This window comes from Colossoma macropomum, unplaced genomic scaffold, assembly GCF_904425465.1.
Source record: "Colossoma macropomum unplaced genomic scaffold, Colossoma_macropomum, whole genome shotgun sequence".
Lineage (NCBI taxonomy): Eukaryota > Metazoa > Chordata > Actinopteri > Characiformes > Serrasalmidae > Colossoma > Colossoma macropomum.
Genome location: NW_023495967.1, coordinates 117,501 through 261,302, shown reverse-complemented (window position 1 = coordinate 261,302; position 143,802 = coordinate 117,501). Strand labels below are relative to the sequence as shown.

The window sequence follows — 143,802 nt, the reverse complement described above, 5'->3', positions numbered from 1 at the left end:
AATTTAGGCTAAAGCCCAATTTGCTTAAAAGTCTGAAATGAGTTTTGAACTTGACTTTGAACCATCAGTCTAAATCAGTCAGTTTGTACCAAATCAGTCTAAAAAGGACCATAAAAATAAATATGTAATTATTTTATTCTAAAGTATAAAGAGAGGCTGAAGAATGGCAGTGTTTTGGGTACATAGACACACACAAACATCCTAGGTTCAATAGTCTTCCTCAAAACTACCCCCCCCCCGTCCCCCCCTCTTTCGGAGTCACATGGTTCCGCCCCTGCGTCTCGTGACTGTTCTAAACAGGAGTTTGAGGCGGTGACAGCGCAAACCACACAAACCGAAGGGGATGCTGCTAAACGACTGACATCGCACATTAGCTCCAAAAGTCGTTTGTTAGAGGATTGTAAGGTAGGTCATGATACCTCATCACTGATTGTTGTCTCTCTGTGTCTGCACCTTCGTGGTGCCTCCTTCTTGCCCTTTATTTTGGGAACTGAAATGGAGCATAGGTGTTTTGAAGTGCCACGCTGCCCTCGAAGATGCCCTGGCAAACCTCACTGATATTCTGCCAGCTACTACGGTATTAGCAGTTATTTGTTTGGCTCGCTCGTGTTTTGAGCTTATTTCGTGCTAGCCGAAGCTGCCAGCCCGGCCCAGGCTCACCTACTACCCAGAGTTTGTTGACTGTTGCAGCTTGTTTCTGAGTCAGTTCCTGCTTTCATCTCCAGAGCTTCAGTGTGTTTGTGTGCGCGCCCTCATCACCTCTCCTCGGAGAAGGGTCCACACAGTGGTGCTCTAACTATATTAGCTTCGGACCTTTCAGGTGTCCACGACCAAAACCTGGTTAATTTGGCTTTGGCATTAGCTACAGATGTTGAGCAGCGCCTTTAAGGACTTATCCAGCGCTGTGTTTACCATGTTCACGAAGCTGAAACAGCGTTTTGTTCGAATTTTCCGTTCCACCTTAAATGTACAGGCGCCTGAATGTAACTGCTGTATCATTTAAGGTGGAACGGAACGTTCTGCTAAGGAGCCGGCGTATAGGGAGGCACATGTGACTGTCATTGACGTGAGTGTTACATTCTTGACATTTTTCCCATCAAAACTAATGGAATATTACCAGTGCACTCTTAGATGGTATTTCAAGGGTTCTACATACAACCACGAACACTCAGAGAACCATTTGCATGCTTAAAGGGTTCTTTGCATCATGAAATAGTTCTTTAGACTGATGGACAATGTGTTTGTATATGGTTTTACTATATAAAACCTCCTTTGAAAATGGTCCTATATAGCACCAAAAAAGGGTTCTGCTATTGTTACAATGTCAAGCTTGTAATAGTAGAAGAACCATTTTTAGTGCTTTACAGAACCCTTTTTTTTCCAAAAGGGCCTGTTAAAACCATGTGCAACACATTCTCCATTCAACCATTTCACGATGCAAAGAACCCGTTAAGCATGCAAGTGGTACTTTAAGTGTTCATGGTTCTATATAGAATCATTTGTCTTCACTAAAGAACCTTTGAAGAACCATGTTTTTTTTAAGTGTAGGTTTATGGAAGATGTTTCACATTAATTTAAAAAAAAATCTTAAGATTAGCTACATTGGAAACAGTTGCTGTCGAGTTCTAGGAACGACGTTCTGCTGAAATAGGACATTTTGCGTCCATCACATTAGAAGAGCAGTTTAACAGTTAAGTCTGTTTTTAAATCAGTAACTTTTTAATTGATGAAGACAAATTCTTTGACAATTTGGGGTGGAAAAACCCCAAATACAGTTTGTAAGATATGCATTGGTGATCAATGATCATTGGTTTGTCCCCAGGTCCATTTATGCAACGTCTGATGAAAATTTTCTTGATTAATTTTCAATGAGATTAAAACCTGTTATGGCTTGTGAATGCAATAACCGGTCTGGTTTGTCTACGGAAAGCCAAATTCAACAGTAGTGTTTGCGAATTTGATAAAATAACATTCTTTCCATCTCCAAGCCCTGTTACTGTAAGTCTTTTTATAATCCACATAGTCATAAAATTAGGATGACTTATGACTCTGTGACTCATGACTTAAAGATAAAGATGGTCAGCTATCTGACATTTTTGTTCTTTTTTTATTTTTCTCTTTATGTACAGGGTTGTCAACTTTGTTACTTTAATAAACCTGAATTCTGTAATTAATTTATTAAATGTCTGCACATATTGGTAAAAGATCAGGACTACATGGGCATTATGAGATCTGATGGCCTTCAACAAAAGTAGAACAATTGTTGACTTTACTGTGGCTGCAAACCTTAACTGCGTTACTGTCGACCCTGTTACCAACCTAAAGGTCAATGGCTTTATTTTGTCAAAAACATTTTTGAAAGGTTTGTTGATGTACAATGTACACTTTTCATAGAATAAAAGAGTAACTGGTGTGTTTATTTAAAAAAAATTAGACATGATGATGCTTTATTTTCATGCTTTAACTGTCAAAACCTTTTATGCCATTTGGCAGACACTCTTATCCAGAGCGACTTACAATTTGACCCTCCGTTCTTATTGGTATAGTGTAGGGTCCTTGCCCAGGGGAGGGATCGAACACCAGTCTACAGCTTAGAAGGCAGAAGTGTTGCCCACTAGACTGTACCAACCGTTTACACTATACCAAACGTGTGACCTGTACTTTGTCTATATTACACTATTAATGTTCATGTCTGAAATTGTACATTTTTGTTGATGTGTTTCTCTGAGAAAACTGAAGAAAATGTTCAGATGGCCAAAAGTGAAATTTTAGTTACTTAATATATCATTAAATTCAGTCTTTTGGTCACATGGGACTACTTTGTTTTTAGAAAACAATAAAAAATCTACAGTTTGTTGCAAAAATCAAACGGCTGTGGTTTGACGTCCATCTAAAGTATAACTATACAAAATTTCATCACTCTAGACCTGTCGGAACACATTACCTGGCATTTTATCAAACTAAATTGTAAATTATAGCTGTTGGGTTAAAAGCAGACTTTCTTTCACTGCCTCTACAGCCTCTTACGGCAACAGGAGGATTGTTAGAGCAGAAGTTCCTGTTTCCAGGCCATGGCAGGTGAGCGCAGCCCTCTTCTGGCCCATGGGGTCTTCAGCGTGGTAGCTGATAATGGAGACTCCAGGAGGGGCTCCTCAGCAGCTGGAGACAGCTCCTCCAAAGCCAACCCCCGCACTCTAAACACCTTCTTCGGGGTGATAGTGCCCACCATCCTCTCCATGTTCAGCATCATAATCTTCCTGCGCACTGGTGAGTATGTGCGTATGACTACATTGAGTACATTTTGTGGTGAGAGAAAATCGGTAAACTATTATTTTGCCGTCCAGTTCTACTAAACTATATGAGTTTGTGTTGCAGGTTTTGTCGTAGGTCATGCAGGTCTTCTCCAGGGTCTGCTCATGCTGGGCGTGGCCTATTTTATCATCTCCTTGACGATCCTGTCGATCTGTGCCATTTCCACCAATGGGGCAGTGCAGGGGGGTGGAGCCTATTGTATCCTTCACAACATCCTATTTATTGGGATGGAGCCAGTGCCGCTGTTGTGATGCACTTATCAGCTAGTATTTGGAAAATCATCACATCACCAGGGAACTCGTACATTTTATCATGTTGTCATATGAACTATGCTGACACATGTCAGCTTGGTCTACTACAGGGGTCTCAAATATGGTGAATTACATATTTTCAATTTATCTTTCATGCCAGCCCCCAAAAATTGTTTTATTCTTTTTGCAGCTGCATATTTATATCTGATGGGGTAAATGTGTTTCACTCACGAGACACTGTGGCATACATTTTTAAAAGCAAGAACAGCACCACATGTAAGAGGAACCATTTAAATAAGAACCTGACTGAGCAGGCATGATTTATAACTGACTTAGGTATTATTTTAATTCAGACTGATAGTTCATTAGATCTGCCTTTGTGGATTCATCTGGGGCGTAACAGAGAATTCAGTGTGTCAGAATTCATAAACGAATGGAATTATCAAAAGAATCCACTGAGAATGCAGATTTAATGTGTCTGTTTTGTCAAAACTTGTAGTGGGTAACACTGGCGCCCTCTACATGGTGGACTCGGGTTCCATTGTGTGGTTATTTCATGATAAATGTACCAATAACAGTGGTCAAAAATTACGTGGAATAAACAAATTTAACTAACGTTAAAAATTCACAGTGGTGTTCTTTATCCTGTAAAGTCACCATTTTGCAGATATAAGTTTTCGTTCTGACAGCAACAATATGTTGTGTATATTTGAAGTGATAAAAGTGATAGTTTTATGGATAAAAATTATGGGACACTTTTTTTTCTGCATTTTCTTTAACTGGCCCACCTTGGAGAAGACCACCTGGCTAGTGGCTCCACCACGTCATTTCAGTTTGAAGCTTTTTCTTCTGCTGTGTTCATATGGTATTAGAAAGTGTACTGGCTGGGGATACTTAAACTTAGAACTTGTCAGACATTACTTTTTCTATTTGTGACTGTCAAACGCTCATGTGTAGCTTTTTGTGGGAAATTCAGAAACTCAGAGTTTGAGTAAACTGTCTGAATGAAAGCTAGATGACTTGCGCGTGTCATGTTATGTCTGGTTGATTTATGTAAATTGATATTTTATTAACTTGAAATGTTGAACATATCCTTAATCCGTGAACGTCAGTCATGATCAGTCGTTCTCTGGGTCCGGAGTTTGGTGGCAGCATCGGCCTCATGTTCTTCCTGGCGAAGGTGTGTGCGTGCGGGGTCTACGTGCTCGGTTTGGTGGAGGCGATTCTGAACATTTTTGGTCAGGATGCAGGTGAGCACGGAGTCCGATCTTGTGACGGTCAGTACAGTCTTTTTATAGAGCAGCCTTTGTCTCATCACAGAGAGTATGAACTCTGTTCGGTTGTGGATGTTTCTGTGGTTTAGGGTTTTAGTCGATTTTGTAGCTCCCTCTCCTGAGGTCCAACCATGACATTTATTGACTTTATGTACCAAAAAGATTCAGTTCATTTCACATGTCCATTTCCAATCTCTTTGTAATTCTTTAGAATCAAACAGGTTGCTGATGTTATTATAAGACTGATGCATGTAAAAGAGCGCTGTTCTGATTGGCTGTCCTGTATTGTGCCTCATTCAAAAAGCAGTCCGGCCCCTTATAACTTCAGTGTGAAAAGGCGGGACTTATCTGCTGTGGTTATGGGCAGACTCATCCCCAAAATGTTTGCAGTATTTTGCAGTATGTCTGTGGAAATTTGTGCTCATTCAGTCAAAGGAGCCTTTGTTAGGTCAGGCACTTAATTCCACTTAATACTAAAGGTGTTCAGTGGGGTTGAAGTCAGGGCTCTAAGCAGGTCGCTGGACTTCCTCCACACCAAACTCATCAATCCATGTCTTAATGGACCTCGCCATGTGCACAGGGACACAGTCATGCTGAAACAGGAAAGGGCCCAAACCCTGAAAAACAACCCCACACCATTATCCCCATTTTTAATATTTGCGTAGATGACACATAGAAACAGATTAGCTTTGCATGTGGGAGACAAAACCACTGACTCTTGAGTGAGGGTTCTTTACAACATTTCCTGTTGTTTGAAGAAACTATTACAAAACGGTTATTTCTTCATCTGCAGTATGTTCTTGATTTGTTTATGTAACTAGTTGCACAGTGAATATTTTTTACATTTGTTTGCAGAGATAGATAATAGAAATGCTTGGAAATATTGTTGTTGTTGTAGTTGTGGTGGTAGTAGTAGTAGTAATAGTAGAAATAATAATAATAATAATAATAATAATAATAATAATAATAATAATGCATCTTTTATGCTGTGTCTTATGAAGCAGGATTTCTTACCTAGCAAGGCACCTTTTAAGCTTGGTTTGATCTAACCTTGGATTTTCTGTCTCATGACATTGGGTCACTTTTTTCCAGGCTTTACCACCATGGCAACATATGCTGCATGCATAACCCACTTTGGGGTGGGACAGTTTGGATTATAAACAGCTTTTGGACCAATCAGGGCTGAGCTTCTTACAAATTGGAAATCCTCTGACGGAGATGAGCCCCTCTTGGGTCACTTTTTTTTTCTTCTTCATCATGTTTGTGGTGTCAGTCACATGGGAAAATACCTATCTCTTTTCAGAGGATGAAACAAATCACATTACATAGGCATCAAGAAAATAATGCAGTTATTACTCTAACAGTGGCTGTAGTGACAGTGTTGATTTTTAGTTATAAATGCTTTGCTTTCTAGGTTTTTACATAGTATATTTTTTTTCCTTCTTTAAAAAAAGAAGCCGCTCAACCCTGATTGGTTTAGTGCAAATGTCACACTTTTATGTTGTTTATGCCAATAATCATAGCCTGAATATCTAAACCTGGGTTCACAGAGGAAGTTGTTAACAGCTGACTTAAATGAGGTAACCACAGCAGTTTGTTTTGTGAAGCTGAATTTGGTCAATCTTGTCTTAGGTGTGCTTTGTGAAACAGGCCTCTGATCTTGTTTGGTTTTCTGTTTGTTTGTTTGTTTGTTTGTTTTCCTTTTTTCCTTGCCTCTGTGTTTACTAAGGCTGGGCATAATTCAAAATGTTCTGATATCTACACCCACAACAATACTTTGACTTCTAATACTGATTCCCAAACAGTCCTTTTTTTATGATATGTTTAAAATTATGAAGCAAGAGTAGGTGTGTTATAAACCAGAAATTATGTTAATAACAGGCACACGAAATGTAATTTAGACAGGTTTGTCTAAAAACCGTCCATATTGCAAGTATTCTAATGAGAAAGTCAGTGACTCAGGTGATCTGTGTGTGTTTCTGTTTGTCTCTGTCTGTCTGTCTGTCTTTCTCTCTCTCTGTAGCAGTGGGCATGGCGCAGGGTATACGTGTGCTCCCTCAGGGTTACTGGTTCTCGGTTCTGTACTCGTCTGTGCTGCTGTTGCTATGTTTGGTGGTGTGTCTGGTCGGAGCTCACATCTACGCCAAAGCCTCTTTCATCACCCTGCTTGTGGTCACCGTGGCAGTTCTGTCCATTCTCATCAGTCCGCTGATAGTCGGCCCGCGCCACTTCAACTTAACACACATGCTGGACCACAACCACACGATTACACAAGGCGTCTACACGGGCTTCAACAGCAGCACACTCGCCAGCAACCTCGGACGTGAGTCACGCACTGTTTGTCACTCAAAAAACTAAGAAAATATACTTTATTTGAAAACAAGTAATTTAACTATTTTTACTGAAGTTAAAATGAAGTTAAATAAATTATTTGGTATAAAACAGTTCAGATGAAAAAAAGTAATGCTCTTAACGCTTAGAAATTTCATAATGGCTTTAGATCAGTGGTCTAAAAACCCTGGTCCTGGAGAACTACCTTCCTGCAGAGTCTAGTTCCAACCACAATTTGCCACACCTTCTCCAGCTATTCAATGTATTCCCAAGTCCCTGATTGTCTGGAATACATGCATTAGAGTTAAGTAAAGGGGCGGGGCAGTTTACTGAATACAGGTTAGAACTAGACTCTGCAGGAAGGTAGCTCTCCAGGACCAGGATTGAAGACCATTGCTTTAGAGCAACTGCTGTTACCATTTGTTTTTATAGTGAATACTATAAAAAAGGTACTCCCATATGGTATATTATTCAGTCTCTCTTTATTTGGGTATTATATTATTATATTTTTGCCGTCTATTGGTTATCAACAGTGTTCAAATTGTTAACAAACTATCTGGTAAAAGTCAGTTGATTCCCAGTAGTTTTTGGTTTAGGGCCAGTTTTATAGTAAGTAAAAATTAAGATGAATTTAGTAGATATTAAGTTAAAGGTAAATCAAATTTCTACAAAGCATCTAAAATGTGCTCTCCAAATAATGTTGTCTTTTATTCTGTTAATTACTGAAGGTATAGCTGATGTTAGGAAAGTTGATTAAAGTTTGACTTGACTGGCACAGCAGGAGTTCAATCTTATGTATTTTACTGACCATAGTAGTGGTAGTAATTAATTAATTAATTAAGACCTGGTACAAACTCATGCAAATGTATCAGCTCTAGTATAACTGTGGTGTAAATGTAAAGGACTTAACTGACATGAATTACATGTAATTAAAAACCAAAGCAATAAGAGAAATGCTTAATACTAGAGATTCACAGTGATATCAGAGTCATATTGGTATCAGCAGATATTTGCTAAAAAATGGCACTGGGCAGATGTTTAGATTTGAGAGGTAGTTCAAATTAATACGGTCATATGAAACAAACAACCCCAGTCAAATGAAACGTTTTCTTGAGTTTCTAGGTGAAAATAAGTTAACCCCATCCTCTGCATGGGAAATATATGGGATATAATTTTTGCACAGGCTACAATTTTTTATTATTATTATTATTCCCCCCCCCAAACATGTTAAGTTCAGCAAATAAGCAGAAAATAAACAGTAATTGTGTATTTTGCAGAAGTGTGTTATCTGTAAGGATGTGTTCACTTATTTTAGCTTAGAAAATAAAATAAAAAAACAACATGGAATTTGACCAGACTTTTGCCTACAACTATGCATGTGTGAGATATTTACACCCCGAGTTATCAGCGTGATGATAAAGCCTCATTTTGCATTTATTTTATTATTATTGTTGAGTGAGAGAGGAGAACAGAGGTCGTCTGTTACCAATATGAATAACAACTATGATGGAGTGAGCAACACAAATATCTCTCTCTCTCTCTTTCTCTTTCTAGCTGGCTACTCTCTGGACTACAGTACGAACAAGATGATGTCGTTTTCCACTGTCTTTGCTGTGATGTTTACCAGCTGCACTGGGATTATGGCAGGAGCCAATATGTCAGGTACACACACTCTTCTTGTTTTCTCCTTCCTCTTTTTTAACCTGTGTTAACAGAGTTATGATTATATTGCATTGTAGAGCATCGTAAACGTTTATTGATGTTTACTTTAGCTCTATAAACCATTCAGGCAGACCAGTAATTTCCAACCGTGGTTCTGGAGTACCCCCTGCACTGCACATTTCCCTTGCTCCCAACACACCTGATCCCTCTAGGACCAGGGCTGGGAACCTGTGGGGTAGATGGGTACAGTGGCACCAGATTTGATTTATTTGGAGACTTTAACCATTTAACTACTATTAAACTGTAATGAAGTTCTTTAGGTTACATCATAAAACATTTAACACACTGATATTTTAGAGATTTAATTTTATAGAAACTGCTCAAACAACAGTTGATTTTCAGCTTGGGGTGGGTGATGTGGCAGAAAGATAGCATCTTGATATGTCAAGACATTTTCATAGTACACAGTATGCATCGTTATTTTTAGATATTCTGAGGTTTGATTAAAAAATTACTATGAAACTATGAAAACAATGTTTTTTTTTATTCCACCTTTCACATATTGTCCTGCATTAAATGCTCAAACAGGACTAATTCTGCTCCCTTTTTAATAAAACATGCAGTTGTTCAGTCTTCTTTAAGTACTGACTATATTCACGGTAGACTAAGAATAGCGTATTGTGACATAACGTGACGTAATTTCTCATGATATCACTAAATATCGTCATATTGCCGACCCTTACTTTCAGCAGGATAACGATCTGAAACACACCTGCCACTTTTTGAAGAAATACTTTACCAAAAAGGAAATTACTGTCTGGGAAAGCTCAGTTTAAAATAAATGCCAAATGCCAAACAAATTTTTTTTTTCTTTACACAATGAACTTGCATTTCCAAGTATGGCACACCTGTCCAAATACTTTTTAGAGCTGCTGTATGTCACTGGCACTGGTGTTTACTGTCCTCCTTTACTGCTGTTTCTGTTGACTGTAAGCTAGTTCTGCTCTGCAGCCTGTTTTTTTTGTAGACTATGTTTTTGTGTTTCCACCCAGGTGAGCTAAAGAACCCCAGTGTAGCCATTCCTAAAGGTACCATCATAGCTGTGCTGTATACCTTCATCGTCTATGTCCTCCTCTTTCTCCTCCTCAGCTCCACCTGTGACAGGTGAGTCAGATAATTCTAACAGTTCTTACTTAGTCTTTGCTTAATAACATTTGTGATATTTTGGAAAACCAAGAATGAATGTGTTTCAAACCAGAAAATAAAAAAATAACTGCGTAATTTTCTCAAATTTCTGATGTGTGATTTTTACAAAAATATTTTTCATAATGTTATTTTTCCTTCCTCTGGAAATAGGCCTTCATACAAAAAAAGCAATTAAGTCAAGCATGTGCTTATATTGCGCTTGTCATGTTAACTGCGATGTTGCGTCTGTGTTCATTTGCATGGATGTTCTTAGTAGATAACCTGCTTTTTTCCATGTAAGGACTGTACATACTACATCAAACTACATTACACACAAGAACATTTGGGTTTTATGTGATTTGGGCCCTGGAAAATTCTGTTAGTATGTGTTAAGACTTTGGTTGTATGGATCTAAATTTGAGTTTTGTTCTCTTTGTTCTGTTCTTCTCTCTCACTCTTTCTCTCTCAGGTTGTTTCTGATTAATGACTATGCTGTGTTCCAGCGTATAAACATATGGCCTCCCTTTGTGATTGTTGGTGTTTACTGTGCATCTCTGTCTGCGGCGATGTGTTCCATGATCGGAGCATCCCGCATCCTCCACGCTCTTGCCGTCGACCAACTCTTTGGTGTGTGTGTGTATGTGTGTGTGTGTGTGTGTGTGTGTGTGTGTGTGTGTGTGTAAAAGGCAGGAAATCAATGCAAGTGTTTGTGCGATATTTTTATAATATATAAAAAGCGTTTGGGAGAAATGATGAGTAAATGTTGTTGTGCCTTTGTGTATTTTGTCTGTCTGTCTGTCTGTCTGTCTGTCTGTCTCAGGTTTGCCCCTGGCCCCTGCTGCCATCACCTCCAGCTCAGGAAACCCCTGGGTCTCTGTGCTGTACACCTGGGCTCTGGTACAGGTAAGGGTGTGTGTATTAGGTATATGCACGTGTGTGTGTGAGAGAGTGTGTGTGTGTGTGTGTGTGTGTGTGTGTGAGAGAGAGAGTGTGTGTGTGTGTGTGTGTGTGTGTGTGTATGTATGTATGTATGTATGTATGTGTATATAGAAATGACATTATCTATCTATCTATCTATCTATCTATATATATATATATATATATTGTGTGTGTAACTTTATATATTATAGCCTTAGTGTAAACAATAATTCTCTGATCTTTTCTTCCCCACTGTGTGTGCGTGTCAGTGCACATTGTTTGCAGGTCAGCTGAATGTGATTGCAGGGTTGGTCACTGTGTTCTATCTGCTTTCGTATGCTGCAGTAGACCTGGCCTGCCTGGCGCTGGAGTGGGCCTCTGCTCCCAATTTCAGGTACAGCTGAGCACTGCTGCATTCACAACAGAGCAGAACATTAACACAGTTAGTGGTGTGAATCTGATTGATTCAATCACAGTGATTCGATTATGATTCTTTGCGTTCTCATATTTCACCGTGTTTCATCTGGATTATTTTGATAGAATTCAGAATATTAAAAAAATGAGTGTGCAAATGTATGAGTGGAGAAGCTATTTACAGGGCAGTGATGCAGGAATACGAACAAAAAACAATGTGTTTTTACTTTTGAACAAATGAGCCCATTACTGAACTGAATTAGAAACAATTATAATAAATTATAGTGTTCTAAAATTGATCCAGTTGACTTGTCTCCTGCAGATCAGTGCATTTTTACATGTCCTACCATTAGGCGGTGCTGGGAGTAATTAAAAAAACAGTAGATGCTGCAAATTTGAAAGGATCAGGTTTTGGGTCTGGTCTGTTTACTCTTGCCACAATACTGCCATTTCACTGCTCTTACGTATACAGTACTGGCGCAAGTCACCTCAGCAAATTGTTTAAAGGGCCAGTATAACGGTAACTGGATTTTCTGAACTTTTCTTTAATTGCAGTTTGGTGTAGTACGTAAATGCTATGGATGTCACGATATGCATGTTAATATATATATATATATATATATATATATATATATATATATATATATATATATATATGTATGTATGTATATTTTTTTTATGTGGGCGTTACAAGATGATACACGCTGTGTATCGAATACAGTTAGATTTCATGTTAAATGTGTGATTTTGAGAATGATGTCTGTATTTCTGTCTAACACAACCAATGATATTCCTAAACATGAACGTAAAAAACATCGGCATATAATTTTCCATTCCACCTTCAATAGTGCAACAGTTACACTGTGGTGCCTGAGGAAAGTTGAAGTAAGCTAATTTCAGCTTTGTCTTCTTTGGATGGATAATTAGCCAGGCTGTTTGAAAGAGTGAGCAGAGAGAGCAAACCTGAGCTGGAAAAGTTGAAGTTTGCCTTGCATTCATCTTCTGTTTGTTCCTCACTTCAGTTTCCCAGTCGTGAGATTAATGAATGATGATGGACAGAGTGGTAGACTGAAAGTTGACAGTATGCCGACATTGCACGAGTATTAAATACCTGTGCTAATACATCAAATAGGCTGATTTACTAAAACTCACCTGAATGTCTCGGTTACAGAGGTTGCAGCAGCTAAATTCTCCCCACTGCGTTAAACCAGCTGCCAAGTGCTGAATCTGAACAGGTGAAACAAATAACTCCACAGGGATGCTTATAGCTTCTAATAGGTAGCCGGTTGTAGAGTCTTGGATTCCTCAGTTTGCTAGGAGTGATGGAGCCACATTAGATAATCCCCCCCGCACATCTAATATACACCTTGCACTTTTGCTTATATTACTCTTTTATTTATTGTATATCTTCTAAGCAAATGACTTGTCAGTTACCCCTTCAACAAGTTTTTTTTTTCTCTTTTTTTTCTTTTTTAAATTTCCAAAAAAAAAAGAAAGAAAATAGAAAGAAATACATAAATCGAAAACAAACATATCATGATGCAAAAATGGCTAAATTTGAGTATTCTTGCACCCTTAGTAAACACTGCTAATGTTTCAAAACTATATAACATTAAATGTAAAGACATTAATACTGTAAAAAGTATCAAGACTTTGAAAAAAGTATTTGTCATGTCAGTAGTTATCTTGTAGTTAACTTGAAGAACAGAGTTTGGTTCCAGATGGCTTCTAGCCATCACATGAATTTGTTCAAATCCATCACCATCACACTTGATTTAATAATGAAGCATTTAGTAGCCAAACCAGGTGATGATTACAAATAGTACTCGGTTTCCTCTATGAGAGGTTAGAAGTAATCAATCAATCAACGTTTATTTAAACTGAAGAGTACATTGAAGGAGACCTTCATTTACAATGTAGCCGAGCCAATACAGAAAGATAAATACCTTTTGTATTCACGTTACTTGTATTTTTTCCAATGTTAGTGTTTTTCTGATCAAATAAACATAATTAAGAATAATTTTCCCAGGTGCCTAAAACTTTTACACAGTACTGTATTATCCTGCAAAAGCGCTACTTTTCTCCTAATAGGATGAGCAGTTTGTCAACATTTTCTTTTTCTTTCTTTCTTTCTTTCTTTCTCTCTCTCTCTCTCTCTTTCTCTCTCTCACTCTCTCTCTCTCTCTCTCTCTCTCTCTCTCTCTCTCTCTCTCTCTCTCTCTCTCTCTCTCAGGCCTACATTCCAGCTCTTCTCGTGGCACACGTGTCTGCTGGGCATGCTGAGCTGTCTTGTGATGATGTTTGTGATAAATGCTGTTTACTCTTCAGCCAGTATTGTGATGCTGCTGCTGCTGCTGCTCTTCCTGCACTACAGGTCACCCACCAGCAGCTGGGGCTACATCAGCCAGGCTCTCATCTTTCACCAGGTACACTTGCTCACTTACACAGAGCAGTACTGAAATACATATATATGCACTCACAGCAGTACTCAGAGTGTATCATCGCAATCAAAACATATCTCCAAAAAAGTAACTCAGGAGAATGCAAGTTCAGTCATATGCAAAAGTTTGGTCAGTTTAGATGTTTTTTTGAATTTCTACAGGAAACACTGCACAATTTTAACAGATTGGGAGAAAACATAAAACATAAATGCACAAGCTACATTTCATGTTTTATTTTTTCCCCAATATATTGCTTTTAGCAAACGAAGTGTGTTCTCTGTAGAGGAGAGTAAGAAGAATGTTGCACTAATGGTTCTTTTTTTGTTTGAAGTTATTAAACCTCAGAAAAACTACATATCATAATGCATAATGTGTATCATGAAAATAATATATATATATAATGTTATATTTTTACCATGTCACCCGTTCCTTATTTAGTACCTAATTTCAGTACCAAAACCTGCTACCTATAATAAGCTGCTCCTTCCAAATTCTACACTGCTGATTGAGTGGTAGGTACGTAACTAACACAGTCCGTTGAACAAATACAAAGAGCAGCAGTGTTTCTGAACGCTCTCACTACAGTCTTCAGAATCTCACACTGATGGGTTCTTGGCTGTGACTGGAACTTTTAAATAATTCTTTTGTTACTGTTTTGTTCAGAAAGAATTAATACCAAAATAATTAATATTATGATTTTACATGTGTTATGTGATTATATCGCTACAATAAAAAAAAATAATGTTTCCTTTTTTGTTGTTGTTTTTGAAAGAAAGTAGAAAATAAAAAGTAATGTTCTGGAATTAGTTTTTGAAGTTATTGGTATTATCAAAACTTTTTGAATGATACCAAGCCCTGTGTGGATCCCATGTTGGGCATTGTCAAATTAGTTTAGTGGTAAAAAAAGTGTTTCTGTATGACCCCGTCCTGCAGGTACGTAAGTATCTTCTGATGCTGGACTCACGGAAGGATCATGTAAAGTTTTGGAGGCCGCAGGTGCTGCTGATGGTGTCCAACCCGCGCTCCTCCTGCCAGCTCATCAGCTTCGTCAACCAGCTGAAGAAGGGAGGCCTGTTCATCTTGGGGCACGTGCAGCTCGGAGACCTGGGTAAAATATCTCGATTCTACTGAGCTCTAATTCTGCAGTCATATAAAGTCAACAAAACGTTATTTGAAAACCAATGCATAAGTGAAAATAAGTATAGGACGGCATACTACAAAAATAACAACCAACACAATTTATGTTCTTATCTTTAACAAAAATGTATCTTTAGAAAAGGAGCCCAGTCATTTCAGATTAGACAGTTCCACGGCATAAGCCCCTCCACCTCTCCACCCATTTTACTCTGATCAGACACACTCAGATGCTTAGTTTTGATGTTGACATGTTTTGCAGGAAGTATGCTTAAATAACACTCACTGTTGGTCATGGTTTGATTCTTGTGGACACTAGAGGGCAGTATGTAATTATCTATTAGCATGTTTGTTCCACTGGTAGAGGCTGTGCTTAGCAGAGTGGAAACGATTGTTTATTAATGTATATTTCAGGATTCCTGCAGGTCCAAAAAATATATTCAAGTACTATATATCTTAGTTTTGCTATTAGAGGTGCTAAATTCTAAGATGATGCCTGAACACTGGGTTGAAAAGTGTCGTTGTGTTCAGAACGGTCCACCAACTAAAATATCCAGCTGACAGAGGTCTTGTGGTCAGAAACTGACCACTCATGAGGAGCTACAGGACATCAGAAATAACAGGTCAAACATGCTGAAGGGAAAAAGAGCAGTTAGTGGAAAATTGAGAAGAGGGCTAGTGCATGTGATGTCACACATATTCTGTATGTATCTTTTTTATCTACTTGAATTAAACAAGAAAAGTCAGTCAGAGTGGTTTGATGTAAAATGGTGCATTTTAGAGAAACCTACAAATTTGACTTGCTTTACAGTGGTGGTGATATGACAGGGCTGTGTTGTCTACAAAACAGTGAACCTTCATATGTCTTCTGAGATTATATGTGTAATGTTCATGATAGTAAAATAGTGAAAGAATAGTTTTGCTTGGGTTGCATTTTGCCTTAAAACACTGTACATGTAGCTCTCCACTATGTATGGGTTAAGAAAAATAAGCATTATGACACAATAAAACAATGTCTCATGTTTTATCAGTCAGGATATTCATAACCATTTCATGCAGTATGCAGGTTTTTTTTGTGAGGCAGATTTTAGAGACATTAAAATTCAGACGTCTGGTTCCTTTTACCACCACTCTGAACAATTCTGACTGTTAGTTTATCTGGAACAGTGCATTTCACATCAAACTCTTCTGATTGACTTTGTTTACATCTGTAATTATTAAATTATGCAGAATTTTTTCCCCAATTTAGTCGTCTCCAATTCCACCCGCTAGTTAGGACTCCCCACAATATTACCAGCACTAGGAGGGTGAAGGCTAGCACAGGCTTCCTCCAAGACCTGTGAAGTGCCACTGCATCTTTTCAAACTGCCGCTCACGCGAAGTCATAGGACAGCTGAACACGCTCGGAGGAAAGCGCCAACCGCCAGATCTGTTACTTCAGCTATACACATGGGATGAGTTGATGAGTGATTCAGAACTAATCATCCAACATCAGTATCTGAACTCTCTAATGCTTTTGTGGCTTGATGCAATCAAAACCTCACAGCAATGTTCCAGCATTTAGTGTAAATCCTTCCCAGACTGTTGCTGCAGCAAAGGGTGGACAATTTCCTTATTAATACTCTTGATTTCAGAAGATGATTAGTTATTGCATACTTTAGGAAATATGGTATATAACTCAGTGTATGTAATTGTTTAGTTTTTTAACCAATCTCTATGCATAAAATTTGCACGTCATAGTTTGGTTGGTCCTAAGTGTATTAAGAAGCATTGAATTCGAATTAAAAACTCTGGTTCTCTTTCTGTCTCTCCTGATAGACATGCTGCCGACCGACCCTGTTCAGCAGCAGTATAATTTCTGGTTGAGTCTGGTGGATAAGCTGGATGTAAAGGCGTTTGTGGATCTTACTCTTTCTCCCTCAGTCAGGCAGGGCACTCAGCATCTACTGCGCATCACTGGACTGGGTGAGACCACACATCCCACAAGCCTTTGCACACTGACATGTTTTCTCTGCATTAACACCAGTAAACTCAAGCTTGAATTTATCATGTCCGAATAACTGCTGTTTGTACAGAATTTAGGCTCAAAGATGTCAATGTGTTTATCTACACGATACAGTTTTTATAGATAACAGTATCATACAGTGTTAAAAACTACATAAACAGGTCTATTTGACATTACCAAACAACACAGTTTGAGGCAAATGTGTGATGATTTAGGCATACAGTTTGCTTGATGCTAATTTAAGTGGTATAAGCTTCCATTATTCTTTAGCTAAACTAGTCTACATTGCACTCATTTTTATAGCTCAAATTAAGTCATTCTTTGTCCTTAACCACACTGGCAAGTCTGCATGACTTTAATGAAGACCTGGATGCGGTTTGAGTAGATTGAGAGAAGCTTTGTAGATGTATTTTTACAGAAATGGTTTGGGTGACTGTTGAGTTCTAGTCCTTATTAGCAGTGTTAGCCTCGTAGCTGTAAACTTAAATTCTTTCTTTGGAGGAATGTGACAGCTTTTTAGAAAGCCTCAGCTATCTCCATGCCTAATCCTAGCTTCCTCTTTCTTCTCTCTCTCACCCAACAGGAGGTATGAAGCCGAACACCCTGGTGCTGGGTTTCTATGACAACTGTTACCCAGAGGACTACCTCCTACAGGACGCTGCTTTCTGTGAGGGTGCAGACAAAGGCTCTGGTTCATTAGCTGGTTCTGAAGGGGATCATTTTGGAGTGGACCTCCCATCCCTGCAGGCTCACTTCCCTCCTGTCCGTCACACAGAGAGCCCTCGCTTTCTGCAGCCGGATGAGTACGTGGGCATTATCTCGGACGCCGTCAAGATGGGCAAGAACGTGTGTCTGGCCCGCTACTTCTTCCAGCTACCACCTGAAGGAAAAGCAACGTCCGCAAAATCCGGAGACAGCTCGGATACCATCGACGTGTGGCCATCCAACCTTCTGAGCGCAGACGGCAGTGACAGCTTTGCTGACGTTTGCAGCCTTTTCCTTCTGCAGATGGCGTGCATTCTAAACATGGCCACCAGGTGGCGCCGGGCGAGGGTCCGCATCTTCCTATGTGTGGAGGCGGAGTCTGGAGACCAGGGCTGGCTGGCCAAAGAGGAGAGGTTTAGAGAGCTGCTGGGCAAGCTGAGGATCCGAGCCACCATCAAGATCGTAGCCTTGGACCGTGTAGTGCGATTGCTGCGAGGAACTGATTCCACAGCATCCCCTGTAGCTTCGGAAGAATTCTTATCTGCGGTCAACTCGCTCATAAAAGAGCACAGCATCTCTGCTGCTGTGCGCTTCCTCTATCTGCCCCGCCCACCCGCCGATTCCGGACAATCACAGCAGTACCTAGCACAGCTGGATGCAGTCACTCAAGGGCTCGGTCCTACCCTTCTGATTCATGGACTGACCCCTGTTACGTGTACTGAGCTTTGAGTGTCTGTATGTACCGGTGACCAAGATTAAAGTATTGTTTTGGCCAAAGATTAAATATAGACAGTTTTCCTCTTAGCCAAAATGTAGTCAGTCAGACAAACTCAGACGTTTGGGCTCTGAAGTTTGTTTCTTTGGTTTTGCACTGGCTAGTGTAGCTAACAAGAAATGGAGGCCTATAGCCACCGGCTTAGCATGGCTAAATTTGGGCTAAGGGGAAACTTACAAAGTTTTTTTTTTTCCTTTGCTGAACTGTCTCTTCAATTTTTAGTCTGATCTGCTACAAGTGGGATTATACAAGGGAAAGCACCGATTGTTTTTGGGAAAATTGTGTCTTACGTGTCCCAAAGTTGGGTTATGTTGTGTGGACCTCATCAGGCACTGCTTAATCACTGTAATGCTTTGGGTTGGTCTCAGTTTACTGTTTCTCGTTTCACAAAGTATTTATTTTCCTTTATTTAAGTTCTGCGTAAGGTATTTAAAGAAACATCCTGAACCAAAAGGAGATGATGGTTTATGTTTGTTGCGTGTTTATCAATCACTGTTACGCTGCAAGTGCAGGCCATGAAGCGTTAGCAATTACAGTAGAAGCACTTTCCAAAAGCAACTATTGCTGCTTTTTGCTGTTGCGATACCAATATTGAAACCTTGAGTGCTGGATTGATACTGAACCAATATTTTTTTCTTTAAAACTAGGTATTTTTATTTGAAAGGCTATCCTGCCTTCCGCTCAGTGACCGCTGGGATAGGCTCCAGCTCCCCCCATGACCCAGAAGGATAAACGGCGTAGAAAATGTGTGTGTGTGTGTGTGTGTGTGTGTGTGTGTGTGTATTTGAAGGGCTTCACCTAAGATGAGCATCTAAAATTAGGCTTTATGCTCAAAGTACTTAAACACTCAACTACCCCACACAACTAACGACACTACATCACACAATGTGAGAGTGTAGTATTTCAGGGCAGATTTGTTACGGGATTGGATTCTCTTTTTTTCCGCCCACTGATATCTGATCCAGCATTTTCTGCTGATATCAGCCCGATACCTGAGTGTTGGATCAGTGCCATCTCTGCTAAAAGACATTTTAAGCCATTGTGAGAATGTGAAGGAAATTACTGTGGTTTAATGAACTTGACTGAACCCAAACATTGTTCCAAGGAGTCTGCAAACAGCACAACTGAGGAAAACATGCCTGCTGAGACTGTTATGTAACTAAAATTGTGCTTTAGTTATATATCATGAATGTTGTGTGTTTGTATTTTTTTGTTTTGTTGTTGTTGTTGTTGTTATAAGTTTCATTGCTGTTCCCACACAGGCCAGTCTGTACTATAGAGGTTAGTGTTTTCTCTGTTCTAACACTTGCAGTTTCCAGTTAATACATAAAGCTGCACAATGTGAGATGTTTTATTAAAATTAAAAGAAGTAGCATTACTGAGTCAAGAAAAAATACTGCACTAAAATATGGTGTGCTTGTGCTCTGGCGAGTCAATTTGTAAAGACGTCAGTGTAATTATTATTATTATTTTTTTTAACTTATTAATGTCACACACAAACATCGATTTGACTCGAATGAACAGTCTAATGTTATCTTGATGAAACATTGTAGATAATTCACTCACATTCCTAGGAAGACAAGTCCTTCCAAGTTTTGACTTTTCTTTGTGAGTGCGCTGAAAGAGTATTCAGTCAGATTCATCTGCTCGAGGAAGGGGTCCGAAGCCCAACCCACGTTACAAAACATTGCGTGCAATTACAGATTTACACCAAAAACTTACATAGTGCAGCTTGTGTTGCGTCAAATGTGACAGAGAAAATCCTAAACTAGGTAGATTTGGACACCTGGGACGGCAAATGAAATTAGGCCTTTGCATTGATGTCCAAGTCTTTTTGAGCTATAGTTCACCAGCTGCTTCCTTGCTCCTGTTCCAGTGTGAATAGCTTAAGGAGCCTGTTCTTACTAAGCACTGTATATCTGTATATGAGGTTAGAGATTAGGAGCCTATTGATACGGGTACTAATAGTCAAATTATTATACAATGAGAGACCATTTCTTATGCATTCCTACACCAAATATGGAAACATAATATTACAGGATGTGCAGGCTGTGTAATATTGCATTAATAGGCTAAAGATAAAAGCAGCTTGTTTTTTGAGGTGTGTCAGGTGAAATGCCTCATGCTTATGATATTTATTGTGTGATAAGTAGATTGTATTATGTCATAGTTTTATTATTAGTGTAGTTAAGATTATTTAACAGTTGAACAGAAACATAGGTACACAGTATATTCATACCTCATTTCCTCAGCGTGTTATAAGGGCATTTCTAATCTTATACCACTATACTGAGGAATCTGATAAAGACTGGCTTTTCATGTTGCCGTTCCATTTTATCTGTGTTTGAGTTCATCTGTGAACTCATCTGTGATGGGCTTGAAAAAAATGCATTCTTGAAAAACATTCCTACGCTTGTGTAGCACCTTATTAGTATGGTTTCCTTTTTTGGCGAATGGTGTGCGTGGGTGTCTGCCTTGGGAAGTGCTTTTGGTCACTAGATGCTGCCTGTGTCCCTCACTGCATCTCCTCAGAAATATCTTCTGAAAATAATGAATAACTTGTATTCGATGACTGGAAAATGCATTTAAATTAGCCTGTGCTAACTGACTATACGCTACAGGTAGAGATAAAGATTAGGTTGAAAAATGTTGGCGTATTTCTTTAATGCCGGATCACAGGCTGTGTTCATAAAGGGAACACTTTGGAACAAGCCATGGAAAAGGGTTCTCATTGGAGTGCAAAGACAATTGTTAGGCACAGTGAATGGAGAAGCAGATGTTTGTACTTCTACTGAAAAACATAACAGGTGTGGCATTGTTTGGTTAGGAACAGGCTTCTCTCAACACAGCGCAGCTACTCTGTACAAAACCACACAAGAGAATGGTGTCATGTACTTTGTGTACTTTAATATAATAAATTTAGTATGAAAGTGATTTTCTGTTTATTATATAGCATATAATCAAACAAGTATGTAAAAATAATTCATATTCTGTCACATTTTGAGTTCATTATACATAAGAATACATACGCAATAAACAGACTATATAGTTTTTGCCCTTTTCCTTGTCCTATGTTTTACTTTCTCTTTCTCTTATTCTGTGTCTCATAAATGACACAGAGTGAGGAATCAAAGCCCAACACTGCCTGAACACTGCAGACTGACATTGCTTCATTGCTGCTTAACACCGAGCCTCATATTGTAAAGTAGCTTTAATCTAAAGCTGGGCTCATATATACTTTCTGGAAATCATAATGTGTGTACCGTACGTGATACGTGGTCAAGTGTTAAAGTGGCTTCTTCATTACAGGTATTTTACAGTGTACAAAAATAGAGGTCTGTAGGTTATTTTCTGTGTGTACTGAAGTCCCATTTCTTGTTTGTTCCTGCAAATCTCAGAGTGTATATGTGTATGTGTGAATCACTCCTCTTTGCTGTAGTTCTGTGCTACTCTCTTCTCGATGTGCGGCTTAATGTCCTGTGCAATTTTCTCCATACGGCGCAAGCAGAATGGAGAGAGACGCAGCCAGGCTGGGAAAATGAGGGACAGAGCGATGTGCTGTGGAGAGGGAAGAATAGAAAGATAGCGAGAGTGAGTGAGGGCTTGGTTATTTGCACATGTAACATACTTCATTTTTTTATAGATGATTACAGCTTCAGATCATTTCAGCTGAACAAAAAGCATCTAAAATGAATAAATATAAAAAAAACACAATTTTTATATGACAAGTGTTTCCAAATATTTGAATAATAGTCTACATTCACAGTGTTCGTAAGAGGGGTTATAACTCAGTGACTGAAATGGATTCCTACTCCCTCATTCGTCCTGTGATATATTCAGAGGTGAATTATAACTAAATAGCTGTAAAAATGCATGAACCAGTAAATCAATTTGCACATTTTCCCATCAGCCTAGATCAGCATTTATCAGTCACATAAACAAACCAACTCCTCATAAGCACAGCTGAAGTTAGCTTCTCATTTGTATAGCTGTAAAAGTTGAAAACGTGTCTAGGCTACACGTTTAACTCTTTATACATGATTTCTGTGGCCTAACAGTGTTAGGGTCTTTGTAGTACTTTCGGCCCAAATGAAAGTAGTAAGTGTGGGCCAGAATTGGGCCATCACTCATTTGCTATCTGGAAATCCTCTCAGTTATTGCATTGCACTGCAGCGCAGCTCATTGTCTATAACGACACTAACAGTGCACCTAACAACAGTCCTTAAATTAAGGGTAATCTAAACCCATTTTTTTGCATATAAATGAGGAGCATTATTAAAAAGCTGAGATTTCAGAATATTTTGAAACCAGACTCTGGGACAATCCTGGAAAATCCTGGACAGGAGCTGCAACACCAGCCATAGTGTTGAGAGCTGCGTGGGTACCTGTAGTGCGTGTGTGAGGCAGCCGCTGGTGAATGAGCTGTAGCCCACAGTGTTGAGAGCGTCTTTGGCAAACGAAGCTGCACTCAACACCATAGGACTCACTGCTATATTATAGGTCATATTAGTGCTTACAACAAAAGGAGTCACACACTGCAGAGGAGTGAGAGAGAGAGAGAGAGAGAGAGAGATTAGTAAAGATGCCTTTGAAAAATGAGTTTTGGTGTTGAAGATTTAATTTACATTAAAAGAACAGCTTTACAAATTCCAAAAATCAAATGTACACCATTTTCCACCTTTCCACTAAAACAGTGAGGTCAGAGAGGTAAAACATGTTTGGTGTTAGCAGTTTTCTCCTTGGTTTTGCACTGGAGCTACGAGGCTAATACAGCTAACAACTTATGGAAGCACATATCCACCGATTAGCATTGTGTGAACTGCAGCCTAAGTCATCACACCCTTGCCTCACACTGCAATCAGTTGTTCAGTAATCTCGAACAGACTTGCTAGTGTAGTTTCCGACACTGTATGACATATGTTATCTATAAAAATGGTCAAAAGTACATTACATAGCTATAAACTGTGGCAGTCAGCAAAGCCTGATTTTTTAAAGCAACCTACCTGAACAGTGATTCCTCGTGACCTGTATTCTGCATGCAGGCAGCGAGAGAAATATGTCACAAATATCTGGGATGGAGAAGACAAGAAAAGAAATATGTGATAATATATACATACATACATACAGTCACATGCAAATGTTTAAACACCACCGGTCAAATGACATGTTTTGTTGATGTTATAGGAGAAGATATGTTAACACATGTTAATCCTCAACGTGGAGAGAGAAAATATTCTCAACATACAGTACTTTCCCTTCTAATGTTATTCTCTGAACATGTTATTTTACCTTATATGTTACTTTCTTAAGGTCTCAGCCATGTATATTGTAGAGTTTTAGCAAATGGCCTTAACTGTCACACTCTCATCTTGTCAACTCACTCCTTTGTTTGTATTGAAATGACCCTTTGTCTCATGACGAGGTGATAGCAATCATCCCCCTCGTCCATCCTAATCTCTACCCCTACATCTCCTTTCATATCTTCATCCTTCCTCCTCTGCAGTTCTCAGTGTATATAAAGCTCTCCCAAAATATTTCTTGATAGACTGGTGACAGCCTGGTGCCCTAGCTGTGTAATTTTTATACACAGTTTCTATTTATTTGCATAACAAATATAAAATAGCATAACTTGTGGCACAGACCACATTTAGTTTTTTTGTTTTTTCCCCAGTATGTTAAATTTAGGCGGTACGGTGGCGCAGTGGGTAGCACTGTCGCCTCACAGCAAGAAGGGCCTGGGTTAGATTCCCGGCCGGGCGACCAGGGTCCTTTCTGTGTGGAGTTTGCATGTTCTCCCCATGTCTGCGTGGGTTTCCTCCCATAGTCCAAAGACATGCAGTCAGGCCAATTGGACACGCTAAATTGCCCCTAGGTGTGAATATATGTGTGTGATTGTATATGTATGTCTATCTGTCTGCCCTGCGATGGACTGGCGACCTGTCCAGGGTGTATCCTGCCTTCCGCCCAATGACAGCTGGGATAGGCTCCAGCACCCCACCGTGACCCAGAAGGATAAGTGGTTTAGATGATGTATGTATGTTAAATTTAGTAAATAAGCAGTAATTGTGTTTTCCAACGTGCAGAAGTGTGTTCTCCGTAGAGAGTAAAATATTTCAACAGGTCACTTGACCAAGGGTGCCAAATTCTTTGCATGACTTTACGTATACATACAGAGCTTTGTTTTAGACACCCGAGAACAAAAATGAAATTGTAAAAATACATTTTAAGCATTTGTCTTCTCAGTGAAGCACTTCACAATACATACAAATATCATTAATATGATAAATAGTCAATTTATGTATCTGTTCTTTAACGTAGGCGTTTAACTTAGTCGCATTTTTTTCAAAATAAGATTTTTTTTCTTACTTTTTACTGTATTTATATCTGTTTGTTTTTTTACAGGCTAAACACACTTATAGCCAAAAGAAATGGTTCTGTACATATTAAACCTAAATGTGTTTATGTGCATGCATGTGTCGGGTGTTACCTTTGTAGAAGAGTATACTGTGACCAACGGCTGTGGCTGAGAAGCAGCTTCTGATGATATGTTAATGATAAGTCCTTTACCTCTACACATAGATACAAATACCATGTAACACCAGCAGTCACGCTTTGATGCAAATCTGATACGTTCAGAGCAAAACTGAATGTGTACCTTTCAACCATGTGTGGCAAAATCAGTCTGCTCATCTACATAAAGACAAAACCAATCACATTATTGTCAGCATGATTACAGTAACAATCCTTCATCTCAGTACCGAACAAACTGTCGGAGTGATGCAGTAAACACACAGATCTGTACCTGCGCAACAGACAGGATGTTGCAGTTGATCACTTCAGTGATTCTCTGAAAAGGTGAGCACAGATATACACAGAACTCAGTGCCATTAGTTACACACACACACACACACACAACATACAGTAGCTGTCATGTCACTGTACCTGTTCTGGGTCAGGAACATCCAAAAAATGCACAAGCTTTCCAGCATAATTCATACCAACGTTGTTTACTGTGGAGATAGCGAGAGCATGTGGGTCAAGATGAAAAGGTGAAGACGTGATTTTGCACTTACTTTCCTTCTCTTTGCTCATCACCTATTTGTTAATGATTGTTAATGATGATAAACACATATTAAAACACATCTTAAAGTTGTTCACACAAGTAGCATGTTTGGTATTTGAAGTTTATACAAGCTGCCTTAAAACCTTGAAGATAAATTATTGTTTACAAATAAAAATACACTCGCCAGGTGTATTTCAGTAAGAAAGTATACCTCGCTTGTACTACCACTACCTGTACACTTTACTAGAAACACCTTACTTGTACTTCCACTACCTGTACACTTTACTAGAAACACCTTACTTGTACTTCCACTAACTGTACACTTTACTAGAAACACCTTACTTGTACTTCCACTCACTGTCTACTTTTTTAGAAACACCTCGCTTGTACTTCCACTAACTGGCCACATTATTAGAAACACCTCGCTTGTACTTCCACTAACTGGCCACTTTATTAGAAATAACTCACTTGTACATCCACTAACTGGCCACTTTATTAGAAACATCCCACTTGTACATCCACTAAATTGCAAGTTATCAGTAACACTTCACTTGTACTTCCACAAACTGTCCACTTTATTAGAAACACCTCAATTGTACTTCCACTAACTGTCCAGTTAATTAGAAACACCTCATATGTATGTAAATTAACTATCCACTTTAAAAACACCTCACTTGTACTTTGACCAACTGTCCACTTTATTAGAAACACCTGAATTGTATGTCCACTGACTGGCCACTTTATTAGAAACACCTTAACTTGTATGCCCACTATTTGGCCACTTTATTAGAAATAACTCACTTGTACTTCCACTAACTGTCCAGTTAATTAGAAACGCCTCATAGGTAAGTAAATCTACTTTAGAAACACCTCTTTTGTACATCCATATTAGAAACGCCTCACTTGTACTTCCACTAACTGGAATTACAAGTGAGTAACCATCCACTAACACCTCACTTGTACTTCCACTAACTGGAATTACAAGTGAGTAACCATCCACTAACACCTCAACTGTTCGTCCATAAACTGTCCACTTTATTAGAAACTCCTGAATTGTACGTCCATAAACTGTCCACTTTATTAAAACACAAAAATGTCCACTAACTATAAGAAGCCCTTACCTTATACATCCCCTAAGTAGGTGTACAGTTACAGACCATAGTTCATCTGTTGTTGCAGAATCTACCACCCCCCTCTACCCCGTTCATGATGCTGCTGACCAAATACTATTTTGCTGGCATAAATGCAGCAGTGTCACACACATCAGTGTCACTGCAAGGTTGAGAGTGGTCCACTGCCCAAACAAATCCAGCCATAAGCACCTCTATAGTCAGAAACTGACCACTGATAAAGGGCTAGAGGAGGCTGACACAAACTGTAGCCTCAACAGATAAGCTACAGTCTCTAATAAAGTGAATGATGAAGGGACTGTGTTGTGGCAAAGCTCTTGGAGGTCATTCGACATTACAATATGTATTTTCAGCAGCTTGGATGCTGACGTTAATGTTTTTAACAGTATAATCACAAGGTTCTAATCTATAATAATCGAAGAGTTTTAACTCATTGTATTACCCAGAATGCCAATCTCCAGGCCTTTGAGTTGCTGTGCGATGACTGGGTAGATGGAGTCGCCTTCAGTGAAATCAGCCTGAATGACACGCGTCTGTCGTCCAAATTGTGACTCTAGGACAAAAACACACAATGTTAATATCAACTAATGCTAGTCGATATACGGTCTTACACAAATGTTTTTGTCCCCAGGTAAAATTACATGTTTTTGATTTTCAACATGTTGTTTGACCCAAACTTCTGCATATGACTGTGCACTCATCATCTCATCATCTATCATCACAGACATCTAGTTTTCAAAATGCTTTTAACATAAGTGAACAAGTTCTCTTTGTCAGTTTAACATATTGGAAATTTATTTGCGATAATATTTGTGTCTGTAGTACCTTAATAATAACATTTCCCATGGATTTTATCCCCTCGCTGTGATATAAACCCCACTTTGAAACAAACCTTTTTAGGCTTTTCTCTATTTTGGAGGTTACTAGCTTGTGAGATTTGAGAGGAACATGGCTTTCTACAGAAAGAGTTTTTTGGGCCTTTCGACTATAATGGATGACAAAACTGTTACTATAATGTTTATAGACGATTTTGTAATACTTCATGACTCAGAAGGATGCAGTCCCCACCCATGTTTTCTTGACTGTCACTCACCTATTTTTTTGGCAACGCTGTGGAGCTTCTCCTCTGAACGGCTGATCAGAACAACATCCAAGCCTCGTCTTGCCAGCTAACACGCATATGTGCACATAAAACAGAAACAAAAGCACTGTTTATCTGTTCCATTCAGGCGCTCTGTGGAACAGTATTACTCAGGGGAGGAGTGTTTGTAAACTGAGATGTTCTGTTCAGAGCCGCAGGCTACAGAAGTGCAGGTGCAGGGACATGTTGATTTTAGAGCAGCTCTATTTCAGCTTACAACACAGTAGTACAACTAGTAATCTGAGACTGTTCCCAAAATAGACAGTGCCTGTCACAAGTTTGGGGACAGCTTTTTTACATGGTTTTAATACAAGTAAGGATGTTTTCTTTACTGTTTCAAAATGACATAGCTGGTTAGATTTTGTCAAGAAGAAGTAGGAAAAATGTCAGCTGTATAAACCACATTTTGGCCAAAAAAGTTTTAATATGCTGTTTCATGCTAACAACTTTTTTTCAGCGTTTTAATAGGAGTAAGAATGTTTTCTTTACTGTTTTGAAATTACATATTACATAGAGAAGCTGGAAAGATTCTGCCAAAAGAAAATGCCAAAGTCCACTCATTTCATCGTCTTGTGGTGATGTCAGCACTCATTAGCACTCAGATCTGTCAGCTGTATAAACCACATTTGGGCCAAAAGAGTTTTAATATGCTGTTTCATGCTAACACAACCTGTGTGACTATTTCTGCTTGTGTAATTGAAAAGTAAAACTGAAAATCAAACATTACATGAGACTTTTCTTAGGATTGTGTTCTCCCATAAGATTATATGTTTGCATGTTCTATTCTCACTCTATTTAGCACTATGTATCAGAGGAATATTCCAGGAGCTTAATGGAAATGTGTCTTTCTCAGTATCATGTCTCTGAGAACACTTTGTTCTAAAAATATTTTCTCACTACATAAATAAAAATAAGCTTCTGTTTCCATTTTTTCTGGCCTGGGGCGATTGGGAGCAAAACACATGAGATGCCAAAAGCCATTTTGTGCGGGGAGACAGGTCAGAGGCTTGTTCTGACCCTGCTTGTTCTGACAGAGCCCATAGATACACTCGGAATTCACTTGTGATATTAAGGCTACACTACGTAAGATTTGGGAATTTGGAGACCTCTCTGGTGGAAATGGGTAACTGCAAGTAACGTGTGGAAGAACATTTTGTAACGTGGGTTGCGCTTCGGACCGCCTGCCTGAGGGGACAAATCTGATGACTGCAAGTTGAAAGAGAATTCAAAGAAAACTTGAAAACTTGGTGAAGGATGTGAATTATCTACCATTGTCATCATATCTTTATCAGTATAATGTTTTTGAGCCTATGTGTTTGACCTTAATATGTAAAAACGTAGACCGAAAAACTTTTTTTTTTCTCTCTTGACTCAGTAATGCTACGGCTTTCAGTTATAATAATTGGTAAAAATCTTACATTGTGCAGCTTTAACAATCATTATTACTTTATATATCCAACAGATGTGTAGCATAGATTTAAATATTTTAAATGATACATCAAAAGGTATTGTTAGACAATCCTGTCTTCAAATTTGATCATTGACTTTTGAAATACGAGGCATTTTGGATAATACTTACATCATGGCTCCATTTGCTATGTTATACAGCTTTCTCAGTCATTTTACAATCATATACAGCTCTGTTCTATTAATGGTTTGAAACACACAAAAATAGTATATTCATATCATTTTACACTTTTTTTTTTTTTTTACATAATTTTCTCTTCAGTTTAGTCCTGTCCAATTCCACCTACTGGCTGGGTGTTCCCTAATCACATGATACTTCCAAGCTGGGTGATTGAAGCCTAATCCCTGAACGGCTCAGCACGCTTGGTGGAGAAGGCTAACTGCCAATTCAGCTAAAAGAACCCTGCATTGGTTAGCATTGCGCTGAGTGATGCAGGAGAGGGAGGGCCATTACACCCACCTAGAGGTAACAAGGCCAATTCTAAGAAAGCATGAAAATAAGGACACCACTGACCTCCATGGCATAGGCCTGACCGATCCCCGCCGTCGCTCCAGTGACCACTGTGGAAAGACAAGAAGTGTAAAAGGTTTATAAACCATTCAAATATAAACTCCATATGTGGGTCCACTCATCAGTTTCTTTCTCTTATAACTGAAGAACTCACTTTCACAGTAGTTAATAGAGATGGCACCAGTTCCCAGACTGGGTATCAGTATTAGAATGATATCAACAGAAAATGCCGGATCACATGTCAGAGTGAAAAAACAAACGAAATGAATGACTCCGATTGAGTCCTTTAAAAAATCTATCCTTAAAAAAATTTAAGCTCAGTGTTGTGATGTCGATAGCTGTTTATTCCTTCCTGTGGGTTAGCAGAATGTTTGAGTAGTTTAAGCATTGCTAGCTTGCTACTGAAAGCTAGCTAGACAGATTTGTCATATCTGCCTATATCTTTACATGTTGTACACAGTGTAGTAAAGCTGGGGTCCTCAGACAGCTAAGAGTGCATACAGAGCACATATGAGCTGCACACAGAGAAGCAATACAAATCGGGCCAGTGGGGCCAGTGCCGAGGGGCCTCATGGTGCCCCAAGCCACAAGTCCTAAGGTGACTCAAGACTGGCGCCAGGCCACTGCAGACGCTAAGATTAAATGAACAATTTCCCCTTGAATATGTGACAACTCAATAAATAATAAACATTTAGTGAACTCAATAAATAAATTAATAACTCAATAAATAAATAGGCCCCGCAGCCCGTATCCTGCCACCACAGTTAAGATAAAAGTTCAATTTAAGAAAAAAAAAAAACATATAAGTTATAAGCCTTAACACCAAAAATGATCAGAAACGTATATGTGCAGGAAATAAAAAGTTAATGCATTTTAATTGCATTTTATTATTTAATGTACTGCTTTATTTATTATGTAACAATAATTTAGAATTATTCACAGTGGTGCTTATAGGTATCAGATGTCTGAAGCGTACCAAATGCCAAGTTACACCACAGGAAGCTACTATATGAAACTGCTGCCATCAAGTTTCCTCATGCATGACACAATGTGTTGCGATAGTTTAGAAATGACGTTTTTTTGGCTTAACATGTGTTTTTTTTTTACAATTTTATGGTGGAGTCGTACATGCAGGATGTTGTAAGGCAACACAGTCCCCAAAGAAATATATTTTTCAGATTTACCTCCATTACTTACCACCATTATCAAAACTGAACATAACCACTCCGGTGTAGGCTCACTGGTGGTTTTGGATAGTAAAGAAAAAGGCCATATTTATGTTGCTGACATTGTGGCCCCTGGTTCCTGTCACAACAAGAACTTGGCAAGTTTCTTTACAATGAACCATTTCACATCAAACCACTCTGAGTGACTTTGATTACAACTCAAGAAATGTAAATAAATTAGAGAAATGTTGAAAAGACTGTGGAATTCCCCTTTGAAAAATACTGGTTAATCAATAATGTGATATGATTAATTACTGATCCGTTTGAATGCATTTAACATCTCATCATGATGGTGTTTTGTGTTTAGGTTTATCAGTTCAGCCTACAGCCAGGAAAGATATCAAGTGGTAAATATCAACCCTCATACAGTTTCTGAACACAATGGCAAAGATGCATGAAGCCACTTGAGGCCTCAGAAATGTAAGCCTCTGGTTCTATCTGATGAGGTTCATTACCGTATGAAACAATCTATTAAAATAATGAAGTTGTTTCAATTGATACCATTGTATTGTGTATTGATTCATAACTAATTCAAGATTAAGCAGAAATTTCTGGGCTGTTGGAGTGAACCTGCAGTGCTGAAGAGATGAGGATCACTGAAACTGAAAGAGAGTAACAGTTTCTCCAGTGTAAAGTTATTTAAGCTTGGACGACGGCGCCGGCCACGAGGGCAAGGAGCGAGTCCCGAGCTCCGCCGCCCGGGCCCCGACCCCTGCTCCGCAGCGAGGCTGCTCGACTACACCTCATGTTCGACCCGTGCGGCTGAGCTGCGGGCTGAGGGCGGTGACGAGCAGGCGGAGCAGCGAGCTCTCGTTCCCTCTCGGCTCGGGTGCTCAATGAGAGCCAGCTGATGCTGATCTGGCTGGCAGCTTGAACGCCTTTTAAAAAGAGCTGAGAGGGAACAGAGCGAGAGAGAGGGACGAGCAGCAGCAGCAGCAACAACAACAACAACAACAACGACAACAACAACAGACTGAGGACGGAGCTGAAAAGCTTACTTTGAAAAGCTTTGGACTGAGAAGTCTAGCTTAAGCCACTGAAAAGTGGCCAGTGTATCGTTGGTTTTGGTTTGTTTGAGTTTGTTTTTATTTGGTGTGAGAATAAAACATGGCTGCTGCAACACTGAATCCTGCCTCCACTTAATTGTCTCGAGGCAGAAAGTTTGCGTGACTTTTTTTTTTTTAATTAGTTGTCAACTAATTGAATTTACACTGTATAAATAATGTTATTAGTATCATCATCATTAGTAGTAGTAGTGGTACTAGTAGCAGTGATACACACTTAGACGGTTCTTCAGGGGTTCTTTAGTAAAGAGAATGGTTCTATATAGAGCTATGAACACTCAAAGAACCCTTTGCATGATTAAAGGGTTCTTTGCATCACGAAAGGGTTCTTCATACTGATGGAGAATGAACTGAGGATGGTGCTAAATAGAACATTTTTGAATAGGGTTCCTCAGATTGATGGAGAATGTCCTGTACATAGTTCTAAATAGAACTTCCTTGAAAATGGTTCTATATAGCACCAAAAAGGGTTCTGCTATTGTTACGATGTCAAGCTTGTAACAACAGAAGAACCCTTTTTGGTGCTGTATAGAACGACATACAACACATTCTCCATCAATCTGAAGAACCAGCGTCCTCCTTGAGCCCGGGGTAGCACATGCCGTGCTACATCCACATAATTAAATGGCCAAGATGTAAACAAAGTCTTTCAGAGTGGTTTGATGTGAAAGACTTCGCTCTAGACAAACTTACAGAGTCAGAATTGTTCTCAGAGGTGGTGATAGGAACCAGACGTCCACGTCTAAAAGCTCCCTCACAGAAATCTAATACATGAAACGGCTATGAAAACGCCTGATGTCTGAGACATGTTTTACAATAGTTTTGTGATGAAGTTTTGGTCTAAAATGACTTGTTAATCAATTTATTTTATTCTATGCGCAGTGAATGGATGCACGAAGGTTGTTCTAAGGCAAAATAGTCCCCAAAGGAAACTTATTTTTTTAAGATTTCTGACTTTACTGTCATCAACATTACATAAAAACCTCAGAAGACGTGGAGGTTCACTGGTGGATTTGGACAGTAAATAAAATGGCTATATTTGTGTTGTAGACATCAGGACCCCTGGTTTTCTATCAGCACCACTGTCAGAAAACCTGAACCTGTAACTTTCTTTACAACTAGCCATTTTACATCAGTCCACTCTGAGTGACTTTGTTTACATCGCAACGACGGAATTATGCCAAAAAAAAATCGGTGAAAAAGTCGGTGGAATTCCCCTTTATGTATTCCTCACTGGAACCACTTTAAATGCCTTTGTTTACATCTTAATGATTCAATTATGCTTTTTTCTAATTGCAATAAATTCTACGAATCCTCATGTGAGAATGTAAACAACCAGAGACTTCAGTTGCTATTACTGTGTGATTATCAGGTAGCTGAGCGTTTTACACCTGAGGCTCTGAGGGCTGAAGGAAAAAAGATGAAAAGCAGAAATGGTTATGATTTAATTCACCTCAGTTGCTACAAATACGCTACATCACCTGATAACTGCCTTACCTGCCCACTGGCCGAAATTTCTCACATCCGTGCGCCAAAATTTGGACAGCACGTAGGTCTTGAACCCTTTCCAGCAACCCCACGACCACCTCAGCAGGTAATACAGCGCCGTGCAGCCGCCCAGGAAGCACAGGAACCCGTAGCACCCATCAGCTTCAGCCATGGTCACTCACCCCTAATGTCGCTTTTAGCAGCCACCGCGGAAAACTTCTCACATTTCAGCTTTAAACCGGGTTCACTGAGACTCGCGCCCACCGCGTCCACAACCCGCTCTGCTATTCGCCAGCCGCGCCAGCCGCGCGTCGTAGTGGGTGGCGTTAGCGAATCACAACACTGCGGTTTGAATATTAACTCCGCCTCCGCCTATAAGTGAACTCATGTTTGCTAAGGCGAAAAATGTAACTCCTGTTTGCTAATGGGAAAAAAAGCCCTGAGGAGAAAATGAAGCAGCAAAAAAATCTACAGTTTTGTTCACTATTTTTTCACATTTTCTTCATAATTGAGTCGTTAAGATGTAAACAAAGCCGTTTAGAGTGGTTTTATGTGAAATGCTCCCTTCTAGAGTCAGAACTGTTCACAGTGGTGCTGATAGGAACCAGATGTCTGAAGAGTTTTAATGCCTCTAAAAAGCTGCCTCACTTTAAGTTATTATATGAAATGGCTGTCTGACGCTTGAGACGTTGTTTTATCATAAGATTTTGTGCTAAAACATAATTAAAAAAAATAAATTAAAAAAATCCGGCCTGGAGAGGAACATTCAGGGTGTTCTAAGGTAATGTAGTTCCCCAAAAAACATTTTTTTCACCATTTTCTTACCATTACAACATTACACATAAAACCTCTGTAAGGTTTCTGGTAGTTTTGGATAGGGAATAAAATGGCTATATTTGTGTTGCAGACATCGTGACCCCTGGTTCCTATCACCACCACTGTTGAGAATCTGTGACATCAATCAGACAAGTTTCTCTAGGAAAGCGGATTTCACATTAAACCATTCTGAATGACATTGTATACACCCCAACATCTCAATTATGCAGACATGTGAAAAATGCTTGGAATTTTCCTTCAAAGCATGTATAGGTAGATGTTTCTACACTGCCAGGAAAGTGTAGTCCCCCATGGCAAGAACAATGGAAATGTACCCTCACGGGTACAGCATGGCCCTCAGGGTCTAATTGTTTACCTTAAATGAGTGCCCTTGAAGAAAGCACCACTGTGACAGCGTTTTTACCCTGAAAAGCAAGGTAGATTAAAGATATAGCTTTGTTAGGCATTAAGGATTCAAGAAATTCCAGTATATGGGGAAGTGTGTTTAGTCATGTGGGACACACCCTGACCGAGAAAGCCATTTTTTAAATTCAGTATCCCTGGAAATGACTGTTTTTTATTTTGCAGCATTAATAAGCACCAGGTTACTGTACTTACAGCTTACTTTGTAACTGAATGCACATATTTACAGACTTTCTAGAAAAACTGAGTTCCTTGAAAAGTCTTGATGGAACATCCTTTAAAAAGAGGTTCATCAAGGCTTCTATAAATGCAGAGGTATGCAGATTCAATTACAAACGTTTGGGTGCCCCTGGTCAAATGACACTTTTTTGTTGATTTCCTAAGTGAAATTATGTTAGCACATGCTCCACACAGAACACACTTAAATACAGCATTTTTATGCAAATTTTAGTGCACAATTTGTGGTAACACTGTATTTGGAGTGGTCGTTGGTTGATAATAACCTCTTAACAGATTATTAATAACACATCAACAACATATCAGTGAAGTAGCAGTAGTGAAGCATCTGAATACACTGAAGTAAATGTCTTGTAGATGTTCTGTTGATACATTACTTACATTAAGTAGATGTATTGTTAATATGTTACTTCCATTACCCAAAACCCTGGCCCTAATCCTAGCCCTAACCTTGGCCCAAAACCTAATCATAACCCTCATATGTCTTTGTTACAGAGAGTCTGTTGAGTGTTTGTTTCATCTAAAAAGACCACTCAGAATAAAGTGTCACACAGTTTCTATTCGTTTGATGAGTTTAACATTGGAATATAAAATGTGCCATAGCTTTTGCACAGGCCATGTTTTATGTTTTATTTCTTTTATTTTAAAATATTTAATTCAGCAAATAAAACAATCAACATAACATGTCCACGGGCGCCAACACTTTTACTTCCGACTGAGCAGAAACATAGCAACTCAAAGAACGCTTAGAATGCTTTTAATGGATCTTTGCATGGTTCTACCTGCTGCATAGCTTTCTTTGTTGTATAACCTTTCTTTAAAATGGTTCTGTTTAGCACCAGAAAGGGTTCCACTATTGTTCCAATTTTCTTTTTCATATATAGTGAACAAAATCACCCATATAAATGAACACATTTCGAGAGTGTAGCTGAAAGCATTCAGGTGTTATGGGGCTGTACGTTGGGTAATGTGGGCAGTGAAAGATAAAACTATCCTTCTATTCAGTTTCCTGCTATCATTGATCTTGTGATGTAATGCCGGTGATACTCTTGTGAGCATCAGCTGAATCTGGAGTAAAGTGTTTCTTAAGTTGATAACCTGTGTGTCCTCATTCCTCTCCGTCTCTCTATTTCTGTGCTGCAGGCTTTTCTCTTTCTCTGCTGCTTTTGTGTTATCTGGCGGCTCTGCTGGTGAGTAAGTCTCAGGTGTTTCTGTTTGTGCGCTACATGTTTGAGTCTCATGCTGATAATTTTCTCCAAACACACACACTCACTCCCTCAACACGCGCTCAGGAGCCAGAGAATGTCACACGCGCGTAGCACGATGTTCAGAACAGCAGACAAAGAGCTCAATTCTGCTGGATTAGATACACAGCACTGTTAGTCAGTGCAGCTACAGTACAGAGTACAGACAGCTGATATTCATATGACACAGAGATGTACAGCTATAGTGTAATCAGCTTTACTATGACAGCTATAATACTGTCAATTTGGTAAATATGTAAATTCTTTAATTTAAATACAACATGAATAATCTGAAATAAAACAAGACTCATTTTAACTAAAACATGACAAACATTAAATAAAGTGTGACTAATTTTAAATAAATCATGTCTAACTTTAACTAAAACAGCCATATGTTTAAATATCAGGTCTAACCAACTAAAACAGGACTAACTGAATGAATCAGGTCTAGCTTCAACTAAAACAGCTCTAACTTTAAATAAATCAGGTCTAACTTTAGCTAAAACAGGACTGACTTTAAATAAATCAGGTCTAACTTCAATTAAAATAGGACTAACCTTACATAAATCAGGTCTAATTTCAACTAAAACAGGGCTAACTATAAATAAATCAGGTCTAACCTTACATAAATCAGGTCTAAGGTTAACTAAAACAGGACTAACCTTACATAAATCAGGTCTAACTTCAACTAAAACAGGGCTAACTTCAAATAAATCAGGTCTAGCATCAACTAAAATAGGACTAACTTTACATAAATCAGGTCTAGCTTCAACTAAAATAGGATTAACTTGAAATAATCAGGACAAACTTCAACTACAACAGGACTAACTTTACATAAATCAGGTCTGACCTCAACTACAACAGGACTAACTTTACATAAACCAGGTCTGACCTCAACTAAAACAGGACAAACTTAATAATAACTATAACTAAGACAGGATTAACCTTGAATAAATCAGGTGTAGCATCAACTAAAACAGGACTAACTTTAACTAAAACAAGACTAATTCACTAAAACAAGACTAACTACAACATGATAAACTCTAACCAAAACATGATTAGCTTGTACTAACTAAAGAAACAGCACTGAATTAATTAATCAAAACAGGAGAAATGTTAAACAAAACAAGGCTAACTTTTAACAAAACAAAACAAACTTTATCTAAAACATACTTTAACAAAGCTGGAATGGTCAAGCAAGACTAACTTCAAACAAAACATGATCAACTTTAACTAAACCAGGGTTAAATAACTAAAACATGATTGATTTGAACTGAAACAGGATTACTAACTAAAACAGGATCAACTTTAAACAAAACACGACTGCCTTTAACTAAAGTAGAAATAGCTTTAAACTAAAGAGGATTAACTTCAGTTCAGGAACTTGTTACATCTGAATCAATCATGGCATGACTAGGTTTTATAATCATTTGTGATTTAGTGTAATCCTTTATTGATCACATTAAGCTACAAACTATGATGATCAACTACACAGTAAAAATACATTATAATGGTCCAAGATTTGTGAAGAACAGAAAGTGTTCTATATGAACAAAAATGACTGAACAGCTGCAGTTCAGCATTGTAAACACAAGATGGCATCAGCCGTTTATTTCATAATCTAAAGAGCTGAAATCCTTAAGGAGTCACCACACCACGAAACCCTGAACATATTTCAAAACCCAGCCCGTCAGAAAAGTGCAGACCAGAGTGTGACAACAGTCTGGTGAAATAAGACCAGGAGATGAGGTCAAACGAATGGAAGTAATGGATTTCAGAAACCATAATCTTTGTACTCACTCTCACTGTCCACTTCATGAGCTCCACCTGTCTTATAGGTCCACTAGGTGAATCAGTAAGACTGTAGCCCTCCATTCATCATTAGTCAGTTTGTGGTCACAGAGTTTTATTTGGGTGATAGGCCATTATCAACACTATATTATTATGATGTTATCCAATATATTTAGCGGATCAGGTATTATATGGGTGGCGGACCATCATCAATATGATATTATTATTACATCTAATATATTTAGTGGATCAGGCATTATTTGGGGGGGATGGATCATTCATGGTGGATCATTCTCAGCACAGTGACACTGACATGGTAGTGTGCGATGCTGGTAAGTGTTGTGGTTTTTATACACATCAGTGGATGTCCACCCCCAAAAAGTCATTTTTTTTTAAACAACTCCTCTTTTAACACAATACTAACACACAATACTATAATAAATAAATAAATACATACATACATACATGCATACATAAATAAGCCAAAAATAAAACTCCAATGTTTTGCTTTGACAGCACCGACATGTAAGTACCTATATGAGATTATAATGCATCCTATATGTGCTGTTTGTAAATACACATGAATAAAATAATAACGATATGTTCAATATTTAGTATTTACATGTACTCTTCAAAGCTTAACCCCCAAACCTAACCTTAACCTCAACGTGCATAAAAAGAAAGTCAGTCTGTGTAAAGCACTTTACTGTGCCTGGAGCATTTTACCACTATTGATGAGGAGGTCAGGCCTGTTTTTCTTTGCTTTCCCTCCAATAACGGGACAGTTAACATGTCCAGCAAAGCCCAGCTGGAATTTAGAATAAAATTAGAATATCTTTCAGCAGAAACACATATTTAGGCCAAACTGACTCCACAATGTCCATAAGAAACCTGTGGAACCCAACACAAACAATTTAATAACAAATTCACACAAATGTGTTCAGTCAGTTCTGAAAGTGAAAGTGTGCTCAGCGGAATTCCCCTCACTGTAAGTCATTTCCCCAGCGATACAAAAACAAACTAGAAACCTTGTTTGAGCATTTCACACCTGACACAGACGAAGCTTTGTGTGTTGAAGTGGGTCTGCTCTGAGGATTTAAGAGGTGTACAGGTACCAGCTTTGAGTCCTTAATTGCTCTCTCTTTCTCTCTCTCTCTCTCTCTCTCTCTCTCTCTCTCTCTCTCTCTCTCTCGCTTCTGCTTCGTCTGAGAGATTCTTACTGCTTTTCAGCCGTTTGTGATTGTATGGCGCTCTGTAGCACAAATAAGGCCATTGTTATGGAATGGCTGTCACATTTCTTGTCATTTGATCTAATGTGAAGTACATTAAGGCTCTTTCAGAACTGCAGTGCTGTGATTATGTGCTAGGATTCATGTTCTTTGCAGTCTCACAGTAAATGATCCTGTAAGAGAAAGTGAAATTGGCGTGTTAGAGAAAGACTGTGAAAGAGAAAGACCATGTGCCTTTCTGCTAATCACGCTACATACGCAGTAAATATCATCTCAATCTCTCCTTCTATCCCTCTTTTCTCTACATATCTTTCTTTCTTCATAAATTTCCTATCATTATTTCTGTCTCTCTTCTTCTCTAACTCTCTCAGCCTTTCTCTCTCTTTCTGTCTGCCTCACCTATAAATCACCATATCATATCTCTTTGTATTCCTTTCTCTCTGTTTATTTCTTTTTTTCGCCCTCCCTATAGCTTTGTCTCTTCCCCTTTTTCATTTTTTTGCTTTTCTCTCTTTTTGACTTTCTTTTTTGCTCTCATTTTTATCTCTCTGTTGCTGTGTTTCTCAGTTCTCTTCCTTTGCCCTCTCCTTCTATTTGAATCACCTTGATATATATGTGTCTGTCTTTTTGTATTTCTCTTTTTCAGCCTAACCCCCCCCTCTCTCTCTGTCTCTCTCTGTCTCTCTCTCTCTCTCTAGGTGTAGATACAGTCCAGAAAGATCGGCATCATGAGTGGTTCTGCCTCTGTGCCAAAGGTAGGCCTAAGGCTAAGGCTAAAGCTAAAGCTACGTAACAGCGCTGTCCTCAGTGTGACGTCAGACATTTCGCACACGCTCTATTTCAGGCTCTAAGTCCAGTAGAGAACTGCAGGGGGATTTATGCTATTAGCAGCTATTTTAGCACACTGTGTCAGGGGCTGTGATTAGCTGTGACGCAATTTTCCACGGCCACACGGGCCCAGGTCCTGCTCCTTTTCCCCATTAGCCGAGATTATGTACACGCAGCCAACGGAAGCAAGTGAGAATATGCTGGAAGACGTTCCAAACCTGGTGACTGAGATCATTTGCCTTGACTGAAACTGTCAAAAACCAACCACATATACTGAATATGCAATAATTTAGATAATAACTTAGAGGTGAGCGATGTGGCAAAAATGTAATATTGCGTTACTTTAAGAAACTCTTTCACGATATGTCGTAATTTTCATTTTTTCAGACATCTGATCAGCTGGACCAAAGAAATAAGAAGTGCTACAATTTAAAAATTCTATTAAAACTGTGAACACAGTGATTTTTATTCAATATTTGGCATATTGTGTTGCACTAAATCCAGTTAAACAGGACTAATTTTGCTCTCTTTATAAAGAAACATACCATTTTTCAGTGTTCTAGAAGTACTGATTATGTCCACGATATGTTCAGAAAAGCATATTATATTGTATTGTGACAAAATTTATCATGATAACAATATATACTGTCATGTTGCCCAGCCCTAACACAACTCAGTTACTGTAACCATTATGCAAGTCTGAAGTACTTAGGCTTATATGAGTTATTCTTTCTTGACTTTCCAGTGGAAGTAGACATTTTTGTTACAGTACTTATCCAACTACTGCATTATTATGAATAACAGTGGATATATAACAGCAGACATTCCATTTGTCTAACTCTTATGCCTCCTCTTTAGTGTCCAGTCTGCCATAAGTCAGATGTGAAAAAGTTGGATGGGCAGTGTGTCTTGTGCCTGCACTGTTCCAGCTGGCTGCGCCGTGTGTATCGGTTCTGTGGGGCCTGTCTGAGAGAGTGGTCAAGTGACTGTCCGGTGGACTCTACCTGCAACCTGCCCAATTGCGCTCTCCGCGCTGCCCTGCTCTCTACCAACCGCATCAATAACCCTAAATACTCTGTAAATGGATGCCCTTATTTCAGGGCCTGTCCCACCTGTAGGGCTCTGCTCACCCATACTGGACAAGGCTGCCCCAACATTGTCTGCCCTCAGTGCCACACAAGTTTCTGCTTCCGCTGCCTTCATCAGATTTGCAATGGCATTGGCATTGTAGATTTAAACTTCAGACTGCAAGGCCACAGAATTGAGCGATGCACTATAGTGGAAAACAGCATGTCTCTTACTGCGCTTGGCTTGTAATTGAGTTTATAGCAGCTAAACACATGATTTTTTACATTGGTCTTTCTTCCTTTCTTTCTTGTGAACCCCAACTCTGCTCTTGAAACCCACCAATCAGGAGTCCCATTCCTAAACCTATATCATAATAATCTCATAAATATCATAAAAATGATTTCATAACATAATCAGGACATCTGAACATGGGCAGAGTTGGGCTAAGAGTTAAGACCACAATCTGGTCTTCTTGTTACTGTTCATTACTGATTGCTTCAGTTCTAACAGAATCAATAAACCTTTGATTTGTGAGTATGAAATAATGATTGTGTAATATTGTGGGTAACATGGATGTGAGTGAATGAAACTTTAGGACACAGATCTTCCTTCTTAGAAGCGAACTCAAATATTTTAATGGTTCTCTAAAATGATAACTTTACAGGGCAATGAAAAAACCTACTTTACTTTTAGTGTAAGTCAATGGAACCATTTGGGTCATTTCTTTTAGTCCATTTATCATAAAATTTATGCAAAATGTAAAGGGCAACAGGCATTTTCAAATTATGACAAAAACTGAAAAATTTGAAAGGTTTTCTTCTGAAAGCATCAATATGGAGTTGGTCCCCCCTTTGCAGCTATAACACTCTTCTGGGAAGCTTTCAACAAATGGCAATATTTTACTGGACTTGAAATGAAGAAAATTCATGTGCATGATAGCCAGTTAGCTGTCAGCTAACATTAGCTAACAGTTGCACTCTGCTCTTTTAAAACTCAGAAAATGAAAATGCTCTAGTCTGTTTGAAATTATGATTTTTGTTAGCTTACTATTAGAGGTTGAACTGAGTATAAAGGCAGCCAGATTTTTTACTATTTTAAATGAAAATCACAGGCTGAGCTCACTGGTTGAGTTCATGCCCCTTACTGGGTGCCACCGTAATGGCCGGCCCAGTCTCCATACCTGCACTGCTGTCTCTGAGAGGGGTCATGACCCCACATAAGCTGCTATGAAGAGCAAAGCTCACTGAAACCCTGGGTGTAAATATAGTAACCCAAAGCAGAGCCATGTCTGTTTCTCAGCTGAGCTGGGATTATTCGTACTTTCTCTTACTATCTCTCTCCTCACTCTTTCTCTCTCTTCTTAAACCCTCTGTTACCCTCTCTCTGTTGTCCACTGATTTTTACACTCTTGGTACCTCAGTCCACCTTTCTCTCTTAGTAATTTCTCTCTCTCTCTCTCTCTCTCTCTCTCTCTCTCTCTCTCTCTCTCTCTCTCTCTCTCTATCTCTCTCTCCGGAAATTGTGCTACTAGTCTACTAGTTATGCACTGAATGGCTCTGTACAATCAACCCTGTACTGCAGACCACAGTACGTCTCTAAATAAGTCATTTTTGAAGTAGGAGTGCAGTATGCGATCAGGCATAATATGACGGACTACAGATTTTTTGGAAAAAATATCTAGAATTAAAATAGCAGTAAGAGGCAAGCCTATAGTCTTTCATCAAATCAGGCCTTGCACCAGAACTAATTCATAAGCATATCCATGTGCCACATAAACAAATGAATAAATAAGGAGAGCCACATTTGCAGAAAATCACCAATCATCTACCCTTTTAGGAAATCTGCTATCTTCCTAACAACATACAGTGCAGCCAGTACAGAGTGGGGCATTCAAACTCATTCAAACCATGTTAATCACAGACTCTTATATTGGGTGTGCACGGCATGCAGAGGTAGCATGTATGACATTCAGCTTCACTTTGATTGTTTATAGAAGCATATTAAAGAAGCAGTGGAGTTTAATATGGCGTGATGATTGGCTAGTGGGGCACTGCCACACTAAATGACACCCTGATGCCAGGCCTGCATCAAATACAATTGAGATCTATGCTTAATTAAACCCAAAGCTAATACAGTCAGTCATTAACATAAACGTAATGAGAATAATATAATGTAATGTACTAATGTAAAAGTACAATATATATGTAATTCTCTTTTCCTCAAGTGGCCTCTGCTGCTTGCCAGGCCACCACTGTACATAAGAATTATTAAAAAAAAATAAGAATGACTTGTCTGGTTAAAGATTAAAAAAGCTTAAACAAGCTTACAACAAACAAAAGTCAAGTTGCCAACTTAAACCCAATTAGTCATTTTCAGTATCCCCTGCTAGTTAGGTCTCCCCCTATCATATGATGCTACCAAGCTGGGAGGGTGATGGTTAGCATATCGCTGTTGTTGGAAGAAAACCTTATATCTCCAAAACGGTAACTTTACAGGAGAAGGAAAAAAAATTACTTTACTTTTAATGTAAGTCAATGGAACCAGAATTTTTTCCAAGTCATTTTGGGCTGTTTCTTTCAGTTCATTCATCATGAAATTTACACACAGTGTAAAGGGCAACAGGTATTTTCAAATTATGTCAAAAACTGGAAAATGTAAAAAATGGGGATGCGAGGTTTTCTTCTGACAACAGCGAAGCGCCTCTGTACTTTTCATCTGCTCCTTATGCAACATCAATGGACAGCTTAACATGCTTGGAGAAGAAAACTAGTTATTCTATTACATCAGCTAACGAATGCCTGTGTTGGCCAGCATCAAACTGGATGTTGGGTGGAATTATGCTCACTTGGACTCTCTGCCACCAGTGGCTGTGGCATCGCTGGAGATCGTACTCACAACCTCCTGTGCTGTACTTCTACTCTACTGTATTCTGTTGAATTGGTTAAGTCTTCTGGATCATGTTAGAATCATGTGGATCTGAACTGACCTGCAATAAAACACTGCAAGAGAATTTCCAGGAGCAAACAATAGTGCTGCAGAAATTTAGTCAAACACGTTTTACTGTTTTCATCATTACAAAGTCAGTGTAGAATACAAACACCATCATTTATTCTACTGATTCTATTTTAAACAAGAGAGAGAGGAAAGTGTGACTCATGGTCTTCTACACACTAATAATAACCTGTTCAACTCTCCAGTACCAATACCAGGTAAGACTGAGGGGGTTGCTGTGTTCATCTGTTTATAAAAGAGGAGGCCTTGATGAAAAGTCATGTGGCAGTGAGGAATCTATACATAGTGATCTATACATAGCAACTACTGAACAGGCTTTTATATGGGGTCAATAGCAGGTTTTTTGGTATGATTGCATAACATTGAATGTGTTCTTTAAAGCTCTGCTGCAAAGAAATTTAGATTTATTTGTTAAATAAAAAACAAAAAACAAAACATTAAATGTGCCATAATTTTTGCACAGACAACATTTTGTTTTATTTTCCCTAAACATGTTAAATTCAGCAAATAAACAGAAACTGTGCACTAAAATGTGTGGTGTGTCCACTTATTTCTACTTAGAAAATCAGCAAAACATTTGACTAGGGCACCCAAGTTTTTGCACATGACTGAATGTGAAACACATGCAACCCTCTTTTTCTTTTTCTTTGATTATTTCTCACCCATGACTCTCTGAAACTCTGAATATTGTGTCAGAAGTACAGATTCTAAACTTTCAATCCTTACAATGTTTACATATGTAAGCTGAAAACAAGCTCTTTAATTACGTTAGAATTTGATGTGTCTACTGTGTCTTGCTTCTGCCATGTTTAAGTTTTTTGGCATTAGAACAAATGGAAATTAGAAGTGATGCAGAATGTAAATTGGATGGAAAAATGTTATTTATTGTACAGCTATGTAATGATAATGTAATTACATGTAAATAATTTATTTAACATAAACTGTAAGAAAATGCAAATTCTACAGAATGTATTTTACAGTAAAATATTGGTGGGTAATTTTACAGGATCATACTGTAAAAGATTTGGCATTTAAAGTGGTACATTGGCTAACAGAAACATTATAGAAAATGCAATTTCCAGTAATTTTCCAGCAGAGTGGCCAGTAAAGTACTGTAAATTTACAGCATACAACAGTAAATTTAATAACTCTGCTGCCAATAAGTTACTCTGAATTCTACTAATTTTTACAGAGATTGAATGTATAGCAAATAACTTTCTAGTCCAACATATTTGAGCTGGTTTATACAGACTACTAGTCAACTTGGAGCTCTGCCGGTCAGTGATGGATTGAGTAATCTCCGGTCAGTTAGATTACTAAGTAAAAGAGTAATCAAAAATACTAACTTCATAGGAGAAGCAAAACATTCCATAGTTATGACTACAAATTTTCTGCAAATGCACAACATGCAAGGTCCGTGTGTTTTACATTCTGAGGCGCTTTTCTGTTCACTGTAATTGTACAGAGTGGACCAGTCTGACCATTTTCCATTGACCTCTCTCATCATCAAAGCATTTCCTTCCACAGAACTGCCACTCACTGGCTGTTTTTCTTCATTGCACCATTCTGAGTAACTCTAGAGACTGTTGTGAGTGGAAATCCCAGGAGATCAGCAGTTATAGAAATACTCAAACCAGCCTGTCTACCACCGGGCCGATCATGCCACGGTCAAAATCACTGAGAACACATTTTCCCCAATTCTGATGGTTGATGTGAACATTACCTGAGGCTTCTGGCATGTATCTGCATGATTTTATGCAGTGCACTGCTGCCACACGATTGGCTGATTAGATAATTGCATGAATGAGTTGGTGTACAGGTGTTTTCTAATAAAGTTCTCGGTGAGTAAAAATAGTAAAAAAAAAGTGACTAGAAAAATTGAGGTAAATATATTTAAACTATATATCTAAATCTAAAATCATGTTTAGAAGAGAACTAATGAAGGCTAGCCTTCTTTTATTTGACTGCATAATTATTTGGGTATTTGGGTTTTACAGTAATGGATTGTTTTTTCCCCTCATATTTAACTTTGTAGCCTCCCTCTCTCTCTCTCTCTCTCTCTCTCTCTCTCTCTATCTCACTCTCTCTCACATACACACACACACACACACTGCTGGTGGCTGCTAAGAGGCTTGCAAGTTGAAGCTCAGTATAGCACTGCCCAAGCTCACTAATCTGATTAGGCCAACTGGACTCTATAAGTTGTGAGACAGTGACACACACACACACACACACACACACACACACACACACTCAATGATCTGTAATTTTTCAGTGGCTACAGTAGGAAGATGCAGTTATTAGTGGTTTTAAATTGTCTTTATGAGAGATATATAGAGACAGAGAGACAAAGACATAGAGATAGACAGATAGAGAGAGCGAGTGAGCGAGCGAGCGAGAGAGAGAGAGAGAGAGAGAGAGAGAGAGAGAGAGAGAGAGAGAGAGAGAGAGAGAAGCAGGATTGCCAGAGCTTGCTCATGACTTTTCAGCAGAAGTCATCCCTTCTTCTCTCCCTCCCTCTTCTCTCTCCCTCTCCACAGGCCATCCTTCAAGCTTACTGTCCCCACACTAAGTGTCACTGTCCCCACACTAGGTGTTGGGTAAACGGACATCACCCCTGACCCCTGACATCAAATTTAAGCCCATCTTATGCTCTTTAATGACACTCTGATTGTGGTTAAGCCAGTGTGGCCTCCCTCTACAACTACAACTAGTAAGGGGGGATACAACTAGTAAAGGGGGATAAAGGATTTAGCTGGATCAAGTGAAGGCAGGGGGTTTACAAAATCTAAAATTATCCATTGACAGTGATTCAGAAATCACCAAGCCAGTACTGATCTCAAAGCATGCACTACTATTCAAAAGTTTGGAATAAATGTTTTCAATCATATGAATCCAATTTGGTTGCAGATAAATTTACAATATTACTCACTATGTGTGTCTTTACAGGTTTAAAATAATTAGAAAAAGAAGAAAAAATGTTTGGATCCAAAATGATACTCAAATTAATATACACAATGTCAGTTTTGACATTTAAATCATTTCTACATTGTTGATCAAATCTAAAAGATTATAGATACATAGCTTACAGAAAATGACACTGCAGATGACAGATATATAAATAAAAATGACATTATATATTTTTTTTTCAATATGGGGGCTTGGAATAAGGCTCCATCTGACATGTTCATCAAAACTGAACTATGTAGAATGCCGTGCAAAAGTCTAAATATATATATTTGGGCTTGGAAACACCCCAATGGTGTATGTATGTGTGGGTGGTGAGAGAGAGGCATATAAGCTGAGGGAGACAATGAGAGAGACAAAAGCTTCACTTGTATATGACATGGCTGTGGCCCAGAACAGCTGAAACATAAAGCACCATGACTTGTGCGAAAGCAGTGTCTCTTTTAATAACGGTAAGGGCTACAATAAATACATAATTTTTGCCTGTGGCTGTTTTGTTTGATGGTAATACTCTAGCTGCGTGGGAGTACTGGTAGGTGTGCAACTTTTGCGCTTGGTTGCCAGTGCTACGCTCAGCAGCAACTAGTGACAAATGAAGATTAGACTTAGGGCAGCACTAATTGGTGAGGCTAAGAAGTGGGCTGAGACACTTTAAGGGAAGGAATTAGCAGAGACCTGGGAAGGTTTCTTGGTTCTGCTGTCTGCCTACTGAGCTGCTTCAGAACAGTCCTTCTGCCTCAGTTAAGTCAGAGCTTAGGTTTACTACCAGGGAGGCCAACTCTCTGGCCATGGTTGCTCCTGCTTCCCTCTCCTCATCATTCTGCCCATGTTCACCAAACTACCTGGCCCTGTTCCAATCTAACCAGTTCCCCTCCCTGAACAGGTACCTGTATTTGTATAGTCCACAGATGTCCACAGGTCTTATCTTACAACTCATTATCGTTTGCCCGCCACTGTTGCAGCTTGAGGTAAAAAAAGCCTTGCATGTGCATGAGTTAATGAGAAGTTAAGCTCATAGAGTAATGTTTTTTATGGCAGGCCACCATATAACAGGGAGCAAAGGGCCACAAGCTTAAAGTCTTCTCGAAACAAAGCTGATTTAGCCTCTGGGCCTACATAGACAGTGAAAAGTGAAACAAAGAAGTTCTAGCACCTTATTGTCTCCCAGGGAGGGAATGATAGGAGAAGAAGATAGAAGGAAGAGAGAAAGGAGAGATGAGAGAAGAAAGAGGAAAGGTCTTGAGATGTTTCATGAACTGCCACCTTTCATTTCATTGGTTCTTTAGCATAAACACATGGATTGGTAAATCCCAGCATGGTGGACTTGGTCAGACCACTTTTACTAGACTTTCAGAACTGGGACTGATGCCCCAAAGTGCTTTTTCCCCTCCCTAAAGTGCACACACTTCACTGTGTAAGTATCGTGTGGATTAAGGGCTAAAGAAGGTTGAGAAGTCAACACTTGGACGCTCCCCCCGCCCCTCCTTTCTCCTCCGCCTGTTCGCTCGCTCTTCATCTCTGTCTCACTAAATCTGCCTATTTCCAGTAAGACCCAGGGCTCAGAGAGGCTCTCGCTCCACCCGCTTTAGCCGAAAAAGGCACCTTGGTTTGGGGCAAGACCCAGTCCAGCACGGGGCCTCCAACCTCCAGGGAAACATCAGGTCATCACTTCTTCAAACCTCAAAAGGAATTTTTGTTTTAACTTCTACCAAAAACAACATTTGGGGCAAGGATAAGGTCAAGAAATGTTCTTTGGATGATCTTTCTGTTTCTTAATCTTGGTTGGAATAACATTTTTCAAAAACTCCATCATTCATTTTTTTTTCTTTGTGCAACCTTTTTTTCTGATTGGAAAAGTGCAGAAGTGTGACCTCTCCCAGACGTCTGCTTTCTTATGGAAGATTCACTCGAGAAGGCCTTCAATTAGACACATCAGTCCAGGTTAGAGTTACCTTCCTTTCCCTTGCTTGTGATTAGCATTATACTCACAGTCTCTCCCCTGTAGTTTCAGAATATAAAAGAGAAATTTGAAGCAGTATTTGAAGTGAGCTCTCAGTTCCACAAGCTCAGTTATCCCTTGGTTTTAAATATCAGTGGTTTAGCTTTGTATGCTAGCATAGTTGGCTAAAAATGCTTGGTTATTATTCCTACTGGGTGGCATATTTTAGCCACGTATTTATTAGCTAAACTAGCAGCCCTCTAAGATGTCTGACCTTGCACTAGCAAAGTCATCACATGCTAATATAGATCCAGGTTGTATGGGTGTAGTGAAGCCTTAGCAACACTATTTCCAGAGCACTGAAGTAAGAAAGTAGCATTTGTTCACTTATGTTAAATGTTCTCAGAGAGTAACATTCGAAGATGCTATGTTAGCACCTTGGGAAGCACCTTCGTGCATCAGTTCCCAGCCTTGCTTATCAAATAGAAGATCTGTTCTGTTTAGTATATAGCAAACCTTGTGATTGAGTTCACTTTGTGAGTTACATAAATGTACCATATCAATCACTCAATGGGGTTTTAGTTCACTTTGTAATTTCATTAATTTGATTGGATGCAGAGGCCCCATGATGCTGTCCAACATTTGTGTTAAGATTAAGACAGGGAACACCCAGTAATCGGGCAGGTAAGACGAGGCTAATGACAGAGCTGCCGCTAAAGCTTCAGGGATTCACCTACTTAAACTCAAATACTGGCTTTAAATACTTCACACTCTGGTTGTGATAACCACTGAAAACGTAATAAAAGAAAGACAGCTAGAACAAATATGACTACTATTAAATTGTATGTGGTAATATACCCAGAAATGTACATGGCTAGTGCTTCCAAGGTGCTAAGATGAGCATTCATATACAACGTTTGAGTCTACACATTGCTGAGGTATCTATGAAGTAGATCCCTATTATATTAGACGATATGACATGCATAATATGTTTGGGAATGAATTACTGATTGGCAGATTGTTTTACAAGTAATTTTGGACCATTTAAACGGGTCTACTCACTATATATATATATATATATATATATATATATATATATATATATATATATATATTAGGGCTGCAACTAATAATTATTTTCATTGTTGATTAATCTATTGATTTTTTTTCTTGATTAATCAATTCGTTGTTTGGTCTATAAAATGTCAGAAAATGGTGATAAATGTCGATCAGTGTTCAAAGCCCAAGATGATGTCCTGAAATGACTTTTTATGTTCACACCATAAAAGATATTCAGCTTGGTGTCACAGAGGAGTAAAGAAACCAGAAAATATTCAAATTTAAGCAGCAGAAATCAAAGAACTTTTATTTTTTTTTAATGATAAATCAATTACCGAAATAGTTGGTGATTAATAGTCGACAACTAATCGATTAATCGATTAATTGTTGCAGCTCTAATGTGTGTTTGTGTACACTGAATAAAAACATACATATACATACATACATCACCTAAACTGCTTATCCTTCTGGGTCACGGTGGGGTGCTGGAGCCTATCCCAGCTGTCATTAGGCGGAAGGCAGGATAAAATATAAACTGTGCACTAAAATTGGCAGACAAATGTCATATTTCAGCTTATTTTTATTTAGAAAATCAGCAAAACATGTCATTTGATCAGGTGCACCCAAACTTTGGCATACAACTGTATATTTATGTATGTCATGTTATCAAATATAACAATAATAAATGTGCTTGATTGACAAAAACCCCTACTAATGTGTACTAATTTAGGTTCATGCATGCAATTTTTTAATCATTTAAAACAAACGGGTTTGTGTGAGTAGTTTGTGTGGAGGACACTGGAGCAGGGTGGAATGCTTGGCTGGATGAGTGTAGTTCTAAGGTCTCCTGCAACCCATGAATTCATCCCAGAGTTATTTAAGTACAGGCTAAAGATCTGGAGTGAGAGTGAGTTCAGCCAGAACTGTCTGTCTCCAGATCTTGGGTTATCTTGGGATACCGGGGGTGAGTTTAGGGTGGGGCGAGGGGAGGGGGGGGTAGTGGGGGGGGGGTGGAGAATGAGTTGGGGGGGGTGAGAGACAGAGACATAGATAGAGAAAGAAAGCCTCGAGAAACAAAGCAAGAAGCTGATTGGCTAGAAAGAGAGGTTGAAAGTAAGAGGGAGAATGAAGAAGGACGCAATGTGAGAGAGAAATGGAATAGAATTGGAAAAAGTGTGTATGAGAGAGAAAGTGTACTCATAACCTAGAAAGGTAAGTGGGGGGACGAATGACGGAGAGAATAAGAGCTGTGGAAAGTCGGTGAGAGAGGGTGATGGCGATGTAAAGAGATAAGGGATAAAGGACATTAGGCCTCACGTTCTTTGGCCCGGGCAGCGGCCAGGGCTAATAATGCTTGAGCTTCATCCTGCTAATCAACTTGCCGCATGCACAGAGGCACACGGGGACGGGCACACAGCCTGGCACAGAGGTGCCGTGCCCTCACCCCAAATCCAATGTCCCAACTCCCACAGATGGCACTCGGGTCAGGTGATCAGGTGATGAGATTGGGGTCAGAAACTAGAAACCAAGCAGCCTAGTGCAGGAATTAGCATTTCTGTTGCAAAGTGCTATTAGTTTAAAGCAAACACTGCCATTAACTTCACACATCTCAATTAGATGATGGAACAACCTTCCATCTTCAATTCAATTCAGTTCAGTTCAATTCAATATCATTGCTATGGCAATATACAATTACAGTTGAGACTGTCACAAAGCAGCTTATGAAAACATAGAATGTGGAAACATATATCAGTGCTGAGCTGGAGACATTAGTTACTGAACAGTTGTGGAAGGTATGGAAAGGTATGTACATGTTGCTAAAGCAAACAAAGTTTCTGGAATCGGTTCCCGCTGAAATCCCACTGTACCGGATATACAGATAGGAATTAAATTTAACAACTTGAAAATGAATGAGAATCATAAAAAACAGAGATAAGAATGTAAATTATAGAGAACATAGTTAAAATCTCATGAGGAGAAAATTATGAAACATATAGGTTTTTAGTCTAGATGTAAAGACTGAGAGTGAGTCTGAATCCCAAACTGATGCAGGGAGGTCATTTTTCTAAGGTGCTGACAACAGGCCAGCACTTTGTGAAGGAAGTGTATGTGGCAGGTTATAAAACTCAACAAGTTTCCTAAGATACAAAATCAGACTATTCAGTACTGAAGCCCATACCTGCCAGGGAAGGATAAAAATCACCTATGAACTTCTGGAGCAGTATGTCAATGAAATAATGACTAATTTTCTCAAAATATTGACTTGTTAGTTCAAACAGTGACTTTGTGTCTCATAATAATGACTCACTATGTCTGAAATATAGTATATAAAGAATATAAAGTTAAAGTTTATGGAGTTATTTCCTCTAAATATTGACTCACTATGGCAAAATAAAGAACCATTGTCACACTGTTGAAATAATGACTTTATTCTGAAATAAGTATTTTTTTCTCTGTCACAGTTTCTGAAAGCAGAATTTCATTTTGTTATTACAAGATAATCAGTTTGTTTCTCAAAACATTGACTTACAATTATTAAATGACCTACTTTGACTAAATATTGACTTACTATGTGAAAATATGATGCATGATCCTAAAATATTTACTTTCTTGAAATGGAATGACTTGTTTTTTCAACAAAGTATCTCAACTTTTCAAGACAGTAAATCATTATTTTAAGATATTAAGTCAAATTCAAAAGAAAACTAGTCATATTCCAGGATATGAATCAACATTTTCAGAAAAAAAAAGTAATTATTTTGAGATATTACACCATTATTTTGAGAAAGTACATAATTGTTTCAAGATAATGAATCATTATTTCAAGATACTAAATCAATATTTTGTCTTACTGCTTGGTGGTAATGGATTTCCATAAGTCAAGAGGACTTTATAATCAATGAGGAATTTAACTGACAGCCAGTGCAGGGATGAAGGAGTATGATCAGATACATCACAGACTGAACACTCACCTCTTAAATAAGCCATTAATGAACAACGGTGGTTCGTCTCTGTTGTAAACTCTGTGTCTATTTAAGTATCAGCTCTAACTCTTGTTTCTGGAAGTGCCTTCGCTTGATGCAATCTCTGTACTCCAGCCTCCAAACACTAGCACAAGGATAAGCTGTCCAAGTGGACAACAAAGCACTTCTGGGTAAGAGCATCTGCCAAATGCCATTAAAGGACTGGATTGGCAAAAAATCAAATCTACACAATGTTCTTCTTACTCCAGATGTAGCAGATCAGCCAGGACATGTTTAGTGTCCAGACTCTGCTTCTGTAGTGCCTCTGTAACACTGTAACTAGAATGCTAACATTACTTATACTAGAAGTCAATAGTCACCCAAATCTTTTGCATAAATGCATCCCCAAAACTTCGCTGAACTCATTCAAGCCACATCCAGCTCTTTATTGAAGATCTGTTGATGTGTTTTTTTTTACAGTATGACTTACTATGAACTATAAAAATGAACAGAACTCCACTGTGTAGTTGAATACAGTGGACAGCAATTTTAGACAACAGTTGTGTGGAATTATCTTGCAACCTCCAACTCCCCCTCATGTTCATATATTCAGACATAAGAGCTCTAGATCATGTTCATGACTTCTGTTGTTTCTTTTGAAAAATATAAAATCTTCAATTTGAAAATTTAAGATTGATAGTTTTAACAAAAAGAAATCATTAACATAACCTGTGGCGTTTATATATCTGCATGACTTGTGTGACTTTAATAGTCCACAGGAAGTCATTCTGCCTCCCTAAATCACACTGACAAGTCTGCATGACCTTAATGAAGACCTGATCGTGGTTTGAGTGCGTTGACAAAAGTTTTAGGTGGCGTATTTAAAGAAAAGATTTGGGTGTCTATTGACTTCATGTTGTTAGTGACATTAGCCTCATAGCTCCAGCACTAAACTACAGAAACAAAATTGGACTTAAACATGTCCTGCCTATGTGACTATATGGGGTAAATGGAGAACTAATTTAAGGACTAATTCAGGACTTTTATTGTCACAGCATTGGTTTTTCTGCTGAACACCACTGAAGTTACAATTTGTGTGAAGTGCTGGCAAAGGAGAAATGTTTATTCTGCATTATCATTGGATTGATTAAATGAATTTCATAAAGGTCTTAATTCTGACATGCTGTATCTATCACCATGTCAATGAATGCCCAAAGGCAAATATCTGAATATTCTAAATTAGAATAATAGTTATACTTAGTTTTACCTAAATTCAAGTCATGCCTGCTCAGTATGCAGCGCTCATGCTGCTTCAGGTTTTTGTTTGAGTGGTTCAACTTGCATCTAGTGCTCTATTTTTACTTTTTACCATCAGCCTAAGATAATTTTAGATACCTTATATAAGATAACCAAGGCTAATCTACCACTCAGATGTAAATAATTAGCTGCGGAAAATGAAAAAAAAAAACTGTGGGCCAGATTTCAGGGTAGTTTAAGACCTCTGCTCTAGACTCTAGCTTACTAGCACAAGGCCAACCTGTCCAAGTGGACAACAAAGCTCTTCTGGGTAAGAATATCTGCCAAATGTCATTAATGTAAATGTAAATTTGAAGGAGGAATCAGGGAACTTCCAATGTCTTTGATATATGCTCATTTTAGTATAATGTTAATCTAAATTTCTGTCTCTCTCTTTTTGTCTCTTACCCTTCTCCCTTCCTTTGCTTCACACATGTCCTGTCCTAACACCTGAACTGAACACATGCACCTACACTTCAGTGATGGCTGGATATTGTGCAATGTCTGAGCCAGTATTAGGCTAGCACCCCACCGTGGGTAGAATCCTGAAGGACAACCAGAGTGGCTTTAAAAAACATCTCTTTCTCTTGCTGGCTAACTACACAGGCTAACCACACAGTTCCCACCACCCACACATACCAACACGCTCCATTTCCACCACCGTTCCTTGAGTCATAACAGGAGAAAACCAAAATGACCACCCACAGAGACTCTAGCTTCCTCTGGCAGTCGCACCATCCACGATGGCATCCAGAACCTTCTGCAAAACAGAGGAAACGAAGGAAAGCAAGTAGCCACCAGGACTTAGACAATGATGCCTCTGCACCCTCCAACCGGGTACTGCGGGGTCACGGTTTGTGGGGCAACTGGCTCCTCCTGCCTCTGTTCATGATCTCATACTTGCCCTGTGAAGCCTGGGGCGCCACTTTCAAGATTGCCATCATAGGACCCTGGACGTGTGACCCCTTGTACTCCAAAGCTCTGCCCGACCTGGCCGCTCGACTTGCCGTCAACCGCATCAACAAGGACCCTTACCTCAACAAAGGCTACTGGTACGACTACACGCTCATCAACGAGGACTGCCAGACGTCCCGTGCCCTGGCCCGATTCGCTGAGCTGGAGGGCTACGGCTCGGCCTTCCTGGGGCCAGCTAATCCGGGCTACTGCTCCTCTGCTGCCCTGTTGGCCAAGAACTGGAATGTAGGCCTCCTGTCCTGGGCATGCCTGAAGGCTAACATGGAGGATGGCACGTACCCCACGTTTGCACGTCCACTGCCGCTGTCGTCCCGTGTGTTGTTCGCTGTCCTTCGATACTTCCGGTGGGCCCATGTGGCTGTCATTTCCGAGGAGAGTGACATCTGGGAGGCGACCAGTCAGGAGGTGGCCTCCTCACTCCGCAGCCTGGGCCTGCCTGTCAGCACCGTGGTCACCATGGAGATGGACAAGGATGGGCCCCGGAAGGCATTGCAGAAAGTACGAGATGCGGACCGTGTACGAGGTGTGTTTAAGGGGTTTTGGGTTGGGTTGGCTTTGATGCAGTAGTTTCATGAATAAAAAAAAATTAATAAAATTTTCCTTTTACTGCCAATGTAGCCAATCAGATAAGATGTTTGGTGCCTTTTAGATTTGCACTGGAGATACAACTAATGCAGCTAGCAAGTAGTGGAAGATTCTCTTGCCAACTGCATTCCTAAACCAGAACAGACTCATTAACGTAAAGGACATTGTAGAGATCCAAAAATAAATAGATAGTTTGATACTTTACAGTTTAGTTTTCTCTTTACAACAAACTCAGTTGATCAGCCAAGACATGTTTGGTTTCTGAAGTTAGCATCTTAAGTTTTGCATTGGAGCTGCAAGGCTAATGTAGCTAACAAGTAATGACAGATTATAGCCACTAATTAGCATCATGCAATCTGCATTCCTCCATCACACACTTGCTTTGAAACGTGTCCAATTGTTCAGTAATCTCAAGATGTCGTTTTACAGACGATGTACTGTTATCTGTAAAAGTAAGCAAAACTCTGTCACAAAGTTAAAAACACAGCTTGAATTTTGCCAATTACTTTTTAGAGATCACAGTATGTCACAGTGTCAGAAACCAAGTAAGCAAGTCTATATGAGATTACTGACAACTCAGCATGGTTTGAGTCAAGTGTGTAATAATCTAGCCGTGCAGTTTCCATAATGCTAACCAGCAGACATAAGCTTCCATTGCTACATTAACCTCGTAGCTCCAGTGTAAAACCAAAGAAGCCAAACATGTCCTGGTTGATTGATTCCATTTGGGTTAAGGAGAAAACTGTTAAAATTGATTTTGCCAAACTATCCTCTTAAATCCACTTTGTATTTATTTTACATGAAACACTTCACTAAAACAAAGCAGAGCTGATTTTTATGTCTTGATTTCTTTTTTTTATTAAACAATGTGGGTTTATTTGACTTTATTTGATTACCTTTCTTCAGGAAACTATTTATATACTAAAAAACACAAACAGTGAATGAATGAACTATTCAATTTAGTACTACAGTTGAATTTGGTTTAGGTTATTGCGGTGGTGAAATTTTACCAATAAAAAAATTAAAGGGGAACTCCACTGACTCAGAATTGGTGGTGAAAGTAACCAGACATCTGAAGAGTTTAATGCAGTGGTCACCAATCCTGGTCCTTCTGCAGAGTACAGTTCCAACCACAATCTGCCACACCTGCTTCAGCTACGTAACTTCTTCAGAAGACCTTGATTGGCTGGATTAGGTGCATTAGTGCTAAGTGAAGGGGGAGGGCCAGGTTAGATTCAGGTTGGTACTAAACTCTGAAGGGGCATAGATCTCCAGGAGGAGGGCTGGTGACCACTGGTTTAATGACTCTGAAAGCTCCCTCATAGAAAGTTGTGTAAAATCATTATAAATATACTGCCTGAGACACTGTTTTACAATAGTTCTGAGACAAATGTTCAGTCTAAAACATATTCTTTAAAAATTCATGGCTGAAAGGTCCTTGCAGGATGTTGCAAGACCATCAGCGCATTTCAACTGCCCCCTTCAGATGGTCTTCAGTACATTTTACACCTCTAGTAAGAGAAGAAAATACACTGCAAACCCTCTAATTATCTATGTTTCTTTCTGTCTGTCTGTCTCTGCAGTGGTCATCATGTGCATGCACTCTGCCCTCATGGGTGGAGAAGCTCAGTATAAGCTGTTGACCACAGCGACGCACATGCGCATGATTGACCGCGGCTACGTCTTCATCCCCTACGACACGCTACTCTACCCGCTGCCATATAAAAATGTGAGCTATCCCTTGCTGGCCAATGACACCAAGCTGAGGCGGGCGTACGATGGGGTGCTCACCATTACGGTGGACCAAGGAGAGCAGAACTTCTATGAGGCCTTCAAAGAAGCTCAGGACAGTTACGAGATCCGCAGTAGTGCCTCACCTGAACAGGTAAGGCAGCAGGGTGGGGTTCATATATTTCAGCTCTAAGAGTAGCAATGATAAATTACACAGTGAGGAGCTAAGACCCTCCACTGGTGTTAGGGCCAGTAATGTGATCAGGTAAGAGTAGGGTGGACTGACCGGAACAGCTTTCTCTGACCCTTATACATTTGGGGCCACATAGCTGTTGTCTTTTGCCAAAATTCTCCTCTTTCAGTGGAAACTGGGTGGTCCTAATCTTGGGTAAGATGTATGTAAGCAGTATCCTCACCAACCTCAAGGCTGATATGAACTGTCCTCCCCCCACAATTTAAAAAAACTGTGCCACCTAACCGTCTCTCTGTGTTAGAGTCAGAGAAACTTGAGAAAGCTAACAACCAAGCAAAAGCTAACCTATCAAGTGTAACTGCAAGCTAGCTCAACTGACTGCCTGTTTTTCATCCATTCTTTCATTTACCCAGCCACATCAGCATTCCTTCGAGACACGCATCCAGCAGTAAAATAAATAAGAACCTTGCCTTCTTTAAGACCACACCTTATAAAAGCTGGACAATGTTTCAAACTCAGCAGGGTCTACAACACAACCTGTATATGTAGAGAGTTTCACTTATTTCTCCCTGCTTGTGCTGTTGAGCTCTGCTTCAGTAGCCACGTATACATGCAGCCTAATAATCCGTTACTAATCCGACTAATAGCTCAATCGGAGTAGAATACGTCCATGTATACACCTCATTTGGAATAGACTGGTCCGATTGAGGCCATTCGGAATACAATTTTCCGAATTCAATATCTGATTAAATGAGGTGGGTAATCCTGTAAATAATCTGTTAAATAGAAGAATAATAACCATGTAAATGCCTGTATCTGACTACATTCCCAATCGGAAAGTTTAAGTACGTTCTGCACGTGTGCTTCATAGTGAAAGTTTATAACGTTCAATATGGTGGGAGTAGAAACTGGTCTGCAGAGGAGATGAAGTTTATACTTTGAGCTTTAAAAGATGGCGGTGGGATGGGTGTCCAGCTTATGTGTCTCAGAACACGACGTCTTCCTCTCGCCCTTTTTTAATAAGTACATGTGAAGCACGTTTTCCTGAATCTGACGTCATTTTAAAGCAATTAAAAACACAAGCACTACTCACTGCTGCTCATCTCATGCTGACTGGGCTCATGTGATGTTTGTTGCCATGGTAACGTCTACTCTAAGTGGTTCTCTACGCATGTGCATAATTTTGGATCGGATTACTTGTAGTGAGCATGTAAACAGAGATTTTCCATCAGATTGTTAAGTAGAGTGAGCATATAAACACTTCATGTATTCAATCAGGTTGGCAAAAATCTTTGCATCTAAACACAGCCAATGGTGTAGCAGGCTGGGAGTGTTGGAATGAGGGATGTCAACCATGGTGCTCCTCCCATCATCATATTAGGCCACACCCAGATTCTCCCTGTTCTCAGATAGGTCTGATAAGCGATTTTTAAGCCATGGTTTATTATATTTCTTGTTTTTTTTACATTCAAAATATTTTGTTGGGTGACAACACTTTAAACAACAAGTTGATTAGATCCATTAGTCAAAAACTGCAATACTAAAGAAGGTACTCAGTTTATTCCCTTGTTATAATGTCAGCACATATCAGCACTCAAAGCTTCAGCAGTTTAACCCCACAAATGGCCAGGACCCAAACCATGCAACATTGGCTTGTAGGTGGCAGTAGAAGTGGTGCATTATGTGTCAGTCATTGTAAATGGTCACACGTTATGTTAAGAGTCTCCTGTAGGTCATCAACACATGCTTAACTGTTAACCAACTAACCGAAACTCAGGGTTGATTATAAGCAGGGGAAGAGTTGGATTTGTTTTAGACTGTGGGTTGAAGTTAAGACGGGGGTGGGGGTGGAGGGGTTGGGTGGCCTTCTGGCTCAAATCAGATGCAGACCTGCAACTCCAGCCCAAGTTCTCTCCCCCCATTCAGTCTTACACCACAACCGTATGTTAAAGCCATGATCTGAACTTGCTAAGTATATATTAATAACTCATACAGTGTGGGTGTAAATTAAGCTATTTGCAGAAAGTTATTTTAGATGTTTTATTCAATATTTCAATAATTCTATGAACAATAAGTTATTAAACAATTAATAAAATACTATTTATTTACATTCTTGATTTTGTCATGTTACCTGCCTTGAGATTTGATCTCCACTTCTGAAATATGTTAGAAAGTATTTTTGTTTTAGCTTGATTTACAACTTCATAGTGTCCTACTAACTCCTTGAAAATGGTGACGATGCACAGCCGTGACATTACAATCATTTCATACATATCTACAGCCAAGATGCTTTCATATAATTGAAGACATTAATTCCAAAAGTAGTGTACACAAAATATATTTTGATATGTTTTGATATATTTTGATATATTTTGTTTGCAAATGGATGAGTTGGGGGGATGAGGTGACGTTCAATGGTTAAAACAACTTGCGAAGACTGTTGACACTATCTTGCTGAAAATAACAGCACAAACCAGCATGCATTCCAAGCGTGTTTATGCTGGTCTGGTGCTGGATGGTCACCCAGCATGGTCATCAGCAACCAAAACACAACATATGCTGGTTTTGCCTGTGACCAGCATATTAACTTCCATTGCTGCTGACCAGCATCCAAAACACAACATATTGTCACTGTCAGGACAAAACACCATATCTCCAAAATTGAAACTTTAAAGGAGAAGGAAAAAACGTCCTTAATTTTCAGTATTAGCTAATGTAAGGTGATTTTTGGACTGACAATGTAACAACAAAAACACAGATACAAGGTTTTGTCCTGACACTGATGATATGCTGGTCAATGCTTTTTTCTAACAGGGTCCTCACGGGGATTACGGGTAATCTAATTAACCATTCATGATTCATCTTGTGAAGTCATTTATGCCATGGAACCCTCTCTGATAATGGGCTATGCATCAGTAAGGGATTAATTGGGAGTCATAATCTCTCCTTATCTGCCTCTCTAATGGTTTCTCCATTCTTTGCCACCTACAACAAAAGTGATTCAGTGAATTTACTTGTTTCAAATGTTTATATCATTTCCACGTATTCTACACTTTTCTGTCTTTCGTTTGATTTACTTTCAGCAATAAATGTGTTGAAGCAATTTATCTATTCACATGGAAATGATGCACAAATTTGAACCAAGTTAATGTTTTAGTGCATGCTGTGTTACATGACTATAAGTCTAATATAATGAATACAATGTACTAATATTAGTGACCTTTCTTAAGGTCTCTCCATTCTTTGCCACGCTCTACAACATGCTGTACTACACGGCCATGGCGGTGGAGCACAGCCGGGCGGCTGGTGGGGGCCGCTGGGTAACTGGAGAGATTCTGGCTCAGAACGAGGGCGGCTTCGAGTTCAATGGCTTCAACCAGCCCGTGTCGGCGGGCAAAGAGGGTGAGGGCATGCAGATCCGGTACGTGGTGCTGGACACTGATGGCGTGGGCTCCAACCTGCACCGCACACACGTCCTGGAGGCGGCACACACGTTCGGCAAGTTCGGGGCACTCAAGTACATGGGCAAGTCCATTCACTTCGCTGGAGCCTCGCCCAGCAGTGACCCCAACTGCTGGTTCAGCAGATACATTGCCTGCAGCGGCGGTAAGAGAGGCCACACTGAGCTACACTTCTGTGTGTGTTAAAAGGGATTTTTCAATTACTAAATAAGTCATTGGTTGAGATGTAAATAAAGTAATTCAGAGTGGTTTGATGTGAAACTTACTAACTCAGATTTCTTTACGGAGGTGGTGATAGGAACCAGGGGTCACAATGTCTACAACACAAATACAGCCATTTTACTTACTAGCCAACACTACAAGTGAACCTACACGTGTCTTTTGAGCTTTTATATAGTATTGTAATGCTAATCGTAAAAAATCGTAGTGGGAAATCCAGAACGTAAAAACATTTTCATGAAAACTGGGGATTATTTTGCATTAGAATGAATGTACCTCTCCTCCATGAATGGTCTTTAAAAATACCTTTTAGACCTTAAGCTTATTGTAAAGCAATTGTAAAGCAACATCGCAGTCATCAGAAAATGCATCGGTTAATTTTGTGTAACAACTTTCTGTGATGACTGAAGGAATTTAATGCTTCAGATGTGTCATTGCCAGTTTGAACAATACTGACACTGTATTCACATCAAATATCTTAAACATCAGTGGAATTGTGCTTCATTCATAAGAGGGCATGATATATTAGCATTCGATTATAAACACTGTTTTTATGGGTTCAATAATGGAACTGGAAATAGCTCAGTGGATAACACCATCACCCCACACACAGGGCTAAACCACTGTCCTTGGGCAAGACTCCCAATGTTAAATTCACGTTGCAAGTTCTGGATAAGAGCATTTGATGAATAACTGTCATGTTTTATTTAGTATCATCATGTAAAAGAACTGATTTTTATTTTAAAATTCAGAATATGCTGCCTGTGTTAAATAAGCTAATTAGCATTCTTGGCATGAGTTATCCTCAGCTGGATACACAGCAGCTCTAAAACGCTAACAAAGCTCCACATTTGGAGACTCACATTACATTTTAACTCTTCACTCTGTCTGTTTTGCAGTTGCAAATATAACAGGTTAACTCGCTCTGTCCTCCTTCTCTCTCCTTTGGGCAGGTATGGATGGAGTGACCTTCTTCTTCCTCGTCCTACTCTTCGGTGCTTTAATAGCTGCAAGTGTTTTCCTCTACCATATGAAGTAAGAGCCTATTTCTGTGGGTACTGCATTCATTGGACTTACCTTGTTGGGGTATTCGGTTTGTAGTTCACACTGAAAAGGCCCATTTCATAGACTTTTGTTTCATTCACTCTCCAGTTCACAGTCCAAAATGGAAAAACACATTTTTATTTATCTGCCTGTTCAGCAGTTTAGCTCCACCCATTCATATTGAAGTTCTAAGGAGTGTTTCAGCTCTGAGGTTTTTTTTTATTGAGGCACAATATGAGGCAGCCAATGAGAACAGAGCACATTTATCTTAGAATCTGTCTTAAAGACTCATTTTTGGTGCATAAAATCACACATATGTTAAAAGTGGACCTCAAGAGAAAACAATAAAAAGAAAAATGCAGGATGTGCACCCTTTAAACTGGAAGTGGAGAGTGTGAAAGCAAAGCAGACAGCAACAATGTGATGCACTCATAACTGCTTTTTATGAGGGCTATGGTCTAGATACAGAGCACAATCCCTAATGTAAAAACACCTAATTCAGCTAATTAACTGATTAAGCTCTGCATGTGCTGCCATCCACTAAGGCCAACTTGGTAGATACAATTTCCAAATGTGCTAATGTCCTGCAATGTCCTGCTCTATGATGACATAGAACAAGAGAAATCAACCAGAATACTGCATTCACATAAACACAACCAAAACTGCAGCACTGTTCACCATAACGCATGCATCCCCTCACCACAGACACGTTTGCCCAATGAAGACGACATAACTAAGTTAAAATCAGACAGCTGACATGTACAGAAAAAAGCAAACGTAAAAACCTAAACTGATCATGCTAATCTACTGTATGCTGCCATGGTGGGCATGAAAAAATGGTTATGGTCCATTCATGGCTTACCTTTGACGACTCTTTGACGATGCAGTGAAGTGATGGTAGATGTTTGCTTTGACATTTTCACAAAGCCCATTTCAGCCTTCATATTAAAAGAGCATTGTAGGTACCAAATCCACAGAAAATTGACGATTCAGATGTTTTTAAATAAGTTTTTTGGCTTTGGCTGGGTAGAAAATTACATACTATATGTGACGGAATTTCAAACGCCAGTTTGAAATTACAACTTTTTACTGCAATTGAAGCTTTAAATTCAAACACTAGCTCAACAAACTAGGCTTGAGGCAATAGTGGATTGCAACAGTTGCTAAGCAGTGATTGGAGGGCTGAGAAAAGAAGGGGGATCTTATGGCATTTGACTGGAGCTGTGATCGACCGGAGTAGGCCCAGGCCCTACTCAGGCCCACCCATGGCTATAATGAGGCCAAGTCAATGATTGTATGCTAAAACCAATATTAAAATGCTTAGAACGTGAGACTGCTAAATTGAAATAGAATGAGTTTTAAGGTCAAGTGGACAATATGTAGCAATTAAATTACGACAATACAACAAACTCACAGTGTAAACTCATAAATATATGAAGTATTTTACAACACCTTTCAATGTGTCTCAGCCAATCAGATTTTAGAATCATATGGTCTATGAATCTAGGGGGTGTTTCACTGATACATCACAATGCATTTTACGCAAAATCACAGACAGGCTGAATGAATCTACAAACAATCTTCTAGTCAATTTAATAACAAGTAAAATAATGTGGATGACAAAAATTAAAAGGTAGGGCTTAGCCCCACTGGCCATTTATACCAGTCATCACTAAATAAATCTTATCTAGAGATATAAGTCTCATCAAGTTTATACAGACTTATAATTAATACTACTCTATATTTTTGAAGCTTGGTAATATTAAAGCTCTTGATGTGACTCATTTTGTGTTTTGTTTCTTTTCTGATTCTGTGTATGTGTAGAGGAAGTGGTCGAGTGAATATTTTAGAAGCACTTGGAGGAGGAGGAGGAGGAGGAGGAGGAGGAGGAGGAAGAGGGATCGGAGCCCCCACTAAGCTAGTGCTCACATTGGATGACCTGGTCTTTATCAACACACAACTCAGCAAGAAGGTAAATAACTCTTACTAGGCTTCTTTCTGTCTGTGTGTATTCCACTTTTTTCATCTCTTTTGTTCAACTCTTCTGCTTTCTTTTTCCATATTATTACAATACTTCCTTCTTTTCTCCTTTTGCTTATGTCTCATTTTTGATTGGTAATATGGTTTTTGAACAGTCATCGTTAAATGATGATATTTTTGCTTATAGGAATGAATGAGATGCAAACGTTTATGTAGCCCAGCTTATATTAAAATGATAGAAATCAATTAGTAACATCCTATTAACCATGTAGGATATCATAGCAATCACCAGCAACCACCTGGCAACCCCTAAGCAACCACCTGGGATGCCATAGCAAGCAGCTAGCAACACCCTAGCAACCACCTTGCATACCTCATAGCAACACACGATTAACCATTTAGGATACCACAGCAACCACCTAGCAACACCGTAGCAACTACCTGGGATACCGTAGCAACTGAATAGCAATATCTTAACAGCTTTCAGCCGCACAGTCAGTTTTCTAGTTTGTTCTGTCCTCTATTGACTACATTCTGTGCTGGTCTCAGCCTTCTCCAGGGGCAAATCCTGAGTGAATGTTTATGATGATAACCAGCTAACCAACTTGTTAACTACACACAAATAATGCAGTGTAAGTCTATAAAAAGCTGTATGGTGTACGACTAGATTTAAATGTTGCTTTAAATTATGCATATTTTGCATTATTTGGGGTGGTAAGTACATAATGCTATTACCTTTATATTGCACTACAGAGTGAGTCATTTCAGACTCACTTGATGGTAGAAAGCTAGCTTGTATAGTCTTCCTGTGAGCAGCAACAAGCAAGTGACTAAACGCTTTCTAACATTTTTGATTGTTCCGTCACAATTTAATGAGATGAGAGACCATAATGATGACTTATATGAACAACACACTAGTAGCTACCTGCATCTTGTTTTCTCCAACCTCCATCCAATCTCATCTGTTGCTACTACAGCCATATGGATGGCAGAAAAATGATTCACTGTTGTTACATGTGTCCAGTCTCACTTTGACTGGACATCACAAACTGCTTAGGCCTGGTGATCTGTATGCTCTGTAGAAATGCGTAATAGGCTTATCTAATGAAAACTAGTCATTCTTGCAATGGGGGTCCCCCTTGGAGGTGGGGGCTGTACAAAATTTGTGTAGTTTGTATACAGGAAGAACTGGCACTGACTGTAGAGTTATTTGCAAAATCTTGGACACTTTCGGCCAAATGGTTTGCTTGATATTCTAAATGACAATAAGGCAACACATGCTCTAAAAAACATATTTATGTATGACATTTTTTTCTGCAAATTTTAGTGCAATATTAGCTGAATTTTACACAACCTTTGTACAGGCCATATTTTGTTTTATTATGTGTATTAATTATTTGTATTAAAATGTGCAGAGGTGTGTTAATTTTTTCACCAAATCAAAAAACTCCAGACAACTGTATTTAAAACGTAATACTTATTTCTCTCTCTCTCTCTCTCTCTCTCTCTCTCTGTAGAAGCTGAATGAAGACAGCTTAGTAAAGAGTCAGTTAGATGTGAAGACCCCTCGCCACTCAGTGTCTGGACGCAGCTACATCACCTCCACTCCTGAAAGCTCCAACGTTGCTGTGTTTGAGGTGTGTGTGTGTGTTTATATATAGAATGTTCCACTTGTTGGAAGTGTTTATAAATCACATTATCCTTTAAATTATTTAATGCAGCTTTGCACTACATTTTTTCTACTTTACATAATTATACTTAGATAATTAATTACCTACTTCATTTCAGAATGAGTTACATTCTGTGTCGACAGGTCCAAGTCTGTGTCATTTTTTCAGTTTGTGTCGATGACCGGAAAAAACAAAAACGTCATTTATAAAAACTTCAACTTCAAATCATTATAAAATTATTACCTGCTTGTTATGAACACAAATGGAAGCATGGAAAGTTTAAAATTTGCACTCTAGACAGAATGTCTCCGCTTGTTTCAGTTAGCTTAGAGTGAGAAATAATGAAAAAAAAAAATAAAACTACGAAAAGTTAAAAATCCCATTTCATGAAAAAACAAAGCTTCCTTGCTTTTTTTAAAGGAAAGAGTTTGATGTATTAAGTAACAACTATTAATGTTTCATTGTACTAAATGCCCATATAGTGAAAATGAAACTACAAAAATATCCTGTTTTGAGTTCACTGATATCACAAAATACCAAACCATTATATACACCTATTCAGCTTACAGCAGTTCAGCTCCGCCCATTCATGCTGAAATTATAAAGAGTGTTTTTGCCTGCTTTTTGAAAGAGGCGTAATACTGGACAGCCAGTCAGAACAGAGGTCTTTGCATGAAGTTGAAGCATTAAAATGTGTTATGCATTTGGCAGGGTGACTGGGTGTGGCTGAAGAAATGCCCTAATGGAGGATCTGTTTTAGATGTCAGCGACAGAACACAAAAGATCTTCGTTAAGGTAAGAGAAGGAGAAACAGAGGAAGAATTCACTGAAAAAGTGAATGAGCATTGTAAAAAATGAGAAGTCATCACAAGAATTATGAGGTAACTGATTACACAGCTTTTCTTGAGTGAACTTAGCTGGAGGACATCAGAGTTCACCCACCCCTGAACTTCTTAGTTTAGTCAAAAGAATTAATCTAGAGTTTGTTCTTTGCTCAGTTTCTCCACTAACTGGGACTGCAACACACAATCTCATCAGACATTTTCTCCTCTTGAGCTTCCAGATATGGACAGCAGTGGCTTTGGGCTTAACCTCACAACCTCCTGATGTTGAAATTAATTAGACAGTTTCACCACAGATGTTCATGCTACTTTTTAAAGCACATATAGAATATTTCACTTGTTGGAAATGTTTATAAATTACATTTATCCTTAAATGAGTTAATGCAGCTTTGCACTACATTTGTGTTACTTTAAATAATTATTAAGATGTAATTATATGGTACTTACATAATGAATTGCACACTTTTTCTCAAGTCTCTCACATTTTAACGTTTCACTGTGAGTTACATTCTGTATCGACAGATCTGAGTCTGCACTTCCAGTTTTTTCAGCTTGTGTTGATGTCAGAAAATAGCAACAATGTCATTTGTAAAAGATGTTATTTCATTCCCAAAACAAGATTGTACAACTTTTCATCATTTGAGGTGTTCATGCGCACTCAAATAACAGGGCGAGGGCCGAGAGAACTGACTGATTCTGAGCACAAAGCTACATAAAGGAGTAAATCAAATCCAATGTACAAAACTACAAATAGAAATAGTTTGTGCTGCAAAAGTAAAACAATTATTATAATTATTACTTATTATATTAGGCTGACTGTTAGGTAAATAACATGCTAATGGGCCAATAACCCAGCTACCAGCACGTGAGTCAGTATTGGCATATAAGAATCGGCCCAGGTACACTCATGTCGGCAAAAATCCTGAGAGCAGATTCCACCCGTATTGAGGTCCGAGCTCCATCACCAATGCTCCACTGCGGAGACGGGAAGCTTCTGGAAACTTCAGAAGGCTTCAAAATGCATTTGGTGAGTAATGCTTGATTTATTTGCCATAACAATAGTTTATCTTTGGGCATTTACTCAGACCTAATTCTATAAAATGTTATTTTCTGTTCTATAATATGTTATAAATGTTGAACCCCTTATGTTAAATTGGAAATGAACATCATATGCTAGCTAACAGTTAGTAGGCTATCCATTATCTGTTTTTTGCAGCCTCTTTTAGGTGAATTCTTTCTCTCACAAAATAATATGAGAAATTCTAAAATCAATAAAAAAGTCTTCTTTTAAATTTGAGATGGTTTTGAATTTCTGTTCCATTTCCAATAAAGTTTTTCACAGTTGTTATGGGTCACTAGTTATCTAGCTCGCTAGCTAACCTAGCATTAGCTAATGTTACATTAGCACAAGCTAAGTTAATGTTAGCATGCTAATAGCTCTGCTGGAAGAACCGTTCAGTTCTGGCTATCTTGTGCTGAGACGTATAATTAGATAATAAATGAGTGACTGGTGTTGGTGAAAGCAGAGATTAACCTGTTCTGTAATGTATGGGGATGTTAGCTTGCTGGCTAGCAGGCTAATGATTCAGACACTTTCTCTTTTTATAGTCGCCCCCACATTTTTATGTTTACCACCAGCATTTCTCAGGAAGGGAAGCGACTTTTATTTAGCTTTGTTTCTCGACTATGAGGCTGAGTTGTTTTTGCTCTTTTTTGCCTGTGAAATAGCCCAAAATACGTATATCTGTTTTTGACTGAAGTCAAAATTTTAAACTTCAACAAAACATCAGCACGACTAAGCCTATGTTTCCCTCACTCATGATTGACCATTGACTGACTGTAATGACCACTGGGAAAGAACAGTTTTGTGACGTTTTTAAATGTTTTCTCCTGGGGGGTAAATGAATCTGCTTCACATGAATCCCCATCTTATGATATACAACCAAAGTTTGACTGATTAATCTATATTAAAATCATGTTTCAGTCTTCTCATTAGGAGGGAACAAAGTACAAAACATCTAAACTCTTAGGTTTCGAAAAGTAGAACTTCTCTTTATAAAATTTGACTTGAGCTAAAGTAAAAGTATTGCATTTATGTTTTTACTTACAAAAGTTCTTTCTATTAAAGTTGGTGTTAATCAAAAATCAATCATGACGCATCTTTTTGTAAACAGTTTTATTTATTTATTTATTTAATTGCAAAAGTTAATATATTTTAATGGAAAAGTAAATCAAGAATTTTGCTGGTCATATATGATGGACATTAACTAAGAAGGTAAACTAGCAAGGTGAAAAGAACTAACAAAGTTCCATTTTGATTTCACTTTGACTTTAAATGCAAATTTATCAAAGTATCCTAAGTAAAAGTACTGAGAGTTGTTGCAGTTATCTCATTTTATTGTACCTCGATGCATCTCTTGTATGTTTTGTGCTTGTTTTTGTTTGTCAATGTCATCTATTGTGCATCAAACTCAGTCAGTTGTAATAGGGATCAGTTACTGACCTTCTAAGACAACATTTCACTTGAAAATATTCTGGAGTTTTAGAAGCCTTCAGAGTTTTTAAAAATCCTCACCACGAGTGAGCTGGCTCTTCTCAACCTGGCGAGGGGGCAGCAGAGAGGCAGGCAAAAGTATTTAACCAAAAGTAACACTTTTAAAGTAAGAAGTTTACTTTGTCCATCCTGCTCCTCGCTGACCATCTCAGCCAAAGTCTAGGAAAAAAAGTATTTCTCAGCTATGGAAGCGACATCTTTCCTGATTTGAGGCCTGGATGCGTAAACAAATGCAGTTATTCAGCATAAATGTGGCTATATCTGGTTCATTTGTCTAAGTTAGTGCTTTTAAACGTTTACCAAATGTTTTGTCTTCCTACAGCCATCTATCTGCTGCTTCAGATTCTCGACTAATAAGGACAGCTTGTCCCAGGCACCTTCATTTATGATATTATTTATAGTAGTGTTTTTTGTAATATTAGTACATATTTCATTACATAGTGAACCACATTTTTTAACATAAGACTTTGCCAATATGACATATTTTAACATGCATTTAAAACAGTGGCTCACCTGCTTTGCTTTTTACTTTGCAAAACCAATGTACAGTGCCCTCCACAAATATTGGCACCTTTGGTGAACATGAGCAAAATAAACTATAAATAACATTTTTTATTGCTTATAATTTATAAATCTTACCTTTGTTTCCAGTACAATGATTGATAAAAAATCTTATCGGGAAAACACTATTTTTCTCAAATCTGTCTGTGCCATAATCGTTCGCACCCCTTTATTTAGTACTTTGTGCAGCCTCCCTTTGCAAAAATAGCAGCTCTGATTCTTCTCCTATAAGGCTTAATGAGATAGGAGAACACATGGCGAAGGATCTGAGATCGTTACTCCATACAGAACCTCTCCAGATCCTTCAGATTCTGAGGTCCGCACTGTGGACTCTCCTCTTCAGCTCATCACACAGGTTTTTCTGTGTGGTTTAGGTCAGGGGACTGAGGTGGCCATGGCAACAACTTGATTCTGTGGTCAGGGAACCATTTTTGTGCTGGATTTGAGGTCTGCATTGAATCATTGTCCTGCTGGAAGATCCACACTATGGGCCAGTTTAAGCCTCCTGGCCGATGCTGTCAGGTTTTGATTTTATTTCTGCTGGTACCTGTAGGAGTCTGTGATACCATGTGTCTGAATAAATTGTCCAGGGCCTTTAGAAGAAAAACACCCGCCAGTATCACAGATCCACCACCATACTTCACAGTGAGGATGAGGTACCTTTTCTGCAAGGCTGTCTTTGTGTCTACACCAAACTCACCTCTGGTGTTTGTTGCCAAAAGCCTCTATTTTGGTGTCATCTGAGCACAGAACACGGTCTTACTGAAGGTTCTAGTAATGTTTGGCAAACAGCACAAGCTTGAGTTCGTTGGTTCTTGACAGCCAAGGCTTTCTTCTGGAAAGCCCCCAAAGAACTTGTGGTTGTATAGGTGGTGTTTACTTGTAGTTTGGATTTCTGCAATTCCCCATCTGTGATCCTTGAAGATTCTTTGTCCAGTTGGACCATCTTCCTCACTGTGCATGGGGTCAGTATAGACAAACATGCTCTTCCTGGATGATTCTTAACATCTCCAGTTGTTTTGAACTTCTTAATTATTGCCCTTATAGTGGATAATAGGCATTTTCAACTGTTTAGCTATTTTCCTGTAGCCATTTCCTGATTTGAGCAGCTCAACAACCTTTTGTTGTACATTATTGCTGTTTTCTCTGGTCTTTCTCATAATGATGGATGACAGGTAATTTGGCCTGTGTTTCATCTCATATATATTCCCCAGTGAAACAGGAAGTCATGGCTGACCGTTTAAGTGTTCCTAATTGCTCAAGTGATCTTTAAAACATAGAATTTCTAAGGGTTTCAACAATTGTGGCACACATAGATTTAAGAAGAAAAATGTATTTCTTGACAAGATTTTTCTTTCATTTATTATACCTTAAATGAAGGTTAGATTTCTGCTAATATTTTGAATGAAAAAGGATAAGTAATCATGCTCATGATTACCAGGGTGCCAATAATTGTGGAGTGCACTGTATAAAGTAGTAGGGCTTTCAGGGTTGTGTGCTATTGAGAAACATATACCTTTTTCTTGAATTCTATTGTGAATACCTCTCTTTTTTCTGCTTTGTAGATTTATTTTCATACTGTCTACTATTCTTTCAGGATCATTTTCATTATTTTGTTTCTTCTGGTGAGTGTTTATTACTAATTTTGACTATTTTTTTCTTTATTTTAGACGGAGTCATGAAGAATCCACATTCATGAGCTGCTAGTGACAAAGAAATTGACCAGACACCTCCACATCTGTTAAGACCCAAGTATATATAGCATTATAGGGTAGCGGTCGGATATTCATTCTCTTGCTGTCTCTCTTTCTCCCCCACATACTCTACATATACACTCACTGGCTATTTTTTAAAGATACTCCTAACTTACAGATTGTAGTCCATCTGTTTCTCTGCATACATTGCTAGTCTCCTTTCACCCTGTTCTTCAATGGTCAGGACCCCCATGTAACAAAGATAATAGCTCATCTGTTCATCTGTTGCTGCACAGTTTGTCAGTCCTTTTTTATTCGTTCATTAGTGGTCATTTTCTGGTCACAGGACACTGTCACGTTTAACATGGTCATGTTTAACAGGACAGCTGAGCTGTTTAAAAACATTGCTACACTAGTACCAGTAGCACACATACACTACCATGTCAATGCTGATGCAGTGCTGTGAATGAAATAATAATACTAGCTGCTTTGTGGTGGTCCTGATCATTGATGATCAGAGTTAAAGGGAGTTAATGAGTGATGCAGAGACACAGATCAACTACTGTGATCATATATATTAAACATGAAATATGTGCATATATATATTAAAAGGCTCTGATTCAATGGAAATTGAACAATGATATCTAATAAAGTGTCCAGTGAGTGTATACATATAATCAAACACAGTGGTGTACCAGTTTAGTTTGTAATCTTTTGTAAACACCACTGTGACTGGTCATTTATCTATGTACTTGTTGCTCCACTGTTTTGTTATATTTTGTTTAGACAATTAAAGCAATTGTTTTGGAATGATTTCTGGTGTAATCAATTCCTGCACACAAACAGGTGAACATGAGTGAGCTTTAAGAATTGTTAACAAGACATCATTCACTACATTGTGGCTTAAAAGATGATAATTCACATTATTTTCATAAAACTATGGCAAATGATTGATTTTCCAGCTGTGTTCACAGGTTATTCTCTCCTCACTGGGATTGAGCCTGCCTGATCTCTACTCAGAGAAGTGAAATGACTGTGATGCTGTGAGTGGTATTGTTCTGTTTGCCTTAAGCGACTGAGTGAAGTATTGAGAAAGAACAAGTTGGTTTTCCTGTAAGGGTGTTTAAATCCTTCGCTTTGCTGTGTCTGAATTATTGTTAATGTTACATCTGAGCAAATATTATGCTTTTGATTGAGCTGCAAAATTAATAAATAGATTTAGAGGTTTAGATATATTCAAGAAGTAGTTCGAAGTAAAGAAAAATAATTTGCCAATAAAATGTTTTAATGTGCTGAGAATGTATTTTAATTATAGTGTGAATGATAATGTAATTATAAAATAAATAATAATGGTTATTTTTGCTTAAGTTACAGTCACCATTAAAAATCTTAAAGGTTATCAGAAACAGCCCAGTGTCATTATTACATATGGTGGAAAACTGCAACCCAAATTGAACTCTACTTTAAATTATTTATTAAGTAGTTGAATACAAACTTATTAAGTAGCTTAAAATTACACCAAGCTTTCATAGCTTGCAGATTTGGGAGAACTTAAAACCAAACACATTTCTACAGTGTATTAAACATTTATATACATGAAATATCAACTTCAGTCGTTTCCAGGTGGTGCACCTGATTAAACCATCACCCCAACACATCATTAGTCTGAACTCCATCAATGCCATAGCCTTTCATAAGTGAGTACCCTAGAGGAGAGAACGTCTGGTGGGATGGTGTAATGGAAAGAGTCTGTGCTAGTGGGGTAACAGAGTTTTAAAAATCTATATTATTGACCTAACCGAGGAGCAGAAGTAAAAAATGAAGAGAACTTTTGACTAAACTAAGACGTTTGAGTTGGATGAACTCTGGTGTCCTCAAGTTAACTTGACTTAACTCAAGGAAAGCTGTGTAATCAGTTACACTAAAACTTTTAGTTGACTTTATGACTTTATTTTTATCAGTGAGTGAAAAGGAGAACCGAGTGTCAAATGACAGAATGGCAAACCTGAAATCAGCAGGGCTGAAGTGTCTTTATCTCTCTGGTTTTCCACAGCTAAGGGACATGCGTCAGGAGAACCTGAACCTGTTTCTGGGTCTGTTCCTGGACTCTGGTATTTTCGGGGTAGTGACGGAACACTGCTCTCGGGGCAGCCTGGAGGACCTGCTCAATAACGAGGACATGAGACTGGACTGGATGTTCAAATCCTCTCTGCTCATGGATCTGATCAGGGTGAGACAGACAGACAGCTTTTTGAGTCCCTGTCTTCACATAAGAGTGACACACATCCATGTTGTCCTGAGAATGAGCCATCATTCAAATATCTGGTCAGCAGTGGTCTTGTGGTGGTCCCTTTCCTTTAACTGATGGGTAGAGGGGAACCTGTGCAGCAACAGATGGACTACAGTATGTAATTGTAGACCTACTTATTTAGTAATTTCAGGTTTATATAATAATTTCAGATGGCTGCCAGTGTGTTGCTAGGTTGTTGCTATGTTTTCCCAGGTGGTTGCTAAAATGTTGCTATGCCATTGCTATGTTATCCCAGGTGGTTGCCAACGTGTTGCTAGACCTTTGCTATGGTATCCCAGGTGGTTACTAAGGTGCTGAACGCTGCACAAAAACTTTTTGTCTGATGAGTCCAAAAAGTACAAGCACGCTATTTCTGTATAAACTCTATGATCCTGTGAAGTTTTGTGGTTCTAGCTTTGTCAAGCCAGCTTAATTATATGCATTTTTTCTCTGTATTGGTAGTGACATGACTTTTACTGTGATGGCCTATTTCTTTTAAAATAAAGTTCCTTGCACTTTTCAGTTGGTATAGGTGTTGTGCAGTAACTTAGGAGTAAAGTAATGAGTAGTAAGATTACTTTTTACAAGAAGTAAAAAGTATTCTTTAGAATTTGCTGATTTTGCTGATGGCCAAACCCCAAACCAGGCTCACTACTTTAATGTCCATGTGGCTGAGCTGTTTTACATCACTTTACAACGCTTTATAGGTTGACTTAAAAGGTCTTCAAGTCACACTGGTTGTATACTGCCACATCTACATGTCATTATCAAGAATTAAGCCAAAGCTTTGTTCTCTATGAAGCCAGTAGATTTGATGAAAAGTTAAAAACAAATTCCAGTAAAACTGGAATAAACAATAATAGTATTAACCTCTTTTTCTCCAGGGTATATTTTGTCTTGTCCATCTGGATTTACATGACCAAATCATAAGGCAAATTATTCAGTAACTGCATTAAATAAATGCAGATTTTTATTTTATTTTATTTTAATTTTTTTTGCTGAAAGCTCCCCTCAAATTAACAGAAAATGTGTTTTATGATCTACACATATTGCTATATGCTTACAATTTACTGCTGAAAGCCAGAAATCTTAGATGCTCTTTGTATTATTTTATAAAATTAATTTTTACAGAGCAGATCACTGAAGAGACGCCATCTGTTTATAGTTTATATGGGTCAACTTTCAGTAGCCAAAAAAAAAAGTAGTTCAGCTTCTTCTATTATAAGAGTTTATAGTTACATTACCCATCTAATTGACTGGAAAGAAGACAGTTACAGCTCTCATAGACACCCACCTTTTGAATGTAGCTTACGAAATATGAAAGTTATGAAGAATATGATGAAGTGCATTTTGAGTTTAAGAGGCTAAAGGAGTTTAAGAGGCTACGAGTTACTCGTATATATAAATACTTTATGTTCACCAGCATTCATTTTTCATCTTTACCTTCTCTTTCAGGGAATGAAGTACCTGCACAATAGGGCCATCATTCATGGCCGCCTGAAGTCTCGGAACTGTGTGGTTGACGGTCGGTTTGTTCTGAAAGTGACAGATTATGGCTTGAATGAAATCATGAACTCTGAGAACATCCTCTCCCTGGACGACAGCAAACCAGAGGGTAAGATACAGATCTGTTTGTACATGCATGTGGTGTTCTTCTAGCATTATGGGCCATGTGGACCATAAAATACAAAAATAAAAACACATCAAAGCATTACGTTTATCGTAATTGTCTTGAATTAACCAATTTAAACTTTAGTATTTACATATTTTAACGATTACTTATAAGGATAATATGTGGGGATCTGAGAGTAGTTGTTGCTAAGAATTTGCAATGTGGAGGCTTCAGTTAAGATCTAATGAATTAAAAGAATAGTTGGTCAAAAATCTAGTTTACTTAAAGTTACACTATGTACGTCTTTGGGATTTTGAGACCTCTCTGGTGAAAATGTGTAAGTGCACATTGCAGAAGAACATTTCATAAAGTAGACTGTGCTTCAGACCCCTTCCCTGAGTGGATGATTGCGAGTTTCTTGAAAGAGTACTCAAAGAGAACTCAGTCAAAACTTGGTAAATGGCATGTTTTCTGAGGATATAAATGAATTATTGACCATTGCCATCATATCTTCATCAGTATAATGTTAATTTTCAGACCTAAACCTTGAGTCAGATCTTCTTTCTGAGCCTATGCATGTAATATTAATACATAAAGATGTACGATGTGACCTGAAAAACTTGCTTTGCAGAGCGACTGTGTGATTACGATGTATGCATGTTTATAAAAGTATTAACATCACTTTTCTTTTTTGTGTTTTCTCTCTCTCTCTCTCTCTCTCTCTCTCTCTCTATACAGACCAGTTGTGGACGGCTCCAGAGCTGTTGCGCAGTGCGAAGCTGATGAGGACAGGCACGTACCAGGGAGACGTCTACAGCTTCTCCATCATCATGCAGGAGGTCATCTCCCGCAGCGCTCCTTTCTGCATGCTGGACATGCCTCCACAAGGTCTACACCCACACACATATACATGATACTTTTAAAAACGCTTCAAATAAGTAAAAATGTAATAAATGTTCGCAAAAACTGATTTGAAAAACCTTTGCAGGGTTCAAACCACTTTTAGGACAAATGATTTTCATCGTGTGCTTTTAACACGTTTAGAAAAACAGAACAAAAAATTGTCCTTTTTTAAGTTAACTTAGTTTAGTCAAAAGTTCTCCTCACTCACAGTTTTAGTACTGCACCTCATATCAGTTTGCTCACCGTTGTTGTAGTATAATTGTCATATATAGCCATGTATTAATGTTTGTTGTCCATCTTTGAAAATTCAACAGTTTTATGATACTAAACAAATGATTAATACCAAAAATGATTAAGTATCAAAACATTCTGTATGATTGAATACTTAAGTAGTGAGTCTTAGCATCTGTGAGCCAATAAGCATGCTTGTTCCAAAATCTAGATGTCTGATTGGCTGTCTAAATTGTGTATTGCATCATGTTATTACTGTCAGCGCTTCTTAATTAGTCTGGCCTTGATTAGTCCTTACTGTCTGTAAATACACAAATGTCCAGCACTTTTCACTCATTTCTAATTTAAGCCACACCCACTTTCAGTTGGTCATTTTAAAGAAGGCATCGAGAAAGTATTGTTCAGGAATCTATTTAAAATGTATTGAAATGAATCTTTGTAAAAAAGTATTAAGTATTGCTTTAAAAAAATAATAATAGCTGCATCCAGCACTCATGTCTCAAACACACACACACACATACCATATACAGTATGCAGAACTTTGAACACCCCCAGTCAAGTGATGTTTTGTTAACCTCCTAAGCAAAAATTAGTTAACACATCCACTATGGAGAACACACTTAAATATGGCATTTTCTGTACTGCAGTTTCTGTTGCTGGTGTACAAAATGTGCCATAACTTTTGCACAGGCCACATTTTATGCGTTATTTTTCCCAATATGCTAAATTCAGCAAATAAACAGTAATTGTGCATTAAAGTGTACAGAAATATGTTTTCTGTAGAGGATTTTGTACTTTTCCGTACGACTGTACACACTGACATGCCCGTGCAAACACACAAAAACACTGTGTGTTTGTTGTGTGTAGTTAAGCCGTCATAGACTGGAATGGAATCGTGAGACTACAGACGACAACCATTCAACAAGCTGTGGTAGCGTCTGTAAGAGCTGTAAGTCTTTATCTGTGTGTGTTTGTGTGTGTATGTTTGTGTGTGAGAGCAGAGATTATAGATAAGGTGCGCTCTCCTCCTCCTCTGTGCCGACCAAGTGTATCAGTGGACGAGGCTCCACTAGAAGTGATCCAGTTAATGAAGCAGGCCTGGAGTGAAGACCCTGACCTCAGGCCCACATTTGAGGAGATTTTTAGACAGGTACATACAGACAGCCACATTTATCTTTGTACATTGTTTTTATAGCCATGTCCCATACGTAAGTATCTACATGTAAGAATAATGTCCCATATGTATTACATATATAAGTATCTCTATGTAAGACTAATTCCCCACATGTATGATATATCATCACTGTATTTTTGTACATCATTTGAACACAACATATATATATATACACACACACATATGGAAGTACTAACTCCAACTGTTTCTTCTTTCTGGCCCGCTGTGTGTCTCTGCGATGCTGTAGTTTAAGACCATAAGTAAAGGAAAAAAGACGAACATCATAGACTCCATGCTGCGCATGCTGGAGCAGTACTCCACTAACCTGGAGGATCTGATCCGTGAGAGGACGGAGGAGTTGGAAGTGGAGAGGCAGAAAACTGATGCCCTGGTGGCCCAGATGCTGCCCAAGTGAGTCTCTCACACATACACACATTTCCTCAGAACAACAGACATGCGGTCACATGCAAATGTTTGCGTGGCCCTGGTCAAATAAACCTGTTTTGTTGCTTTTCTATGGGAAATTAAGTTAACACATCCTCTACAGGGTATACACTATGATTGTAATTATGATTGATACTCCTGTCTTCACCCAGGTCAGTGGCTCTGGCTCTAAAGACGGGGAAGCCTGTGGTGCCGGAGCATTTCTCTGAGGCCACGCTTTACTTTAGTGACATTGTGGGCTTTACCACCATTTCAGCCCTGAGCGATCCCATCGAAGTGGTGGACCTGCTCAATGACCTCTACACACTGTTCGACTCCATCATTGGCATGCACGACGTCTACAAGGTACGTACCAGTCACCTAATCAGAGCTGGCTCTTGGTGTCCTGAACACATTTCATCAGCAAAGCCCTTTAAATAGGACAGTGATCATTACTACGCAGAAAATGTTAACGCTTCAGGTGATAAACAATTTGCGCTTCCTCTACTGCAAGGCTAGGCACACATTACCACTACAGTAGCATCTTCTATAACAGCATATGGTGCATGAGCAGCTGGACTTAAGCTGACTATTTATTCAGTCTTGTTTTCTATTGGATATATTTTGAAAGTAATGAAAATGCTTCAAAATTAAGGCTAATAATGAAACATAAATATTATTATTTTTAAGGCTTATTTTGAGAATAGAGTACAAAAGGTGTTTTTGAGTATGGGTATGTGTGGTTGAATATAGTGACATCCTGATCCTAGTTTTTTGTCCCAGTCCCAATTCAAGTCCTTCAGTGATGAGTGTGGGCCAAGACCGAATCCAGTTCAATATTTGTATTTTAATGTGAAATACAGCCGCATGCTGCACATTTTATGTTTGTTAAAGCTAATAAAACCAATCCAGTTTAAAGCAAGATACCGTCGATGTCAGAACAAAACCTTCATTTTCATTTTTTTATTTTATTTTTTATATAATTAAAATTTATTGCCATTACCACCAACCAGCCACTTCACTGAGTACACCTCCATGTACCTAAACTTTGTGCATTTTATCATCTGCTCCACTTACCACAGAGGTGCACCTCGTAGTTCTACAGTTACAGACTATAGTTCATCTGTTTATCTGCCTGTTTATCATTAGTCAGGACCCCAACAAGACCACAACAGAGCAGGTATGATTTGGATGGTAGATCATTCTCAGCTCTGCAGTAACACTGATGTGGTGGTAGTGTGTGTTGCGCTGGTCTGAGTGGATCAGGAGTTTTTAAACACCTCAGTGTCTCTGCTGGACTAAGAAAAGTCCACCAACCAAAAATAACCAACCAGCAGTGTCCTGTGGGCAGCATCCTGCTAATGATGAAGGACTAGAGGATGACCAACACAAACTGTGCAGCAGCAGATGAGCTACTGTCTCTGGCTGTACATCTACAAGGTGGACCAAAAAGATAGGAGTGTCTAATAGAGTGGACAGTGAGCGGACACTCTAAATGAGTGTCACACATTAACACATCCACCGCCCAAATAATACCTGCTCTGTGGTGGTCCTATGGGGGTCCTGACCATCGAGGAACAAGGTAAAAGGGGGCTAACAAAGTATGCAAAGAAACAGAGGAACTACAGTCTGTATTGTAGAACTACAAAGTGGAGCTGATAAAATGGACAATAAGTGTAACAACAAGAAGTGGTACTTAATGAAGAGGCCAGTTGGTGTATATTATAAATGAACGGACCAATAGAAATGGCCCAAAATGACTTAAAATAAAATTATTTGCATTGCTTTGCATCAATAACAATAGCAAGTTGTGGATAATGTCCCTTTATGTCATGTAAATAGAGGGCAGTAGTTTAAAAAGGCCTTAACAAAGGATCAGAATTTAATTGGGCTTAATGATCAATTTAAATATGCCTTATTGTGTGTTTTTGACCTGTCACCTGTGTTTGGGCTGACAGGTGGAGACCATCGGTGATGCGTACATGGTAGCGTCTGGAGTCCCCAGCCGCAATGGCAACCGGCACGCCGCAGAGATGGCCAACATGTCTCTGGACATCCTGTCCTGCATCGGGACATTCAAGATGAGACACATGCCCACCGTTAAAGTCAGAATCCGCATTGGACTCCACTCTGGTTAGTCGCTATCTCTCTTTCTCTCAGCCACATAGCATCATAAAAATAACCTGAAGCCTCACATAACATGATAAAAAGAATGCTCAAGTTTGCCATCAGGCTGGTAAAACTTTCATGCAAAAAAAAAAAAAATCACCCCCATAAATGGCCAGGGTGGGCCCAAAGTTTTATTACACACTTCTGTAACTTAAGAATAGTTCAACCAGTTTGCACTGAAGTCCCTGTAGTTACTAAATAATAAGACTTAGTATGTAATAAGCCCTGAGATTTTAATGGATTAATGTTGAATTTACTGAAAAATGTTAAGTGGTTTTGCAGATCTGTGTTAAGTAGCTCATTAGATACTTGATTAAGTAACATGTACTTAATGAATTCAAGTAAATCACACACAAGAGATCTGAGTAAATTCTAATTAATTGGACTGATACGTTTTTTAATATGGTTATGTTTGACTAGTGAAAGTGGAAGAAAGAAGTTATTGATGTTAGATAGAATTACATACTTTAGTTAAGTAGTCATACCCAGCCATCAGAGAAACATGCTAAGCAGCAGGCTTACATAGTAACTCGCTGTTACAGCCACCAAAAATAGAGGGTATGCCTTGACGTCACTGTCCTGCCAGAATAGACCCCCTCAATTGGACTGAGTGGCAAGACATTCTGCAACAAGGCTGCGTTTATTAGGGGAAATGGTGAAACCGGCAATGAAACAAGTGATTTTCTGCATGAATTAAAGGCAGTTGGGTCTTTTTGCCACTCAGTGGGTGTGACTGCTGTAACTCCTGACAACTGTCACGTGCATATCCTCTATTAGGCTAAGCATTTAATCAAGGAGTACAAAACAGATGCACATGCAAAGGAAGGTAAACTGGGGAAAAACAACACAAAGATGGAGAGTAAAACAAGTAAAACCATATGCAAATAAATGACAACTCACTGTATTTCACTAAAACAACACAACTGTCTCAGTTTCACTCAGGTCGTTGCTGCTGGGCCATTGTTACGGTATCCTAGGCGGTTGCTAAGGTGTTGCTAGGCTGTTACTATGGTATCCCAGGTGGTAGTTAAGGTCTTGCTATGCCATTGCTATGGTATCCCAGGTGGTTGCTAAGGTGTTACTATGGTATCCCAGGTGGTTGCTAAGGTGTTGCTGGGCCATTGCTATGTTATCACAGAAGGTTGCTAATATGTGTGTACATACAGTATGTGTGCTAGTTTGTATGTGAATATGTATTGTTCATGAGGGAGTGTGATGCAGTATGTATGAAGTGTGAGAGATGCCCTTTGCGACAGTTTATGGCAGCTGGATTTGAACTTTCTTAAAATTCTGCCATTCATTTCCTACAGAGAAATGGCCAATTTAATTCATTTAATGTCACACCAACTTAATAATGTGCAAATAAATACATTTTCCATTTTAGTAAGGCGCCCCCTTTCCAGTTGGCAAAACCTCACTATGTCACATGATGTCACATTTGCTTTATTATTTTTCTATGATTTACTCTGAGGTGAAATCAAAAATACTTCTTGAAAACAAATGCTGAAGTTTTTTGTATACCCTATAAATAAGTTATATATTACTTTACATATATATATATATATATATATATATATATATATATATTACAAGTTGTACAATCATATATAACATATTAGAGTGTAAAAGTATAGTTCAATCTTTTAAACTGAAATACACATTTGAAGAAAATAGAATATAATATTTTACTTTTTTACTTTACTGTCCCAACACTTTAACTTCCTACCTCATATATATATATATATATATATATATATATATATATATATATATACAAAAAAAAATTCCAACCCTCCCTTTTTTTCCCCCTCTTTATCCTCTCATGGTTGTGCATTCAAAGTGCGATGCCAATCCCAGACAACATCCAATTAACTGCCTCATCCAATTACACACCAGCCCCCTACCCCCACACTCATTAGCACAAACCCATTAACACAGAGCATGCTGTACTGCAGTGAAGCACTGCCATGGACCATACTGTGGTCATATTGTAATCAAAATGTTATCAATATTATTTCATCACACTAATAAAAAGCTATATATAGGCAAATATTACCATTTTGTACTGATAGATGATTTGATGCATGTGTATGTAACAGGTCCAGTGGTAGCTGGAGTGGTGGGCTTGACTATGCCTCGGTACTGTCTGTTTGGGGACACAGTAAACACAGCATCTCGAATGGAATCCACAGGGTTGTGTAAGTACCCCAAACCATGAAGCTTTACTTTATAAACTGGGTTGAAAACATTGTCGTGTAAAAATGAATTATGAGTGTTTTTGGTGCATAACTCCACACAAATGGGCCTAATAAAATGCAAGATAATTGTAAGATATGAGCCTTTTAATAATTGTTTTGTTATATATATCTTACAATAGGTTATACACAACTTATCCGACTGGTATACAACTTATAAGTTGCACAGTTATATATAACTTATTAGAGAATGAAAGTATATGTAGTCATATGCAAACGTTTGAGCACCTCTGGCCAAATGACAGGTTTCTGTTGATTTTCTAAGTGTTTTCTAAGTGATTTGTTTGCTGAATTTAACATATTGAAAAAACCTATATAAAATGTGGCCTGTGCAAAGGTTAATGGCACATTTTAAATTTTGGCACTATGTTAAACTCTACAAATAAATAGAATTATTATAACTTATTTTAACTTAGAAAATCAGTGAAAGATATAAATAGATGAGGGTGTTCAAACTTTTTCATACGCATATTGTAAATGTGTTAGTAAGTGTTGGTGAAGGTGGGTCTTGCTGTGCAGGTTCATGTTAGCGACGACAGGCTCAGAGAGCTTAAGTTCCAGAGCATTCTGTAAGCTCTTAAGACTATCAGCCGAATTAGAAAGAAAATTCTGCTTTAATGGTAGTGTCCTCCCAGAACTGTTTCTCTCTAACCTTTAATCAGGCCCAGGGTCACAGAGACACACACTTACACACACTCATATATATTCATTAAAATTTATGCTAAATTATGCTATGCTAAAATCCATGACAAAATAACAATAAATAGAACCATTTGTATTATTTGTATTATTATTGCAACAACAGTAACACATATACAGGGTTGAGCAAAATACTTTGAAGTAGTGATGGCTGAACACTATTCTGAATGTATTCAGCATCTTCTTCTATTACAATACATAGATTTAGAATGCATTTACATTAGATTACACAGGAAACCTTGTGCTGTAATTTTTATTTCTTTCACACTGTTCCTCAGTGTTTCTGGTTGGCCGTTTTCTTCACGTAACACTTCTGTTATTACGTTTTGCGAAAAATTTAATTATTCAAATGGACACAAAAATCATAATCCCACTGCCCTGTCATGGCCTAAACCAACAATTTCCCATATGCCAATAACTAAGTTTTGCTAGTTTGACAATAAAGTGAATAGCCGTGTTATTTTCAGTTAATAACATGTATTTTGCCCTGGAACGCATGCACAGTTCAGTAGTCTACTCAGGCTTTAGCAAAACTCCAGTCTTTGTAAAGTAATAGTTAATAAACAAGCATTGATGGTGTTTCTTTTAAAGGGGGTTTATATTTTTTTAAAATTAGCAGGTAAGCACTCTAAAGGTAGGTGAAAGGTAACTGTATTCTGCACGCTGCCTTTACAAAATGTAACTTGGACTGAATACAGATACCTAGTTTCTGTACTCTGAATAAATTCTCCAAATATTTGTATTCCATTACAATTTAAAGAAAGCAGTCAACATTTAATTGTGCATGATTATTAAGTATGGCAGAACAGTTCAGGTGGGGATATAACTCTGCTGAGCTGCAAAACTCACGTACAACCTCATCTCCAGCAAGATGGATAAAAATGTAGCCTATTTCTAGCTAACAACTGCTACCTTCCAGCCAACTAGCATGCAAAGATAATACTAACCAGTCAGTAAAACTCCAGTCACTTCTTTCCCAAAAGTACTGAGTGTACACTTTTACTTTTTTACACTTTTCGTCTTAAAACCAAATGTACTGCTTCGTCCTTCTTATTTTAGACCAAGAGAAGAACAGCGCCTTACAGACAGTTTAATGTGCTGACGGATGCTGGATGTACTAAGAAGTTCCACTGCAGCTTTATGAGTTATTCAGTTGTGAAAGTGCATTAGTTTTTTTCTTAAATTTGCAAAAAAAAGAAAACAAAAAGCCATATTTAAGTACAGTATATACAGTATATATATATATATATATATATATATATATATATATATATATATATATATATATGTATATATACTTATTTCCATTTAATGATCAACAAATTTGACCAGGGGTATTCAAACTTTTGCACATTATATGATATATGATCTGATAATTCATGTTTACATGTAGTCGAGGTAAATAACAACGTAAAAAAAGGTCAGTTCTGATTACTTTTTGGTACTTTTACTTTAATCATTACTTTACTGCTGTAACAATATGTTTAATTGGGTATGACTTTAGGCTACTCCATCTGTCTCTGCTTATGACATCTATGTCCAGGAAGCCAGCAGATCAGTAAACAAGCATGCATATAAGCAAAGGTTTAAGGCAAGAAAGCAAAATGACTAATCATATATCATATGTTATATATATAAAGATTCATTATATATTACACACAGTAATTATAATCGAAGTGTTGCTAGCTGAGCGCCTCTGTAGTCCAGATTGGATAGGAAGTTTCCAACATGTCACTCGGGGAGTGGTGGTTATGATTACAGATATGTGCAGGTGTAGATTGGGGTTGGTTAAGGGTGGGATTTGTTTGTATTTGTTTGTAAGAGCAGGTTATGCAGTTATGCAGACTATAGATTGTCCATTTTTGGTTCTGTCAGCTAAACATGTCAGAGCCAGAATGGATCCTGTAGGCAGTACATATAAAGACAGCGATGCCACCTAGTGGACAAATAGCAGAATAAATATCTCCACGACAACAAAACAACCATTTTAATTACCATCTAAAACAATCAGTGAACCTACATGTCTTGTCAGTTTTTATATGTAATGGTGATGATGGTAAAATTGAGGCATACATTTTTATATATCATGAGAATTTTCTGAAATAAGTTTGTTGCTTTGAAGCAACATTGGCGACGGTGGAGAGGATTTAGCTTGTATTAGAGAACATTGCAGTTATTGTGTAGTTTTTCATTTTGAATGATTTTTTATTTAGAATAATTTTGTTTTTCAATGTTTTTCCTTATTTTGGAAATCTAGCTTATAAAATATTTAATATACATATAGTAAATTATGTCTTGTAGCAGTCGACATCCAGTATGATAACAAGTATCATTAGTTTTGTTTAGGAAATGAAAGGCAATTCTTATTAGTTGAAAATGACTTCATTCTTTTAGCAAAGTCTGTATATTACAAAGTAAATTGTGATGTTTGGGAAACCGAAGCATTACTCCAAAAAGTTTTATCATAGCTTTTATAGATCACATTATGTAGTTATTCAGTTTCATTCCAAATATTCAGTTAGAGAATCCTATTTAGTTTTGTATTTAACTGTATCATTTCTTTCCATTGTTGCACAATGTTGCCTCAAGGCAGCGTACCCCAAAAAGACCCCTGCATGTATTACTTCTGAAATTTTGTTTTCGATTTTAGTTTTCAGGTCCATTTTATGCATGAATCTAAGATTTTTTTTAAACATTGCTCTCCCAATGTGTGCAATAGAGGGCTACGAATATGATGTTTGAATGAAAGCATGAAGTTCTTAATCTGATGGAGTCTTGGTAAATTTTTATTTGTTGTTTTGTTTGTTTCACCTGCAGCTTACAGAATACATGTAAACATCAGCACAGTCCAGATTCTCAGAGATCTAAAGCTTGGATATAAAATAGACTCGAGGGGCAAGACGGAACTTAAGGTAGATTATAAATACACACCCATGCAAAACATTCATCTATCTACATAAAGGTATATCAGCAAAAAGACTGTTATACACATAATATGACCACAATCTCTCTCATGTCCAGGGTAAAGGAGTGGAGGAGACATTCTGGTTGGTCGGTAAAGAAGGATTTAATAAGCCTCTGCCTATCCCCCCAGACCTTACACCAGGGTAAGAGACCAGTGCAGCCCCTCCCCCCTCTGTTATCATCAGTTCACTCTTTATCAATACAGGACAACATGTTACCAAACAACTTTCTGCATCACCATGTTCATAACTCACTGTGATGTCGTGCAGGGCGAGTAACCACGGCATCAGCCTGGAGGAAATTCCCGAAGACAGAAAGCAGAGGTTCCTGGACCGGCAAAAGAGGATGGGTTAAAAAGAAAACTTTAGGTATTTGATATTTAATTAATTACTTTCATTTGTGTAGGCATTTGTTTTTTTAACAGTTCATAAATCAGAATCAGTCTGACCAGTATCTAACTGGCAAAAGAGTACTATGCTAATACTAGTAAAAAATAATGGCTTTTAAAAAATATCACATTCGGTAGGGAGATATAGAGATCCAAAATTGCACCAATGCACTTTTTTCAGATTTTCAGCCATGGAATAGCAAACTGATTCACCAAAGAATTATCCCCAAAACAATTCATGCAAAGGTTTTACATGCAAAAGTTTACTTTTTTTCAAGGCAATCTTGACAAAAATTAAGACAAGACCTGCATTTCAAGCTGATCATCTTATTGTAACAGTAACACTGTGGTAACCATCATAAAATCCTCATTACAATGCAGAAAATGGTTACTCACATGTGCCTCATCATCAGAAGTTGGCAAGGGAGCTACCTTGCCAGCTAGATACCTTACCTCCATTCGCCTTCTTTGCTCTGGAGGAATGGGTAAAAAAACTTTCATGTTTTGTGCTAAATAAAGATAGAATCACTGTTTTGTTTATGTAAAGTGAGATAGGAGTCATTCTAATGCTAACTCGGTTGTATTGGTTTGCTTATTAATCAGGATAGCTGTCAGGATTGGTTGACACTGCAGGGATTCCCAATGGCGTTATGCTGTATTTGCATAATGTATGCTGGGTATTGTGGCGAAATGTTGATTAATGAAAATATGAAAAAGATATAAAATTGTGAGCTCGTAAAAAGGCTATAAAACACTGCTCTGATAATACTACGTAACATATTACGCTCTAGTTTTAGCCTGGAATGCCCCTTTCAACTCAACACCTTATTATCAAAGCCTTCTTGAGTGGAACTACTAATCTCTGCAAGTCTGCGGCCCTCCACGAATAGAGTTTAGACCCCTCTGTTCTAATGTGCCTCCACGTTTCTTTGTTGCCCTCCAGGTGGTGATGCCCACGTTCCCCCACTGGCCTCTGTCAGACCGTCAGCAGTCAGCGAAAGATTTAGGGCAATTTAGAAAGTGTTGGGAGGTAAGACGGGTGGCCTTAGAGGTATTTGTACCAATACCTCTACTATCCTTAACAGCCTCCTCAAAAATGCACAAATGGAGTTAAGGGTTCACCTAACAAGGACATCAAGACCCTCCCTCAGTGTCTGAGAAAGCCTCTCAGAGTGAACCAGCCGCAGTCTGCCATGGATGACCACCACAGACGTTACACACCGGCTAGAGATTATACTGCAACGTAGCCAATATGATATTTAACGCCTGTCAAATGCTATCTTAAACCCTACCTAACACTGTAGTCAGTGTTTAAAGTCAGAGTCAAGAGGATGAAGGAAATAGAAAGATTTGATCCTGTTTACTTGCAAATTACAACATGCAGTTTACCATGGAGGTTTATTTACTCTGTAGATGTTTTAAAGTCTCTTTTTGTAAAAAAAATAAATAAATAAGAAAGGAAAGCAAAAAAATACAGAAAACCAACAGAAAATAATAAAAAGATGCTTATTTGTTAGGCATCCACAACTGACCATGTATAATTCTGATTTCCAAAGGATTTATCACAAATAATACAACTACTAGAAAACATATTTAAACGGTTCTTTAAATCACTTAGAATTAAAAAAAAATAGTAGGAGTTTCTCTCATTCGTACTCGTTTTCTAAATGTTTTGTTCTTTATGGAGATTTAGCATTACACAGTCTGGCTGAAGTCCTCCAGCTGGAGCTAGGTTTGGTCATATGCACCTATGTTCTGGATAACATACATTTGTCAGAAGACCAAGCAAACAGGGCAAGATTCAGGTTCTTCTTTTAGCTCTCTAAATGCTGCTTTAGTACAGGGACGTGCAGCACACTATCCAAAAATGAGTCTTTGTCATTTTGCCCAGTAAATTACAGCACCGTTGTATTATTGAAGAGAATCCAGTGTTGTCGGATGGGTTCACCAAAGACATTTTTATCGACCAACAATGTATTTTTTAAGAAGATGTATGTGAACGAACTGCGACGTAGTCACTTTTTCTTATCACGAGGAAAGAACAACCGTATTGTACATCCCCTCCACAATGATGAGGCACAGTATGGTTTCAAAGGAGCTGGTGAAACTATACAGACACACCTGATCAAAAACAGCTCTCCATGACTTCAGGCAGCATCTCCTGCCACCTGTCTGTGCTCCTGTGCAGTGAAGTACACTAATCCTTCAGGTCCTTGAGCAGGCATTGTTTTGTATTACAAAAAACTGAGCTATGTTGCTGTAGAATATAGCTACTGTTCAAACTGTACATCTGCTGCAATTGTGTAAATAAAAATGGGTTTTAGTGAAGTGGACTGCTGTGACTTCCTACATGTTGTAAAGCATAATATGTGTCCTCTTAGAATCTTCAGTGATTTGGTCACTCACTTGTTAATGGGAAGCTTGATGTATTGTAAAAATCACTGGTTTAAGGTCAGAAAAGATCAATACACAAACATACACATTCACAGTTTGCACTCGTTCTGCTTGTGTGGACATCTGATGAGTCGAGTGATACAAAAAAGTAACCCTTTGAAATTGGCAATACTTTCAGAAGAGTTACATTAGCCATTTAATATCACTGTATAATAGCAGGGGTACCTAAACTTTTTTGTCTTGGGGGGTACAAAGTGCATCATCTATGGCTGGCCAAGATCCAAAAACACAAAAAATATAGATAGGTTTCAAATCAAGCTTGTAAACATGTATTTTATAACATTAAATTATATTTAGCTACCAAAAACTTCAAAAAAATGACAGTTGTGGTCTAAAAAGGTTTGAATACACCAGGTCAAATTACACATTTTGTTGATTTTCTGAGTGAAAAAAAGTTCATACATCTTCTGCAGAGAACAATCTGAATTTTTTCCTGCCAATTTTGTTGCGGTTTTATCTATTGAAAACAAAAATGAAATGTGCCATAACTTTTGCACTGTTTTATTTCATCCTGTATGTTAAATTCAGCTAATATGTCATAATTGTGCACTAAGATGTACGGAGCCCCGCTGTTGACATCCTATATAAATAAAAATAATGTGTGGCCACGACTTAGTAAGGCGTGATCTCGTTCCCACACCTTACTAAGTTGTGGCCATGACTTAATTACCTCATTCCCACGTCTTAATAAGTTGTGGCCACACATTAGCATTATTCTAATTTGTATGGAATGTCACCAGCAGGGCTCTGTAAAGATGTGCAGAAGTGTTTGTGTTAACTTTTCACTCAGATCATTTGACTGGGGCGCCCAAACTTTTGCATATGATTGTAGTATAAAAACTATGGGGTGAGCGGGTGGGGGTTCTGGCAGGGGCATATCAAATGTCCACACTTTCGGCAAGTCCTGGTATATAGCAATCATTTTAAGGATATTTACAGCAGTACAATTCTCATGTATGTGGATGCATTACACACTTATTACTATGTATTACTACACATATGTGATCTTACATTGACTTCACTTGTCCCAGGATAAAAGAAGCCAAACCTCAAAGACTTTTAATCAGTATCTGTGTCAAATAAATGCATGACTACCAGCAGAAGGCTCCTAAAAGGCAAGCACAGCACTGAGAGAGAGAAAGAGAGAGAGAGAAGGGGTCAAATTTCACTTTTCATTAGCCATTCAATCTAATTCTCGGATTCAGCGTCAGGTGAGGACTCCACATCAGACAGAAAAGAGATACTACTTCTATTTCTACCACTCCGACCTGCTAACTGCTAACACGAGTCTGCAATACATGGTTTTAAACACAATCTAACTTCTTTTTCATAACTCCAGCCTCACGTGAGCGACTGCTAGTGGGCCAAACCCGAGTCTGAGCTGAATTGTAATTTGCCTAGAAGTAGGGCAGGATAGCTCCGCCCACTCGCCCCAAAACGAGCCCGCTGATTGGACGGAGGCGGGTTCTCATTGGTGGGAGACCGAAACGTGAGCAATCTGCGATTGGTCTTCGCTTTGCTCTATCAGAGCGCGAGTAGCGGCTTCAACAAGCCAAAACCACAGTCAACACATTAAAGCAAGTGATGGTGGGAAAACGCAGCCCGAGTCAGTGAGTGAACAAACAGCGCTGCTCGCTCTGAATCTCTCCGGCTGAAAACTCCAGGAGCTGAAGGCGCCGGAGCGATGAACTGGGCTGCTTGTAGTCGGGCGTCCGGCTGATACGCAGATATGACTCTTCTCGGTTAAAGCCAAGACAATGCTGAACATATGCTCGGACTTCCCGGGATCACGGTAACCGAAGGTAAAAGAAAAACTCCAAATGAATAGTGTGCATCAAAACAGGAGGTGTCAGAAATGTTGGTGGTGATTGATGATGGTCAAATATGTCGTTACCGCTGTCATTATTATTATTATTATTATTATTATTATTATTTTCATTATCATTATTATTATTAAGTCTGATTTGTGCATGTTTTTTCGAGCGCACCGTTCCTAAAAAACTTCCTTCACCTGACACGCATTCATATGCAAATCGCCACTGCGCTCATTTCCTGTCGCTTTTCACGTGCCGACGATACCGGGCCTCTTCCATGGTCACGCGAGCGCTTCAACTGTAAACCCCGGTGCTCGTGTCTCGTTCGTCGGGGCGGCTCGAGCTTCACGCGCACGGTTCTGGTAGCGAAGGCGGGGCCAGCCCAAATAATAAACGCGGGGAGGGAGGGAGGGAGAGAAAGGGGGGGGGGCGGTGGAAGAAGAACACAACAAACCCTCGAAATGTAGGCCACCGCGCGTGACCCAATTCCTCACGCGCACACACATAGCGAGTGTGAATGTGGAGCACAGCACCCCCACCTCCCTCCTCCCTCCTCGCGCCCAGGCACGGATCCAGTTCTCGTGTGTTTTTTCTCTCTGTGTGCCACAGCGATGTGGAGAGGTTTGTACGTGCAAGCGAAAAAAAACAACCAAGATGAAGTTAGCTTCTTGTTCGAATTTCCCGTTCCACCTTAAATGGTGCGGCCGTTACATTTTGGCGCCACAGGCCTCGGCATGTAACTGCCGCACCATTTAAGGTGGAACGGAAAATTCGAATAAGAAACAGGCGAACTGACTTCAGCCTTGAAAATACAAGACAAACGCGCTTTTGTTGTCACTTAACGTGTCCATTAAGTTCGCAGCAAGCAAGCAACAGTTTGAGCGGTTACGACAGCGCCCCCCCACCTCCCTCCTCCTCCTCCTCCTCCTCCAGCAAACCACAGTCTCCACAGTGTGCCAGTAAAAGATGTCAGGTGACCTCGTTTTCCGCCCCAGCAGCACCACAACCCGCTACGATCAACAAACAGGAAACGTTTTAAACTGCTAGTCACGTCACGTTTATGTCACTCAAAACCCAGCGCTCGTCTCAACTTCACATACCCAGAACCTGAACTCTGATCAGCTTGAGGGAGGAGGGAGGAGGTGGGGGCTTCATGTGTAACTAAGATGTAGGTTTTAGGAAAGATTCCACTTGGTTTGTGGAAGAAGAACAACCACCTTCACTCTTTCAGTGGCCCAATCTGTTCATAGTAAATGGACATTTGATTCATGCTTGCAATATATTAAGTTTATTGTGTTGGGAAAATGTCAAACCGGGTGGCATTTATTTTAAGCAAGACTCCAGTTTCCTTTTTGGCATAGTATTTTGTAAGAGGGCGTGTGGTGATACCGTTTGAGCGGATTCTTTACAGACTGTTGCAGGTTTGCATTCAGAATCCATCTTAATGTTCCTTTCAGTACATTCAGGGAACACAAGCTCACAGACAAAACAGCCTCAGTAGCCTTAGAGCAGAATGGTCACCGTCTACCATCAGTTGTGCTGAAAGAGTTTCCCTGCAGAATCATTTTGTTAACAGGCCCATATCTGACGCTTCTCTTCCGCTGGGGGCCAACTGACGACATTCTGACCCTCTCTTTATTCCTTATGATTAACCAGGTTACTTTCTTACTTAGAAGGGTATATGTAAATGAGCCACATTTTATTGGCAGCCCTGGATTGTGCCTTGTTTGAAGAGCAGTTCAGCCTAAAACACCTCTTATAAAAGTGTGAATGTTCTGTTTTTGTGACATCATGAAAACAGTGAACTCAAAATGGGCTGTTTTTGCAGCTGAACAATACATTTTACAATTTGAGCAGTGTTCACATACTGCATTAAGCTTATTTTAAAAAAAGTGAGGACATGGGCCTTTTTAACCATTTTCTGAAGTAACCGAAAGAACTTTATTGAAGTTTACCAGTGGTTGAAGTCTTCAGATATTTTTGAGGCCACTGTACAGACTCTAGACTTAATTACTACAAGTTAGTGGTTAAACTTAGAGTAGTCTAGTTGAACTGAAACCAAAACTTGTGACAGAAAAGTACCGTATCATTATTAACTGCTGGGAAAGCTTCTCTCTGGCTAGTTTCTGTACCCGCAGAGAAACGGGAGCGTGTTTTGCAGGTATCTGACACGTTTGATCACAGCGTACTTGCCAGGCCGCTCCCAGGCTTTTGTGGAGGGGTATCGGGTGTTCTTGGTTCTGGCTTTAGCCAGTGTGCTCAGAAGAGGAGATTGTGGAGAGTGTATGTGTGTGTGACAGATATTTTGTTTTGGCCCCCCTGGCGAAGGCGATCAGTCTGAGGCTGACCTACTTTTCTCCTTCACTTCATACCTGCAGAGCTATTTATACCCATGACACACATGCACATGCACACACACACACACACACACACAGACTCTCTCCCTCCCTCAGTGGTGTTATTATGCTGCCAGTCTGGCCCTAGGGAGACCTAACCCACCCAGCCACCCACGCTCTCAAAGCCCAAAGCCCAACCCTCGGAGGCCCCCTCTCTAAATACACTGTAAAAGGAGTTTTGGGGGCAGTGAGCAGTCAATTGTCATTCGATACTCCTCTTTACCCTCAGCTACCCAGACACCGGAAGTTTCTGTAGCCCCCTTTTCTCTCCTCAGATCACATTTGTCCTGACATCAGCATGACAGTCGGCTTATTGTGCGCAGGCTGGTTCACACAAGTTTGAAAAAAAGAAGGCAGAGCTGTATGGCTTAAATAGAGCAAGGGGCTCTGATAGCTGTAGAGCAGGGATCATCAAATAGCAGCCTGCGGGCCAAATCCTGCCTGTGAGCAGGTTTTTTCTCGCCCCAGCCCACCCTCCAAAACCGTTTTTTTTTTGTTCTGGTAAATATATGTGACAGGGTACACCGAACTAGCATCAACTGGAGATGTTCATTCTGACTTATTTAAGTGTCTGTAAGAGTTACCTGTTAAATAGAGCAACAAACAAACAAAAAACCTTTGCCAAAAATAAAGTAGGGCTGTATGTTTGCAACACACAGTACATTTGAAATGTGTTTATTCCAAATTAACTGAGGTAAATCAGATACATGTAAATTACCCTAGAAATGTTGATGATCAAACAGTATCTACAGTCCTTTTGTTGTTCTTGTTTTGGCTAATAGAAGACAGAAGCATCACCCTGCAGTTCTGCAAATGGATGACAGAGGGCGCCTCCCTCCAGGTGGGGGTGGTGAGCCCAAACTCCCCGCCTCAACTATCCAACTGGAACACGACCATGAGGTCAGGCAGGTCCGGAGGGAACCAGGTGACCCGGTGACTTCCACGCATGTCCGAAAGGAAGATATCTCGGATGTGCCGCGCAAGGTGCCTCGCTTCCAATATGTGGACTTCCCCTCGCTGCACCAGTGCATCAAGCAGCTATCTGTGCCACCCCTGGAGGGCTGGCTGACCTCATGCCCTCTGGGGAGAGTGCCATCCTGTCAGCCCAGCAGCCCCAAGGAGAAGGTGCCCAAGTTTAAGTACGTTGACTACCCTTCACTGTACCATTGCATTCAGCAGCTGTCCGTACCTCCATTGGAGATCTGGAGCTCGGGCTTGACAAGGCCTGGCTCCGGGGAGTCGCAGGGGGGTATGGCAGGGCAGAACCCCTCTCAGATGCCTGGACACAGCAGTGAGAACCACCAAGAGGAGAGGGGGAATGGAACAAAGCAGCAAAGCAAGAAGTCCAACAGTCCCAGTCCCAGAGTCCCAAACCCAGAACTAGCAGCCTCGCAGCACCCAAGACACATGTTGCCAGGTCTATCTTCAGAGACAGGAAAGAACCGTCATACAGATCTAGGGGACCTGTCCCAGAAACCCTCTGGTTCTAGGTCTGAGTCAAGTTCTAGATTAGAAGCAGACAGAGTGGCAACAAGGAACGAGAGGGATGTCAGGCCATCTGTTATCAGTATGGTACGCACTGAACGCCAGAAACGGCATCTAGAACCAGTGGGATGGTTAAAGCGGGAAAAATGTCTGGATTCTGTAGAGCAGGTAGAGCAGAAATCGGTTCCAGAGTCAGTCTGTCCTTTCTGCCAGCAAATGTTCACAGATCCTGAGGAGCTTCGGACTCACCAGCGCAGCCACAAAGACAAGGTGAACACATCTGGTTAAGATCTCCAACATACTGTATGTAATCGTGTTACCACTGGAGTTTGCTGTAGTTTACTGTATATGACATGCTGCAGACACTTACTGGGGGAAAGAACTGCTGAAATTTAATCTAATGCAGTCCTGTTTGACATTCACAGAGACCACACTGATGGCTTGACTCAGAAACTCATCGAAGATATCATTGGTCACCTGTTCAGTGACAGTCTGGCCTTGACCTATCAGCTTATTCCACATCTACAGGAAGCTCCTGACTGACAAGGCCTTCTCTGCTAAGATTGGTCATTCTGTCCGTTACAGTGTTAGCACTGGGGAGACCAAAAATTGAAGACATACTAAACATACAATAACCTGTAGATCCTTGGGAAAACATAAACTCCAGTTAACATGAACGTGAAATGTTAACAGGCCTAATAACTGGTTGCGAGAAAATGGACAGACAAGAGGACACACACTCATACATACAAGCCCCATGCAAAGGGAATATTTGCTGTCCTTTATGACCAGTTGACGTAACACTGTTGGCCTGTGGGCTTAAGTAGTGTAAATGAACTCTGGGGGGAGGATATTTGGTGAAACTAGCTTTAAGACCTGACAAAGATGCCAGGGTTTCCCATTTATGGGCTTTGCAGTAAAAGATACCTTACTGTCTAGCAAACATTCATGAAACTCAGAGTCCGGTGCCTCAACAGTGCTGCAGGCACAATAATCGTCCTAAAATAGTAGAGGTTCTCAGCCCAGCCCATGAGGCCCCATGAGGCCAGCAGCACTTGCTTACCTGGTTCAGATGTGTTGGGAATTCCAGAACTGGAGTTGGGAACCTTGTGATAGCAGGACTTTCTCTCTGTGAGTTAAGATGATCCTACCTTTGGGAAACCAGGCCCAGAACAGGACACAGAGGCATTTGTGCTGGGGACACTGGGGTTTATAAGTGTAGTATCTCGGGTTGACTATCTAGCTTCGGGTGCCTATCAAAAAGTGGCTATGGCATATGCTGCAACAAAAATAGGCTTGTCGTTTGTTACCTGATCTTTTTAATCTTTGTATTTCTGATGTCTTTTTTTAAAGTGATTAATGTATGGTTGCTTAGAATTGATAGATTTAACTTAAGACTTATTAAACTGGTTTTCAAAATGTTTTCTTGTTTGTGTGCATTAAAGGTTTTTTTGTACAGAGATAAGTTCTGTGTTTGTTTCTGACACACACACTTTATTGTTCCTTCTCATGAAAGTCTCAGTATTTGCATATCAACCTGTTTGACTGGTTTAGACTTTATTCAGGACAGAGCATGTACTTCTTTATCAAAAAACATATCCTAAAACTTGACATATAGCAGCATCCTGACTGAATGTGACTTGTGTAATGAAATGAAATGAATTAAAATGAATGTTAAATTGAATCAACAGTACGTTTCAGATAGCATTACAACACTTACCAGGCAGCGTAAGTTTGGGACTTTCCTGCTGCCCAGGGTTTTTACTTAAAGACTAAAACTTCTATGGTGCAGTCACGTTCCTACAGTTCAGGAGTGCACTACAGCCAGGTCAGCTGTGATATTCACTCGTAAACAGCTCTTCCTTGCATGCCCGGATGCCTCGGCGAGCTACCAAGAAGAAGAGAGCCAGTACTGAGAACACTGCTGAGGACGGTGGTGGCAGAGCAAAGAGGACGTGCCAGAGCAGAGTGGGTAAATCAAGAAGCAAAAAGAACAACACAGAGGAAACAGCAATGGGAACAGGTAATAGATTTTAGTCTTGTAAACCTTCTTACGAATCTAATATATTGCTACCAAATGAGTTCATGAACTAATCAGATTAAGAAAGAATATAGACTACAATAGTCTAAAATATAGTTCTTAAAACGGATCAAAAAACTTTTTTAAAAAGAAGTCTTCTGTTGAAATAACATATAGTTAGGTTTCACTTTCACTTGCAGTTTAATACGCCATTTATTGCCTAACCCTGCAGTTTAAGAGTTCTTACCTAAACTACTTGGCTTCATAGCTCAGGGTTTCCACTGTCTCGAACAACAGTTCTGTAGAAGTACATTTTTCATTTGTCAAGGTACAAACAATGTAAATGTACCCTTAGAAGTACAGCAATGGTTTTGAGGTCCAACTGTATCCTAATAATGTCTTACCCAGGAGAAAAATACATATTTGCACCTTGTCACAACCTATTTTTTAAAACAAAACAATAAAACAGAAAGCTTGGAGACGAGAGTGTGTGTGGAGTCAATACAACTTAAAAAATATAGCTGCAATGGTTTATGGTACAGTTGAGTTCCCTAACTAAAGGTACTGAAGACCTACCCTTAAGGGTACCAGCCCAGTGACAGTTCAGTACCTTTTTTTTTGAGAGTGCACCTGGTTCATGATATCTTATCAAAGCCTGTTAAAGCAAGTGTGTTACAAAGGAAGGGAAAACGTGAAATGGGCTTCCAGGCCTCTCAAGTCCTGCCATAGCAATCACGTCAGAGTCTTGAAGTCATTCCTTTACATACCATGTAAAATTGACGTTGTTGATGTTGATGTAGCAGTGACAGTATTCTCACTGCATAATAATTAATCATTTATTAATATGTAATAATAACACCTAAACACCTATATTTCTTCTAGGTAAACCATCATTTATTCCAACTTATTCTCCCAGCCAGGAAACATCACTAAAGGTGAGAGCCTCTTCCCCGTTCTGGTGAACTGATCATGTAGTTGCATGTAAGCATGTAGTTGGTTTTTTTAGCGCCACTCCAAAAGTATTTTGCTGCCATCTCGAGGCAGTGCTGCTTGCTTATTTCTTGTACCACGGTCTGTTCTCGCGCATGCACAGACTGAGAAATACAAAAGAAATCCGAGTAAGAGTCCACATGCACTGAGCAATCTCATTATCGAGCTAAAATCCAGCTCTCTTTATCGGATTTCTTAATTTTACTTACTCAGATCTAAGAAATCAGAGTATGCTGTTTAATGACCATTTCAATAATCAGATGTGCAGAAATCTGATTATGATCAGATTATTAAGTGCATGTAAACACAATGTCAATACATATTGAAAAATATAATCTGTAACAGTACCAACACTTTGATTTTCTCTTGATCTCTTTATTCACTGTCCTTTGTGGAAACCACAGTCAGTGATCAAAACTAGCCACCTGGGTGCATCCCATTAGTAAAGTGGGGGGCAAGGGGAAGGGTAAAGTTATGCTTGTACACACACCCAAAAATACTTTTTATAAATCAATTCTAATTTCTACAAGATGTGATTTTTTGGGGGAGGATGGCACAGCAGGCATTGCAAAAGTTCTATCTTTTATTTATTTGGAGCTAAACCAATCTCTGTAGTGAATAAATAGGGTCCAGACATTTTTAACACGTCAAATATTGAAAATGAAATGAAATCTTGACCTCACAACTAAAAACAGTATTGAACCTGAAAATACGTGAATTGCTCCTAGTGCACGTGTGTATGCTGCATACATGGTGTAAACAATACCATTTTAAAATTAACATTAATAAAAGGCACATATTCATTCACCCCTTATTAAAGTTGTATTGTATAAAGACACCATCGTATCACACGGAATCAAATTTTACATTTTGTGTATTGTTATGTCCTTAATATAAAGATGAATATGAAGACTTAAATTTACCGGTTTAAAACCCTCCTTCAAGAATACCTCACATTTTAGCCTTCTCCCTAACCGGTATCTTCTTTACAGTGTCCAGATTGCACATCTCCATTGAAGCCTATACTGGATACAGCAGGACGTCCCATGCCGCTGCTGCAGTGCCTCCAGTGTCCAGCGGGCCAGCCACTCTGTGAGCAATGTCTTTACCCATGTTCGAACAACCCAGACAAAAGCACCACCACCTGCACCAACAAGTCCTGCCAGCTTGTCTTGGTGCTGCTCACCTGCGAGGAGGTCACAGATCCCTTGAGCAAAGTAAAGGGCTGCCCGCTGTTCCGTGCCTGCCCCAAGTGTCGCAGTCTGATGATGCATGAGAGAGGGTGCAAGTATGTTGCTTGTATGAAGTGCCAGCACAGATACTGTTTTATCTGCCTACGGAGCACAGTTGAGTGTATAAAGGATGTAAACAAGTACTGGTCACTGAGCTGCTCCAAACCAAGAGCAGCCAGGCAGAGATTCCAAACATGAGGAGCTGCACCTCTCAGCACAAGAGGGCCCTCGGTTCTGAGCCCATGATACAGGTGCACTCGAATTTGCTCCTCAACTCGAAATTCGATCCTGCTTTTTGAAATCACTTCTTTGTTCTAACTTCTAGTGTGATTCGTGCAATTGGCTATCGCTTTTGCAGAAAACTTGTAGCATGCAGTCCCTGAGGACTTTGAGAAAAGAATCTCCTTGTATTAATAAGGACAAACTGCTCCAAATGCAGCCAAGACTACATTAAGATGCCTTCCACAAGTCTGTTCAAGTGGAGAGTCTATTTCTGATTTGCCCATTAAGGAAGTTGGCAAAATCAACCGCTTTAAATGGAAATTTTGAATTCACCGTGAAAGATTTAAAATTAGGGGGAAACTTCTGAGGTGATTTTAGCTTTAATGAACATACAGCCCTTTGGCAACACTACAGATTGCAGCGAGTCTGGCTGGAAAGAATTCCAAAAACATCACTGAAAACTGATTTTGAATTCACTCCAAAATATTTAAATAAACACCCAAAATGTGTTTCTTCTCTGTAAAGTGATTCACAAACTATTATTGGTCTTTAAAGCCTTAGACTGACAAATGAAGGACAACAGAAATTATGTAATTTGGAGCTCCTGGAAACTTTAAAACTGCATGATGTTTAGATATGTTGTGTTTTAAACTTTAAAAGACCGTAAAAGCGAAAATCGAATTAATCTTCTGGATCTTCAAAATAAGCAGTGCAGATGAGCTTGTAATGCACAAATCAACATGATGATTAAAAATACCGTTAATAATAATGCCATCGGATTAACACCATTCAGGAAAGCCCAAAACAAATTACATTTAGTATAAACTCAAATGAATACACTTCCTCATAATGCACGTTTTTGGTAATCATCCTAGGAGAAGGCTAGTTAATTTACAGCTCTAATACAGGCTACAGCTCTCAAGGAACAAATTTGGGCAGCCCTCAATTAAACATTCTTCTGATCTGAGGAAAAAAAAAACCTGCAGAAATCCATATCTAGCTTGATGAGTTTATCAAGCTAACTTTAAACCGTAGTATATGATAAATCCCACTAGAGGGCAGACGGAGCTTCTTTTGAATTTGTTCCAAATGAAATTCAAGGTCTGGGATGTGCTGAGACCAACACACTGGAGCCATTTCAGTTTAAACGTTTGTATTAAGATCTGGTATAAGACAATTATAAACACTGGACAGAGGTCAACATTATGTTCAGAGTCAAAGTCTTGTTACCAGGCACTTGCATACATTTGAATTAGCAACAGTACCATTGAACCCTGAGAGTGCGGTCACTGGGAGGGAAAGAAGTCAGGGTCCCTTTGTCCAGCAGTCCTCCCCCAGACATGACTTAACTAGAAATAAAGTAAAAAGAAATCTTGAATACTTTTCAGTATGAAACTGTGTCTTGTTCCTATTAATATACAGTTGTATGCCTGTTCAAATTTTCACGTTTTGCTGATTTTCAAGTGAAAATAAGTAAACACATTATCTACAGGGAACATCCTTCATATGGTATTTTTCTGAAAATTCTAGTGCACAATTTCTATTTAATTACTGATTTTAACACACTGGAAAACATAAAATATAAAAATGTGCCTTTACTTTTGCACAGGGCACATGTTCTATTTTATTTTTCCCCCAGTATGTTACATTCAGTGAATAAACAGTAATTGTGCATTGAAATGTGCAGACATGCGTTCTCTGAAGAGGATACGTACTTATTTTCACTGAGAAAATCAACCAAACATGTTAGACCAGGGGTGCACAAACTTTTGCATAAGACTGCATATGCTATATAATACACAAATGGCCAGCCATGTGACCAATTTCCTGACAGTAATGTGTCTTACAAGAAAAACACTAAACTAAAACTTTAACTGTAACATTATTTTTTATTATAACAGGTTTTCTGGTAAAACTTACTGTATTTCTTGATACAAACTTTTGAGACACAAACAGTTTTAGAAATTAGAGGTGAGGCTGTAATTGGTGTTTTTTCACAGAGAGGCTTTTCTACTTTTGCACAATTCCTAAACATTCACACTTGTCCCCTGGCATGTGACCTCTGATGGAACTTCAGCCCCCCGCAGTTCCTAAAGGTTTTCCCGCACTGTCCACACTGGTACGGCATCTCCCCTGTGTGGATGCGGAAGTGGCGCTTTAGTGCCCATGAGTGGCGAAAGCGAGCGCTGCAGACGGTGCACACATATGGCCTCTCGCCCGTGTGGATCCTCTGGTGAATCTTCAGGTGCTCCATGCGGTTGAAGTCTCTGCCGCACTGCGAGCAATGGTAGGGGCTGCGACCGGGGGGGAACAGGCTGCGCTTGGGCCCCCTGTGGTGATGGCCAGTCTGTTTCGGGTGCATGAGGCTGCGGTGCCTGCGCAGATCCTCCTGACGACTGAAAGACTGGCCGCAGACCTTACAGACATGCGAGGGGGCTGAGCCGTGGGCAGGGTAGAGCTGATGAGGAGCGTGACTGGAGAGGGAAGCGGCATCTCTGTGTGAATGTGGTGGGGCGGGGAACGGGTCTGACTGGCTGGGGGCAGCGGAAGTGAGGAAGTCTAGATCTGGGATCTCTCCTGGGAAGATGGAGGGATCAGCTGATGGAGAATGAGACACATTAAGCACATGCAAACTTACTGTATGATTACAATTTCTCTCTAAACTGTTGGCAAGATCATTATTTTTACAGACTTCTAATAAGAGTCATTCTATTCAGCATGAATCTCACCTTCATAAGTGTTTCTTCAAAAATTATGTGGGCGATAATTAATGCAGATTATGTTATAAAATATGATACAGATATTAAGAATTCTGGGAATGCAGTAAACCCTTGTGTAGTGTTGATGTGTTTGTTACTCAGTGGTCTGGTGGACCCACCGCATTGTTTTTTTTAAATCAACACAGCCATAACTATTTTTGTAAAAACACCACATATTTAAAAATATACCAAGTGGCCAGTGCAGGGTTTTCCTTTAGACTGTAGCCAGTCAGCAGCCTGTCCATGTTGTCCACCCTCACACACAGCCACGCCCACACACACACACACACTGACAGCAGGTCATGTAGGAGGAGAACAGAGTGAAGGACACAGCGCCTCCACACTTTTATTCCCTGCGGGTTCACCCCAACACCACATGTGTAATATAAATGTGTGGGGGAACAGTGTGAAGTCATTGAAAATGTGTTATTTTATATGCTCTTCACAGAAAATGAGCAAAGGCCAAGGAATCTGAGGTTGAAATAATAACAAATCGCATCATTTTTTCTTTTGGTAAACGCTGACCCCAACACCACACAAGGGTTGAACAAAAATGCCATGAATGTAACTGAACGTTAGCACTAAAGGTGCTGAAACAGTTATTAGACATTAAAACATAATCAAGAAATACTGTCAACTGCCAAAAGCTGTTGATTTTATTGTTCATATTTTCATTCAACCTAGATTGACTTAACGACTTAACCTGAAATTGGCAGCAATACACATACAATGCTGTACCAATGTGAGCAGACTGAGAAAGAAAAATAATAATTATGGCTAAAATTTAAAAAGGAAGTGTGGGGGGCTTAAAATTAAGAATAACGTATGCCTAACTTATCGTTCCACGGAAATGCAACATTATTTTCAACCGCTGAAAAAGAAAAAGAAACTGGCGTTGCTTCTAAATCAGCAGAACGGTCAGTAAATGGTAGCTTTCCCTGGTGTTCTGACAATCTGAACTGCTCCCAGAGGACGTGCACTTCACACTGTGAGGGATTCATCAGCATGAGCCAGAGTTACTGTTACAAAAATCAGGAACAAAAAAGTACGGAAAAAAAAAATACAAAAATTACAATACTAATGACACAGGAATATTCTCAACTGTAGTGTTCATTAAAAGTATTTAGCAGCTACTTCAAAAACTATTGAACGTTTGGCAGCGAGTCCCATCACAGCATTACATTCGCTGGCTAGCTTACTATGTACTGGTTAACTTCAATTACAACTCATTTTGTAAACATAATTTTCAAGTAAAACAAAGGCGATCTGCTCGCCCTGAAAACATATTCACATATAATTTATCTAGTGAATTAGCAAAAATGTGAAACAGGTGTTAATGATCCTGCAGAATAAAGAGCAAACATGTTAATCTGCATATTTATTACCTTACTAGCTTTTTAGCAACTGCTTATTACTTAAAGTACTACAGTAAGTAACTGTAAACTACTGTAGCTCAAAATTATGGGCTTAAACAAAGTGCCATGCTTTTTCTGTGGTGATCATTTAAGCTGTACCTTAGACTGTCAGAACAGTGCCAAACTTTTTACTGTTACAGTTTGTCACATTTACAGGCCAGCTTTAAGCCTAATAACTGATCATCAGATGATTCATTCGCACGAATAACCGAATATCAAAATATTTGTTTTTTTGCAGTCCTGTAACCCACATAAGTCTTGGTAAAACTATTACCTAAACAAGCAAACAAGTCACAAGATTTTCATCATTTGGATTAGACATGGTTTACATGCAACTTGTGTAATGTAACCTGAGAAAGGAAAATGTTTTTGGTAAGACTTACGTTACACCACACTTACCCAGAGTGTTGCTGGCAGAGGAAGTGTATGAGTTCGACTGAAGCTGCAGTTGTTCAGGCCTCCAGTCGTCAAGCAATCTCGACTGGGCCAGTGAGAGGCAGTCAGAACCAAAGCTCTCTTGCTCAGAGTCAGGGCCATTGCACTGCTCAGTCTTCTCCACCTTCACTGCGACCTCAGACACAGCAGTGCCAGCGTCAAGCATCGCAGACTCCTCCATCAGAGCTGATGTTGCAGGTTCATTGGCTAGTCTGACACATGTCTGATCAAAATGCGAGTTGTCTTGTATGCTGTGATGGTCATCTTTTCCGCCTGTGTAAACATAATACAAAATGTTTAAATTAACTTTCTGCATTTAATCCTACAACAGTACATCCCACTCTGGTCCTGGAGTGCCTTACTTACTTACTTCCTCGCTTATTTACTTACTTACTACACAAATTTTCCCCAGTGTAGTCTTTGCTAATTACACCTGTCAGTTAGGTCTGCTGCATCACGACGCCACCAAGCTGGGTGAGTGAAAGCGCCACCACATCTTTCACTGGACAGCTAAAGGCGCCTGGAGGAGAACGCTGACTGACAATTCTGCTAACGTCAGCTAACAGATACGCACTCTAGCTAACATCATGCTGAGTGGCGGGGAGAGGAATGACCATCTGACCATCCTACATATCCAGAGAGAGCAAGGCTAGTATGTTCTCTTGAAGTTATATTTGACAAGGGATTGAACTCATGGTTAATCAATGACACTGCTGACAGAAACAGATCAGCAGAGTTATTCCAAAGCATTTTAAGACTCCTGCCCCAATCCAACCAATCAGTCTTTTTTTTTCTCCAATTTAGTCTTTACCAGTTCCGAACGGTCGTTGCCGATGCATCCTTCCAGGTATGCCCGGTGCCAGCAACACGCCCAGCGTTTAGATGGTTACACAACTTTAGAGCCACAAAACATTGTGCAGAACAGAGGATCAGTACGGAAGTCCAGAGAGGCCATGAGGTAGTTAGAACTTTCTGGATTGTTTTTTGGGATAATGAGTTAATTATCTTACCTCAAGATAAAAAAAACTGTTATCTTGAAATAACGAGCTACTTATCTCATTATCTCAAGATAACAAAATTATTATCTTGAAATAATAAGTTACTTATCTTGTTATCTAAATGAGTTACTTATCTCATTATCTCAAGATAACAATCTAGAAAATTATAGCAACAGCTCCGTAGATCAGTGTTTTTTTTGTTTTGTTTTGTGTAAATCTCTCTCCCAAAGCCTTTATCATGATTTAGTGGTCTAAAATGGAACTAAAAGTTTAATTTTCATGGGTACTCAAGGAGCAGGACTGTGAAACACTGTTCAAGGAGCAGGACTGTGAAACACTGTTCAAGGAGCAGGACTGTGAAACACTGAAACACAAGGAGCAGGACTGTGAAACACTGAAACACAAGGAGCAGGACTGTGAAACACTGTTCAAGGAGCAGGACTGTGAAACACTGCTCTTTACCAACATCCAGTGTCATAATCCACGCTGTGTCGAGCAGTTTACACAATACAGAACAAGTTCAATCTTGACTTCGCAGTATAACTGAAAGAGTGCATGTCTGCGTTGGGAAGGATTGGGTGAACCATACTGACCATATTGATTGCTATTATATTATAGAATCAGGTAAAAAGGCTCACCTGCCAGCTCACTTTTAGCCTCCTGGTGTGCACTGGACTCCAGATGTGCGCTGGACTCCTCCTTGGCCAACAAATCTGGCTTCAGATCCTGTGTGCACACGCTTCCATCTTCTCGGATCTCGCAGAAAGAGCTCCCCTCATATCCGTTCGCTTCACGGGACGCACCAACTTCAAATTTTCGTTCAACGTCCGCCAAGCACTCGGCAATCCGCTCGGGACTCAGATCCACGTCGGTAGGCGCACTCGCCTGCTCGTGAACCGCCGGCTGAAGCCGACTACCGGCGGAGAGACTCGTATCGACGGCAATCATCACCTGGGCTTGACGCTGCTGACGCTGCGCCTCCGCCAGGCGCTCGCGCACGGCGCGCAGCTCGGTCTCGGCAGCGCGCAGACGGGACTCGAGCACCTTATTGTCCCGGAGGGTCTCGTGCATCTGGTCGCGCACGTCCCTCAGCGCGTGGCCGACCAGTTTGGTCACCTCAACCACCGCGATTTCCACGGCCACGCCGAGCGCGCTCTGAATGCTCGCCGTCAGCTCCTCCCGAAACGACAGCGAGAGCTCCGCCACCAGAGCAGAGCCGCTGCTGCTGGGCGAGGTTTGGCCGCCGGACATCACGGCCTTTTAACAGAGTTAACCGAGCTGCCTTTTAAGTCGGAATGACACGCTAAGCGCTGAATTACACACAGTCTCCCACAAAAGACCACATATATCACATTCCCGTCCTCTAGAGGCGCCGAGTCTGTGATTTCTGCCTCACTGACTCCAGTTTCTGCCCTTCTTCCTCGATAATGTTGAACGTTAACTCCCCTGAGAGGACTCTGAGTTAGCCAGTTAACGGACAGGACCTGCAGCGCGTTTCCACTAAAACAGAGAGAAGCACAGAGACACTACGAAGGACTGAAGTCTTTTGCCCAGTAATAACAGGCGGTTTTCCCTGCAAACGTCAATATAAAAGTCCTCTGTAGCCGTTAGCTTGTGCTCGCTAAGGTGATGCAGTTAGCTACTTAGCTTTTATCCCCGTCTTCCGGTTGTCTAACCGAAGCCCTGCCCATTAAAGGCGCATAGTGCTGTGACTTAAAGGGGAATTCCATCAATTTTTCAAATTTCTAAAAATTTCAGTCTTTGAGATGTAAGCAGAGTCATTCAGAGTGGTTTGATGTGAAATGGTTATTTCTTTACAGTGGTGGTGACAGGAACCATATAAAAACACGTGCTTTTGGACAAACTTGCTCCATACCAGCAGAGAGATTAAATGAATAAATAATAATACTTTGTTAGCCCCCTTTTACCCTGTTCTTCAGTGGTCAGGACCCCCATGGACCCTCACAGAGCAGGTACTATTTATGTGGTGGGTCATTCTCAGCACTGCAGTAACACTGACGTGGTGGTGGTGTGTTGGTGTGTGTTGCGCTGGTCTGAGTGGATCAGACACAGCAGTGCTGCTGGAGATTTATATATTTCTATACTCTAGAACAACGTTCTGCCTCAATACTGTCCAATATACTGCTGCAAACAGACCATACTATATTTAATATTTTATTATGAATATACTGAGGGGAATAATAGGATTTGACATAGGAATATATTTACATATGACTAAAAAGCCATGAGTTTAATTTAGAGTGAGTTACTAAACGGTCTAGTTTAATTCTCATTAGTTCTTGACATGAAAAAGTAAACTAATACGTAAAAGATATGAATAAGACTTCAACCTGATAAAGGTGATTTAATCAGAGGTTCACCTCCAAAATATTAGTTACTTTGCCTGGGTAAATGAAACTGTGTGTATTTTATAGTCTACTGTGAAGATGAATCCACATTCAGAATCTGTATTTAATCACTTAAAGTCCAGATTTGACCAAATGCAGCATCTCTTAATCACCCTACAGAGTCTGTGACACAGCCTGTGCATTTGTACAAAGCGTGGATGATAATACCGCGGGCTGAAAAGTGGAAAGATCTTTTAAAAATCATGTGGATGGTAGAGCTGTGAGGGACATTGATTCAGTCCCTGAAATTAATGTGCACAGATTTTTAAAACAAGTGCATTTTTATTAACAACAGGAAATACAACCCTTCAATAAAAAAACAAAACTTTTTATATGTGATCTTATATTATCTAATATTCAAATTACTCTATTTTACAAATTTCCAGGTATGCTTTAATTTCTTGGAGCAGATATTTTGTCATGTGAACATATCCTTCCTCTCACTGGTCCTGGATGGTCCTGCATTAAAAGAAGATAATCAGTCTGCTGAACATGCCAGCTGTCGGGGGAAGTTTGTCACTATCATACAGTTTTTTTGATAATTACAGCATTTGCTCTCAGTATGTATCTCCAGGAGGATTATGAAACTCAGGGCAATTCCCACTTCAGAAAAAAAGGGGAGAATAATTCCTGAAGATGTCTGTATGATGTTTCTGACTCAGTTCCAGAGTCTGGTCCATTAAAGGATCACCCACCCAATCAGAGGCAGTAACAGGAGCCTTCCTTGTGGTTAGATGTAATAGGTAATGTAATATTTATATGGTTTCTATACATATCGATTCATATTCTGCATGAAAGGATTATCTAGATTTACACTGCCATAGTGGAGTTTTCTCTGTATTTCACCTTCACCTGCTGCCATGCATATTTTACATGTGCTGCTTCTAACGCCATTGTTTCAATGGAGCAATGAATACAATAGCTTTATATTAAATACTGCTGCTTTAAAACGGTAAATCTAGTCATACATCATTTCTCAATTATATTTCTTCATTATTTCTATAGTTCTGTCAGTTGAAAATAGCCAAGGCAGGAGAGTATTAGGACATACAGTGTATGAAGTTATTTTAATTAATAATATTTTATAGTGTTTTATACTGTAAATTAAAGTGTTACCTTCAAATATTGCGTATTATTTGTATTAACTGTTTTCGGCTTGCCTAAAATGAACGAAACCAGAGATGTTACAGAAGAGGAGACTGGTCACTGGTTGAAATATGTATGAAAGTGAAAGCTTGTAACGGTCAACAAGTCCCGACTTTCAGTAAATACAGCCAATCTGCTTGCTGGTTACACTGCAAGTGGGGAAAGGCCTCCTCGTTGTCGAGATCTAGGCAAGCGCAGTACCAGAACAACCCGAAAAAGCGTTTTTGACAGATTTTTATCAGTGATTTCAAATATGTTTTTAAAGCAGCAAGTTGGCCTTCAGTTTTGAGTATTTAGGCTTCTCCTCTTTCTAAGAGATTGGAGTCTGGTCTTGTATGACTGTAAATGCCCAGCAGCGTTGCCAAGATGGCCACTGAGTGAACAGACTATCCTATAAGGAATCTGATAGAACCCACAGATCCTGGGTGAACTCTTTGGCTAAATTAAGCACGGCTAATTCAAATAAGCGTGGCTCTTATAAACTTGCTGCATGGAATACCACCCCAGCTTTCTCAAGGCCTTGCTAACAAAATTGCTTCTGCAGAACTACAAAGACGAGAGAAACTGAAAAAGTGACAAACTAATACCACTGACCCTGCTGCTGAGTGAATGGATTTTAGACGCTGGTAAGATAAAATTCAAAGATCACGTTGGATGCAGACTGTCGCAACGTGATGATCTTTCTCACGTGTCTTCTGAATGCTGTAAACATCAGAGCTCAGTCTGGGGAACCCAGAGTAGGGGATAACAGAGTTTTGACTCCTGAATCAGTCAAACAGACTTACTCAGATAGAGACACTGCAACATTCCAATGTTTATCTGGTTACAAGTTTGTAGATCCAAGTGCTTCCGGATCTATTACCTGCTCTGGAAACAAGTGGACCAGCACTTTGATGCATGAAAAAAAAAACATGTAGCACTCTTCCAGACATTGCCAGTGGGAAGCATACTTACTCTCCAGAAGGAAATAAAGAAATTTCAGCCACAGCACAGTGTAACCCAGGCTATTGACTTGTTGGACAAGCAGATAGATATTGACGAAATTGTGGTTGAGATGGGAGAGAACCTGTCTGTGAAATGGTCAAGTGCCTACCACCTCTTGGGATACAGAAGGGACAGTCAGATGAACCACTCAAGGATGAATATGACTATGGACACCCTGTCACATACACTTGTAATCCGAGCTTTACTTTTTTTGGACAATCAACAGTATCATGCTCTGAAGACGGAAGTTTCATCCTCCTGGATGGAATCGACCTCCTCCACCGTGCATTGATCAAGATACTTAAGATATTGTGCAATCTGTTACACCTCCATCATCAGAGATGACTGGCCTGTAGTTTGGTATCTGTGGATTATTCTCTTCCTTATTCCAAGCCTTAGTGTCCTCCTGCTTTCAGAAATCCAAGGTATGCCTAATGTGAATGATGTGAATTATGCTTTTGCTTCACCATGGATGCCGGCAAGTTCAGCAGGAGCTTTTCTTCAGCTGATTCATGTATCCTGTGTGAGTTAAATTCAGCAGGTTTTCCACAATACAGGTTAAACAAAGATGTGAACTTTGGTGTAGACTGTTGTCTATCACCCTTTTTTACTTACTGATCTGAACTGGTGTCACTTATGAAAAAAGTGAAAAAGGGGTGAGGGCTTTTAACGCCATATCACATGCATTATTTATGCTTAAGCCCTATAATAATACCTCACCTGCAGTTTTGATCAAACCAAAATAAGTCACTGCTGTTTTTGACCTAGTTCGTCCCCTATTTGTCCCGCATTAAAGCCAGATGTCAGGGGTTAAGTTGCAAGTCTAGCACTGTTTTTTTTTAAATAGTTAATGCAAAAATGTGCATTGAGAGTTGAAAAGGCTTTTAGAGTTCTTTGTAGTTCATATTTATTATTTGTATAACACTGGAATCAAATCAATCTTAAAAACACCCTCCATGTATCTCTCCATCCTGCACTGTAAAGAAAGAGTTTTAGGCCAAGACCTTATCTTAAAACTATTGTAAAAAATGTCTTAATTTTCATTACCTATATTATTTAATAATTTTGAGGTGTAGCACTTGGAATCTATTATTATCTTCTTGATAATAATAGAGTCAGAACTTGAGGAGTTATTTCTGTGTGGAGTTTGCCTGTTCTCCCCGTGTCTGCGTGGGTTTCCTCCGGGTACTCCGGTTTCCTCCCACAGTCCAAAAACATGCAGTTAAGCTAATTGGACATGCTGAATTGCCCCTAGGTGTGTGTGTGTGTGTGAATGTTGTGTCTGTCTGTCTGCCCTGCGATGGACTGGCGACCTGTCCAGGGTGTTTCCTGCCTTCCGCCCAATGACAGCTGGGATAGGCTCCAGCACCCCACCGCGACCCAGAAGGATGAGCAGTTTAGATGATGTATGTATGTATGTATGTACATTTTGCACATCAAAGGCATCTTGATATGTAAATCTTAAATGATGTTGTAGACCTCTGAGGACGTGTTGTCATTTTGTGGTCAAAAGTCACGGCCCTGGTACCCTGTGGTAAACAAAAATACTGATATTTAGAATTATGAAGGCATTAAGGAGTCAGAATATGAATGTCAGTATATACATGCTATATTGCACAGTGAACTGACATCATAAGACTTATCCAGCCTGTCATAAATATACCCCATGCAGAACCATCGTGCTTCATCTAGTGTTTCATCATGTGGCTCTGGCAGTGCTGCAGTTTGAGGAGCTGCTGGTGCTACATAACAGAGTTAAAGTTTAATAGTAGGCTTACTTTTATGTCAATTCAATGCATAGCAGTGTCAGCTCAAGTATGTACAGTATGTAGAAATGTTTGTATTTTGACTTCTGAAGTGAATGGGAACGCCACCATAATTCTCCATAATTCACTGGTTCAGAAACAAAGTCATTCAGAGTGTTTTGGTGTCAAATGAAAACAAAAGACACTTGTAAGATCCCTGTTGGTAAATAATCCCCTGGTTCCTATCACCACCACTGTAAAGAAATCCAAGTTGGCAAATTTAAAATCTAAATCTTAACGGCACCATTTCACATCAAACCACTCTGAATTAACTTTGTTAACATCTCAGTGATTTTATTATTCAGAAATTTTGAAAAATCTATGAAAAAAACATGTAGTGATACAATAAACTATATGCTGTATAATATTTCTGTAATAAACTACAACATTTTCACTTCTGAGTGATATTTTCCATAGTACTGTTATATAGGGGGCAATAGGACGACATCATTATCATGATAAATTATGTCACAGTATGCTTTTCTGAGCATATCTTAGATATCGTCAGTACTTAAAGAACACTGACTAACTGTATGTTTCATTACAAATGACGTAATCAGTCCTGTTTAATGGATTTAGTGCAGTGCAATTTGAAAAACACTGAAATCATTGTAGTTGTGGATATATTATCATTATTATGGTGTTTTTCTATGTGGCGTGTTGCATACTGTGTATCATGAAAATGTCTTGAAGAGTTGTGATATAATATTTTTGCCAAATCGTCCACCCTTACTGTCTTATAGTAATCTATAATATGTGTATCTAGTATACTATAGTAATTTACTACAAGATTCCACTATAAGACATTTCTGCAGTGTGGTAACCAAGTGGCACCGGCCGTAGGTACTACAATTTGAGGAGCTAGTGTTTGTTGAGCTGAAATGAACTTTCATGTCAATTTAATGTGCAGCAGTGTCAGCTTGCTTGTAGTGTGTGCACATGTAGCAATATTCATATTTCAAAGGGATATTCATATACTTAAAAGGGGAAATATTTCTGCATAATTCAAAAGTTGAGATGTAAACAAAGTCATTCAAAGTGTTTTGGTGGAACATGGTGCATTCTAGAGAAACTTGTCAGCTCAAATTTCTTTACAGTGGTGGTGACAGGAAGCAGAGGTTGCAGTGCAAGCATAGTCATTTGTTTCCATGTAATAGCTTTCAGTGAGGTCTGGTTCCTATCACCACCATGTTCTCTAGAATGAAGTATTTCTCATCAAACCACTCTGGATGACTTTGTTTACATCGAAATGATTATTATGCAGATTTTTTTTTTTGAAAATTCAGTGAATTTGCTCTTTAACATCCTCGTAATTCAGAGATTCCAGTAACATCCTGAAAGAAAATTGGACATGGGGGGAAAACTCATCTTTTTATTATCACAGTGATTGAATATGCCATTTTTTATTTATTTATTTTTTTCCACTACTATCAACCAGCTTAGACCCAGAGTTCCTCATTTGGACATATGGCCAACTATAATATGACGTAACCGCAGAGATCAATGATGATCTAAAGTGGATGTAAAGGGAGGCTGGCAGCATCCCTTTGCATTCCCGTCAGTCGAGCCCTGGTTGTATGACTGTGGGGGTGAACTGAGAGCTTAGAGCTGGAGTTCTGGACGGAAATCAATCATTAGGATCACAAAATCGAATCTACTTGTATCGCTCAGCACCTGGCCCCCCAACCGAGGCACACTGTCAGTCAGCGTCGAGCTGAGCCAAACGCCAACCAGCAGGTGTCGCCGCAGCCGCTCTGGTTCAGGCTCTGCGGTCGAGAGACACACAGACCTGGCGGTGACCATGGAAAAGGGGGGATTCCGCATTTAATAATTAAAAAAAAAGAAAAAAAAACCCCACAGATTTGCTTCTCGCGCACAACTGCGCGCGCTCATCTCGTGGCAGAAAAAAAGCAACCAGCTCTTGAACATCTGGAGTGAAGGTCGCGCTTCAGGACTCGGATTCAAAGGATGGATTTATGAGAGAAGCGTGCAGTGGTCTCAGTTTTATGCGCGCGCGTGCATATTTGCCATCAGCTTCTTCGCTCACCAAACGGCAAGCCTCGTGCCCACCATTATCAGCCCCTTCGCGCACACACATACACACGCGCGCGCGCGCGCACGCCGTGGCACTGACTGACTTCCACTTGCACGGGGGGATGATGTGCACTCGGCGGAGCAGAGCCGTGCAGTGAACGTGCACACGGCCGTCCGCGTGCGTGTCGTACTTGGGACGGGACGGGGGAAACAGCACAAACACATTATCATCCTCGGGGACGGAGGGGAGGGGAGGGGAGTGGGGGGGCGGTGGGGTTTGGTAGTGGTGGTGGTTGGGAAGGAGTGGGGGGGGCACTGCACGCGAATACACGATGAGGGAAGACAGAAGAGGAGCGGGGAGGCGATGCACCGCGTGAGCGTGGATTTTTGAAAGAAAAACAACACACAACGCGTAAAAAAGGAAACGAGGCACGCGATGGAGACGCTGACGGCGCCGGAGCCGCAGAGCTACGAAGACGTGCGCAAGAGCGGCTACCTCCGCAAGCAGAAGTCCATGCACCGGCGCTTCTTCGTGCTCCGGGCCGCCTCGGAGCACGGCCCCGCGCGCCTCGAGTACTACGAGAACGAGAAGAAATTCCGCAGCAAGTCGCCCGTGCCCAAGAAAGTGGTGCACCTGGACTCGTGCTTCAACATCAACAAGCGGGCGGATTCCAAGAACAAGCACATGATCGTGCTGTACACGCGCGGGGAGAGCTTCGCCATCGCCGCGGACACCGAGCAGGCTCAGAACGAGTGGTACCAGGCCATGCTGGACCTCCAGTGCAGAAGTAAGCGCGAGATAAACTCATCTGACAATCACTGCATCTCTGCTAGCTCCGTCTCTCTGACCCCCCCCCCCCCACTAAAGACCCCCCTCTCATATCCACATTCTTGGCCAAATGTGCAAATGTGCCACACTCCACAATGCCAGCTCGTGCACAGCCCTCAGCCCTGCTGCAATGCATTTTGCAGCTTTGCCCTCCATTCACGCCTTTGCGCTTGTATTTTGCTGACCGCGTGCGCGTAAACGCATTAAATGGACGCATCGTGGCTGCAAGGAGCGCTGAAATTGTGATTCCTGGTCATTTTTTGGTGCATATGCTTGCATGCGAGCGGGGAGGGAATGTCAACACGGGGCAGTGTTTTGGTGCTGTCCTCAGCAGACGGGAATTACTACGGTGTGTAGTGTAGTGAGAGGGTGGCGCATTGTGCAGCGGAGGCTGCAGCAGCAGCAGCAGCAGCAGGCAGGCAGGCAGCAACAGCAGCAGCGCGCACGCCCGTCTGTTATTGTTTTTTTTTTCTCCCAACACATTGGTGCGCCTTGTGCGCGTAACCTACATTTCTGTGCGCGAGCACTGCTGGCGGGGAGGGCGTCCGCAGCGGCGGCGTGTTTTCATTGGGAAACGGGTTTCTTCCAGCCCCATATCCCCCGTGTTTTGGTTGCCGTGGTCCCCCACCCCATCACCACCGTATGAATCGACCACCGAGCAGAACGAGGGCATTAGATCGGCGCGCCGTAGCCTATTAAAACGATCGCTGTATCCAGCCATAACCGTGTCCTTGTATGTGATTGCCCGTTTAAGACCTCGCACTGTCTGCTCGTCCGTAAACGCCCTTATCACACTGCTGACTCGCTGCTACTCCTTACGTGCACATCTACTATGCGCAGTCGGTGTTTTTCAAATTCTCAACCGCAGCACAAAATCACCAGATCCATAACCACAACCGGAATCGATTGAATATGCATTGGAAAAACAATTCCTTTTAATAATTAATGCTGCATTTTGATCTGTATGTGGAAAATCATTCTGCATTATTTAGTCACAGCCAGAAAATTTTATTTATTTATTTATCTTTCTTTCTTTTTTTTCTATCAGAGCTTCATGTGCATTTTGAGTTATTTTTTGCTGCTGGTGAACATTCTGCATTTGCAGTTGCTTTAAGATCACTGCTCTGCCACAGCAAATCTTTTCTAGGTAGTATTTAGTATGTAATATTTTGCCATATTCTGTCCACTGTTCACTGTGCATGAACGTTATACACAATAAACAGTAAAATATGTTGATGCAGTGGTTTGTGTGTTATGTCACATTAAAATACTCATGATGTTTTTTGCCCCAACATAGCTGAGTTAAGCAAACTCCTAAACCACTGTTAAGCCTTCGTGTGCATGATGTACAGTCATTTCAAGATTGTTTGCAGCATGCCATTCTGTAGATTCAATCATCACTCTGTGTTTCTTCATCACTCTGTAGGTAAAACACCTGATGACTATGGTAGTGGAGGAGAGTGTGGATTGCTGTCCCCCGGCCCTGCCTTTAAGGAGGTTTGGCAGGTGAAACTTTGGCCCAAGGGCTTGGGCCAGGCAAGGAACCTGATTGGCATCTACCGGCTCTGCCTTACTGATAAGACAGTCAATTTTGTTAAGCTGAACTCGGATGTAGCTGCTGTGGTGCTCCAACTGATGAACGTGCGACGCTGTGGCCATTCAGAGAACTTTTTCTTCATTGAGGTGGGCCGCTCGGCCATGACAGGACCTGGAGAGTTTTGGATGCAGGTAGAAGATTCTGTAGTAGCACAGAACATGCATGAGACTCTACTAGAGGCCATGAAAGCCTTGAGCGAGGAGTTCCGGCAGCGCAGCAAGACCCAGGCAGCGGGTGCGTCTTGTGGAGGGGGCACTGCTTCTAACCCTATTAGTGTACCATCCCGACGCCACCACCCAAATCTGCCACCATCCCAGGTTGGTTTCTCCAGGCGAGCTAGAACTGAGACTCCTGGAGTGCCGCACAGCACCAACACATCCCCCACCCCACGACACGGTTTCTCCAGGTCACGGACAGCCAGTATTGGGGCTCGGGCAGAAGACGGTAGTGGCAGAATGACGGCACTTAGCACTAGTCCAAGCCTTAACGGTTCTTCTTGCTCTACCACTCCCACCCTGCGACCCAAACCCACGCGGGCACCCACCCCCGCCAAAATTACACTCAGTCTGGCACGATACACTCCCAACCCGGCACCCTCCCCGGCCCCCAGTCTCTCCTCTAGCTCTGGCCATGGCTCAGAATGTGGATTGGGTGGAGCTCCAATGGGAACAGTGCCCATCTGCACCTATGCTCGGATTCCCCAGAGAGTGTCCATGTCAGGCTCACCCAGTGACTACGGCTCGTCTGATGAGTATGGCTCCAGCCCTGGTGAACACTCTCTTTTGGCTGCAGGACTCCCTGCTCCTTTAGTGGACGCCTCTACTGGCTGTGTTTTAGTGGGACACCGTAACAGCTCTCACAAGCGAGCACACGGGCGCAGGGTTCTTCGCCGCTCATCCAGCAGAGAGTGTGAAGCTGAACGCAGGTTACTGAGCAAGCGTGCCTCCCTTCCACCTTCTTCTGCTCAGGAGCGCCTTGTGCCTCGTCGCAGGGAGGAGGAAGAAGAGGAAGATGAAGACTATGCTGTTATGTCTCGCAGTGCCAGCAGGGAGTCATTCACCTCTCGACGAGGCTCAGGAAGCTCAGCGACAACTTCAAGTGGGCAGCTGGAAAATTCAGCAGATAAAGGTGTCAATACGAGGGAGGTTCCGGAGGATGCATCGATTGAGAGTGGCTACATGTCCATGTTGCCAGGAGTTACGGCTCCTCCTGCAAGTCTTTCTCTTTCAGTGTCCGAAGCTGAATCTAAGGGAGGCGATGAGTATATGGCTATGACCCCAAACAGCAGTGTTTCTCCACCGCAGCACATTCGTGTTCCTGTTTCTGAGGGCTACATGATCATGTCTCCTAACAGCAGCTGTTCACCAGATCTGCATGGTATGAGTGGGTGCTTGTGGGGGAGCAGGAGCAGCATGGAGAGTCGTGCAGGAAGTGACTACATGAACATGTCGCCCATCAGTGCCAGATCAGCCTGCAGCACGCCCCCTTCACATCCTGAACAGCACCCATTGCAGCCCAAAACTGTCTATTCCTACTTCTCCCTGCCACGCTCCTACAAACACACCACCCTCTCCACTCGTTTTGAGGATGATTTGGGTCAGGGTAGGAGGCCAGAAGGAGTTTGTAGGAGTGACAGTGGTGCTGGAGGAAGAGTTAGGCATAGTGGTTACCCTAGTGGTGGTGACTCGTCTGTTGGCCCAAACGGAGGTGGTCACCTGTCCTTGTCCTCCTCGTCTTTCTCGTCGAGTTCAGCAAGCACGGAGAGCTTGGAGGACAAACCATTGTCCTTGCCTGCTGGGATAGTAGGGAAGACCACCAGGTCGAGCACAGGACACAGGGTAGGGGGTGCTCACCCCAAAGACTCAGCTCACCACTATCACCAGCAGAGACGAGGGCCAGGGGTCCAGAAACAGGGTCATCCACAGCAACGAAAAGGCAGACCCTTCAGCCTCTTTGTGGACATGTCCAAAGCTAACACCCTGCCTAGAGTTAGGGAGACCTTGCAACCCACAGTACCCCAGAGCTCTGGTGAGTATGTTAGCATTGTTTATCAGGGTGAACAAGGAAGCTGCAACAAAGGGGTAACAGCAGTAGATCAGGGGTGCTCTGTGGTGCAAAGGCATCCAAAGACATTATATGGACCACCTCAATGCCAAGTTGGCAGTACTAGTCTACCCCGCAGTTTCTCAGCACCCCTCTCCACAACCATCTCCACATCCTCAGAGTACGTTAACATGGATTTAGGCAACTCGCCATCTCCACTGTCTTGCACACCCCTTTCTTCTTTCAACCCTGCTCCAGCAATAGCCCCAAAGGCCAGAGAGAAGCTCACCAGAGCTCCTCAGGTGGGACAGGAAGCTGAAATGGGACACAGAAAGAGTAGTAAAATTACTTTGGCATCTAAAGACATAACTGCTGCTCCTTTTACAGACTACACAGAAATGGCCTTTGGACTGGTTGCAGCAGAAGGCGCTTCACATTGCCCTAAACCTAGTCAAACAGCTGAGCCGTCCTCTATGGAGAGGGAACAAAGCATGGAGTTCCCCTCGCCCAAGGCTTTCCCCAAGTCAGATCAAGGTGCTCGAGTGGTCAGAGCAGAATCATCAGCAAGGCGAAGGCACCGCTCTGACACCTTCAAGGCACCTCCACCTCTCCCTCTTTCTCCCTCTACCTCCTCCTCCATTTTTCCTGAAACCCCTCAGGCCAATCCACCTCGACGCCATGGCCTAGATAGTTCCCTTTGGGCTACTGGACAGCCAACCACTTCACAGTGTGCTGGTCCTGGAGTGGCAGCTGTACCTACAGCCCAGGCAGCATCCTCATCTTTAGAGCAAAGTCTGAACTACATTGATCTTGACTTGGCCAGTAAGGAGAGCCCTCAGATCAGCCTGGACGGATCTTCTGGCTCTCACTTCTCTGTCCTGGGAGGAGGGTCAACGGTAGGGTTGGCTGGAACAGCAGTGGGGGGAAACACCAACTCCAACATCAACACCTATGCCAGCATCGACTTCTTCAAGTCAGAGGAACTAAGAGTCCACCAGAGCAGCAGGAAAGACAGCAAAGGTTTGTAATTTGTTTGCTTAAAGGGGTGTTTTACTTTAAATTAACTGATAATAATGAACAAGCTTTTCAAATTATCTTGTACATTCTATGACCATACAAACTGTTTCTGACATATTTGCTGCTGTCAACAATGCTTTAGCTGTGTTTACTGCTCAACTCTATTACGTCACATAGACATGTTGCACTATAACTGTATTTGTGAAGTGATAAGAGGATTGATTCATGCTTGCCAATATATGTGTAGATATCACTGCTCACTGCATGTATTAAAATATAGATAGTATTTTGGTAAAATTCACTGTCGGATTGTGGCAAGTCGACTGTGCTGATGATCTGGATTATGAATTTAGTGTCACATGAACAAAATATTCTTTTAAAAGTTATTTTAAGTTAGTGGCTGGGTTTCCAAGAGAAAAGCATTGGGGTCTGTTACTAAATATAACAGAATTGGCAGTTTGCGTTGATAACATTGAGATTGAATTTGAATTTACCATGACTGTATATATATATATATATATATATATATATATATATACAGTCATGGTAAATTCAAATTCAATCTCAATGTTATCAACGCAAACTGCCAATTCTGTTATATTTAGCGCAGAAACATCTGTGATTAGTATATATATATATATATATATATATATATATATATATATATATATATACATATATATATATATATATATATATATATATATATATATATATACACACACACACACACACCATTGTATGCAAATGTTTGGGTGCCCCTGGTCAAATGTTGATTTTCTGCAGAGAACACACTTCTGCATATTTTATACCCAATTATTGTTTATGTGATGAATTTAACATGTTGGAAAAAATAAATACAGTATAAAATGTGGCCTGTGCAAAAGCTATGGCCCCTTTATTATGTGTTTTCCCCCATTATGTGAAACTCAACAGATAAATAGAAATTGTGCACTAAATTTAGCAAAAAATGTCGTATATGTAAGTGTGTTCTGATGAGACAAAATGAAGTCTCCAAAATGGTAATTTTACAGAAAAAGGAAAAAACATACTTAACTTTGAAAGGTTATTTTGGATCATTTTTGTTGCTATATTCATCATGAAATATGAACACAATGTAAAGGGTAGGTAGCATTTTCAACTTAAAAGTAAAAGAATTAAAAAAGGGAAAAAGTGGGTTTTTGTTCTGACCTTGATGTTAACCCAGCCTCTACAGAGAACACACATAAATATGACATTTTCTGCAATTTTTACTGCACATTTGCTATTTATTTAACACATTGAAATTGAAACATATTGGATTTTTTATTGTATTATATATTTTTGGTTCTGGGACACATTGTCTTATATAATAAATACATATTTTCAAGTGAACATCTAAAATATTGGTATTGTTTTTATCTTCTAGAATAATTAGTGACACATTAGTTTGTAATTTATAAGTAAATTCATCAAGGTGGCATGTCTAATGTTTAACATGACGTTCAGATTTGGACTGCAATGTATAACATTTGTCTTGGTATTGGTAGACATAGACATGGAAATCCTGATTAAAGTTTACAGTAGATGCGCTTGGTGTGGAGAATTGGAGTGTTTTTCTCTTGATCTTCATAGTATAGTCGTGGAAAATGGCCTAGTTCTGTATCTGGACTGCTTGGTGTCTGCTCCCATTAATGCAGAGAGACGATGTGTAAGAGGAGTGCAGGCTTGACAGCTCCCATATAGTAGTGCTAACCACAGCGTGTGTGGAGGAGAAAGGAGTGAACATGGGTGTGTGTTTGTAAGGGATTCCTTAGTGTGGCTGTATACTATCTTATTTAACTCGCGCTCTGTGATTATAGATAATTAAGCAAGTGTAAGAGCGTGCGTGTGGGTGTGCGTGCGTGTGTAATATAATGCTTGTGAGTGGGCGTAAAGGCAGCTGAAGCCGTAAAGCCGCCGTGCGTCTGTGTATGAGGCTAGGACTGAGTGTTTTATGTGCTGCTAAGGGATTCCTCTGTGCAGACTTATAGCCGCACGCATATATTTAACGCACATGGTGATTGTGGATAATTATGGCCATTTAGACTCACTCCTGCTGAAAATGGGTCTGATTATTGCTTTAGTGTTCTCTCTCTCTCTCTCTCTCTCTCTCTCTCTGTGTCTCTCTCTCTCTCGTTCTCTACCCTGTCTCCTTTCCTCTTCTCTTGCCTCTCGTCTCTCGATGTTTATCTCTTTCACCTTTGTAGCTTGCTGTTTCTCTCCATCCTCTGTTCACTTCAGACTTTGTTAAGGAGACTTTTTAGTTCCGAGCTCACTACAGATTAGCATTTGCATTAAGCAGGCCCTGGGTTAGCAAAGGTTCCCATGGATTAGCCCAAGAAATCTCCCAAAACACAGTGCTGAATTTGCCAATGCGAACACCGGGGTCAGATTAGGTAACTAGGCAATTTTTAACCTGAAAATTATAATCTTAGAATTTGTGGAATGTATTTAGCCCAGTGTTTCAGAGCTCAAACGCAGAAGCTTAGCTCAGGGTTTAAGCAAAGGCCAGTGGGAACACAGACTAAGCTGTCCATGGACTAACCTCAAAGCCTCATTATGATCTGCATCCAAAACATACTTAGGGCGTCACAGCTATTCATATTTATTATGTAGTGTGCCTCAAATACGTCAATTATGAAGGAAGTTACAATTGGAGAAAATACATCTTCTGATAAAGATAGTATTCGATTAAGGTCACACTATGTCATATTGTTGACATACTACTGGTCAGCTCAGCGATGACCGTGGTGCTTATAGAGCCACCGTTAATAAAGCATCCTGACGGATAAAATACAGTTGTAGTAACATGGTTGTAGTAACAACAGCAAGAAAACGAACAAAATGATGTAAGCTTTTATAGCATCCCAGCTGTCTGACGTCTTGAGGGGAAAGAGGCTGAAGAGCTGAGCCAGTGAAGGAGAGATCTTCGCATAGCGAGAATAAGCAGGAAAAGCTTTCAGCCATCTTCCCTTACCAAAGCCTGCTCGCAGCAGTCTGTCACAAGTAGACAGTTTGGTGAAGAATGAATTCTGCAGTTTTGGTCTTAATCATTTTAAGAATTCACGTGTTGAGAGTTGTTCTTGATTGACAGCTGACTTTGACTGATTGAGTTTTGTAATCTAATCATATTCGTCTACATCTCTCTGGCTTTAGCTGGACAATGAATGCAGTTGAGAGAATGGCAAGATGTAACAGGGCTCATATAACTTAAGGTAACAGTCACACTGATTATGCCCACCAAAAAAATTATTCACTTTTATGATTACAATGTTTGATGGTGTAGTTGATGGTCCAAAACACAGAATATTGCTGACCCTTTCCACAGACAAAATAATTATGGCCCAATCCCATTTCTTATTTTTACCCCTACCCCTTGTTTTTGAGTGTCACCTTGCCCCTTAGAACTGAGTTACAAGTCTAATAGCAGAGGAGGGTTCAGCAACCTCACTGCTGGGCTTTAGTTAAGTTTAAGGCATCATATGCTTTCAAAGAAGGAGGGTGCATCAATTATTTATTAGCATCCACCCCTAATTCTTTGGTGATACGAAGCTTGAGTCAGCTATTCGCCAGCTTCTTGTTCGAATTTTCCTGTTCCACTTTAAATGAAGAAGCAGTTACATTCTGGCGCTTCACTCGTCAGTACTGGACTATTTAAGGTGGAACAGGAAATTTAGCTGGCCAGCTACCAAGACATCAGCATACCAGTAGCGATTTTTCATGCTTGTTATAAAGAAAAGGACCATAATACATTGAAACTACATTAAACTAAGACAGTACAATGGTTATCTGAATTTTTAATGAAGAAAATATTTACATTTGTGGAGTGTGCCTCTGAAAAACGTCCGTTTGGAGGGCCGTGTAGCCCTAAAACTTCGCTACCACTAGCCATGAACGCGCAAAACGAAGAAGTGAGGGAAGAAGTGAGCTCCTGCTTTCATTAAATAAATATGATAGTATGTATTTGCCTAATGTGCTTAACATTTGAATCTTTGGATTGTATTAATATAATAAATCTGTGGGCTCTATAGAATTAGTTTTTCTCACAGGTAGGGGTGCCTGGCTGTAAAAGGTTTGAGAACCTTTGTTCTAGGCTACACCCTACTGTGTTTGACTGTGAATTGAGCTGTATATAGACGTACATGGTAACAGTCAGTCTTTCACTGACTGTGTCTATATGGAGTTTTTTCTGACGGCACCGTGAAGTCGCTGAGTCTTGCCAACTGAACACAAACAATGTAAACACAATCTCAGCCATGGGTCATGAGTTCTAAGCATTCCAAACTGAATGAAACTCTAATCCTAATATACACAAACAAGCAAAAATATAAATAATTATGTTGGTTGTGAAAAGGTCTGCTAGGGTGAAAACTAGTCAGATTTATTTCCTCATGTTTTTGGTTTCACCTGAGGCGGAAACTCTTAAGACTAATTTTAATAAGATTGGTGTCTGACTCACTGACTCACTGAGTTTGTTTTGACTCCTGTGATAATCACATTTTTTTTAGAAATGTAATTATCTTATGATACCTTTTCTATGATCTTCTTTTTGTCTTGTTTATGGTTGTGCTGCTTATCAATGTGTAAAAGCAGCCTGTATAAATTTTCAGTGTGCTTCACATATACATATACACACCGATCAAATAACATTATGACCACCTCCTTGTTTCTACACTCATTGTCCATTTTATCAGCTCCACTTACTATATAGGTGCACTATGTAGTTCTACAATTACAGACTGTAGTCCATCTGTTTCTCTGCATACTTTGTTAGCCCCCTTTTACCCTGTTCTTCAGTGGTCAGGACCCCCATGGACCCTCACAGAGCAGGTACCATTTGGGTGGTGGATCATTCTCAGTACTGCAGTAACACTGATGTGGTGTCTGTTAGTGTGTGTTGAGCTGGTACGAGTGGATCAGACACAGCAGCTCTGCTGGAGCTTTTAAACACTGTGTCTACTCACTGTCTACTCTATCAGACACTCCTACCTTGTCAGTCCACCTTGTAGATGTAAAGTCAGACATAATAGCTCATCTGCTGCTGCACAGTTTGTGTTGGTCATCCTCTAGTCCTTCATCAGTGGTCACAGGACGCTGTTGGCTGGATATTTTTGGTTGGTGGACTATTCTCAGTCCAGCAGTGACACTGAGGTGTTTAAAAACTCCAGCAACACTGCTCTGTCTGATCCACTCAGACCAGCGCAACACAGACTAACACACCACCACCACGTCAGTGTTACTGCAGTGCTGAGAATGATCCACCACCCAAATAGTACCTGCTCTGTGAGGGTCCATGGGGGTCCTGACCACTGAAGAACAGGGTAAAAGGGGGCTAACAAAGTATGCAGAGAAACAGATGGACTACAGTCTGTAACTGTAGAACTACAAAGTGCACCTATATAGTAAGTGGAGCTGATAAAATGGACAATGAGCGCAGAAACATCTGTGATTAGTATATATATATATATATATATTGGATAATACATATAATTCTAGCAATAGTAGTGTTATGCAGTTCAATTTTATACTTGACCAAAAAATAAGAGATGCTTTTGAGACTAGTGGCCTTACCCAGGTAATTTTGAGACTCCTTCTATATGGCAGTTTACACCACTGAACAGACTGTTGTCATAACTGGATTGTCATTGGGTTACGAGACTGTGTGTAAACTTAACACACTGTAAACATCACTTGGTGGATGGTGGAGTCTCAACTGTGAATGTTGTTAATGAATGCTAGTGAAGACTCCTGGAGAGTTCTGAGGCTTGCTTTTCATTGCTTAAAAAAGTGTACGCTGACTTTGAACATCAGCATCAGTTTGAAGTTCAGTCCTTTCTTGAACTGTTCACAAAGCCTTCTAAGCTACAGTATAGACCCAGCTTTAGTCTATGGCAGAGGTTAAGGTTAGCCTTGAGCTCAGCACAGTGCAGTGCGAAACACTTTGATCTGTCATTATGCATGCACCTGACACTATACACAGAACACCATGAATTCTGAGTGGTTCATGATGTAATTTCTATACAATAACATTGCTGACACAAGCCCTGCATTATGAAATAGCGGGGCTGCTTCAGTACAGGCTGTACAGTAGAGGTATCAGTCAATTGCAGGAGAGAATAGGGGTTATGTTGAAGTAGAAAAGGAGAGAAAGGAATGCATGGACACGAAAGACAATGAGGGGCATGATAGAAGAAGAAAACCAGCCAGGAGACAGGAGGACAGATAGGAGTACCAAGTGGAGAAAAGGAATGTGGTTACTGAGGAGTCTGTGGCTCAGTGGAGGAAGACCGCTAGATAGACAGAGAGAGACGTAGCCAATGAGCCCAGAAATGCAGTGCCCCAGTGGTGTAATATAGTCTAGAGTGGGTATACTGTGACTGCTAGCAAGACTTTCCTAACTAGGACTTCACAGTGTAACTAAAACTCTTAGGGAGCTGCACAAATAAATCGCCCATTCATGATGTACCGTCAATTCAAACACTGAATGTTTTTGATTTACCATGTATCTAACGTTTATGTAGTTTTACTTAAAGGGGAATTCCACCAAATGTCCAACTTTCTGCATAAATTAATGGTTGAGATGTAAACAAAGTCATTCAGAGTGGTTTAATGTGAAATGGTTCATTGTAGAGAAGCTTACTAACTCTTTATAATAGTAGTGATAGGAACCAGGGGTCACAATGTCTACAATGCAAATTATTTACCCACATGTGCCTTCTGAGTTTTTATATGTGGATAATGGTAAAATCTGAAAAGGCAAGTTTTGGGCCTTTGGGTACTATTTGCCTTACAACACTCTGCATGTGCATCTTAATGAATGTAACTACAAAAAATACCGTTTTAAGCCAAATATTATATATCATAAAATGCTGTATCAGGCATCAGGCGATGTATTTGTCATTATTTAATGTGATATACTTTTCTGAGTTGGCTTTTAAAGGTGATAAACACTTTACATGTCTGGTCCTTATCAACACCACTATGGACAATTCTGATTGTGTAAATTACTCTAGAAGGGCGTGTCTCGCATCAGATCACTCTGAATGACTGTCTTTGAATCTTAATGGTTTCACTACGCAGAAATTTTGAGACAGTGGTGGAATTCCCCTTAGTTTTTCGGCTAATATTTACGATGGGACAAATTTTGTTGCAACCTACAAGGTTAGGTAATATAGCTATTGGTAATAGATAAACTAGCTAGCACTAACATTAATGTGACAGACCAAGTGCACATACTTGCTCGTTTTTTTGCCGTCATGGACTTTAATGTTCGAAAAGGGCACTGTCTCCCTGTCACACTATTAACAGCAACATCTGTTTTAAAGGTAGGAGAGTCTCTATAGTCTCCCATAGTTTGCTGTAAAGCGAGGGTGAGTAGGATGGAGGAGAGAAGAGGAAAGGGGAGGGTGGACCAGCCCAGAGCTGTCTAGACGTCCAGGTTGCTTTGGGTCAGAGAAGCCATAATCAAGCCAGATCATCAGTAGCTCTGAGAACACTGCTCTCCATTATATTGGACCACTAATGCGCCTCATATCACACAATCATTGACGTGTGGGTGGATGTGTGTGAGAGAGAGAGAGAGAGAGAGAATTTGAACCCAAGCATGCGTGTGTGCACCAGTATATATTAGCAAGTGACTCTGTGTTAAAGAGTGAGAGAAAGTCAATATCTATATCTATCTATATATACTATATATTATGAATAAATAAATATGTGTGTATGTTTATTGGCAAAAGTTTGTGAATACTAGCTCATCCAGGATTACTTGTAAAATCAAGAGCATTAAAAAGGAGTCTGCTCACCCTTTGCAGCAGTAACAGCTTCTACTCTTCTGGGAAGGCTTTACGCTATATGTTTGAACATTGCTGTGAAGATTTGCTTGCAGTCAGACTCAAAAGCATTAGTGAGATCAGATACTGATGTTGGATGATTAGCTCTGCATTACTTCACCTCATCTCAAAGATACTGTATGTTGCTCCATCACTCCAGAGAATTCACATGTCGTGCAAAAACACATGGAGCAGTGCTTTTTAATAAAAGTATGTAAACACTGCTCCACTGTTTCTCCTGATGGTGGGAACTGACAGAGCTGTGCTAGATCCAAAAAGCTGTTTACCTAGCTAGTGACTAAAATGCCATTATGAAGCAAATAAAGTCCAAAAAAGTGAAAAAGCGATGCGAACATTGCATTGTTGCCGCATTGTCTTCTGCTATTCACCAGTTCAGTGCAAACAACTGTGTGTTGTGTTCAATACTCTTAAATGTAATTTTCGAACAATTCCGCTATAATAAAATAGTTAGTTGGTAGTTGTCATCGCTATAAAGATGTCTCTGGGACATAATCCTTGCTAACTGGTCCCCCAACCTGTAACCAGCCCCCCGTCCCCCACCCCCCAAAAACTATGACTTATTAAATGAATTAAAAATGTTTTCAGCATTAAACATTGACATATTTATGTCTGGCATGTCTAATTATTGTATCAGGTGCAACCTTATTTTATAATATTATTTTATAAAATTATTTATAATACGCTCTATAATACCAAGTTTAGTAGCAAATAAAGTGTGATTTTTTTTGTTTTTTTAGGTACTTAGCAGTTGAGGTGAAATAATGATAAGAAAAGTGTTAATCCTGTAAGTTTTCAGCTTTGTTTTCATGTTTACTCGCCTGTGTTTTTGTTTATTGTTGAACCTTTGCTGTCCCTTCATAAGCTACTTGTCTTGGGACGATTTTGTCACTTTGTTTCCTGGTTTATTGTTCAGGCAGCATTATTATGTGAATAGTTAGCCGTATTAGAAGGACTTGGTCGTCTAGCTGTAACCCAAAGACCTTGCTGAAACTGATAATGGCATATTTACAGGATAAGGAAATACCATGTTGCAATAACAGACGTGCACACAGCATTGCTCAAGGGCCTCTGCTGGATAGACCAGTGATCTTCATAATCATGTCAATGATGCTGAGTAGCAATACACAGAAACCAATATTAGTATGGGCATGGGACCAGTACTGGACTTCAATTACTCTGTGTAAGCCTGAGTGGGTATAGTTAGGATTTTATTGATATTGCCACTCTTCATTACTGCTTATCGAAATGATTTTTCATGTTACTCTTTAATATACACAGATCAGGAATAACATTATGACCACCTCCTTGTTTCTACACTCGATGTCCATTTTATCAGCTCCACTTACTATATAGGTGCACTTTGTAGTTCTACAATTACAGACTGTAGTCCATCTGTTTCTCTGCATACTTTGTTAGCCCCCTTTTACCCTGTTCTTCAGTGGTCAGGACCCCCATGGACCCTCACAGAGCAGGTACTATTTGGGTGGTGGATCATTCTCAGCACTGCAGTAACACTGACATGGTGGAGGTGTGTTAGTGTGTGTTGCGCTGGTCTGAGTGGATCAGACACAGCAGTGCTGCTGGAGTTTTTAAACACCTCAGTGTCACTGCTGGACTGAGAATAGTCCACCAACCAAAAATATCCAACCGTCAGCGTCCTGTGGGCAGCATCCTGTGGCCACTGATGAAGGACTAGAGGATGACCAACACAAACTGTGCAGCAGCAGATGAGCTATCATCTCTGACTTTACATCTACAAGGTGGACTGACAAGGTAGGAGTGTCTAATAGAGTGGACAGTGAGTGGACACAGTGTTCAAAAACTTCAGCAGCACTGCTGTGTCTGATCCACTCGTACCAGCACAACACACACTAACAACATCACCACCACATCAGTGTTACTGCAGTGCTGAGAATGATCCACCACCCAAATAGTACCTGCTCTGCGAGGGTCCATGGGGGTCCTGACCACTAAAGAACAGGGTAAAAGGGGGCTAACAAAGTATGCAGAGAAGCAGATGGACTACAGTCTGTAATTGTAGAACTACAAAGTGCACCTATATAGTAAGTGGAGCTGATAAAATGGACAATGAGCATAGAAACAAGGAGGTGGTCATAATGTTATGCCTGATCTGTGTATATTAGTATAATTCAAATGCTGAGATGTAAACAAAGCCATTCAGAGTGGTTTGATGTGAAATGGTGCACTGTGGAGAAACATAACTACTTAGATTTGTTTACAATGCTGGAGGCATAAATTGGCTGAAAGAAGCCATTTTATTAATGATCCAAAATGACCACTGAACCTATACGTGTTGTAAATTTTTAAATGTTATGTTGATAATGCTGAAATGGCAAATGGTGGTAAATCAGATTATCAAATTAAGCTGCATATTTCTGGTATTGTACATTTACGGCTGATATATGCAAATAGACTCTTCTCTAATTGGCTGCCCTGATTGTGCCTCATTCTAAAAGCAGTTTAAAAGTCAGCCTTTATTTTCACTGTGATTGGGCATTGCTAAATTGCTGTAGACTGAATAGGTAGATATATTTATATGTGATGGTTTTAATGACATCACAAAAACAGTTCATCAAAGCAGGCAGTTTTTTGAACCTTAATTTCCATATATGGACTGTATTGGTAGTAAATGCTAAATTTTGACACTTTAACAATGTTATATCCTGCTTTAAACTGTTTAAAAAACAAGAAAAGTTAGGTTGTCCATTATATAAGACCCCATAAAAAAATGTTTTAGGCCATTTCAAAACTATAGTGCAACACCACTGTAAACTATTCTGACTCGGCAAGTTTCTCTAGAGCATTTTACACCAAACCACTCTAAATGGTTTTCTTTACATCTTAACCATTTAATTATGCAGAAATTTAGGAAAATGAGTGAAATTGCCCTTTAATGATCAAGTCAAATATCTTTAGCATTATTGAAGGCTTTTTAATATGTGCTATCGAGTTGACAGCAATATATTGAACGACTGAACCCACGACTCATGATGAGCGCTGGGCTACCACAGCTTAAGACCTGGCTTGTTTCAATAAAAGAAACTGAAAAGCAATACAGTTACGTAGTTCAGTTATGTAGCATAGATTGGGTAGTTTCTGAATATGCTTTGGAACATTGTTTCCTTGTGAGTCTTTGCGTCAGTACCGTCAGACTGAGATGCGGCCCTGACCTTTACAGTGTAACAGTCTGAAGTGTTTGAGCTTGTATTCTCACGGTGAGGTTTGTGCTGAAAGCCTCTTGCGATGAGGCTTCACGGCTTTCTTCAGCAACCTGCTCGACAAAAAGGCTTGAGGTGTATTTTTGAACATTTGATTTGTCGTACGTCAAAGGAAGCTTCATCCGTTTGGTTTCCTTAGTGATGCCAATGAGGTTGTCTCTCACACCGTCTCTTTCCCAGCGTCTTATTACTGTGCCACTTGTGCGCCTACTTTTTCGCTACTTTTGATACCAGTATGTGTATATTTTTACCTAGTTTTGTATATGAAAGCCTCAGCACAGGGTGATATATATATATATATATATATAGTACTGTATATGAATGTGCCTGTGACTGTGTGTGTGTGTGTAGGTGTCCTGAAAGAGCTCGACTTGTCTGCAGAGAGATTATCGTTAACTTAAGTGGGTGGACAGAGGGCACAGCCAATTGATCTGTCTGCTGGTAACGAGCCATACACACATGCACACTTGTTTTCCTCACTTTCAGGGGTATTTTCATTAGAGCTTGACATGTTTGTCCAAACCTGATGGGACCCGACTGCTCATGATGGTTCAGATGCCATTTCTCAATTGCGTTGGCTTTTATTTTTACGTTTGGGTCCTCACAGCCACCGCTGGGATAGGCTCCAGCACCCTCACAACCCAGAGGGATAAGCGGTATAGAAAATGTGTGTGTGTGTGTGTCCTCACAGCCTGCCTCCCACTTTTAAAGGGCACATAATGTACATTTTTAAGTCATAATTCATTTTTATGTGACCATTTTTCATCTTTGTAACTATGCCTTTCAGACTTATAACTTCAGTGTGAATGAGTGGGGCTCACATATGTACATGTGTTGTTTTTTGTGACATCACAAATATGAATTCAAAGTGGGCTATTTTTTCAGCTGAGTTTCCATATATGGACTAGTGCAGGGGTCGGCAACTCAAATGTTAAGAAGAGCCATTTTGTCCTTTTAACAAAAATCAAACCTCCTTGGGAGCCACTAAAGTTTCTCGACGTTCGACTGTTTTACAAGGCTAAAGTCAGCTTCTCATTCACGAGCTTCTTGTTTGAATTTTCACGTTCCACCTTAAATGGTTCCTGAGGCACCAGAATGTAACTGCTACGCCATTTAAGGTGGAACAGGAAACTTTGAACGAGGAGCTGACTTCAGCTTTACAACTTTTTAGTGTTTGACAGTTTCTCGTTGCAGATTAAACGTATCAGGAAACCAGCTGGAGTGCTTATAAATGCAAATAAGTCCATTTGTCTCCAAATTATTGATGTTCATCTTAAATCTATGTATCTTTGCCTGTTATCTGCGTTGCTGTGTGACCAGCAGTCTGCGCACCACAGGAGCCACAACAGGGCAGTAAAAGAGCCGCATGTTACCGACCCCTGGACTAGGGAGTGAACGGTATGTTTTGAAACATTTACAATTGTTCACGTTCTACATCAAACTCTTTTATTTCAGAATGATGAGGAAAATTCTGTTTTCCATGATATCGACCCTTAACTGAGTTTACCTTGCTTTAACTTTTCTCCTTAGTTTATTCTTCACTACTTTCGCTACCTTAAATCATTTTTTAATCGGGCGTGCTGGAGACATCGACGCAGCTCTGAGGTCCATGAGGCCCACACTCGTGAGAAAATGTGAGATAAACAGAATCGATTCAGGAAAGTGCAGTTTAGTACAGCCAAAGGAATGTTTCATTTGTTTGGCCAAAAATATGTTTATATATTCAGTTTGTTCTATGTGCAAAAATAGTGTCGGTATTAAAGGGGAATTCCACCATTTTTTTTTTATGTCTACAAAGTTCAATCGCTGAGATGTAAACAAAATCATTCAGAGTGGTTTAATGTGAAATGCTACATCCTAGAGAAACTTACAGTGAACTATACACAGTGGTAGTGAGAGGAACCAGACATCCAGAAGTGAATGACTCTAAAAGCTCCCTCACAGAAGGTTATTACATGAAGTGCTTACAAATATGCTGTCTGATACCTGAGCCTCTGTTTTATAATAGTTTTAAGATCAAGTTTTGGCCGAAATTACTTATTTTTTTCAGATTTATTTATATTTTATCTTAAAACTCAGTAGACACGTTTAGGTTCACTGGTCATTTGGGATCGTAATTAAGTGGCTACATTTGCATTGCAGACATCACCATCCCTGGTTCCTATCACCACCACTGTAAAGAAATCAGAGTTAGTAAGTTTTTCTAGAAGTAAGCATTTTACATGAACCTATTCTGAGTGACCTTGTTTACATGTCATGCTGACATTTAAAAAATTTGGGTGGAATTCCCCTTTAACCTTCGCCACAAAAAGAGCAGCTTTGGCACCTTTTACTTTTTCTATTAAACGCTGCAGTTTCTGAGGGAAGAAAGCATCCCACCACATGGACAGGAGCCAAACGTCCCCACAATGACAGTGTTCATCCTGAGGGGGAACTGACCTGAAACACACACAGAGGAGGAGAAGCTGAAGAAGCACTTTAGCTCTGAATGTAAAGTAATAGAGGATGTAGAGAAAGGAAACGTTTTAGTGTTGAGATGGTTAAACTGTGTGTGTGTTGTTGGTTGGGAGCAGAGAGGATACACTCCAGCGCTCTGAAGAATGTGTGTGGCGCCTTGTACGGTGAGGCAAACCTGGCGTCCGTCCAGATCCGTCTCTCTCTCACACAGAGCTGTTGACTCTTTCAGACGGTCAGACTCCCACACTACACCTTTACACACTCTCTCACTCTTCAGCACACATGTCTGAGACACTACAGCTCTCTCTCTCACCCCCTCTCTCTCTCCATTTGTCCTCTGTTTCTCTCTCTCCCCTCTCTCACTCCTCCTCTCACATTTTCTCTGTTTCTCGCTCTCTTTCTCCTTTTCTCTCTCTCTCTTTTTCTTTGTCTCTCACTCTCTTTTTCTCACCTCTCTCTCTCTCTCTCTCTCTCTCAATCCATCCTCTCTCCTTCTCTCCCTCTCAGTCTCTCTCCCTCTATCTATTTCTCTTTCTTTTCTCTCTTTCTCTCTCCCCCCTCTCGCTCTCTCTCTCTCTTTCTTTGTCTCACTCTCTTTTTTCTCACCCCTCTCTCTCTTTCTCTCCCTCTCCCTCCGTCCTCTTTCCTTCTCTCTCTCTCTCTCTCTCTCTCTCTCTCTCTCTTTCTTTTCTCTGTTCTTCACTCTCTCTTTTCCTTCTGTCTATCTCTCTCCCTCTTTCACTCTCATGCTCTCTCACTCTCTCTCTCTCTATCCCTCCTCTTTCTTTCTCTCTCTCTCTCTCTCTCTCTCTCTCTCTCTCTCTCTCTCTCTCTCTCTCTCTCTCTCTCTCTGTATGGTAGTTGAGGTCAGGGCTGCTTGAGCAGAATGAACAGAAGCAGAGAAGGAGAGATGGAGAGGAGGATGAGGGGACGGGTGGAGGTGGAGAGCCACTCCAGACTTGAGCTTGATTCATCCTTTCTTTTGTGAGAGCTTCCTGTGACGGAGGGAGAGAGCGAGGGATGGAGGGGGAGGGAGAGACGTGAGGGTGGATGTTTTTCTGCTGTTCTGCCTGCATGTACATTCACACTCTGAGGGATGAATGTCAGTAGCTGTTGTTTGTGTGTCCTGGTGTAGAAATGCAGTGATCTGAAGTTGGTGATTCAGCTGCATTGACTGTGTTAGAATCGTAAAATAACTGATTATAATGTTACTTAATAAAACATTTGTTCATTCTTTGGCCGAAATAAAATTCTCAGGTTATTTTTTAGATAAATAATAATGTAATAATTTAAAAGCTTGATGTACTGTTAAATTATGGTGCATTTTATCATTTGTTTTTTTTTTTTTTTCAAATGGTGGCGCAGTGCCTCACAGCAACAAGGGCCTGGGTTCAATTCCTGGCCGGGTGACCAGGCTATGTCTGTCTTTCCATTCCAGCCACCGGACTCCATTTCCCAGAACGCCCCACCTGACTCACATGACTCTCCACCGATCCGCTTCACCTGACTACTGATTCACCTCACCTGTTCTGTACATCACCTGACTAGATTTAGCGTAGTACATAAGCTCGGGCTTTAGTATAGGGTCTTTGTGAAGTACTGCCTTTGTTTACAGAGCCTTACCAGCCCTTCCAGTTCGCCAGTTTGCTTTTCTGTGTATGACCATTGCTTGTTTGTTTTTGACCTTGTCTTTTGCCTAGCCCTCTTAGTATTGTTGTGATTTCTGGTTTGACCTTGTTTTCTGGATTTAGGACTCTGTTTTTTGGACTTTCTTCATGGTTACTGTTTTCCTGATCTGGCTTTTGACTTTGGACTGGTTGACACTGATTTTGGATGCTCCTTTTGTTAATAAACCTATTTTACTTCAGTTTGTTCTGCAAGCGTCCAAATTCTGTCCAAACTTTACAACTTGAAACAAGGGAAATTATGTACATACAGTTGTGGGACTGAGCCGCATCCTCCCCTTACCACTATGATGTTGCAATAATGTGTTGTCTGCTGTTTTATCTTATGTTGTGCCCAGTAATGTCTTTCATTGAAATGAGTGGTTTTGTTGTTCATGAATGGGTTTGCATGGGTTTTTAAATAGGAAACGTTCAGTGCCTGCATTTCTGCAATCATCAGCATCTGGTTTACTCTGTTGATACAGCTGATGGCAGACGTTTTCTGTCACCGTGCCATTGAAAACAATGGAATATAGGGTTTGCTGTCACTCTATACCAACAACATGTAAAATCTGCATTAAGAATCAATTTGAATTGAACAGAATCACTGTGAGATCCTCAAACAGAGAGCATTTGGCTCGTCTGTAGATTTTTCTCTCAGTCTCTGACTGTGACTGTGTCTGGGCACTTACGTGTTGGCAGACTGGTGTGTGTGTGTGTGTGTGTGTGTGTGTGCGTGTGTGTGTGTGCGTGTGTGTGTGTGTGTGTGCGCAGGTTTGTTCACAGCGTTATTGATGGTGCAGAAATAGAATACTTTGATACTCTCCTAACAAACATGTCAGAAATGGAGAAAGAGAGGAAGAAACAGGACAGAGAGAGAGGAAGAGAGAGTGAAAATGAGAGAGACAGACAGAGGTACAAAGACAGAACAAATGAAAAAGAGAGAGTAACAGAGGGAAAAAAGACAGTGAGAGAGAGAATTAAAGACTCAGAGAGAGAGAGAAACAGAGAGATAAAGACAGAGAGAGATAAGGATAGAGAGAGAGAGAGAGTGTGTGAGAGATGAAGACAGAGAAGGAGTAAGAGGGAGGTAAAGGCAGTGAGAGAGAGTAAGAAAGAGTGAGATAGAAAGACACAGAGAGATAGATAAAGGGAGAGAGAGTAAGAGTGAGAAAGTGAGAGAGAGAGCGAGAGAGAGAGTCTCCTGCTGGAGGAAATCGCAGAGTGTCAGACAGACCTGTGGAGATCCCAGGGGAGCTGTTCAATAAACACGTTTGTGTGTACTGAGAGACAGACGCAATGAGAGAGAGAGAGACAGAGAGAGAGAGAGAGAGAGAGAGAGAGAGAGAGAGAGAGTATAGATAGCAGAGAGAGGGAGAGAGAGAAGAAAAAGTTAATAAACTCCTCAAAAGCTGATCAGTCACTTCCTCCTCCACCTGCACTGCGCTCCTCATCTTATTAAGGGTCAGCCCAAAGCTGTCTATGATCTGTGTGAATGTGCTTGTGGGAGTGGACAGTTTTCAATTTTGATAAAATCGATTCTGATCAATTACAACAGTATTCGATATATATAGTATGCATGCACTTTTTAGGAAAATTCTCAAACTGCACAAAAAAAACAAACAGACAATAAAAACACAGTGTATTGATTTTTATGATTTATATATATATATCCTCTAGACTCATTTGTACATTCAGTGTACCGAAATAATGGAATCAAATTGTGGTGAAATGTGAGATTTCGTGATGCTTTAAGAATGTGAGTGTGGTAGCTTGTGTTCTCCTGCTTTCTAGTGTCTTGTGTCTGCAGACAAAACTGGTGACGTCATGTAGGTTGTCTTATCCACACTGGTATGTGGTTTGCCATAACATCAAGGGTGTGGGTGTGTGTGTGGGTGTGTGTGCTATAGTGTAAATGTCAGTGACGTACAGCACGTTACTTATTGATGTCTATACAGATACTGAATTATACAGTAAAAATTGCTCATTAACATGACAATTCCTAGATTCTTAGCAACTAGCTTGACATGGAAACATCAGTAACTAATCAGCAGTCAGACGTATTCACCCACTACCTTTTTCTGATGTTAAAATGTCATAGTCTTCAATGAATTACAATTATTAATTAACAGTTTTAACTATGTTGTAACCCATAAACCCATAGAAGTGTAGCTTTAGGTGCCCTGAATAATAAGTTAGCACATCTTAATATGGTTTTAGTTTAATACATATATATACGTGTGTGTGTGTGTGTGTGTGTGTGTGTGTGTGTGTGTATATACATATACATATATATATATTTTTTTATACATAGTTGCTGTCAGAACAAAACCTATGAAAAAAAAAAGTATCTACTATAATAGTGGCAGGTTGGCCAGCTCAAGATGTAGCAAAGCATCTGCATACCACTTACCCAACACTGTCCTTGACCTTTGATATGAGCTTCTTACTATTGAATACATTGTTTTTTTTTACATAGACATAACAGAGACTGTGCTGCCGTAAATCTACTTTTGACTAATTTGTCAACAGAATACAGTAGAACAGTAGTTCCCAGACTGTTCCACAGGGTCTCCCAGATAGTTTCCCCCATCCTGATGTTGACCACGTGGGAGGCCCTGAAGATCAGATTGGGAGCTACTGCAATAGAGCATTCAAAGATTGTTATCTTAGCATGCAGTCTTAATTGGCCCAAATGTATGATTATAGGGAATAAAACTTTAATTGGAATAAAACTGGTACTTTATCAAGGTTTTTGTGTTGTAAAATGGCTAGAACAGAAGTTAGATAGGAAGGAGGAGGAGCTTAAGGCATGGATCTCCTCACACACTTTCAAAACTCAGTATTTTGTGGGCAAAAGGATGCTGGAAGTTGCTTTGTTTAATCACCTGATTCACCAAGTGATTTGTAAATTGTGACACTATAGTGAATATACTATGTCATTTATACAAACCCAATGCCAAAATAGTTGAGACAGTTAAATGCTAATAAAAACAGAAGGCAATGATTAGTTAATTCTTACATTGAAAACAGTACAAAAACACAACATTTAATGATGATGTGACCTATGAACCCTGCTGTCATAAATACATGCTCATTCCAAGTATGATGCCTGCAACATGTTCCAAAAAAGTTGGCACAGGAGCAGGTTCACCACTCTGTTACATCACCTTTCCTTTTAACAACACTTATTAATCGTTTAGGGACTGAAGACACCACACTTCATAATGTGCCACATGCTTTCAATAGGAGACAGGCAGGCCAGTTTAGCACCTTCACTCTGATTACGCAGCCATGATGTTGCAATGCGCAGAATGTGGCTTGGCATTGTTGAAGTAAGACATCCAGAAGGCAGCATATGTTGTTCCAAAATGTGTTTAGCATTAATGATGTGTTTACAGATGCAATTTACCCAGTAATACCCCCCACCCCACCCCAATACCATGACAGACCATGGATTTTGAACTTTACACTGGTAACAATCTGGATGGTCCTTTACTTCTTTGGCCCAGAGAACACAATGTACATTATTTCCATAATCCATCTGAAATGTTGACTCATCAGACCACAATACACGTTTCCACTATGGTGTCAGTTCATTTCAGATGAGCTCAAGCCCAGAGAAGTCAGCAGTGTTTCTGGATGTTGTTGATGTGACTTTCACTGTGCATAATACAGTCTTAATTTGCATTTGTGGATGCAGTGACAGACGGTGTTTGGCATCACAAAAGCATGTTGGTTGTTAATGCGGGGGCATCTGAGAGCCCAAGGGTCACAGGCCTTGACTTGTGGTTTTTGGCGTTTTGCTGTACACACAGAGCTGTCTCCAGATTCCCTGGATCTTTTGATGATTTTATGTTATTATGCACTGTAAGGGTAAATTTATCAAAAATCCTTGTGCTCACTCGCTGAGGAATGTTATTGTTAAACTGATTTTTTGCTGATGCATGTTTTGGCAAAGTAGTGAGCCTCGACCCATCCTTGCTCATAAAGCACTAGGTCTTTCCTAGATGCTACTTTTATATCCAAACATGACTGCATCACCTGTTTGAGTCTGATATACTGAGCTGTATTTGCCCCTAACAGCATTAAAACATGCTGATAGGCCTTGTGATACTGCCTTTGGTCACAGCTTCTGTTTATATGTTTGTGGTACACATATATCATGAAGATTACTAGCTTGTTGATATTAACACTTCATTTGGTTCCTCTGCTCTTCAACTAAATGAATACTATGTTGTGTTACACACTCTCTGCAATATGTAATACCATGTAAGAGTCACTGCTGTGCTGCCCAAATCAGATCTAGTCAGAAACTGATCAGTGGTGAATGGGGGTTACTGTAACTGTACACAAATATAGTGAAGCTATAAGGTTGGTGTTTCTAATAAACTGACCAGTGAGCAATAGTGAAAGATGGATGAAGAGGACGAGGAGTATGATGGATTTTTGTTTTTTTTTTACTATGTATTAAACTCAGCAAACAATTAAAATTATGCACTAATTTGATATTTAAATGTGTTATCTATAGAAAATGTGTTAACCTGTTTTCACTCAGAAAAAGAAACAAAAGTCATTTGACCAGGGCTGTTCAAACGTTTGCATGGGACTGTGTTTCTAGATGTTTTCACTTGTCATTTTATTCTTAAGGTAACCTTTCTTTTTCTCTTTTTTTCTTTCTCTTTACAGAGTGTTGATCTCCCTTCTTGCTGGAGAAGAACCAAAAGCTGGTCCATGCTCCACTGATCTGTGTGTGTATGCGTGTAAGTGTGTGTATGTATGCGTGTAAGTGTGTGTGTGGGTGTGTGTGTGTGTGTGTGTGTGTGTGTGTACAGGTGTGGAGGCTTACTCCATGTGACACACCGTAAGATTTTCATCGCAATCGGTTACAATCGATACAGAATTTGCCAAAAGACTAGTGGTCATATCTCCCCGTGAACACTGAGATGAACAGTCCTTCAGCCAATCAGGAGGGACTACAGCGACTCTGACTGCCAACCAAGAGCCAATGATATTCCTTTTTTCTTCTTTCCTTCATTATGAAATTGAAAAAAAATTGTAATACAGATGTTACATAGTCTAACGATAGATGAGATACATATATAGTATACATAATATTGCTGAGAGAAGTATATATGACTTTTTAAAAAGTGCCTCATTTTTGATTGTAGCCATTTTTACACAGGTCCTGATGCGCTCTGTGCGAGGAAAAAAAAAGCTTTCTGTTCGCCGTCTCGCTTTGTCCGTCACTTTGTGTTCCTGAGAAAGAGAGTGGAAAAGAAAGAGTGAAGAGAGACAGAGAGAGAGAGAGAGAGAGACAGAGAGAGAGAGAGAGAGAGAGAGAGAGAGTGTAGAAATGTAAGTTCAGAGCGAATAGTGTATTAGTTTGTATAATCTGATTGCCTTATTGTGTTTGATGAGGTGTACAGCACTGTAGAAAGGTCAAAGACCACGCTTCATTTCTTTCATTTCCAGTCAAAATGGCCATTTAGCACAAGTGATTCATTTTTCAGCATCAGGTAAAAAAGCAGGAAAAATATGTTTAACAGAAAATTACACAGAAGCCTCAACAACTAAATATAATATCGGATACTTCAGTATTTAGTGTGTCCACTCTTTGCTTATATTACAGCTTCCATTCTTTTCAGGAGTCTTGTTTTCAGTTTTTTCAAAGAAATCCACAGGGATTATTTTTCCACACCTCCAAAGTTCAGTCTTAGAAGTTGGTTGCACTTTCTGGGGTCTGAACTCTGGGGTTTGAATGCTTCTTGACAGCTACACATCCTTTCAGACTCATAGTGTTGAGTTGTCTTCTCACTGTGGAAGGATGGACAGAAAAGCCTGTGGATTTTTTCAGATTTGAATCAAGAGTGGAGCGTGATTTTCTCCTCTTTCTCAAAGATGAAAGCTTTAAGTGCTGTTTATCTGAAGGGGACAGTTTTGGCCGAGTTGTTAGGAATCACATTTTTTTTCTTTATATTTTAATACTTCTTTGAACTTCAGTTCAAAAAATCAAATTTTTTTTTTTTTTACATATTTTCCTTTGACTTCTTTATGCAAGTGAATTATCTTCTAATCTTAAATATCACCTGAAAAATGAACAATTTATACTTAGTGGCTGTTTTGACTGGAAATTTAAAAATGTAAAGGGTGTCTCTGCCTTTTGCACAGTATTGTGTGTGTGTGTGTGTGTGTGTGTGTGTGCGTGTGTGTGTGAGTGAGTGTGTGTGTGCGTGTGTGTGTGTGTGTGCGTGTTTGTGTGTGCGTGTGTGTGTGTGTGTGTGTGTGTTTGATGAGCATCATCTAAGCCTCAGCCATGCTGTGCCTCTATACTCAAACTCAATAACCTTAAATCATACACGAACAGACACTGACAGACACACACATGCATACATACATATGCACATACACAAAACAACCATACAGCAAGACCTCAAACTGTCTGCCTATATTGCAGTACTCTAACTCATAAGCACTTGGAGAACAGTACCATTATCCTCAATAGCATGGCGGCATCAGCTGACCGGCTGCACTAAGATGTCCTGAGAGTCTGAATAAGAGATTACTTTGTGTGTGTGTGTATGCATGTGTGAGTGTGTGAGTCTCCACTTATACACGGGCAGTCAAAAAAAATTGCTCAGATAGGGCTGCGCAATATGAACAAAACACTAATATTGCAGTTATATTGCTAAATATTGCAATTCCGAAATACACATTGCAATGTATATTAAAATACATTGGAGTCAACAATGAGACCTGGTTAAAGACTGAATGCATTAGGGCTGCATGATAGGGACAAAATATTACTATTGCAAGTATGTTTCTATATATTGTGATACAAATTGCAATACATTAAAAATGAATTGAATCCTGGTTGAAATTCAGCATGCGCTGTTTTAACCCAAATCATTTACTTATATTGGATTTTGTTGGAATGCACATTTGGAACTGTGATTAGTCAGGATCCTCACAACAGGCACACTTTTTGAAATCAATAAACTAGAAATTTATTGAAATCTAGATGCACGTTGCACTTAATAGCCAGTGACTGGCAGGTTTTTCTTTCAGCCAAGCAGTAGTATATGTGAGCCAGCTGATGACCTATCCATCGTCTGCAAATGTGTCCTTTCATAGCAACAACTGCTATGTCGGACAAGCTTTCCAGGACATTAGCAAAAAACACATTCTACCAATTGAGAAATTGTAGCATTATTTATTGTCGAAATAATAAGAATTAATTCATTTATATAGTACCTTTCTTAGGGTAAAGGACCCTTCACAACTACAACCAACCTACATTCCCCACAGCCAAGTCAAATGCTGCTGACAAGGGGCAAAGTCTCTCAGCCTGTGGCCTAGTCAAACTCCAGCAATGCGGTGTAAAGACCCTTGGCCTGTGGCCCAGTCAAACTCCGGCAATGCAGTGTGAAGACCCTTGGCCAGTGGCCCAGTCAAACTCTGCAGGTGCGGTACGAGATCACTTGATCTGCGGCCAAGTCAAACTCCACTGTCATGGTACGAAGTATCTCAGCCCATGGCCCAGTCAAGCTTTGGCAATGTGGAGTGAAGGACCTTAGCCCATGGCCCAGTCAAACTCCACCGTCATGGTACAAAGTATCTCAGCCCATGGCCCAGTCAAACTCCACTGTCATGGTACAAAGTATCTCAGACCATGGCCCTGTCAAGCTTTGGTAGTGTGGAGCGTCAAGTGAAGACTCTCGACCTGTGGCCCAGTCAGGCTTCGGCAATGTGGTGTGAAGACCCTCGGCCTGTGTCCCAGTCAAACTCTGGTGATGCGGTAGGAAGTGTCTTAGTTCGTGGCCCATTCAAACTGTGCTGACACAATACAAAGTCTCTTGACTCGTGGCCCAGTTAAATTCTACTGTCGCAGTAAGATGTTTAGGCCTGTGGCTCAGTCAAACTCTGGCGACTTAGTCAAAAACAAAGTCTCTTGGCTGGCGACCTAGTCAAACTCATTGCGCTCTCGGCCTGTTTCTCATTGAGATTCTCTCACGGCTATCTATAAATCTTGTCCAACCTGTCCAACCAACAATTACAGTTACTACAAGAAAACACATTTGTGGGCGGAGCATAGATGGGCCAATTTTTCGAAAGGAAACCTGTAGCTTTACCTGCCATTGATTTGACAAACCTAATACATTCGCTCAACCATGCTTAATTGTCTACTTTCTATGTCTTTCTTCTTTATGGTGCACATCAGAGTTATTATTTTTGACTGCCTGTGTATTAGCTCAAAGTTTTTATTAGCCAGGGTAACTACAATGTATTAATACGCAACATAGAGTAATATTCTACGCTTTTACTCTATATATTTCACACATACACACACACACTCGCACGTCTTTCAGTGTTCAGATAAACACATTACACACAGGCGTGCAGTTCTCAACTGACAGTGACACGTTCAAGTGCCTCCTCTACTCAGCTGCAGTTCAAATCACACCAGTCTGACCAATACTGACAATTACACACTCACACCCACACTCAGCCGGACTCTGGTCCTGCACATCCACTGAAAAAACAGCATCAATTCTATATGAATAAAATATAGGACAGTTGTAACTGAGCTAAAGGCAAGCATTGTATTTACATATATATTATTCATGTGAAACTGATGTACACTTTTAGAATTAAATCAGATTCAAGGCATACATTTTTTCAGAACATCAAATATCCTGATATTCTGAATAAGATATTTTATACATGCACAAAAATACACTAGCTTTACAATGGTCTTACACACCCACCCCCCATACACACACACACACAGCTGGGCCACAGATGCTAAACAGTGAGGGATTAAAGTTAAATCTGTTTCAGTCCCACTGACTGATGGCTTTATGTCCTGTCTCTGGACTTTAGAGCTCTCTATACATGCCCACACCAATATTCCGCTTTGTTTGTACACGCTGGGCCTCTTTTAACGTGCATGTTTCCTTCTTCCTGCTACTCTTGTTGTTTTCGAATGCTAATTTTTACGCTAAGCCTGAGGGCGTCCGAAGGAGTGCTTTAAAACGTTGAGCTCACATTGGAACAGGGTCTTTTTGTGAAGTTGAGACAGCGGTGCCTCTCTGAAACTCCTCTAGCTCCACTTTCCCCACCCTGCTGACGTTTTGTAGCATGGCCGTACGTTTTTCCTAACGGATATTTTTCGTAGATTTTAGCTTTTTTAACTGCTTCTTTCGACTCAATGGTTTTTGACTGCCTTTGCACTTTTCTAACAGATGTTGTATTTCAGTTCTCCCATGTTATGAGTTGCGAAGAACAAGTTGCGCCAATCTCAGTGCCAATACTTTTTTATGTATTTACTCACTGATCAACACTAATTTGTGCATACTGGATTCAAAGAGCCAAACATTAATGCTTTCTAAGATCAGTCATTTTTCAAAAACATTTTTTTATCTGTAAGTGGTCAAATGCTCATGTCCACCAACTACCAACTATCAGAGGCCATGAAGGATATTAGCAGCTATAAACACTT

The 143,802-nt window shown here is 39.9% G+C and overlaps 8 protein-coding genes across 12 annotated transcripts; 6 read left to right on the top strand and 2 right to left on the bottom strand.

Annotated features, from left to right (window-relative positions):
• The first annotated feature begins 292 nt into the window (after positions 1-292).
• On the top strand, positions 293-21,464 carry slc12a9 (solute carrier family 12 member 9). The gene is made up of 14 exons (XM_036564347.1): positions 293-405; positions 3,020-3,267; positions 3,376-3,510; positions 4,676-4,813; positions 6,861-7,160; positions 8,723-8,830; positions 9,883-9,994; positions 10,485-10,642; positions 10,836-10,918; positions 11,203-11,327; positions 13,581-13,773; positions 14,722-14,896; positions 16,741-16,887; positions 17,511-21,464. The coding sequence occupies exons 2-14, from the start codon at positions 3,072-3,074 to the stop codon at positions 18,359-18,361; spliced, it is 2,721 nt and encodes a 906-aa protein (XP_036420240.1). The 5' UTR covers positions 293-405; positions 3,020-3,071; the 3' UTR covers positions 18,362-21,464.
• A 260-nt stretch (positions 21,465-21,724) lies between these two features.
• hsd20b2 (hydroxysteroid (20-beta) dehydrogenase 2) lies at positions 21,725-33,743 on the bottom strand. The gene is made up of 11 exons (XM_036564348.1): positions 33,507-33,743; positions 29,723-29,769; positions 27,694-27,769; positions 27,043-27,153; positions 25,350-25,417; positions 25,210-25,254; positions 25,063-25,097; positions 24,895-24,976; positions 23,411-23,476; positions 22,793-22,942; positions 21,725-21,965 (listed from the first exon to the last, which is right to left on the bottom strand). Exons 1-11 carry the CDS (start codon positions 33,667-33,669, stop codon positions 21,828-21,830), a joined length of 981 nt encoding a protein of 326 aa, XP_036420241.1. The 5' UTR covers positions 33,670-33,743; the 3' UTR covers positions 21,725-21,827.
• Positions 33,744-38,989: 5,246 nt separating this feature from the next.
• si:ch211-284e13.9 (uncharacterized protein LOC566600 homolog) lies at positions 38,990-41,673 on the top strand. 2 transcript variants are annotated; one of them, XM_036564351.1, is made up of 3 exons: positions 38,990-39,119; positions 39,936-39,992; positions 40,924-41,673. In XM_036564351.1, the coding sequence occupies exons 2-3, from the start codon at positions 39,966-39,968 to the stop codon at positions 41,380-41,382; spliced, it is 486 nt and encodes a 161-aa protein (XP_036420244.1). In that variant the 5' UTR covers positions 38,990-39,119; positions 39,936-39,965; the 3' UTR covers positions 41,383-41,673. The 2 variants fall into 2 exon arrangements, with proteins under 2 accessions (XP_036420244.1, XP_036420245.1); XM_036564352.1 differs by having other exon boundaries at positions 39,007-39,111.
• Positions 41,674-55,007: 13,334 nt separating this feature from the next.
• On the top strand, positions 55,008-88,244 carry gucy2d (guanylate cyclase 2D, retinal). Its single transcript, XM_036564350.1, is given in 19 exon segments — positions 55,008-55,867; positions 57,513-57,814; positions 61,084-61,459; positions 62,487-62,588; positions 64,428-64,549; positions 66,075-66,194; positions 66,939-67,022; positions 73,932-74,108; positions 75,624-75,783; positions 76,519-76,668; positions 77,916-78,064; positions 78,336-78,499; positions 78,685-78,877; positions 80,470-80,644; positions 82,780-82,878; positions 86,452-86,546; positions 86,656-86,741; positions 86,868-86,966; positions 87,930-88,244. Coding segments are annotated over 18 exon segments (3,444 nt in total). The 5' UTR covers positions 55,008-55,062; the 3' UTR covers positions 86,953-86,966; positions 87,930-88,244.
• A 2,707-nt stretch (positions 88,245-90,951) lies between these two features.
• Positions 90,952-96,597, top strand: si:ch211-284e13.6. Of its 2 annotated transcripts, XM_036564383.1 has the most exons (3): positions 90,952-91,242; positions 94,433-95,405; positions 95,561-96,597. In XM_036564383.1, exons 2-3 carry the CDS (start codon positions 94,464-94,466, stop codon positions 95,570-95,572), a joined length of 954 nt encoding a protein of 317 aa, XP_036420276.1. In that variant the 5' UTR covers positions 90,952-91,242; positions 94,433-94,463; the 3' UTR covers positions 95,573-96,597. The 2 variants fall into 2 exon arrangements, with proteins under 2 accessions (XP_036420276.1, XP_036420275.1); XM_036564382.1 differs by having other exon boundaries at positions 90,953-91,242; positions 94,433-96,597.
• A 397-nt stretch (positions 96,598-96,994) lies between these two features.
• On the top strand, positions 96,995-99,745 carry LOC118803854. Its single transcript, XM_036564372.1, has 3 exons — positions 96,995-97,158; positions 98,038-98,090; positions 99,138-99,745. Exons 1-3 carry the CDS (start codon positions 97,011-97,013, stop codon positions 99,573-99,575), a joined length of 639 nt encoding a protein of 212 aa, XP_036420265.1. The 5' UTR covers positions 96,995-97,010; the 3' UTR covers positions 99,576-99,745.
• Positions 99,746-100,735: 990 nt separating this feature from the next.
• si:ch211-284e13.5 (uncharacterized protein LOC793850 homolog) lies at positions 100,736-106,863 on the bottom strand. 3 transcript variants are annotated; one of them, XR_005006932.1, is made up of 4 exons: positions 105,845-106,863; positions 104,173-104,481; positions 101,520-102,197; positions 100,736-100,948 (listed from the first exon to the last, which is right to left on the bottom strand). XR_005006932.1 is itself a non-coding variant. In XM_036564384.1 (3 exons), exons 1-3 carry the CDS (start codon positions 106,455-106,457, stop codon positions 101,635-101,637), a joined length of 1,485 nt encoding a protein of 494 aa, XP_036420277.1. In that variant the 5' UTR covers positions 106,458-106,863; the 3' UTR covers positions 100,736-101,634. The 3 variants fall into 3 exon arrangements, 2 of the variants coding, with proteins under 2 accessions (XP_036420277.1, XP_036420278.1); XM_036564384.1 differs by having other exon boundaries at positions 100,736-102,197; XM_036564385.1 differs by having other exon boundaries at positions 100,736-102,176.
• A 7,156-nt stretch (positions 106,864-114,019) lies between these two features.
• Positions 114,020-139,841, top strand: si:ch211-284e13.4 (insulin receptor substrate 1-B). The gene is made up of 3 exons (XM_036564373.1): positions 114,020-114,371; positions 115,839-119,072; positions 138,990-139,841. The coding sequence occupies exons 1-3, from the start codon at positions 114,020-114,022 to the stop codon at positions 138,995-138,997; spliced, it is 3,594 nt and encodes a 1,197-aa protein (XP_036420266.1). The 3' UTR covers positions 138,998-139,841.
• Positions 139,842-143,802: the final 3,961 nt, after the last annotated feature.

What these genes read in the sequence shown, in the direction of transcription:
- slc12a9 (XM_036564347.1), top strand. Translation starts at nt 3,072, where the DNA reads ATGGCAGGTGAGCGCAGCCCTCTTCTGGCCCATGGGGTCTTCAGCGTG. An exon ending in CATTTTTGGTCAGGATGCAG is followed by an intron (nt 4,814 to 6,860) that starts GTGAGCACGGAG and finishes CTCTCTCTGTAG; the next exon opens with CAGTGGGCATGGCGCAGGGT. An exon ending in ACACCTGGGCTCTGGTACAG is followed by an intron (nt 10,919 to 11,202) that starts GTAAGGGTGTGT and finishes TGTGCGTGTCAG; the next exon opens with TGCACATTGTTTGCAGGTCA.
- hsd20b2 (XM_036564348.1), bottom strand. Translation starts at nt 33,669, where the DNA reads ATGGCTGAAGCTGATGGGTGCTACGGGTTCCTGTGCTTCCTGGGCGGC. An exon ending in ATGTTCCTGACCCAGAACAG is followed by an intron (nt 25,255 to 25,349) that starts GTACAGTGACAT and finishes TCACCTTTTCAG; the next exon opens with AGAATCACTGAAGTGATCAA. An exon ending in CACGAGGAATCACTGTTCAG is followed by an intron (nt 22,943 to 23,410) that starts GTAGGTTGCTTT and finishes ACTCCTCTGCAG; the next exon opens with TGTGTGACTCCTTTTGTTGT.
- si:ch211-284e13.9 (XM_036564351.1), top strand. Translation starts at nt 39,966, where the DNA reads ATGAGTGGTTCTGCCTCTGTGCCAAAG. An exon ending in GTTCTGCCTCTGTGCCAAAG is followed by an intron (nt 39,993 to 40,923) that starts GTAGGCCTAAGG and finishes CCTCCTCTTTAG; the next exon opens with TGTCCAGTCTGCCATAAGTC.
- si:ch211-284e13.6 (XM_036564382.1), top strand. Translation starts at nt 94,464, where the DNA reads ATGGATGACAGAGGGCGCCTCCCTCCAGGTGGGGGTGGTGAGCCCAAA.
- LOC118803854 (XM_036564372.1), top strand. Translation starts at nt 97,011, where the DNA reads ATGCCTCGGCGAGCTACCAAGAAGAAGAGAGCCAGTACTGAGAACACT. An exon ending in GGAAACAGCAATGGGAACAG is followed by an intron (nt 97,159 to 98,037) that starts GTAATAGATTTT and finishes TATTTCTTCTAG; the next exon opens with GTAAACCATCATTTATTCCA. An exon ending in GCCAGGAAACATCACTAAAG is followed by an intron (nt 98,091 to 99,137) that starts GTGAGAGCCTCT and finishes TCTTCTTTACAG; the next exon opens with TGTCCAGATTGCACATCTCC.
- si:ch211-284e13.5 (XM_036564384.1), bottom strand. Translation starts at nt 106,457, where the DNA reads ATGTCCGGCGGCCAAACCTCGCCCAGCAGCAGCGGCTCTGCTCTGGTG. An exon ending in GGCTAAAAGTGAGCTGGCAG is followed by an intron (nt 104,482 to 105,844) that starts GTGAGCCTTTTT and finishes ATGTTTACACAG; the next exon opens with GCGGAAAAGATGACCATCAC. An exon ending in CTCTGCCAGCAACACTCTGG is followed by an intron (nt 102,198 to 104,172) that starts GTAAGTGTGGTG and finishes ATTCTCCATCAG; the next exon opens with CTGATCCCTCCATCTTCCCA.
- si:ch211-284e13.4 (XM_036564373.1), top strand. Translation starts at nt 114,020, where the DNA reads ATGGAGACGCTGACGGCGCCGGAGCCGCAGAGCTACGAAGACGTGCGC. An exon ending in GCTGGACCTCCAGTGCAGAA is followed by an intron (nt 114,372 to 115,838) that starts GTAAGCGCGAGA and finishes ATCACTCTGTAG; the next exon opens with GTAAAACACCTGATGACTAT.